At 41.7% G+C, this 140,786-nt stretch overlaps 5 protein-coding genes across 14 annotated transcripts; 2 read left to right on the forward strand and 3 right to left on the reverse strand.

The window, feature by feature from the left end:
* Nucleotides 1-1,000: 1,000 nt before the first annotated feature.
* On the reverse strand, nucleotides 1,001-45,284 carry KIF3A (kinesin family member 3A; the record flags this gene model as incomplete). Of its 5 annotated transcripts, XM_079144131.1 has the most annotated exons (19): nucleotides 1,001-4,247; nucleotides 6,161-6,285; nucleotides 6,769-6,837; nucleotides 7,182-7,235; nucleotides 8,347-8,472; nucleotides 8,813-8,923; nucleotides 9,368-9,548; nucleotides 9,924-10,080; nucleotides 13,507-13,515; nucleotides 15,610-15,681; nucleotides 17,467-17,565; nucleotides 21,652-21,826; nucleotides 22,251-22,448; nucleotides 22,836-22,975; nucleotides 25,955-26,060; nucleotides 28,830-28,914; nucleotides 29,054-29,198; nucleotides 42,048-42,321; nucleotides 45,039-45,172. In XM_079144131.1, the coding sequence occupies 19 exons, from the start codon at nucleotides 45,042-45,044 to the stop codon at nucleotides 4,199-4,201; spliced, it is 2,181 nt and encodes a 726-aa protein (XP_079000257.1). In that variant the 3' UTR covers nucleotides 1,001-4,198. The 5 variants fall into 5 exon arrangements, with proteins under 5 accessions (XP_079000257.1, XP_079000256.1, XP_079000260.1 ...); XM_079144130.1 differs by lacking the exon at nucleotides 13,507-13,515 and having other exon boundaries at nucleotides 45,039-45,284; XM_079144134.1 differs by lacking the exon at nucleotides 42,048-42,321 and having other exon boundaries at nucleotides 45,039-45,177.
* Nucleotides 45,285-51,296: 6,012 nt separating this feature from the next.
* Nucleotides 51,297-57,090, forward strand: CCNI2 (cyclin I family member 2; the record flags this gene model as incomplete). The annotated part of the gene is given in 7 exon segments (XM_079145114.1): nucleotides 51,297-52,426; nucleotides 52,748-52,876; nucleotides 53,529-53,603; nucleotides 55,046-55,186; nucleotides 56,092-56,370; nucleotides 56,975-57,035; nucleotides 57,038-57,090. Coding segments are annotated over 7 exon segments (1,248 nt in total). The 5' UTR covers nucleotides 51,297-51,916.
* A 2,915-nt stretch (nucleotides 57,091-60,005) lies between these two features.
* Nucleotides 60,006-80,040, reverse strand: SEPTIN8 (septin 8; the record flags this gene model as incomplete). Of its 5 annotated transcripts, none has more annotated exons than XM_079144226.1 (10): nucleotides 79,769-80,040; nucleotides 69,295-69,415; nucleotides 68,007-68,202; nucleotides 67,471-67,651; nucleotides 66,424-66,585; nucleotides 65,753-65,849; nucleotides 65,428-65,596; nucleotides 65,150-65,282; nucleotides 64,842-65,032; nucleotides 60,006-62,638 (listed from the first exon to the last, which is right to left on the reverse strand). In XM_079144226.1, exons 1-10 carry the CDS (start codon nucleotides 79,796-79,798, stop codon nucleotides 62,596-62,598), a joined length of 1,323 nt encoding a protein of 440 aa, XP_079000352.1. In that variant the 5' UTR covers nucleotides 79,799-80,040. The 5 variants fall into 5 exon arrangements, with proteins under 5 accessions (XP_079000352.1, XP_079000349.1, XP_079000351.1 ...); XM_079144223.1 differs by having other exon boundaries at nucleotides 67,471-67,657; nucleotides 79,769-80,038; XM_079144225.1 differs by lacking the exon at nucleotides 79,769-80,040 and having other exon boundaries at nucleotides 60,006-62,912; nucleotides 67,471-67,657.
* Nucleotides 80,041-106,160: 26,120 nt separating this feature from the next.
* On the forward strand, nucleotides 106,161-109,484 carry SOWAHA (sosondowah ankyrin repeat domain family member A). The gene has a single exon (XM_079144168.1). The coding sequence runs from the start codon at nucleotides 106,297-106,299 to the stop codon at nucleotides 108,001-108,003; it is 1,707 nt and encodes a 568-aa protein (XP_079000294.1). The 5' UTR covers nucleotides 106,161-106,296; the 3' UTR covers nucleotides 108,004-109,484.
* A 5,299-nt stretch (nucleotides 109,485-114,783) lies between these two features.
* Nucleotides 114,784-124,465, reverse strand: SHROOM1 (shroom family member 1). Of its 2 annotated transcripts, XM_079144123.1 has the most exons (8): nucleotides 123,209-124,456; nucleotides 117,728-118,686; nucleotides 117,587-117,642; nucleotides 117,164-117,433; nucleotides 116,415-116,954; nucleotides 116,187-116,313; nucleotides 115,802-116,074; nucleotides 114,784-115,681 (listed from the first exon to the last, which is right to left on the reverse strand). In XM_079144123.1, the coding sequence occupies exons 2-8, from the start codon at nucleotides 118,649-118,651 to the stop codon at nucleotides 115,349-115,351; spliced, it is 2,523 nt and encodes an 840-aa protein (XP_079000249.1). In that variant the 5' UTR covers nucleotides 118,652-118,686; nucleotides 123,209-124,456; the 3' UTR covers nucleotides 114,784-115,348. The 2 variants fall into 2 exon arrangements, with proteins under 2 accessions (XP_079000249.1, XP_079000250.1); XM_079144124.1 differs by lacking the exon at nucleotides 116,415-116,954 and having other exon boundaries at nucleotides 123,209-124,465.
* Between the last annotated feature and the right edge of the window lie 16,321 nt (nucleotides 124,466-140,786).

Consider the following 140,786-nt stretch of genomic DNA (forward strand, 5'->3'; position numbering starts at 1 on the left):
ACTGGGTATCATGGCTCTGAAGGGGAGTGGGGGAAGAGCCACAAAGTTAACCCTACTCTACCTTGCAAATGCCATGGCAGGCTTTTCATTTATTGTCATGTTCTGCATGCATATAGAAATTTTATATAAGCTGGCCATTGGTAAAAGAAAGAGAGCAATCTCTAGAAAGGCCACAGCAATCTCCTCTCCATGCCAAAAAAGCACACTTAGAAAAGTCCTTTGACAGTGGGTGCATGCGGCTCGGAAGGCTGAGGCAGGAGGATTGAGAGTTCAAAGTCAGCTTTAGGAACTTAGCGAGGCCCTAAACAACTCAGTGAGACCCTTTCTCTAAACAGAATACAAAAAAGGGCTGGGGATGCAGCTCAGTGGTTAATTAAGTACCCTTGAGTTCAATATCTGGTATCAAAAAAAAAAAAAAAAAAAAAAAAGAAAGAAAGAAAGAAAAAAACGTCCTTTGAAACTAGTCCACAAATCAAAATTTCTCAAGGCCCACTGTGAACTTCTTATAGCTGCCTGGCACAGTGCCGAGTAATTGATGTTTGTCAAAAGAATATATGATTGAATATAATCCAAGAACTGTGATTGTTTTAGAGATGCTCTAAGTTTATGAAGAGTTTTTGAATGAGACCACAGTATTGTTACCGGCAGGCAATGCTGCCCCTTACTTTCCATGGGATACATTCTACAAACACGTTTCTTTATGTTATGATCTAAGAACTGGTTTCTGTTCTCAAAAACCTAATGAAAGGAAAAATTGGTTAAAATATTTTTGGTGAAAAGTAAATTTTATCAATGAGAAAAAGTACATTTAAAAATATTTCTTCCAAATTTCTGTTTCATGATGATTTTTGTTTAAAAGAACCACAACATTAAGAATTTCTTAAATTACACAGGCCTTGTTTAACCACACAAAATTGAGATGCTAAGCACAAAGAAACTGCTCATTAATATCAGGATGGAAATAAACACAAATAGTTCAGAAAAGAAGACCATCACTATGGGCTTTATAAAGGTAAAAGATTTTTATTTCTTATCTAACCATGCTGCATGTGTACATACAATATTGATATATACAACTTGAGCAAATACAATTTATACATGAAATACCATGAAAGTGTGGCTTTTAAAATTAATGCAACAAATTTGTACAATTTGTAATTTTGGCCAGTATACAGTATTTTTAGTAATGTTATTGAAGTTATTAAGGATTTAAATTAGTCAGACTACAGTTAAGTTTAAAGGCACTAGAAAAGATCTATGTTTTCTTCTACTATTTTAAGAACAAAGAAAAATGAAAACAGAAAATAAATGCATACATTAAGAAATTGGGCAGACACTGGCATACTTAAATGTAAACTCTACCCATTCCTTAATTCACAGCCCCATAGGAAAGAGAGGGACTTTCCTTAAAAATTAAGGGGAACAAATATGCCACAAGGAAACCCATTTTTCTGTATAATTATTATGTACTAATTTTTAAAAAGGAATTAAGAGGGAAGATATTAAAAAGAGACTAAAAAAGAAACAAAAACAAAACCCCCAAACCATAATAGTTTTATAAACATGTTACAGATGATGTCATAACACTTCCTTTCCCCAAAATAACCTTGAATTTCTTGCTGAAGAAAAAATTCCTCTTTTTCCAAAAAGTACATAAAATAGCTTGTCAAATGAATTCTTGTGCAACAAATATGTGGATGCGAAACTCCCATACCCACTTAAAGAATTTTATACTTCACAAGAATCTAAACACAAATGGGGAATATCATTATATTTTAATATTACAACTATTTATATATATAAATAAAGGTTTACTGAAGATCATACTATAAACTAAACATTGTACCAAGGCTCCTTTTATAAGTAAATATTACTTTTTAAATTAAAGGGAAAAGCAAATATTATTCAATAACCTATTTATATATGTGTGCCACTCACTTTCAAGCTGCGCATTTATTTCAAATAATGAGCAAGTTTGTTCACGTATACTCTTTCAGGAAATTAACACTGAATTATAAAATATTTCATTTGTGGACAAAACACAGTAAGTGTGTAAAAACCATAGAAGTACGTGAGTAGAGCTAAGTGAATAGCCCTGAAGTCAGTGTCCATATCTTTAAGTGGATATTCAGACCTGGCTTGAATATCTCATTTTGGTATATCTGAATAATTAATGTCCATCTGGTAGAATTGGTTCTAGCATGAATTCTTTTTAAAAAGATTGCTAAAGCAGGCTGCTGGAGAATTTCTCAACATTTTGAATCTTCATAGATTTCTTTTTGTTATTGTGATGGGTGGGACAGAAAAAATATTTGACATACTGTGGCTTAAATTTCTATAATGATTTAAGCTTAATTCAAAAGCTATTCCTTTTCTATTAAATAAACTGTTGAAGGCTAGAAAAATGGACTCTTAAAAAAGAAAAAGCACTTTTTTCCTACTGGTAAAATTAAGATTTCTGTAATTACTAAAGTTAAATGTGCATCATCAAAAACATTTTACAGTTACCAAGATATTCTACTCACATAGTCTTGACAAGACATACTCACCTCAAGGCCTCACAGTACCTAAACAATGCCTCTCTAAGCAAAGTTGTAAGCTTCTAACTCTCTTACGCACTACAAAGAAAATGCTGCCAGTGAAATGCAATTCTAATTAACCAGCAAACACCACACAGGACACTCAGTACTCCACTTCCAGAAAGTACTTCAAACATGTGGACCATCTCACAAGCATTCCACCTGCACTTACCATCATTCTATACACAACTCTGTAGTTATTAAACTAATATTTAATCAAACTTATTTAAATAAGGTTAATGTAATAAATCTTTGCAACTGACATGTGTTGGGATGATTATGTAATTTTAAAACTCACAGAAAACTAAGTGATTTAAGAATAGAAAACTTGTACAAAAATTTTTTTTTGCTAAGTAGCCAACCAAAAACAAATTATCTATTACACTTTAAGTATACTATGAAACAAATACATTTTTTATTTTGAGGAGAATATAGTCCAATGGATTTATCAATAGAAGAAATTTAGAGAATATTTTATTTTATAAAATATGAAGAAAAAGAAAATTAAGTGACGTTTAGTTTTTGTTTTGCAGTACTGAGATCTAATCCAGGGGCACTCTACCACTGAGCTACCTCCCCAGCCCTTTTTATTTATTTTTTTAAATTTTGAGACACGGTCTTGCTAAGTTGCTGAGGCTAGCCTCAAACTTATGATCCTCTTGCTACAGTTTCCTGAGTGGTTGAGATTACAGGTATGCACCATAACACTTTGAAAAATAAAATGTTTCAAAGGCAAAGGATTCAAAGATATTTTTCTTGCTTAGTCGCATTTTCTGGAAAATTGAGGCCCTTTTCAATTGGGAGATATAAGTAATTTCCATCAAAATTTAAAACTCAGACAAGGGAAAGCATCCACAAATCATACCTCAAAGAGAATTTTTTAAAATAGACAATACAGGCAAAGATATTCCTTTACATTTAAGTACAATTCAACATTTCAAGAGAAGATGAAGTCAGAACAATAAAAAAAAAAGTGTATTTAATTTGAACTCAAAGTAGCAAGAAGACTCAAAGGTCAGAAGAGATAGAAATGAAATATATTTTCAATATTTGGCTTCAAAATGTAAACTTGCAAAGACTGACTACTGAATATAACATGAATAAGATCAGTCATCTCATACTTAAATGCAATGAATGTTAGTATAAGAATTAAAATATATTTGAACAGGGTTAGGGTTAGAGTAGGATGGAGTCATTTCTCAGGTGTGCAGCCCAACATTCACATACAGCAGCACAACACAGGGTAATTCAACCTGCTACTTTCTACATGCAAAACAGGACATACTTTTTTTTCTGTACTCTGAAATTGTTTATCTAAATATACAATAGTTGGGTAAATAGCTAACAGACTTACATATACATCAAACTGAAACTGTGTAGATGGAACTGCCCCTCCCCCCAACTTTCTGGCACAGTACAGTTCAAGAGTAGTGTAACAATCTCAACAATCACCATTGTACAATTTTAATGTTACATTAACTTAATATATGTTTAAAAATTATGTGAATTATTATTTCCAGTCTTATAATTTATAGTTTTCATTATTTGAAATTACACAGAAGATTTGTCCAGGCATAAGAACATCACTAATTTTTATTGTGACTTTACGCCTACAACATTTACTGAAGTAAGGAATCAATTACAGTCTCAGGCTTTGCAGAACGCTTTCTGTTTGAAGAAGAAAAAAAGAGAACATGAATGCTTTTAAAAAGACTAAAATGCAAACACTTTACAACATGTAGTAGAAAATACAGGGTGGCCAGAGAGTCCGGAAATTGGCCAATATTTGACTTCCTTGACCATGAAAAGTGATCAATGCCCACTTTTTCAGGCCAGGGGAAGTTCACCTAGAGCTGACACCACACCCCAGTATGTAGAATAGTGAGGGACTGGACAGATGATAGTGTCCAAAACTGGACTAGATAATATGGCCACATGAAGTGGGTTGCATGCTACCAGACTGGAATCTCTTGCTAATCTCTTTTGGACTATATTATTGGCACAGGTGGAATGCTTAAGAATCAGACACATTATCTGAAGCAACACCTCACAGATACATATGTAGGGACTGATAGAAATGCTACATGAGTGCACTGTTTTTGCAGTTAAGTCCAGCACTTATGAATTATGAATTTCTAATGAGGAATATCACATTAAACATATCATATAATATAATATCAATAAATCATTTATTGTGTATATTTGCCTAATTTTATGGCTATCTACAATTTTTGTAGGATTTTCACCATACAGAAGGGTATTTCTGGTATACAAAGATGCTGACTATGGCTCACATAATGTTGGCCCACACATTTTCTTTTTTAGGTTAAGCTAAAAAAAAAAAGCACACATTTAAAAATGGGCATTATGGAAGCTATATCTAAATAGCTCATCAAATTAGATGTTTTAGGTCTACACAGTAAAAAATGTAACTAAAAATTGAGGGATCTCATGTAAGTAATCTGAATTTCTGGCTTCTCCTTTGAAAAGAGAAGATCCAGAAACAATGGGCCCTCTACTCCCACAACTAACTAAGAACAGAATGGTGACTACCCACTTTAAACAGCACAGCTCTCCAGCTTGCTGCAGTCCCCTCCATTAGTTACTTTCTACTATGCCAGGGCCAACTGTTATACCATCACACCTGTAGTATCATTTTTCCAACTAACTGCAGAGTTAAGAGGAAAATATTTCTAGTAAAAGTGGAAAAGTAAAATATCTAAAAGAACTTGTGTTTCTTAGAACTGATTTGCTTCATCCCTTAATATTACACGTGTGGCTTCTGTTGGCACGTGAACGTGTTTAAACCCCTTATCTAAATGCTGAAGAATGCAAAAATCTGTACACTTTTAATGTACAACTGATTTCCCTACCACTAGTTCAAATACCCCAAGTTAAAAAGTGTTAGGTTACGTCTGAGATTATGTAACAACAACAACAAAAAAAATATTAAAAACACACAACTTCGGTCTATATTAAAAAGTACATGAATTCAAGAAAAAAAGAAGCTCATTATCTGCTACAATTTCAGGAGCTCAAAGTCTTGCAATCAGCTTACTAAACAGGCCACACAGTACTTAAATAGGAAAGACTGAGAACAAGCTCCAGTCCAGGACTGTACATGTACATTTCCATGGTCATAACCAGTGTCCAAAGGAACAGGAAAGATGATCAGAGAAGTTTCCTTTAACTTTGGATGGAGGAAATAAAAGCTCCCGGGGTTATGTTTATGACAGAAAAACTAACCAGCTGAATATAGTATTTTGGGAGTCTAACCAGGCAAACTAATGAAAAACTAGTGTAAGAATTAAGCAATTAAGCAAGATAGTGATTCATCATACATTTGGAAAGATCAAAGTAGATTAAAACTAAATTATCTTACTCAGGAAGGCTAAAGAAGTTGGAAGACCTTAATTCTTTAGTTAGATTTTACTTGATCAAATTGTAACTGCATAATAGATTTGATTTTTAAAGTATCAACCAAAATATATATCATGTTAGATAAATTTTAATTTCCTTTAAGTGTATTAATTAGAATATCTCAATGTTATCTTTTCATGGGATTCAAGGCTAGTCCTTACCTTCTCCCTGTTTTGGGCCTTGCTTTCCCCTTTGAAGTCCGTGGTCTTTCTAATTTCATCAAAGACTGACGCAGACTCTCCTCAGTATAGGCAAGATACACATGGGAAAGATCTACTTCAAAGGGCTAAGTGAAAGAAAAAATAGAAGGCATTCTTAAAGAGTTAAACCAGATTTAGGGGAAGATTTAAAATACTGAACAAATACCTAGCAAAAAAGCCGAAGAAGATAAACTAAATATCAAAAGATACCTAATTCTAATATCTAAAATGTATTCACCAATGTTGTTATTTTCCCTAAAACTGGTTTCTCTTCTTGTTGACCTAGGACTAGAACTAGCTTTGAAAAGGAAGGCAGATGCATTCGAGTCTCTCATCATAACCCCATGATCCAGAGAGATGAAAAGAAGACTCCAAAGAGTGATCTGAATCCACTCTTGTGACAGAAAATGATAAGCTAGCCATTGGGATAAGGCTGAGAGTGAACGGAACTATCCTAAAAAGGGTTCCATCCTAGAGGATTGATTAACAGATACCAGGTGATAGCATATTTTAATGACTCACATTCCTACAAAGAAACACATGTAATTAAAAAAAAAAAGTATTCTTACATCTTTCTCCTTTTTATCAGGTACTGGTGTTTGCTTCCTCATGTTATTTCCTGTATAGGCAACACATTTCTCAAAAAAGGAAAGGGTGGGGGAAGAAACGTCTTAATTAGTAATTAGTACTGTGAATTAGGCAAACTTCTGTGAGATATCCTGATGTTTCACTAGTAAAACATGGTCTGAATGTTGCTAAAGAAAGGGACCAAGAGGTCAGTCAGGTCTGCAGCTCCTGACTTAGGCCATTTCTATCATGATCTCTGTGTTACAGTTAATTAGAAAACCATTTTAAATGCCCTACTAGGTTCTCATCTGATTCATCCTCTGAACCAACTTCCCACCTCATGGCAGCCAGCCCAATTTCTAAGCCACAGGAAATACTTCACAGTATTTCATGAAAGGATGAAAATAATACTCACTAGTTGCCATTCTCCTATGTCTTCATTCCAATGGACATAGTTTTCAATCATTTCCTTTTAAAAGTCAAGGACAGTTCATTTTTAATATTTAATAGTATTTAAAATATTGAAAAACAGTCATAGTCATGTTCTCTTAGGAACATGTGTAGATACTATTAAACTATAAAAAAAAAATAGGGCTGGGGACATTATTATTCAGTAGTAGAGCACTTGCTAAGAGTGTATGAGGTCCTAGGTTCAAACCCCAGCACCACGCACACACAATGGTATACACATATACCATTGTGTGTATGTATATATACATACGTCAAAAGAATGAAAACACAGGAATTAAGATGATGGGTACATTTGATTGAAAGAAGCACAGAGAAGGGTGAGTGTGGGGAACCATTTGGTTAGAAGTAGGTTACTGTCAAGGTCCTTGCTTTTGTTCTGGGTGATAAGCTCACTACAAAATAACTAATTAAATTAAAGCAGGCCATCTAAGGACCAATAAAGAGAGTGGGCTATGAATCCAGGATTAATTCTATACACCTAAGGTTCAAAGGAAAAAAAAGTACTAAGGCTTATTTTCAGACAGATTTCTTAAGGCTGTATTGGGATTCAAAACAGATTTTTAAGAAAATCAACATGTTAACATTGATTAAAATGTATCAGAAAGAGAATTTTTTGGCTAAGAAAAAGAGGATGAGATTTTTTAATTACACTAGATAAAGAATTATCAACCATCTGGAGATGAATGGTGGTGATGGCTGCACAAAGAATATGAATATTCTCAACACTGCTGAACTGTACATCTAAGAATGGTTAAAATGGTAAAGTTCATGTTATGTTTATTTTACCACACAGACACACAAATTAGCATCCATAAACAAGGTAAAACAGTTAGCCTAGGGGTTCTATTTACTGGACCTACACCTTGATTCTGACTGCATTTACATAAACCTGAGTTCTCTGAATGGCGAAGAAATTCTTATTTAGATACTTATGTATTAAGGAATCCTTAATTAGATACTTAGACATTAAAGGAAGTTAACTGAAGTATGATGGCATTGTTCAAGAAAGTTTTGTATATAATAGCTAAATTAAACTAAATTAGAAATTTCGTTTCCTTTTTCTTTAACCCTAATAACCTAACATCTAGATCAGAGCACTTCCTGCTTACCTGATAGTCCTGAGGTATAAAGTTATCAATAATAAGCATCTGAAGTCGAAGCTCCCGGCTAAGTTGCCGAATGTTTTCTAGTAGGCCTTCAATTTCCCTCTGATGTTCTTGTTGGAGATCTGCCATCTACCAGAAAATCCATTAAAATATTATAAACAAATAAGATTTGAAACACAAAAAAGTTCCTCTGACATAGGGCACTGGCTTGTGAGAGCTTATGGAGTTCTTTTACAAAAATAATGGACAGACTGACATTATCACTGACTACTCAGGTTATTTATTGGTGAAAACAGAAAAAACAATTTGGTTTGGTAGATAAAATTAAAAACTGCACATAAAGGCAAAGTATTTTGTTTATTTCTTTAAAACTGTAAACACGTTATGACTACTTATGTGTTCTTAATCAAAGGAATTTCTTCTTTAAAAATTCAGAACTATATTAGTAGGTCATTTCTCAGAAACCAACCTCTGATTTTGCAGCCATCAGCATAGTCCAAACTTTCTTTAATTTCTTGGTCTTTCCCTGTGCTTCCTCTTGTAAACTGGTATATTTTTCTTCAATATCCAAACGTTCTTGCTATGATAAAAATTGGTAAACTTCAGAATTACTTTAAGACACAAATTTAAATTATTTAAAAAAATGTTAGTGACTATTATCTTCAAAATAATCCAGAAATCTGCTTTTAGTGCCTGTCTCCCAGTTACATAGGAGGCTGAGGCAGGAGGGTCACAAGTTCAAGGTCAGTCCTGGCAACTTAGTGAGGCCCTGTCTCAAAAAAAAAAAAAAAAAAAAAAAAGGGCTGGGAATGTAGCTCAGTGGTAGAGCACCCTAGTTTAATCCCTAGTACCTGCCCCCCAACACTCTATTTCAAAATTTTATCAAGATTATAGATATTAAAATCTAGGGCTGGGGAGATAGCTCAGTTGGTAAAGTGCCTGGGTTCGATCCCCAGCACTGCCAAAAAAAAAAAAAAAAGCTAAATAACTTAGGTAAAAATATTAAAGCAAAAAGTCACATTACCTCTTTTTCCTCAAGTTCTCTGCGAAGCTGCTCTGCTCTTTTCCTCCTTTCTTCTAACTCCATGTTAGATTCTTCAAGAAGTTTTTCTTGTTCCTCAGCTTTGGCCAACAAATCAACACCACCAACAATTACCTTCTTTTCCAGAGCAGATAATTTTTCCAGCAAAGACTGATGTTCTTGCCTATTGATTAAAATGACAAAGCTCTAAATTCACTGAACAGCTACTGTTCTAATAATGGCATTTCCCAAAATTTGTAAGACTCTAGATGTACAATTTCAAAACTAAAAATTATATAACATCTCTATGAAATAACTGTGTATTAATACATTAACCTATAATTCAAACTCACCAATATTTTTCCTCTCACAGAGATTAAACAATTGAAACAGATTTAATTTTTAGAAATACATCACATATGGCATCTTCTACCTCATAACAGCTATACTTAAAACAACAATCAAGCTTTTAGTTACTATTCAATTTTCCTGCTTATACATATTAGGAAAACTACTAGAAATTTAAATCATGAATTCATCTCAATTCAATAAAACTCACTGAGCTTTAAGAAGATCTTTTTCCCGCTTCTCTAATTCAGCTCTAGCCTTGTTTCTTTCTTCTTCTTCCATGTCAAGCTTTGTTTCAAGTGCTTTTCTCTCCTCATCAATTTTTGCTTGCATTTCAACCATCTTATCTGGAGAAACTTTCTTTTTACCTATTTGAGTCATTTAATTGCAACAATCACTAAAACAAGTCAGATATGTAAAATCTTTGATACAGAACTGTCTAGACTCCTCAATAATACAAAATAGCAACATTTTAAGAAAATCAAACGAATAGTATCACTCATTTCCATTTATGTTCTAGAAAAACTTTTTTAATTCACTGCTAAATTCAAGCTCAATTGTGCAAAGATACCTAAGAACAAAAGTAAGTGAAAGAGAGCAAAACAGATGGGCTGAAAATAGGGAAAGAAAGTGGAATAGGAAAGCCAAATAAAATAGCAAAATTTTCTGTGTCCTCCAAATAAAAAAGAAAGCAAAATGATTCTTCAGTTTCTTTCTCCTGACAAATCAATAACAAGTGGTTTCTTAAAAACCTCTCAAATCACATAAAATAAATGCATAAATCAAAGTCACATACAGATATAAAATAGATAAAAATATCAGAATTTATATCAAGTAGTTTTTATTCTTCTGAGTTTTTAAAATTTATTCTTCAGGGTTTTTCTAAAATTTTTGTTTAAATTACTAGACAGTATTTTCTACCATAGTACATTTCTAAAGAAAGAAATTCTACACTAATTATACGATAGTTAGATAGTATTAAGAGGGCATTTTATAGCTGATGAGCTGTCATGATTATCATCAGACCCTAAACGAGCAACTAAAACGCTTAATACTATGTCAAACTCAGTATCCTAAATCTCCCTCAGATTAAACAAGTATCAGATATAAGCAGAAATACTACCAAATAATAAAGCTGGAATACAGCTTCCAATTGATCATTTTGATTATAATGTCTAATAGTGTTTTATATACATATAATAGGTACTCAATGAAAGTTTACTGATGAATTTCAAAAATCATGAAATTCATATGAAAAATCAAAAAGAAAATAAAAACTAGCTTACTAAAATGGTTATGGAACTGAATCAATGACAATTCATTTCTGGCAATACTATTTCTCAGAAACTTATGTTCCTTCAGAAAACCAATCAAACTTTTCACAGAATTGGTCTGAGGCTCTCTTGAAAGCTTTGTCATTCTTAACTTCCTTCCCAAAGGACTGTAGAAGAAAAGAGTAAACCAGAAGAGTTTATAAATTGTTAATGTCTCCACCCAAAATCCAACCCCTTCTGCTATTAACAAGGAAAAAAAACTGAAAAATAACTATGATGGTGACATATATCAAAATATAGTCTTTCAGGAACCACGGGAGGAAGAATCATTCATAGCTTCATTTAACTCTTCAGGCCAAAATTATATAAAAAAACACAATTAAATAAAATACAATATCCTTCATTTCTACAGAACTGTAAGTTCAAAGCAAAACCTAAGCCACAAAACAAATTAAAATAAAAGCACTGATCCAAATTCATGCTTTGGTATGGTGTGATTCATTGCATTCCAAAAGTCAGGATGTGGACCTGAATCTGTTGGCTTGTCTGTCATAGTACCTGGGTGGAACCTTCTGGATAATATGGTTAAAAAATAACTTTTAAAAATAATTTAACTCCTTTTCTCAATGAATAAGTAGAAAGAATTTCCCATAAGTAAAACAATTTCTTAGAAATTTAAAAACCTGTAACTTCCTTTCCACCTCAGAATTACAAATATTTAAAGAAAAAATGACAAACATGTTAAAATCAAAACAACACAGGTATGAAGACATGGATGCTTAACAATATAAAGGAAATGATATGATCAATATGTGAACATAAGTATTTTTAGGTCTTTAGAGTTCTAATTGGTTTTGTTAAAAAGTTTTTATGGGGCCTGGTGGCACATGCCTGTCATCCCAGCCTACTTGGGAGGCTAAGGCAGAAGGATCACAAGTTCAAACTCGAAGTCAGCCTCAGCAACTCAGTGAGACCCTTCTTCAAAATAAAAAATAAAAAAGGCTAGGGATATAGTTTTGTGGTAAAGTACCACTGGGTTTAATCCATAGAATTGCAAAAAAACAAAAACAAAAACAGTTTCAAAATCCACAAAGTGGTAGTAAAATAAAAAGATTTAATATGCAGAAATATAAAAATACATTCCTCTTGATAAATTAATACTGTCTGAATTATATTAATAAAAACCATTCTGCTAGTTTTAGCAGCAAAAAAAAAAAACATTACTGTGCTGCTTTTGTAATGTTTTCATGAAGATGACCATGCATACATTATCCATACAGCTAGAGTCAGTTTCAAAAGTCTGATACTAAACATGTTAGTCTAGCCAGAATCACTTTGATCATTATATTTCTTCAAATAATACTTTAAGCTAAATATGAATTATTTAACCAGTCATTTTAAAGTGAGGCATCACTAACAGTCACTTTTATATGTACTTTTTAAGCTAATTATTTTTACCCTTTGCTCCTATGATACAAAAAAGGTTTAGCCTTCAGGGGGCTGACCTGTGGACTCCTGGGGAAGATGGATTCCAGGGGCAGGAGCCTGCACTACAGGAGCACCAACGTGATCGACCCTCTCACCACCTTAAGTAAGGACTTTGATCCTTCTAACTACAAATATTTTAAAGATTTTTTAAAAGGGTAGGGGAGTGAGGCTGGGAATACTGCTCCAAGTAAAGCACTTGCCTAGCATTGGTAAGGTCCTGGGTTTGATCCCTAGCAACACACACACACACACACACACACCCTTTTATCAACCAAACCACTCAATTAAAAAAAAAAAAAAAAAAAAAACCCACAATAACTTTTTTCTAATATTATGTAATAAAATTAAGCACAAAATTTCAAAATTCAGGACAAAATTTTTTTTCCCAAAGTTAATGCCATAAAGAGTATTTAATTAAGACAAACAGAACTGGTAACATTTTTCAGTTCCCCTTTGTCAGGTGTTTTAACCAAAACTGTGATGGTGAACTGGCAAAGGAAGTCTGAAGGGAGGAACTTTAAGGAAGTGTTAACTGAATTCATCTCATTTTATTACATGAGTACCCACCAGCATAGCTCACAGGCACTTGATTCTTGGCTTTAAAAAGAAAAAGTGGAAAATGTCTGTGAAATTATTTATAATTGTATTTCTAAAATTTGACTTTAAGAATTTGGGAAAAAAAGAAGTTTTATTTCGTTTTAGTACTGGGGTTTGAGAACCCATAGATGCTATACAACTAAGCTACATCCTCAGCACTTTTTATTTTTTATTTTGAGGCAGGGTTTTGCTAACTTGCTTAGGGTTTCACAAAGGTTGCTGAGGCTAGCTTTGAACCAGCTGATCTTCCTGCCTTAGCCTCCCAGGGTTTTTTTTGTTTTGTTTTTTTTAAGCTGAAGTTGAAAAAAATTTTTAAAAACAAAAATGGATACTTACCTTGCAAAAAAATTATTAAATTAAAAAATGTTATTTAATTAACAAAGTTCTTTATAAGATAAATAACTACCAAGTGGAGTGCAAATCAATCACACCAACCTGCTTGATCTTGCAATAAGAAGTGGTAAGCAAATCGTAGACAGGAAGCATACGCACAGAGATGAGGAAGAAAAAAAGGAAAACATTATTTCCTTTGTAAAACAAAGAAAAATGTTTAATAGCATTCATTTATAGTATAAGTACAGAAATAAATCAAATCATTATCAAAATGGAAATAAGAACACATGTAAAAAGAAAGCATATTGAATATGAGAGATACAATTTAAGCAAGGAGAAGATTGAGTCTAAGATTACAACTCAAAGAGCTCACACTGACTCCCAAATTCCTGCAAATGTAACAACTCAGCAGCACGTGTTTATGTTAATGGTAGACATAGAATTGGGAACCTGTTAAGACCTAGGAAATTCTAAAAGAGTAAAACAGAAAATTAAGCCAATTTTTAAAATTAATAAGTTGTAACAAAATTCACATTGTCCATTTCCAAAATTTCCCAATTCAATGTGTCTCCTAAAAATCCATTACAGGTGTGCCCCATTTTAAGAAAATCTGACTCAAAAACCCAAACCAAGAGAGAAGTTTATAATTTGCACTATTTGAGTAACCAAAAGATTTTATGAAGAATTTTTAAAGACAGCAAGTTCACAATACACTATTTTCCAACTTGATTTATAAGCAATGTTTTCAGAGAAAAAAAAATTTACTGCATAAAATGAAGTACACCTGTATAGTAATAAACTTACATTCAACCTATTAGTAGAGTGTTAAGGGTAATTACAATAATGATTATAGAAGTAAATGACAACTGATGATTCAAGCAAGGGACACCTAAAAAAAAAAAAGGCCACTCATGTTTTATAAAAGGGAGGGTACATACATTACCAAGTTACACACAGCAACCACATGCTTGGGACAACTATCTCTCCACTTTATCAACATACCCATGTTACAACAACAACATAGTATGTGCTAGATATGCAAACAGCAATGAAAACTTCTTGAATTGAACAAAGTACAACTCATTTCATATTGTAAGTTCATATAACAACTCTTTAAGAACTCTTTAAGTTTTGAAATAGAAAAAGTGCAATGTTTCCTACTGAGATATTTTCTCATATTTCAGTTTATAATACAAAATTAAACCTCTCTATGGTCTCTAAAGTAATGTCATGTATTTTTTTCAAATTATCCTCTGAAGTGAATTGTTTTGGTAAATTGCTTAAGAATTGTCAACAGACAGAGTTTTGCTATTCTTGGAATTCTTCCTCTAGGAAACTAAATGCATAAGAACAATAAGCAATCATTTTTGTTATTAGTTTTGGGAAAGGTAAGAATATAGATAATGCTTTAAAAGACAGTAAGCTGCAAGCTGGTACAAGAAGGCATCACTTCCCTTTTCTTCTGGAGTAAAATATGAATAGATAAAATTAAATAATACTTTTCAACTTAAAGTTTGAGAAAAAGCCTTTAAGTCTGAAATAAATCCAGATTGGCCCTGAATAAACTTCATGTGGTTCTCAATTCTTTAGTCACACCTTAGAAAATTTCTTAAAACCTATCAGATAATTTAGAAATGGAGATAAAGTCCATTTGAAATAAAAATACTACAAAATTTATTTTTACTTGCTTGAAACATTACATTTTTATTTGGGAGTCTTCAATCTTAAGCTACTGCTAAGAATAGGACACCAAAGTGTAAAATGTTTATAGCCATATGATATGTTATAATGGGTACTGGTGTACTGCCAAATATAACTGGTACTTTTAGAAATTCAGAATTTGTTGTTTAATGTCCCTTATACTGACCAGGATTAAACACTGATAATGAAACATAAAAAAAAAAAAAAACCATAAGAATTTTTCTTGTATACAGCTTACTAGCTCTCTTTATACATTATCTGAATTGCAAAAGCATGAATCTCTCTTCCATTGTCTCAAACATAAGCTAAAGCATATGTTTTAACAATTATGGTTAACTGGAAGCAATGAAGGGGCGGGGGAATCATCACATGCTTTGTTCTACTGAGAAGTCCAACATGTATTCTTCAAATAATGACAGGGAGCGGTGCAGCATTGCTCAAATGAAGCCCATGGGTTATGGAGAAGCCAAAGCTCTGTTAGAGAATTTAAGAGCTACCACTCACTAGTTAAGAACTTATCCAGAGGTTTCTCTATGACAGAACATGTGGAGTCTGAACTACTGCTGCTGCTACTGCCTGGAAGACAAAGAAATGAGCCCAACGCCAACCAAAGAAAGAAAAAAACAGGAATATGAACACACATATAGAGAAAAAATTCAGTTCCAGAGAAAGAATTTTAAAGGACAATCAAGTTTTGTATTAAAGAATCAAAACTTACTTTCCCTTAAAAACAGTTTTGGTAGTACTCTATGCAATGTTCTCTACTTCACGAAGCCATACAGGGGGGATTAAAAACTGTATTTAAGATTCACTGTGTGCAAATCTTACTACTCAGTTAAAACACTGTGTATTGAAATGACAAGAATAAAAAATAAGTTATGTGGTGACATTTAAGTCTATTTAAACTATTTAGGTTGTAAGTCAAAGGAAATTTTAAAACTTAAAAGTCAAATCCAATTAATGTTACAGATCTGCCATCAATTTCCTTCTCTCCCCTCAAAGCATCAAATTATCAAATATAAATATATATGTTTAAGGTTTGACAGTAAAACTGAAAAGGCTCACTGAAAATTTTTAAATTTCTAAGCCTGGTAGGCATATTATTATTAAATATTTTAACATATTAAACAGTGGCATTTTTCTACCTAAATTGTTTTTTATTCATTGTATACAAATGGGGTACAACAATCATTTCTCTGGTTGTACATGAAATAGAGTAACATCATTTGTGTAATCATACATGTACATAGGGTAATAATGTTTGTCTCATTCCATTATCTTTCCTTCCCCCAATCTTTTATTTTTTAATAAATCTATGTATGCTTTATAGCTTTCTAAAGAATAGTTTATTCTGTGAAAAACTAGATATAAATAAAAATACATTTCTCTAAGTTAGGGTTTGGCAAACATTTTCTGCAAAAGGACAGATAATAAGCATTTTGGTCTTTGTAGGCCTCATGTGAAAGCAGCCACAGACCATAAGTAAACAAATAAGCATGGTTGATTTAATAAAATTTTATTTACAAAAACCATTAGGGGCTAGACTTGGCCGGCAGGTTGTATTTTACCAACTCTTGCTCTAAATCATGCTTTTCCTGTCTTCTGAATTTATACAATCTTTATAGTTTTTAAATTTGAGACTCCTGATCAAACAGTGATGGGTTTATTTTCAGCAACATCATTTAAATAAGACAAGCAAAATATGCACCAGCTGGAAAACAATGATTCACATTAATGGAAGAGAGTTCTGAAACAAATATTTAGAATAAAAAGGCTTGAAATGCAGGCCATTATAATATGTCCATCTCTTGCATGTTATCTATATCCTTAGCATGACACAGTCTTAATTCACACATAACACATGCCCCACATGGGGTGAGAATGAGTACATATTATAAAATGGAATTAAATTAAAAATATAATCTTTATACAAATTTAATATTTAAAAATCCAATGACTTCTAAAGTCTAACCTTATTTGAGAAAAAAATTTCACATTATCCTAATTTCTTAAAATACATAGGTTCATAACAGATGAAAGTCCTCACATAAAATTAAAACCCTACCTAAAATTTCAAAATGGTGCATCCACTCTCATAGTTTTATAATTCTAAATTCTTAAAAAAAAAAAAAAAAAAGACCATATGGTATCCTGAGTAAGCTATAAACAGGTTAGTTGAGAAAAAATAAATGCAAAGTTAACCACTTATGTGGCATACATTCTCTGTTCTAATTGTTATAACTAAAAAGAGCAAAATAGAAGGCATGCACTCCACTGCCTTAGGAATGTGAAAACATCATTAGGTAATAATCCTAATTAATCTCTACCAATTTACCAATTAGAACAGTTAACAGAACTTACCCCTTCTCTTTTTCCTTTTCTCTCCATCTTCTCCAATCTCACCCTCTTCATCCTCTTCCTCCTCTGACCCACTGATATCAGAGCCTGATATTTCTTCTCCTTGGATAGTAATTTAATAGGTATTTTAGTCTATACAAGTCATTGGTTATTTCAGAAATACCTATACTGATTTTCTTCATTAAACTTTTGTTGCCACCAATACATTTTTTGTCCTTTCTGAAGTACTAGGGATTGAACTCAGACAGGGGTGCTCTACCACTGAGTGACACACCCAGCCCTTTCATTTTTTTATTTCAAGATAGGGTCTCCCTCCTGCCTCAGCCTCTTGAATGGCTGGAATTACAAGAGTGTACCACTGAACCTGGTTCCAAATACAAATTTAAATATTTCAATGCTCCTAGACAGTGTATCAGTTGTGCTAATCTCAGAAATAGCTAAGATGTATACTGAGACTTTATTTTTCTAGAGTTGCTAAAAAGAAGTTAAAATCTGACACATTTAAAACTTCAAATAATTATTTTAAGTAGAGCTCTAAACAAATACAAAAGTTTATGTGTTAGAATTATTAGTTCAGCCTTTTTAAATGTGATCTCTTTGGGGGAGCATTTTCTCCTTGTTTCCTGCTTAATATTTCAAATAATTCATTCAATCTGATTATTTTTTGAACCACAAAAGTGTCAGTTAACAAAGCAATCCTGTTTCTAGGACTATATCAGAAAAAATATTTCAAAGAGGGCTTTGTCTGTATAAAGATAGTGTTAACTACATATTGACGTAAAGACAAAAAGTGAATAAAATGGAACAATTAAATAGTAATACAGAGAAGCACCAAATTAACTTCAAATTAGTTATTTAGAAACATCACTGTCCACACATGAAATGTTTAAGAAAACAAAGGTAACTGGGAGAAAAAAGTAAAATACATACAAATTGCAACTAGATAATAATATACTTATAAATAAAGGCTGGAAAGAGAACACAGTGTCTTAGGTAAAGGAATCATTTAAAATGTTTTGTTCTTTGAGCCTAGTCACAATGATGCCTTATCAGCAATGACCACATCTAGTGTCCTGTTCTATATACCATTCTCCAATAAAAGGAACCAGGGAGAAATGTATTCTAAGGCCATGGTAGAGAAGATACAAAATGAGCCTAAAACTTCATCTTGCAGGACCATAAAAAAAAGCAGGTGCCTGATGAGAACATGCTGAAAGGATATAGGAACTACCCTGCTAGAGCTCCTAATAGCCAAAACTGTGACAATATGAGCAACATAATAAATGATAAAGTACTGGACTATAACCCACAGGCTAAATAAATATTTGAATAAATAAATGGAAAAGAGACTATTCTTCCTAGGAAAAGAATTCCAAACACTAAACAAAATGAATGATAGTAGAAAATCATCACTGAAAAATGCAACAGAATTATTGTCACAGGCATGAACCACTGATAGATGCTAAAATTAGAAGTACCACCTTTCGTCCTGTTTTCTTAGCAGGAGAAACAGGATATTTGCAGAATCTCAAAGTGTCACCCCACAAGGTACATATTAATTCCTAATGAAAAAAATAATAGATTTACAGTGGAGAAGGCTTCAGAGTAACTATGAGAGAACTGTAGATCAGACCTAATTAAAGGACAGTCTAAACATATAGGACCAGTACTCTTCAGGAAAGTCAAGATTCTTCATTTTCTACTTCTTTTTGTAGTGCCGAGGATCAAATCCAGGGCCTTGCACATGTTAGGCAAGCTCTCTACCACTGAGTCACGTCCCTAGTCCTGAAGTGTCAAGATTTCAAAAACCAAAAGGGACTAAGGAAATTGGAGGAGATTAAAAGGGGGAAAAAAAAGACTAATAAACCTATTGTGTGTGATCCTGGATTGAGTGATGGTCTTAAAAGAAAAGACAATGGAAGGATAACTGGCAAAATTTGATACAGCATATCGATTAATTGAGATGTTATTGATGTAAATTTCCTAGTTTTAATAATGGTACTGTGACAGACATTAACACTAGGTAGCCAGATGAAGTGTAATGAAGGGTATATAGAAACTCTCCGTACGATATAAATTTTCTGTAAGTCAAATAATTTTAAAATAAAGTTTATAAAATTAATGCTTTTGCCTACCTTTTATTGTTTATATGATCGACTCTATTAACTAAGTTATAAAAACAAAACTACAGAGCAAATGAAATGTGCTACAAATATAGTATTACCTATGTTCCAGTGATTCTATTTTTTTTAATTTATTTGTTATTTTTTATGTGGTGTTGAGGATCAAACCCAGTACCTCACACTTGCTAGGCAAGCACCCTACCATTGAGCTACAACTCCAGCCTCTCTACTGTTGTTTTGTATCTAAAACATTTAAAGCAAGAACTATCTGCATCGTGAACACAACAGCAAGTCACACAGGCCAAAGGTGGAAGCAACCCAAATATCCATCAATAGATAAATGGATAAACAAATTGTAGAGTGTAAAAGAGAGAGAGAGAGAGAGAAAGAGAGAGAGTGTGTGTGTACGTACACATACATAAACACACTAGCATACTATTCGGCCTTAAAAAGGAAATAAATTGTGACATGCTACAAACATGGATGAACCTTGAAGGCATTATGCTAAGTGAATAAGCCAGATCAAAGGACAAATACTGTATGATTTTATTTACACAAGGTACCTAGAATGGTCAAATGTAGAATAGTGGTTCTCAGGGACTTGGGGGAGAAAGGAATGGAGAATTAGTATTTAATGGGTACAGAATTTCTGTCTGGGATGATAAAAAAGTTCTGGAGATGAAGAGAGATAATAATTTGCACAACGATATGAATGTACTTAATGCATCTAAATTGCACACTTAAACATGGTTAAAATGGTACATTTTCTGTTAAGTATATTTTGCCACCTAAAAATGTTAAAAATAAAGACATGCAAAATAAAGATATGCACTCAACGTTAACATAACCAAGAAGTTAAAACTCTTTAAAACATAGTGGCTATAAATACCACCTAGTGGTCACATTTAAAACACCAAATTTCATTAGTTCACTCTCTGCTTTTTCTCAATTATTTTACCCTAGTCGATTGAATCAGCACTGTCTCCAAACATGTGATGGGGTTAGCATCTCTAAATTTCACCTGTGATGTAACTAGTTTCCCCAAAGGCTACAAAAGTGCAGTTTCTAAGCCCTCTATTTATGTGATACACAGAGGAGCTCTATGCCAATCAGAAAGACCTATCTGTCCCTAACATGAAGGTGCAGGGAGTGACTAGGTACTTAATGATGACTGAGAAGTTTCTTACCCTCATGAATAAGACCTTCAAACTTCCTACCCATTTTGCATTATCCATGTTAGAAAATCATTTCCAGTCAGGTGCAGTGGCACATACCTGTAACTCCAGTAACTTAGGAGGCTGAGGCAGGAAGATTATAAGTTCAAAGCTAGCCTCAGCAACTCAGTGAGACCCTAAGCAATTCAGTGAGACCCTGTCTCAAAATAAAAAATAAAAAAGGCTGCAGTTATAGCTCAGTAGTAAAGCATCCCTGGGTTCAATCCCCAGTGCTTTAAAAAAAAGAAAGAAAGAAAGAAAGAGAAAAAGAATTTCCAAAATAGACCCTCACATCCAAATTTAAGTATGAAAGTATATTTTAAGGTCATGTAATACATTTTTACTGATATCAAAAACAACTGTCTGATATCTTTCTTCACTTTAAACAAAAGTGAGTAATACTAATCACAAAGCCAGAACTTTGGTCTTTTCTATAATACATCCACAGTAGAATCTGCTTTTACACACAGATAAAAATTCATTATTTAGCAAGTGGACATAGGAAATCTACAAAAGATTATCGGAATAAAGATGACAGCTTTAATTTTAAAAAATACAAATATTATGGAATCTTAATATGAAAATGCTAGGAATCAAGTATTTTTCAGGGCTAGCTGAGGATATAGCTCAGTTGGCTAAGTGCTTGCCTAGCATGCACTAAGGCCCTGAGTTCAAATCCTCATCACTACCAAAAAAACAAAAAACAAAAAAGTTATTTTTCTGAAATATTCTTTTAAATATTAATGTTAGAGGCTCAAAAAAATTTAATAGATGATTTCTGTTAGAACACTTACCAGTTAACCAACAAACTTTTAGCCAAAATTAAAATTAATATTTTTCAAAGCAGTTACCTTCTTCCAGTTTTTTCTTCAGTTCTTCTATTTCTTTCTGAAACTGACGAAGCAGAGCATCCTTTGGATCTTCATTAATTCTAGCTTTATTTTTAATATTCTTAGCACGGTTGGCGTACCGTAATGTACTAATAGTTTCATCATAATTATAATCTGCTGGCCCAATATTTGCACACTGTTGAATTAGAAATGCAAATCATTTTACACTACCATTAATTAATAGCACCACTTCAAATAAATCAGAACAAATGTCTGAAGCACATATGCACTTTGACCTTCTTGAAAAAGAAAGTGTTGGGCTGGAGTTGTGACTCAGTGGTACAGCACTTTCCTGGCATATGTGAGACCCTGGGTTTGATACTCAGCACCACAGATAAATAAATAAAAGATTCACTGACAACTAAAAAAATATTTAAAAAGAAAAAGAAAGTGTCAATTATATGGGCTTCCAAATGATACTACTGCAGACTAATACATATGGTATACTACAGCCCCAGCCCAAATCAGTCAGTTTTTAAAATGTTATTTATACAACTTATGAACAGAAATTAAAATCTTAAATTTGCCTGATGTTAACAACACCACAAATTATGTCTTACCATCATGGTTTTTGAGTTTCCTCCTAAAGAATCCTGAAGAAGACGAGTCAATTTAGAGTTACGATAAGGCACATGAGTGCTTTTTCCATCAACCAAGGCAGAAATTACATTACCAAGGGTGGAAAGTGAAAGATTGATTTTTGTAGCCTCCTTCAGGCGCTGTCCAGTAGCTCCAGTTTTTGCTTGTCTTTCTGAGCCCTAGCAATATACAGAGACAAACCTCAAGTTAAAATTAAAATCATAATACAGAATATTCTTTTCAAGGATTTTTTAAAAATGCAATTTAACAGTAAAATACCTGATAAGTCATCTGGAATTCAAAAAATTAAGGAAGGGAAGAAGTGGGTAAGAATAGATGAAACAAGACTGGTCATGAGTTAACAACTGTTAAAGTTGGGTGATGAGAACATAAGGAATTATTATACTAGTCTACTTTCATATACATTTGAAATATTCCATAAGAAGTAGTAAGTTAAACACAAGTAACAATTTAAAAATCTCATACCTTTCCACCTTAATTCTTATTTATGAGATAAATGGATCTCATAGCAAAAGTTATTCCTTGAGCAATATCCTGTTACTTACAGCAAGATCTACAAGATGAAGCTTCCCCATCCTGACATGCATATTACCATCGACGCCTTTTTCACTACATTCTATAGTAATTGTAAAGATGGCATGGGAACGGGAACTATGTTCGTTCATATTAGTTGCACCAACAGAACCTTTAATAAAGGAAGGAAATCCTTAAAATCTGTAACAGAGAGTGCCTTCAATAATAATTAAATACCCAGACTAGTTTAAAATAGCATAGTAATATGCATAGCAATAGACTAGTTTAATAGCATCATAGTAAAAGCTGGAGAACACAGCTAAACCATAAAAGGTGTGTATTAAGCCATTATATGAAGTTTCTCTTACAATTTATGTTGATAACAAAAGAAATTTGTAATGTTTCTCATATTAAAGACAATTTTAACATGAAATACTTAAATTTCAATCTCAAATATTACTGTCTAAAAAATAAATAATTTACAAAGCCAGACATGGTGGTGTGTGCCTATATAGTCTCAGGTACTTGGGAGGCTGAGGGATGGGGATCCCTTGATCCCAGCAGTTCAAGACCAGCCTGGGCAAAATATTCAGAACCCCCTTCCTTCCTCCCACTCTTGAAAATAAAAAAAAAACAAACAAAAAAAAACCAATTACACATAAAGAAGAAACACATGTTAAATAACTGGAACAATTACTGCTGATTCAGCTCTCTCTGAAGAAAATTATGTTCTAGCAAACAGAAACACTTGCAAGTGTGCTTTAGATAATGCAGGAATATACAGTGTAGCATTGTTTGCAACAATGAAAGACCAGAAACAACAAATAGGATCATGGTTAATCAATTACAGAATAGTCATACTATGGACTACTAAGCAGTCTTAAAAAAAAAAAAAAAAAAGGTAGATCTGTATCCAATCGTGTGGAAGATGTTCATATCATTTGAATTTGGGGGTGGGAGTACCCAGGATTGAAACCAGGGACACTTAACACTGAACCACATCCCTAGCCCTTTCATTTGTTTGTTTGTTTTTAATTCTGAGACAGGGTCTCACTAAGTTGCCTAGGGCCTAGCTAAATTGCTGATGCTGACTTTAAACTTGTGATCCTCCTGCCTCAGCCTCCCAAATTGCTGGGATTACAGGTATATACCACATGCCCATCTAGCATTTGAATTTTTTAAAGTCAAGTAAGAGAGGAATATATAGTTTGATCCCTTTTCTATAAAGCAAAAACAAAAGCGTTCACTTAAAATTTACATAATATTCATGTATATGTAAATTTTACATTAATATATTGCATAAACATGCTTGGTTTTTCACAATAATAACATGCTAGTTTTTTATCTTAAATTCCAAAGTATTTTTAAAAGCATTCATTTTACCTAATGTTGAAATTATTTTCCTACTACATATTCATGTAGAACTTCTCTATGCTAACTTTGATTTTAGAAATCAGATATTAAAAGAGTATATTTGCATGTGACTATATTAGAAGTCATATAATTATAATGTAAACTGCACTGATAAAGTCCAATGAAAGAAAGTAAATAAAAAATTAGTGAAAGAACAAAGAAGTGATATATATGAGGGATAGAATTAATGAAAGAAAACACAGGGATCTGAGATTCCATACTATATTTTTCTATTTTCATTTAAATCAAATTATGAATTTTCTCCAAAAAATATAGCTATTAAATTTGATAGCCACTTTTCAAAAATCATTTGATCAGCAGTGATACACAAATATGCTTCCACAGTATGTTAGGTCTCATTTTATCTTGTTTTTCCCTCATTTATCTCCTATACACACAGAATATAGGATACATAGTATTTTTGAACCATGATTATAAAAAACTGTTTTATTGATAGTTAGATTGTTCACATCTAAAAATATTTTTCTAGACTATCAAGGGTTAGAAATACTGGATCAAAAGGAACATATTTTTTAAACGTTAATAGATACTTTTAATACTGCCCTTCAAAAATGCCATATCAATTTCCACTCCCACCCCAGTACCCATTTCTTTAAAGCATAAAACAATCTGGAGCTGGGCACAGTGGCACAGGCCTATAATCCTGGCAGCTCAGGAGGCTGAGGATGGCAAGTTTGAAGCCAGTCTCAGCAACTTAGTGAGGCCCTAAGTAACTTAGTGAGATTGTCTCAAAAAGGGTTGGGGATGTAGCTCAGTGGTTAAATGCCACTGAGTCAATCCCCTGCCTCCGACCCCGCACCAAAAAGCATATCTCTCACTGTTGTTTTAATCTGCTTTATCCTGATTACTTGTGAAGTCATTTCATATGCTTACTGCTCTGTATAATTTTTCTGTGAATAAAACACATTATCTTTTGCTTATTTTTCTGTTAAGATTTGGTCACTTTCTGTTAGTTTGTATATAAAAACAGAATATTTTAATGTTTAAATTCTTTATGTTTGCTAGATCTATAGTCAAGTCAATTTTAATTAAGTCAAACTTAATTTTTTTCATTTTCTATATTCATCATTTATCTCTAACCTCTAATTGCTATTGGTTACATCACTAGTACTAGGCCTTGGGCACGTATATTTTAAATATTGCTGAAACTTTTTCTTTAGATTAAACACATAAAACAACTACTGAAATAAATGTGACTTTGATATAATTTTGTTTTGCTTTCCCTGTCAACAAAAAGGAAGCAGTATAGTGCCTGGTTAATACTAATAGCCTATATTCAAATACTTACTTTGTCACTTAGCAACTTAAATGACAGAGAACCTTAAAAAGTTACTTAAACTAAGTCTCAACTGCTCATTCAAAAGGCAGGAATTTAATATCTCCACAGACTACAGTGAGGATTAAAAGACATCATCCTCATGAAGCACTTAGCACAAGTACTTCCCACTTACTAAGTATCAATAAATATTTAGTATAACTAGTAAGAGACAAATTATATGAGAGTTTCAAAGATTAGCACGATTAAAAAGAAAACTTTTGGTCAGCAAGGAAAACAATCTGATATCTTTATTTTCTCTACATAGTAACTAATCAAAGGGAAAGAATTTCAAGAAAGCTTAAAGTTCAATCTCTATACAGCAAAGACCACACTGGTTTTGCCTTTTGACCAGTCTATTCAACATGTATACATTCAATCGCAATTATGCACTATACTTACGATTTTTATGGCCTAGCGTCATAATTCTATCCATATCATCAGCATTATTTACCACATAAGCTGATAAATCTTTGATATAAACTCCCACATCAGGCCTTTCTTTAACCTAAAAAAAAAAAAAAAAAAAAAGTAAGACTTTACACTTATCACAGTAATTCTTCCACAATTTGTTATTTATAATTTGCCTCTCAAAAAAAAAATCTATGGTAGAGGACAACGTGTACATTTCTAATCTGGTGAACTAAAGTGTTTTAAAATACAAAAGTACTTGCATGCAATGACAATTGCAAATTGCTATGGAAGTTTTTAAGCATTTTCTTTTTTTTTTTTTTTTCTTTTTCTTTTTTTGCTATGCTGGACATTGAACCCAGGGCCCTGTGCTTGCAAGGCAAGTACTCCATCAACTGAGCTATGTCCCCAGCCCTTTAAGCATTTTCTACATTCACCTCACTACCAATTGGAAACATTCCTCAAGCTCACATCTGTGAACCACTGGTCTTCATAAACTCAAAGGTCTTTTCCTGTCATATATTAATTCAAAATTCAATTAACAACTGATTAGCTATGAAAGATGAAGAAATAAAATACAATCCTGAATTTGTTAAAGATTTAAAAATGCGCTTAACATGTACAACGCCTTGGGTTCAATTCCTAGCACCAAAACAAAGTCATAAAAAATTTAATTTCTATAACAAATACAGTTTATGACACTAAAACAATGAAGGCAGTCAAGAATGTTTTAGAAATCTGTGGGGGCATTTATGGTTCACTTGAAATACAAGTAGTATTTATAGGCAGGGAGCAAGGATACTAAACATTCTGAAAAGGGTGGGAGGGCTCACCCAAAGAACAAGTGTCCCATATAAGTTTGAATGTCCTACTAGATATTTATATGGATTGAAAAACTATTCATAATTATTTGAGACTAAGATATGAAGACAAAGGTGCTTTTCCAAAATAGTAATAATAATACAGAAATATAGAAAAACAGAATGTACTTCATTTTTCTCAGAATTCTACCAAAAGCTAATCACTGTTTTAAAAGACCATATTATTGACCATGACACCAATCAAGTGTTCAGATTACCAATACAACATACCTGTAACATTCTGCATCTGTAGCTCTTGCAGTCATGGTGATTCTCCGTGCCTCTAACTATTTCATCATGTCATCAACTGTGATCCTCCATCTAAACATTTCCATATTGAAGTACTAGTATTTTAAATTACTGTTATTCTCTTTTATATTACAGTAGGGCAGTATACTAACTTTTTTAAAATTATGTGTGTTAGTAGATTTTATCATCTGTGAATTACATTTCAGGATAGTCAATAGGGCATTACAAAATGTTATAAAAAACAAGCACTAGTTGGACGTGATGGCACATGTCTGTAATCCTAGCAGCTCAGGAGGTTGAAGCAGGAGGACCATAAGTTCAAAGTCAGCCTCAGCAAAAGAGAGATGCTAAGCAACTCAGTGAGACCCTGTCTCTAAATAAAATACAAAATAGGGCTGGGGATGTGGCTCAGTGGTCAAGTGACCCTGAGTTCAATCCCCAGAATACAAAACAAACAAACAAGCACTAGGTCTAATAAAGTTGAGAACCACTGACAAGAATGTTCCTGAGAATAAATCTGATCTACAATTAAAAATACAAAACCAGAAAGGTTCCTTCTAAATAATTTTTTTCTCTAAAAGTTTGGAAGATAAAACAATAAACTTTTTGGAGGCAAAAACAGTATATCAAAACTAAAGATGATAACTAGCAACAAAGAAATTTGTTTCTACAATTTGCCATGTACATGTTATTACAAAATATGCCTTCATTATTCAAAAAATAATTCTTTTAAAAATATTTTTAGTTGTTGATGAACACAATACCTTTATTTTATTTATTTATTTTTATGTAGTGCTGAGGATCAAACCCTGTTCCTCACACATGCTAGGCAAGCACTCTATCACTAAGCTACAACCCCAGCCCAACAAAAAATTCTTAATGCTCCAACACACTGTACCAAAACTATTTATATAGGCTTAAAACAAAAACTGTATTATTTTATCATTAAAAATATATTATTTTAGTATTATTACATTTCGTACACCGATTTAAACACTTTGTTTTAATTTGTTAATGTTGGCAACTATCTTATGAAGTAGATCCTATTATTATTTCCGTTTTCATGTGACAGAACTAAGACTCACAGAGGTTAATTTTTGATCTTTGATCAAGATCAGAGTTAGAACAAGCTAAGATAGCAGGACCCCAGAAACCATTCTCTTAATCCTAGATGAAACTGCCATTCATTTGCTACATGACCTCAAGCAATTAATGAAACCCCTGTAAATTTCATTTTCCACATCAGTAAAAATAAACTGCCAAGAATATTAAATGAAATGAAATATGGCTACTATCAACTACCATTGACTACACCAAATGCCTACACAATTGGAAAAGCTCAGTAATGCTGGCCATGGCTGTTCTGCATATATTCTACACCATCCTACAATAATGTTTACTATTATTCTACACCCATTCTACTATAATTCTACATGTTATTCTCCTCTGTTTGGCTGAAAATGCGATTTCAATAAAAAATTTAATATTAGTATTAATATTATCTATTTTAAAAGGTTAATAATTTGGCAGTAATGTCAAAGTGACATCATTTACTACTTGACTCAGAAGTCTTGCTTCAGAAAAAAAAAAAAAAAGAAGTCTTGCTTCAGTAACTCTCCCCTCCCATGTCTGTACTTGTAAGAAATAAATGTACAAGATTATTTATGATATTAAAAGTATTTTTTATACAAAAAGGTTTCTTAATTTAGTGAACATTCTACTGCTTTGGAAAGTACTCCAATTTCAGTTACCCTTACCTCTAATCTCTGTGTCTGATCCTTGCCCAAAAGGTCACGAACTTCTTCATTATATATTTCTAAATAGGACACTCGAACCAAAAATCTATAAAATATTTTAAGCACATAAAAAGCAGTGAAATAATTATGGGACCAGTCTTAAAATGTGTTTATAAAGTTTATAACTGTACAACTTTATTGTGTTTGATTTCTCATTAATAGAAAATAAAAGAATTCCCTTTTACCTCGTATCACCCTCTGCTTTTGCAATATGACCAAATATGTGAGCAAATGAATTGGGAATGATTCCTCTAAGTTCAGGAACAGCTCGAACACCTTCCATGGTAAAAGTTTTGCCTGTTCCAGTTTGTCCATATGCAAAAATAGTTCCTGAAAATGATCAAGAGAATCAGCCACTTTTTACAGCCTGATGTGACAAAACAATAGCTCTTAAAATTAATTCCTTTGACATTGTGATATAATTTCTTCCCTGGATTCAAAATTACTGTAGCACAGATTTCATCTTTATTATCAACATATACAGTATGTACTCTATGTCACAAAAGTAAAACACTGTTAAAGAACCAGTCAATGAAATATTACTAATTATTAAAAAAAAAGTATCTCAAACCCTAAAAGCAAGAATGTTATAGTTAATTACAAGAAATTTCTTTTAATATATATATTACTTATTGCAGACATTAAATTGGAGAAGATAGCAAAAGTAGAGCAGAAGAATACAGACTCTAGAGCAGAAAGCCTTCTATCTGAATCCATATCTGTCCATTTTTAGCCACTTGACCTTGGACAAGTTATCTACTCAGGGATTGCCTCCCTAATGGTAAAATAGAGCAAAGAATATTCTACACTGATAGTTAAGAATCAAATGAAACAATTTACTTCAAATAACCAACACTGTGCTTGATAGAAAGTACCAATAAATGGTGGGGTTTTTTTTTTTCCTTCTTAATCCTAAAATAAATTCATTTTTTAAAAATTGTTTTAAAATAATATCTATAAGAAATAGGGCATGTTAACTAAAAAGGTGACAATGCAATTATTACAGATAACTAGAGACACAACTTAAAACTTTCTAAGTACCCAAACTCATTCATTCCACAAATATTTACCACAAACCTGAATGTGGCATTGTGCTAGGCACCAGGACCAAAGTCACAAACAACACTAATAAAATTCTTAATTTTAAGGTGCATATAATCTTAGGGAGAAGGTACTGGCGAAACAATTTTAAACCTGATGAGAGTAGGACATAAACCAGGCAGAGGGGTATGGCTAGGGGAAGAGGTCAGGAAAGGCTTTCCAGAAAAGGAAGGGTTTAAGGTAAGATCTGAAACATACATAAGATGGGAATAGAGTGGAAGAGGCAAGAGGGAAGAAAGAGAATGGAGGTTTTGAGGCACTGAAATGAGATCAGAAAGGAAGAAACAGATGCAAAATGTAGGTAGATGCAGAGAGAGCAAGAGAAACTAAACTAGCAAAGTCCTAATCACACAGGGTCATGAAAACCATATTGAAGTTTTTAGGCCTTATCCTAAAAGCAAAGTGAACCCACAGAAAGATATTTCTATGGTTATATTGTGGACAACTAGAATAAAGCAAGGTTAGGTGTAGAGAAACCAGTCAGAGAGCTGGAGTAGTTGGTCAGGAGATGGTATGATATAAGCTAGTCTAGGATGTGACAGCATAAATGAAAAAAGTTCCTTAATTATGAATATTCTATTCAGTTAATATCAAAGGACATCATTTTCAGACATTTTTAAAAATAAATCAAGAACACCAGAAACAATTTTTACACATTGGAATATCAAGTCTCAGTTTTTTCAAACTCACTATTTCAAATTCTGCCATTAGGAATATAACTTATTACATTTTAAAGGATCTGAAAGTATTGTAACTTACAGAGATACAATGAATTACTAAATAATAAGCTCTATAATGACAATAGCTACTATTTACTGATCATTTATTAAGTACTAGGCCATGCACTTTACATTCAATTACATTTCATTTTTTACCCCAGTCCTAAGGCATAGACACTACTTGCATTCTCATAGTTATTTAGGGAAATGAAGGCTTAAATTTAGTAACTTGTTCAATGTTGTAAGTGATAGAGACAAGATGTGAACACAGTCCATCTGGCTCCAGAGCCCATATTTTTTCAACAGTATGCAATGGCCAAAAAAGGTTTTTAACTCAAAATTGGTTCCTAATTCAATTTCTGTGAATGCATTACATACTTAAAGTTAGCTAATTTAAAAAAGATATTAATCTATACTTTTTAGACCCGAGAAAGGAAGATCAGGGATTCCCTAGAATAAGAGACTAAATTTCTGGTTTTTAAATGTCAAACTTAACAACTCTAATGGCACATAGTTTCCTTCAACATGAATTTCTCTTAAACCTTTACCTGTTAAAATCTAAAACTGTGCTCAGGAGGCTGAGGTAGGAGGATCGCAAGTTCAAAGTCAGCCTGGGCAACATTAATGAGACCTCTCTCAAAGAAAAAAGAAAAGAGGAGAGGAAAAGCCACATGTGGTGGCACATGCACTTATAATTCCAGCTATTCAGAAGGCTGAAGCAGGATTGTGAGTTTAGTGTCAGCCTAGGCAACTTAGCAAAACCATGTCTCAAAATAAAAAATGAAAAGGGTTGGGATGCAGCTCATTGGTTAAACACTCCTGGTTTTACACCACAAAAACAAAACAAAACAAAAAAATTAAAACTGGACTGAGGTGTTTACCCAGTCTTCTTATTACCTAGTCATATATTAAAAATGGTAAAAGGTCCAAACAAAAACCTAAACTTGAAATGGACCCGCCTTTTGACCCAGTTATCCCACTCCTTGGTTTATACCTAAAGGACTCAAAATCAGCATACTACAGAAACACAGCCACATCAGTGTTTATAGAAGCTCAGTTCACAATAGCTAGATTGTGGAACCAACCTAGATGCCCTTCAACAGATGAATGGATAAAAAAAACTGTGGTATATATACACAATGGAATATTATTCAGCCATAAAGAATAATAATATTATGGCATTTGCAAATAAATGGATGGAACTGGAGAATATCATGATAAGTGAAACAAGCCAATCCAAAAAAACCAAAGGCTGAATGTTTTCCCTGATAAGTGGAGAATGATATATAATGAGGGTTGGGGTGTGGGGAGTGAGATAAGATGGGGTAACTTTAGATTACGTAGAAGGAAATGAGAGGGAGGGGGGTATGAAAAATGGTGGAACGTGACAGATATTACCCTAAATACACGTATGATTACATGAATAGTATGAATCTACATCATGTACAACCATAGAAACTAAATGATGTGCCCCATTTGTGTACAATGAATCAAAATGCAGTCTGTAAAAAATTTAAAAATAAATAATTTTTAAAAACCTGAACATGTTCATAGCAGCTTTATTCATAGTTGCTGAAATTGGGAAGAAACCAACATAGCCTCAGTAGGCATAAGGAAAAATAAAATGTAGTACATCCAGACAATGAACTATTATTGATCACCAAAAAATTAGCTGTTATCAAACCAAGAAAGAAATGGAATAAACTTTAAAGCATATTACTAAGTAAAAAGAAACGGTTATATACTATATGATTTCAATTTTATCTCATTTTGAAAGAGTCAGAAGTATAGAGGCAATAGAACAATTAGTGGCTGCCAAGGTTAGGAAGGAGAGTGGGATGAACAGGCAGAGAACATAGAATTTTTAGGGTGATGATATGTATGATATAATGGTAGGTAGATATCATCATACATCTACCTAAACCAAGAGTGAACACTAATATGAACTATGGAGTTTGGATGATAATGATGTTCATCAATTGAACACATATACCAACCTGGTAGGAGATAATCAATAAAGGGAGACTATGAATGTATAGGGATAAGAGTTAGATGGAAACTCTCAACTTTCTGCTGTGAATTTTGCTGTGAACCAAAAACCACTCAAAAAATAACACTTATTAATTACCTTAAATCATTTTATTACATTTATTTATTTTGGGGACAGGGTCTCACTATGTTGCCCAAGCTCATCTCAAATTCCTAGGCTCATGTCTCACCACTCCCCACTCACCCCTGCCAAGTGGCTGTGATTACAGGGGCATGCCACTGTGCCTGGCTAAAATTATTTTAAAATAATAAAAAGATTATGTACTTGCCATTGAGAATCCAAGAAGTTTTAGCTAAATCATATTTCAATAATGGAGAGTAAACTGCATTACATATTATAGCACTACCAATTTTTGTCCTTTTTCATAATGTTTTTATATTGTTACTGATGATTTTCAGTCAATAAAAGACATTGAAAAGCAGTTATAAACTCTTGATAGTTAAAATACTATTCTCTCTATATATTTATTTTTAAAAACACATAATTCTGTTAATTCAAAATTAAACTAGTGACATTTCTGTTTCCAAACAAGATGAACAAGGACTAAATTAACCTTCTTGGCTAAAACTAAAAGTATATCAAAGTACACAAAACCACGGTTTTCTTTTCTTTTCTTTTCTTTTACACAATACCTTTATTTTTATCATTATTGTTTTTTTATGTGGTGCTGAAGATCAAACCCAGTGATTCACACATGCTAGGCAAGCAATCTACTACTGAGCTACAACCCCAGCCCCCAAACCAGTTTTCAAAACGATGAACACCAGCAGTCAACAAAGGACTATGATTTACAAAAGATGAGACACAAGTGAGGTAGGTCTCTTGATTTCTCACCTTAATGCCTTCAGAGAAAATCTAAACCATGGATGAAGAGGGAGGACTCAGAGGCTAGCAGATACCCTGAGCTAAGAAGAAGGTGCCGAGAGAGCACCAAAGAGTCCAAAGTGGCAAGAGTTTGAAAGACACAGTACCAGAGAGAAGAGAGCTACACAGAGCAAGCTGTGGACATCTGCACAGGGTCCTCCTCAGGTATTCAGTGGAGTACTGACAGGCCTATGAGTATGAAACTATTTTAATAGTGGGGATGGGAGAACAGCTAGACAGATTGGAAGGAAGGGAGCTCAGCATTCACACAGGCCAGAAACAGTATCTATTTCCACAGACAGACTGGAAAAGCCCATGACAGGACATCAGGTACAAGTATGCAAAAGGGTCTTTACGTCAGTAGTGGGGAACAGGGGGAACAATTAACCTTATATTGAGCACTGCTCTGATATTTACTAACAAATCTTTTTTTTTCTTTTTTTTTTTTAATTTTAAACAAATGGGATACATGTTGTTTCTCTATTTGTACATGGAGTCAAGGCATACCATCTGTGTGATCATAAATCTACATAGGGTAATGTTTGATTACTAACAAATCTTAAAAGAGAGATCTGAAAGAATCAAACTATTTTCAAGTAACTGCAAAACTCATAAATATTTATAGGAATCAAAAAAGCTTCTTCTCAGCAAAAGAAACAATAATATGAAGAGAGAGCCTACAGATTGGGAGAAAATCTTTACCACATGCACCTTAGATAAAGCATTAATCTCTAGGATGTATAAAGAACTCAAAAAACTTAACACCAAAAAATCAAATAACCTAATCAATAAAAGGGCTAGGAACTGAGCAGACACTTCACAGAAGAAGCTATACAATTGAACAACAAATATATGAAAAAATGTTCAACGTCTCTAGCAATTAGAGAAATGCAAATCAAAACTACCCTAAGATTTCATCTCACTCCATTCAGAACATCAATTATCAAGAATATAAGCAACAATAAATGCTGGCATGGATGTGGGGGGAAAAGTACACTCATACATTGCTGGTGGGACTGCAAATTGATGCAAGTGGTATGGAGATTAGTCAGAAAACTTGGAATGCAACCATCATTTGACCCAGTTATCCTACTCCTTGGTTTACACTCAAAGGACTTTAAATCAGCATACTACAGTGACACAGCCACATCAATGTTTATAGCAGCTCAACTCACAATAGCTAAACTATGGAACCAACCTAGGTGTCCTTCAACAAACGAATGGATAAAGAAACTGTGGTATATAAACACAATGTAATATTACTCAGTCATAAAGAAGAAAAAAATTATGGCATTTGCTGATAAATGGATGAAGCTGGAAAATATCATGCTAAGTGAAATAGGTGAAGACCAAAAAACCAAAGACTGAATGTTTTCTCTGATAAGTGGATGACGATACATACCAAGGGGGGTGGCAGTGGTGGGGAGAGAAGAATGAAGGAACTTTGGATGGTATAGAGGAAAATGGGACAGGAGGGGTTGGAGGAAGGAAAGTAGAATGAGATAGACAGTATTACCCTATGTATATGCATTATTACATGAATGGTGTGAATCTACATTGTGTACAACCATAGAAATTAAATGTTGTACCCCATTTGTGTACAATGAATCAAAATGCAGTCTGTAAAAATTTAAAAATGAGAAATTACACTCCATTTATATATTATTTATCAAATGCATAAATGCATTCTACTGTCATGTATAACTAATTTAGAACAAATTTAAAAATTAAAAAACAATCCAAGACTCAAGGTAAAATTCACAATGTCTTACATCCAACCAGAAAACGCCAACTTTGCAAAAAAAGCAAAACGATGTAACCCATAATGAAGAAATCAATCAAAACAAACATATAACTAACACAGATGTGAGAATTATCAGACAAATACATTCAAACAGTCATAAAAATTGCATCCCATATGTTAAAACGCTAAGTAAAAACATGGATGGAAAACATAAAGGTCCAAATGAAATTTCTAGAGATGAAACCTACAATGTGTGAAATGAAAAATACAGTAAATAGTGTTAATAGCAGACTAGGCACTGTAGTAGAAGAGACTGGCAAACTAGAAAACATACCAACAGAAACAACCCAGAGAGAAAGCAGAAAAACAAAAACGGAAGAGAATATCAGTGAACTGTGCTATAATTTCAAACAGCCTAATTTTGAGTCTTCCTACATCTTTGGAGTTTCCCAAAAGGTTGGAGGGAGGGAGGGCAGAAAAAAAATTGAAGAAATAGTGGCTGAAATTTGTCCAAATTTGATGAAAACTAAAAACTACAAATCCAAAATTCTGTCTAACAAACCACATACATAAGAAACACAAAGAAAAATACACCAAAGCATACCATAATCAAATTGCACATAACCAACACTAAAGAAAATCTTAAAAACAACCAGAGGCCCACTATTTACATGTAACTATAATGCACTAATAAAAATGGTTTTTAAAAATAGAGAAAGACATGCTATGTACAAGAGAGTAAAAATGAGACTGAAAAGAGCTTTTTGATCAGAAACAATGCAAGTGAGAAAACAGTAGCACAATTCTTTAAAGTACTGAAAAAAGAAACCGTCAACCTAGATTGTGTACCCAGTGAAAATATTTTTATCTTTTTTTGGTACTGGGGATTTAACCCAGGGGTGCTTTACCACTGAGCTACATCTACAGTCCTTTTTATTTTTTATTTTGAGATAGGGTCTCACTAAGTTGCTGACCTCGACTCAAAGAGACTGAGGTAGGAGGATTGCAAGTTTGAGATCAGCCTGGGCAATTAGCAAGGCCCTCAGCAACTCAGTGAGACTGTGTCAAAACAAAAAGGCCTGAGAAGCAGTTCAGTGGTAGAACCCCCAATGTTCAACACCCAGTACTACACACACACACACACACATACACACACAAAGTGAAATAAATGCTTTTTATAGACTACAGAAGCTGAAAGAATTCAATAACAGTAAATCTGCACTATTAGAAATGTTAAAAGAAACTTTTAACTTAGAAAAAAAAAAGAAATGTTAAAGGAAGTTGTTCAAGCAGAAGGAAAATAATATTAGATGGAAATATGAATCTACACAAAGCATGAAGAGTACCAAAACTGATAATATACAAAAGTTTTCTTATTTAAGTACTTTTAAAAGATAACTATGGTTTAAACAAAAATAATAACAATATGGTATGGAATTTACAATATGTAAAAGTAAAATATGTGACAATAACAGCATAAAATTTGAGAGGAGAGAAATGAAGTCTACTGTTGTAATCTCAGCAGCTCAGGAGGCTGAGACAGGAGGACCATGATTTCAAAGTCAGCCTCAGCAAAAGTGAGACACTAAGCAACTCAGTGAGACCCTGTCTCTAAATAAAATACAAAATAGGGCTGGCTGGGGATATGGCTCAGTGATCAAGTGCCTCTGATCCAAAAAAAAAAAAATTAAAAAAAAAAAAAACCAAATTCTCATACATTAAATGGTATAATATCATTTGAAGGTACACCATAATATATTAAAATTTTACACCATAAATCTTAGCACAACCACTAAACTAAAATTTGTATTCCTATAAGCCAACAAAGATAAAACAAAATGAAAAGAATACTTAATAAAAAAAGAAAAAAATGAGACAAAAAGAAATAGCAAGATGGTAAATTTCAACCTAACCACATAATCCCATTACATGTAAATAGTCTTAATAACCACAATACCCCAATTAAAAAGCAAAGTTAAAACAAAACACACACACACACACAAAAGCAGAAGAAAAACCAAAAAGAAAAAAAGCAAAGATAGATCTGGGGTGCAGCTTAGTGGTAGAGCATGCATGAGGCCCTGGGTTTAATCTCCAGCACCACAAAACAAACAAACAAACAAACAAAAAAAGATAGCAAAACTGAATTTAAAAAGCAAGACTAAATATATGCTATTGTGCAGAAAAGAACTAACAAAGTCAATCTGAGACTGCTGCTAAGAGTCTGGGATGCTAGCATGGTCTAGGCTCAAGCTGGCCATGTGACCAGTCCCCAGTTAAAAAAAAACCTTGGGCACTGAGTCTCTAATAAGCTTCCTCAGACAACATTTCATATGTATTTTCAGACTCAAAGCTAAAATAATTAAGCACATTGTACATCCTGAGTGACCAATAGAAAAGGATTCTAGAGAATTTGCATCTAGTTTCCTGGAAACTTTGCTCCAAGCACCTTTTACCTTTGCTAGTCTTTTTTTTTTTTTTTTTTTCTTTTTATAAGTACAACTATATGATAGTCTCGTGAGTCTTCCGAGCAATCACTGAATCTAGAATGATCCTGAGGGTCTCCAGTGTGCTTACCTAATAGAAATGCACTTCTAACATAAAAACACACAAAGGTTAAAAGAATGGAAAAGAGTTATACATGTTAACACTCATCAAAAGAAAGCTAGAGTGTCTATATTAATGTCAGACAAAGTAGTTTCCAGAGCAAAGAATATTACTAGGGAGGAAAAGGGTAATTTCATAAGAAAGAGGTTCTTTCATCAAAACAACCTAAAAAGTCCTAAGCATTTATACAGGTACTCACAGAATTTCAAAACACATGGAGCAGAAACTGACAGAACTGAAAGGAATAGGCTCATCTGAAAATATGCTCAAAAAATTCAATACCTCTCTGTCAATAACTGACAGACCAAGTAGACTGAAGATAAATACATAGAAGATCTGAACACTATCAAACAAATTGACCAAATAGACATTTACAGAATACTCTACTGAAGAACAGCAGAATATACACCCTTTTTCAAGTATACACAAAGATTTAATAATGATAAATTACATTCCAGGACATAATATAAGTCTTGATAAATTTAAAAAAGATTCAAGTCATACAAAGTATGTTCTCTGACTAAAATAAAATTAAACTAGAATCCACAGAAAATTTTCTGGAAAATTTTGAAATAGCTAAAAACTAAAATAACATATTTATAAATAACTCAGGGATCAAAGAAGAAATCAAGAGTTGAAGTAGAAAAGTATTTTGAATAGAATAAAAATGAAAACAGTGTTATAGTTTGGATATGCTCCTGTTAATGCAGGGATATTCAGAGGTGAGATGATAGAATTGTGAACACTGTAACCTAATCTGTCCATCGTAGTTTGAATGGACTGATTGGGTAGTAACCATAGGCAGGTGGGGTATGGTTGGAGATGAGCCACTGGGGTAAGTTCTGGAAGGGTGCAAATCTTCCCTGGAGCCTCTTTCTGTTCTCTCTGTTTCCCGACCCACCATGAACTGAGCAGCTTTGCTCACTGAGCCCTTCTGCCACGGTTCAAGCCCACACAATCGAGTTTGCCATCTATGGACGGAGACCTCTGACACCACAAGCCCCAGATAAACTTTTCCTCCTCTAAGTTGTTCTTGTCAGGTGTTTTGGTCAAGTGACAGAATAGTTAACTAACACACATAGTATGTCAAAATCTGTATGATACCACTAAAAGAGAACTTGGGGGATAATTTATACCATTCAACTTCTATATTAGAAAGGAAGGAAAGTTCTCTAAACAGTAACCTCAGCTTCCACCTTAAGAAAGTAGAAAATAAAGAGCAAATTAAGCCTAAAGTAAGTGGGAGAAAAGAAACAATGAAGATCAGAGCAGAAATCAATGAAATAAAAACAAGCCAGATACCGTGGAGTACACCTGTAATCCCAGCAACTTGGGATGCTAAGGCAGAAGGATCAAAGTTCAAACACAGCCTGGCAACTTGACAAGACCTGTCTCAAATTTTTTAAAAGAGGGCTGGAGGGGCTGGGGATATGGCTCAGTTGGTAGAGACCCTGAGTTCAATCCCCAGCACTGCCAAAAAAAAAAAAAAAAAAAAGTAAAAGAGGGCTGGAGGAGACACAAGGTGGTTCAATTCCCAGTACCAGCAACCCCTCCCCCAAAGAAAGAAAGAAAACAAAACAAAAAAATAGAAAAATTAAACCAAAAGTTGGTTCTCTCAGAAGATAATAAAATTGATATAGCTCTTATCAGTGTAATCAGTTAAAAAAAAAAGACACAAATTACACATATACCAATATCAGGAATAAGAAAGGGTGTATCACTATATTTTAACATACTAAGATTGTAACATACTAAGAATAATAAAATATAAACAACTTTTTGCCAATAAATTGACTTCAATGAAATAGACAAATTCTATGAAAGACAACTACCAAAACTCTCAAGGAAAAAACACATAACCAGAAAAGTCCTATATCTATTACAGAAACTAAATCTGTGGCAAAATTTACAAACCTTCCCACAAGAAAACTCTAAGCCCAGATGGCTTCACTGATGGATTCTATCAAATATTTGAAGTAGAAATAATACTAATTCTAGACAAATTCTTCTAAAAGTTGAGAAGGGAATACTCCCCACTTCATTCTATAAAACTAGAATTATTTCTGATACTTAAGTCAGATAAAGACATCACAAGAAAACAACACTCTTATATACCTCATGAACACAGATACAAACATTTTAAACAAAAATTTGGCAAACAAAATATAACAATATTTGGAAAGGGTAACACTTCATGACTAGTAGCAAAGTTCGTTTCACAGAGAGTGGGACACAGTGGTGCACATTTGTAATCCCAGCTACTCAAGAGGCTAAGACAGGAGAATTGCTAAATTCAAGGCCAGCGGTGGCAACTTAGTAAGACCTATTTAAAAAAAAAAAAAAAAAAAAAAAAAAAAAAGGCACAGGATGAGGCTCAATGGTAAAGTGCCCCTGCATTCAATCCCTAGTATCTAAATAAATAATAAAAAATATAAAAAGGGTTGGGGTTGTAGCTCAGTGATAGAGTATCCCTGAGTTCAATTCCCAATACTGAAAAACGTTTTTTTCAAAATTGCATTTGAAAAAAATCCAATATACTTTCCTGGAAAAACAATCTCAGCAAACTAAGAATAAAGGAGAACTATCTTAATCTGATAAAAGCTATTTATAAAAAAAATCTATAGGTAATATATTAGTGAAAAATAAATGTTATATGAATTCATGACCAGTGAAACACCACATCATGTACAACCACAGAATGAAATCCTAATTAGAATTATATTCCATATATTATAATATGTCAACACTCCACTGTCATGTATATCTAAAAAGAACAAAAAAAAAAAAAAAAAGAAGAATGCAGTTTTCCTCAGATTATGAACAAAACAAAATGTCCACTCTCACAAATTCTATTTGGTGGAAGTTCCAGTTAGTGTAATCAGGCAACAAAAAGAAATTAAAGCCATAAAGATTGGAAAAAAGTAAAAAAAAAAAAAAAATCTTTATTTGCAGATGACATAATTTTACATGTAAAAAATCCTAGAGAATTAAAAAAAATAAAAAGCAGCAACAAGATATAGTGGCTAGGAATGTAGCTCACTAGCATGTGCAAGGTACTGAGTTCTATCACCAGGACTACAAAAAGAAAAAAAGCAAAACATTAAAAAAAAAAAAAAAACTAGAATTAATAAGCAAGGTTAGCAAGGTTGCAAGAAACAAAGTCAATATAAAAAAAACTATTGCAAACCAAAATGAAATACCACTTTCTTCCCTCTGGAATGGCTCTATCAGAAAGACAATTAAAATCGTTAACAAGGATGTGGAGCAATTGGAAATCTCACACTGCTAGTGGGAATATAAAATGATGCAGCCACTCTGGAAAAGTTTGACAGTTCTGCAAAATGTTAAAGAGTTGCCACATGACTCAGCAATTCCACTCCACTTCTCCATATATATTCAAGACAATTAAAACCACACATTCACACCAAAAGTTGTATAAGAATGTTCAAAGCAACATTATTCATAATAGTTAAAAAGTACAAACAATCCAAATGTTCATCAACTGATGAATGCATTAACAAAATATGTTATGTCTGCATAACATACAAGAGGATATTTGCCCATAAAAAAGAATAAAGTACTACTACATTCTGATGACATGGAAGAATTTTGAAAACATGTTCGAGAAACTTTGAAATATGTTTGTGCATAGATGTATAAATGAATGTATAGCAGCATTATTAATCATAGCCAAACATCTGGATGCATAAACAAAATTGTTAGATTTATATACTGGAATATATAACTCAATAATCAAAAGCCACAAACTACATGCAAAGATGGGTGAACTTCAAAAACATGCCAAGCGAAAGAAAACAGATTAAAAAGATGATACATCACTTATGTGAAATTTCGAGAAAAGGTAAAAATTATAGTGACAGAAGCAGATCAATGGTCATCTGGAGGTGGAACTGCAAAAGGGCATAAAGTAACTTGAGGATGATGGAAGTGCTCTAAAACTGTATTATAGTGTGGTTTCACAACTATATATTTACTATAACTCATCTAATTGTACTATTACAATAGGTGACTTTATGGGGCATTAATTATGCCTCAATAAAGTTTTTTAAAAAATAAACTATATATTCACTTACCATTGTAGCCTTCAAGAACAGAATCAATAATAGGTCTTGCAGTTAGGTTATAAACATCAAGTTGTTTACTCTCTGGTCCAAAAACAGTATCAAAAGTAAATGTCTTTGGAGGTTCATTGGAAGAATCAGTCTTATGTACAGTGATAGTTCCCCTCATCTCATCCACACTGACAGCCTGTTTGTAACACATGGATTTTTCTCTCTCATTGAGGGGACGGCACCTAACAACGACCTTCACATTATCGCAGCTTTCCGGCTTCTCTGATTTATTGATCTGGTGGAGACAATATTTACAAATAATGATAACAACATTTGCTTTTGCCATCAACCTATTAAATTAATAATTTTAAAAGGGCTAAGTTGCCATTTCAGTGCCTTGCATATGTTAGGACTTCATAAGTCTTTGTTAAATGCAATTAAAGATCTTTTATGTACACAGAAAAAGCTTATTAAAAAGATATTAAGCTAGGCCTGGTGGTGCACACCTACAATCCCAGGGGCTTGGGAGGCTGAGGCAGGAGGATTGCAAGTCCAAGGCCAAACTCTGCAACTCATGGAGGCCCTAAGCAATTAGTGAGAGTCATTTCAAAATAAAAAACAAAAAGGGTTAGGGATATAGTTCAGTGGTAAACCCTGGCTTTAATCCTCAGTACCAAAATAAATAAAGAAGAAATATATTTTCTTTGCATGCAAAAGAGGGGAGAAAAAAATCTAATTTACATCTATAGTAAATGCAGAAAATGATTTAGTATATTATAGACTGTCTTTCTGCACAAAAGTCCTCGACATCCTGAGTTTCTTGCCTGTAGGAAAACATAACTGAGCATGGTTAATAAATTTAATTCAAGAATATAGTCAGTTCCTCGTTCCCCTGACACATCTAGGGGAACAAATTTTATTTTCTGTAACAAATTAATGAAATTGTTCTTAAATACAACTCTATTCAGGGCTTATCTTCTCTACAGAAGAGAACAGGAAGTTGAGGGTAAAAAAAAAAGTACAACAGCAAACAGAAGTATGTCTTAGTATGACTTAAATTCACAAAAACTTGTATATATAAAGTTTGTTTTTGAAATTTTACATGATTAAAATACAATTCTATTACTGAAATGAAGTTTAACAGTTCCATTGGTCATATACTTATCAAATTCCTATTTCTGATACTCTTCTAAACATTAAAAAGAAACACATATAAGCCACTGACTTTGAAACTATCATTGACAAGTAACAGATAATCCCAATACAACACATTTCTCTCCAACTCTACTGTCATTATGATAGTGTAGGTCACCATCATCTGGGCCCTTTACTCCTGCATCAAATTAGATTGTCCTACAGTCTGTCCACGGGAAGTCAGTGTCAACACCAATCTAATATTGACTCCTCTACTTAAAATTCTTCAATAGTTTCTCATAGATCTTAAGATAAAAATCAAAATGTTTAAGGTGGTCTGTCACCCAAGTCTACTTCTCCAAGCTTATTTCACAAGATACTCACTTGCTTTCTCAACTACATCCACCCTGGGTTTTATGGTCTTTTGTAGTCACCATGCTTCTTCTTTACCACTGGCTTTTCCTTGTGCTGATCCTTCTGCCTAGAACATTCCTTACTCACCTCTTCATTTAGATAACATCTACTTATCTTTCAGAACTCAACTCAATAGCCACTTTATCTGGGAACGCTTCTCTAATTAGGTCAAATGCTTTTATAGGCTCTCAGAGCACCCTGCTCTCTTTTCCAAGGACAAAATTTGACTTTTATTTGATTAATGTCGTTCTCTCTGTCTACACCAGAGATGCAAATGATAGTCAAGGGATTGAATTTGGCCCAAAAATTTCTTTTGTCTCATAGTATTTTAAAATATCAGTTGCTAAAATTTCACACACAATTTCTAAAGTCTCTTAAAAACAGTTAATCTCTTATTTTAAAAATAGATGATTTTATATCAATGTAGGCTAGCATTCCTACATGCCAACACTTTCCAATCACCAGAATCAACTTCTTTCTATTGTATGCCACCCATCCATTTCATTCATTGTCTTATCTCTATATGGTTTTCACCTTTACCCAAGAGTCTCTTTTTCCCCCCAATCTTTTTGCTCAATATTGTATCTTCAGTGCTTAACATCTGGTTGTTGCCCAATTTTGACTGAATTAATAATTTGAAAGCAGTAAATCAAAACAAATATAGAGTATTGAATGCTAGATGCAAAAACTGTCCTTCATCTCCTGTGTATTATCATAGTTCACCCTGATAAAAACCCCATGAAGAAAAGTTTCATTATGTAGGAACTAGGGACCCAGACATCAAATAATTATCCGAGGTCGCATAAACAATAAATAATTCGCCAAGGCTCAAGTTTTCTCCATGACCCTTTATTGGGCTTAAAAGACCCCCTTATTAAGAGAACGGTAACTGTGAAACCCTGAAAGTAAACGTACCACCAACCACACCTGCCCATACACACACAAAGACACCTACAGGTTATATTCTGCATGGTACGCTACAGCGCCACGAGAGGAATGACAGCTCGAACCTAAGGGAGTGCGAGTCAGGGCCCTGAAACAAGAACTGGCGACCTTCTCCGGGTCACTTTCCGGGGCCTGGCTCCGCCGAACGGACCCCACCAGGTGCAGAGCATCCAAACGACCCTCTGTGTCCGCCCCCAGACGCCCTACCCAGCGGCCAGGGCTGGGAGTCAGAACGCATCCTCTGGCAAAGCGCCTTTATGTCAAACGGCGCAGGCCCCACGGGATGCAGCAGGGACAAAGGCGACAGGGCCTGCTCCCGGGTGCTGCCCTAAGTGGGCTGGACCCCTACGGAACCTGGGCCCACCTGCCAGTTCCCTTAACCGCTGAGGCCGATGGGGTCCAGCCCTGCCCCGCCTCACCCGGGGCCCCCAGCCTGCTCCGCGCTTCTATGGCAACGGCCGCGCCCCCGAGCCAGGCCGCTGGGATGAGGAACCCTAGCGGCTGAGCGACTCTCCTCACCGGCATCGTGGCCCCCTCCCGTGTCCGGGAGACGTCCCCTCCCGGGGTGTAGCCCAACGACACCGGGTTCGCTGGAGAGGTTGGCCAGAGTCTACTAAAACACCTCCTTGGCGCTCTCCAGACTGCGGCTTCTTCGCCCAAAGCGTGCAGTGCGCAGGCGCACTCCGAGTTCGCCCCGCCCAATCCCGGGTCTCGGGCTCCCTCGGCCTCTTGAACTACGCCTGCGCGGAGGCTTTTCGAGTCCATCTCCTAGGACGCCCAGACTGAGGCTGCGGCTGCGCAATGCTGCCAATCCCCTGCGCTGAAGGATTGGTTAGCCCTGAGGCGGGATACCTGGCAGTCCCCGGCTGGGAAAAGGACTCCTAGGTCCCAAGGCCTATCTATCTATTGACACCCATAATATCACGAATATTGAAAACAACAATAGCGTTTGTACATTGTCCCACCTGGAAAGCTAAAGACCTTACATATGTTACCTCACTTGATTGCTAACTTGTTTATGACCTGTTTTACCATTAGGTGAGCTTAGAAGACTCAGTATTTTCGAGTCTATCTCCAGAACCTAGAAATTGAACTTGGCACGGGGTGGGATATCAATAAATAGTTGTGAAAGAACCAATGATACATTCTCTTTCTCTTTCTAGTCTCTCCCCTTACCATCAGTTCATTTGGATGTGTAACAAACATTTGGAGTTCAGCACAATCAAAAATGCAAACCCTCATCCCCTCTAAACGTGCCTCCCCTCTACCTTAATCCTCCACCTCATCCCCTCTAAACGTGCCTCTACCTTAATCCTGCTCCCACCTCATCAAAAAAAAAAAAAAAAAAAAAAAAAAAAAAAAAAAGGCTCCTTCAACTTCATCTCAATTACTTCAACTTCATCTCAATTACTAGAAGCTGAATTCTGACAGTCAGATCAACCTGCAGTCTCTTTTCACGCCCAATAGCCAATCCTTCAACAGACTATTGAACCTATCTTCAAAGTTAAGAACCAGAATATTACCACTTACCACCACAATCTTTCAGGTGCATTACTACAACAGCTCAGAACTAATGTCCTTGAATGCATCCTTGACCTCTGTTAGTGTACAGTCAAGCCTCCATATCTGTAGATTCTGCATTCATGATTCAACTAACAGCAAATCAAAAGCATTTGGGAAAAAAATTGCATCTATACTGAAAATGCACATTTCTCTTGTCATTATTCCCTAAAAAATATAGTGTAACTATTATTTACATAGAATTTATTTTGCATTAGGTATCTAGATTATTTAAAATATAGTGTAGGTTACATGCAAATACTGTGCTATTTTATAGAAGAGACTCAATCACCCACAGATAGAGAGGGATGACTATATTTTCAACACAGGAGCCAGAGTGATGGTGTTGAAACATGAATCAGATCTTATCTTTTCTCTGCTCCAAATCCTCCATTGATTTCTCATCTCACAGAGTAAAAACCACAAACCCTCCCTCCACCTCCTACCAGCCTCTCTCTTGCTTCATCTTCACCAGCCCCATCAGGCTTCTTGAACATTCCAGGCATGCTTCTATCTTAGCATGCAAAGGTTGTGTGCTTGCAGTAAAAACTAATGAAAATAATTATAAAGCATTTTACTTAGTGCCAGTGTAATGTTCTATGTGCTTTGTTTTCTCCTTAAATCATTTAAACCACACAATGACCTTTTGAAATAGGCAGTATTTAATATCCTTATTTTACAAATAAAGAAACTGAGGCATAAGGGCATTAAATAACTTTTCCAAGATCATATTTGTGGGCCATGATGAAGTCCAGCTTCAAACTCAGGCAGCCGGGAAGCTCTTCCCCTCAACACCTGACTTGCTCCCTCATCTCCTTCAGAAAATTTCTGTTCATGAGATATCTTCTCAGTGAGCCCTAACATGACCACCCTATTTAAAATTTCAACCCTTAGCCCCAGATCTTCTTATTTCCTCTCTCAACTTTATATTTCTCCATACTACTTATCATCATTTGATATGCTGAATATACTGGATATACATGCCAACTTCTTTGTTTTCAGTGCTCCACCACTGAACCACATTCCCAACATTTGAACGTGTGCTTTCATTTTCCTTGTGTATATACACCTAGAATTTTTGCATCATTTGGTACCTTTAATGTTCAACATTTTGAAGAACTTCCAAGTTGTTTTCTACAGTATTTGCACTGTTTTAAATTCCCACCAGCAATGTATAAGGTTTACAATTCTCTACATACTCACCAACACTTTGTGTAAAATAGTATCTCATTGTGGCTTTAAATTTTTCATTTCCCTGATGACTAATGGTCTTCAGCATCTTTTCATGTATTTATTGACTATGTATAAAATTCTTTGGAAAATGTTCAAATCTTTTACCCATTTTATTTGTCTTTTCATTGAGTTCTTTATATATTCTGAGTGCAAGTCTCTTTTCAGATATATGATATGCAAATATTTCCCCCATTTTGTGGGTTGTCTTTTTAATTTTGATGTCTTTTTTTTTTTTTTTTTTTTTTTTTCTTTACTTGGGATTGAACCCGGGGCACTTAACCACTGAGCCACATCCCCAGTCCTTTTTTATGTTCTATTAGGGACAGGATCTCAATGAGTTGCTTAGGGCCTCACTGAGTTGCTGAAGCTGACTTTGAATTTTTGATCCTCCTGCCTCAGCCTCCTGAGTCACTGGGATTACAGGCTTGTGCCACCACGCCTGGCTGCTTTGTGATGACTTTTGAGGTGCAAAAGTTTTCAATTTTGGTCAAGTTCAATTTCTATATTTTTTTGTCCTTGGGCTTTTGGTACAAATTTAAGAAACCATTTCCTAACCCATTCTTATGAAGATTTTCTCTTCTATGGGTTTTCTACTTTTAGCTCTTACATTTAGGTCTATGATCTAGTTCAAGGTAACTTTTTGTTTGTTTTGGTTTGTGATGCTGGGTATCAAACCCAAACTAGCCTTTCACATGCTAGGCAGGTTCTCTACTACTGAGTTCCCAGTTCTCAAATTATTTTTATATGTGATGTTACATAAGGATCCAGCTTCATTCTTCTGCTTGGGTCTCTTCCAGCTATCCCAACACAGTTTGCTGAAAATACTATTCTTTTTTCCTACTGAATTGGCACCTGTGTTGAAAATGAATTGTTCATAAAGTTTCATTTCTAGACTCTTGAATCTAGTTCATGACCTATACATGAATCCAAATGCCAGTACCACACTGACTACTGTGATTTTATAAGTTTTAAAAATCATAATAGTGTAAGTGCCCAACTTTATTCTTCTTTTTCAAGATTGTTTTGGCCATTTGATTTAGGGATTTACCTTGCATCTCCAAAGAAATTTCAGGAACACACTTGTCAGTTTCTGCAAATAGGCAACCAAAAATTTAACAGTGATTCTGTCAAATCCACACATCAAGGAGTTTGCCACTGTAACAATTTAAGTCTTCCAATCCATGAACACAGAATGTCTTTCCCTTTACTTACAGAAAAAAATGGATAATGTTCCACTTATTTTTAGTGATGTTTTGTAGTTTTCAATGTACGGGCTTTGCACTTATATTACATTTACTTCTAAATATTTGTATGTTGTTGTAAATGGAAATTGTTTTAAATTTCTTTTTCAGATAGTTCCCTGGTAATGTAGAGAAATCAAATTGACTTTTTTTTTTTTTTTTTTTTTTTTGGTACCAAGGATTGAATGCAGGGTGCTTAACCACTGAGCCACATCCCCAACCCTTTTTATTTTTTTATTTTGAAACAGGGTCTTGCTAACTTTCTTAGGGCCTTACTAAATTGCTGAGGCCATCTTTGAACTTGTGTTCCTCCTGCTTCAACCTCCTGAGCCACTGGGATCACAGGTGTGCACCACTGCACCTGGCTCAAATTGACTTTTGAAGTATATTGATCTTGTGCTTTGCAACTTTTCTGAACCTCTTTATTCTTCTAATAGTAGTTTGTGTGTGTATTTCTTAAGATTTTCTATGTGCAAAGTCATATCATCCAAAAGTACTGTTAGTTTTACTTCTTTCTGTTCAGTCTGGATCCAAACTTTTTCTTTCTTTTCCTGGTCTAATTGCTTCCTGTACAATGTTGAACAGAAATGATGACAACAGATATCCTTGTCTTAGTTGGGAAGCATTTGGTGATTTACTGTTATGGATGATGTTAGCTGTAGGTTTTCATAGATGCTCTTTATCAAGTTGGACAAGTTACTAATTTGTGGAGTGTGTTTTTTTATGAAAGGGCACTGGATTTTGTCAAATGATTTTTCTGGATCCATTGAGATGATTGTGCAACTCAATTGTCCTTTATCAGATAGTTATGTATACATGTGTGCGCGCACACACACACACACACACATACACATTTTGGGATATTAAACCAACATTGTAGTTTTCTTTTCTGGAAGTCTTTTATTCATTCATTTATTCACTGGTTATAGCATCAGGGTGATCCTGGCCTCATAGAATAATCTGAGGGTGGGAGCAAGTTCTTTTTAGAAGGAAACCAGTCCTACCATGACAGCCCTATTGTCATGACCTCATCAAATCCTAATTACCTCTCTGAAGCCTCATGTCCATATACTCTAAAATTGGGGATTAGGGTTTAAATTTATGAATTTTAAAGGGACACAAACTTTCAGTCCATAACAATCCTAGTAGACTAATACAACTCTTTAATCCACTTACAGTTAACATTATCAATACTATTGGATTTAAGTCTTCCATTTTGCTTTTTGTTTTCTGTAATGTCTTATGTCTTTTTGCTCTACTCATCATCTTTTTCATTTAGTTAATATTTTCTAGTTTAAACTTTGAATTCTTTCGTGGTTATTTTACTGTATTTTTGAGTTATTTTCTTAGTGGTTACTCTAGAGCTTATAATAATATATATCTTCATTTATCATAACCTATTATAGATTTGTACTAATTTAACTCCAGTGATTTATCTTTTCAATCTTTGAAAGAAGTTGAGAGAAAAAAAGAGAGCTAAGTTATTAGTTTGTTTTAAAAAAAAAATTGTAGTTTGTTACCTTAACCTTCTTATTTACTATTTTTATTTCTTTTCATTTTTCTGTGAATTCAGGTGACCATCTAACATTATTAGTATTTTATAATTCTGTTTTCTCTCCTTTCTTAGCATATTAATTACATTTTTAAAAAATTGTTTAGTGGTTGCCCTAGAATTTTCAATATACATTTAAAACTAATGCATTTAAAATGAATCCACTTCTGACTAACATTTTACTGCTTTACAAATAATGCAAGTACCTTATTACAAAGTATTCTTAATCATTGCTTCCATGCCTGTATCATTGCTGCCATTCATTTTACTTACCCATAACCTATGATTATAAGGGAAATAAATTTTAATTTCAACAAATTAGATTAGTTAAGAATAACAAAAGTTTATTTTACCTTCATATATTCCTTAATGCTGTTTTTTCCTTTATGTAGATCTGAGTCTATGGTCTATGTGATTTTCCTTCTTTCTGAAAAAAATTCTTTTTACTTTTTTTTTTTTTTGCAAGACAGGTCTACTTATGACAAATTTCCTCAACTTTGTTTGCCTGAGAAAGTCTATATTGCATTTCACTTTTTAAGGCTAATTTAAATGAATACAGAACTCTAGGTTGGCGGGATTTTTCAAATCCACACTTCAAATATTCCATTTCACTATCTGGCTTGCATGTTTTCTGAAGACAGTTCTGATGTGATTCATATTCTTACTCCTCCCTAGATAAGGGTACGCCCCCCCCCCCCTGGCTTATTTCAATTTTTTTCCTTATCTTTGATTTTCTACAATTTTAATGTGAACATCCAGATTTTTGTTTGTTTGTTTGTTTTTTGGCATTTATCCAGCTTGGTGTTCTGTGAGCCTCATAGATCTGTGGTTTGGCATCTGACATTATTTGGGGGAAAATTCTCGTTCCATTACCTTAAATATTTCCTCCTCTTTTTTCTTCTTCTAGTGTTCCCACATATTTTAATACTCCCATAAATTTAATGGGATTAAATTTTAACAGAATGTAACTTGTGTAAGGAAGTGTATAAATCACAAGTGTAGTCAGGCGCAGTGGCTCTTGCCTGTAATCCCAATGGCTCAGGAGACTAAGGCAGGAGCATTGCAAGTTCAAAGCCAGGCTCAACAATTTAGTGAGGCCCCAAGCAACTCAGTGAGACTCTGTCTTTAAAATACAAAAAGGGCTGTTTTGTTTTTTTTTTTTTTTTTTTTTTTTTTTTTTTGGTCTCTCTCTCCAAACTAGAATGTAAGTTTCAGGCATATTTTATCACTGTTGGCACCTAACACATAGCAGACCTTCAATAAATAACTACTGGGAAGATAAATGCATGAATGAATGAACTACCTTTTGAGGGAGTTATCATCACTTTTCTTAGAGAAGAGGTTAAGGAGACTCTGTGAGGTCAGACACACGCTGCATGTTGGGAATTCCATTTCAAACCTGTCTGACTGAGGAGCTGAGCTCCTGATGCTCCTCCACCTGTATCCCCAAACCTGTACTGTGTGATGTGTGGTCGGTGGGGCATGCATATCCAGGGTTCGTCTGGCCACTAGCTACCCCACATGCCATAAGTGGAGAAGAGGCTCACAGAAGGTCTATGCGGAGATGGGAGGAAAGGCAGGGGAGATCTCTCACTCACCTGAGCGCACTTTGTCTAGTCTAGCTGTATCCCAGGTGTGCGCCGCCCATTCCCCCGGGCTAGTTCCAAGACCCAGCGGCTCTCTGGTAAGAGCTGAGGGTGGGGCCCGCCGAGCCCGCCCCTATCCCGGGGTTCCCAGCTGCAGGGTCCCTTGCACTGAGCTATAAAAAGCCAGATTAAGCCACGACCCAGACATAGGATCCCTCCCACGCCATGGCCTCGGACGCGGGGCTCCCACCCGAGCGGTCGACCTCCGAGGAAAGCGCCTTCCAGAGCCCCGGAGGGTTTAGCCTTGTCCCGCCTTCTCCTAGCAAAGCCTCTCCTACCGCTCCGACCTCCAATGAGTTGCAGGCGGTCTGCAAGCCCGGAGCTTCGTCCTTCTCTGCGCCGTCGGCGAGCGGACCCCTGGTGTCCCAGCACTGGGCAGCGGTAGCTCAGCCAGCCATAGAGGCGGTCCCTGCTTCCGCTCAGGCCGGGTCCCCGCCGCCCGCACAGCAGTCCTCCCAGTCCGGTCGTCTTGTGCCCTGCGACTTGAGTGACCTGCTGGACGAGCGCCGGCTGCTCGCTCACCTGCATCTGGCCCAAGATCGCGAAGAGCGCCTGTGGCGGGGCGGCAAACCCCAGGTACTGGTCCCCCGGGTGGGGCCCCTCTCACCCGCGGACCGGCTCCATCCTCAACCACGCTCAGGTGCTCAAAACTCTGGAGGCCGGGCCCTTCACCAGGTGTGTCCTCCGCTCGCGGCACTAAGAGGTATTCACTGACTTCCCCCACCGGGAGGGAATTTTGCTAGTAAGTGCCTCCTAACAGGCCCTGTTGCATTTGGGGAATTACTTAGAATGAAAAGCAGGTGCCCTTGGAGTTGGGGTACCAAAGGGTGAGACGCTGGGTCTGCGAGAGACACTTACTCCCATCCCTGGATTAAGGTGAGGGGGCTTCTCATAGACCCTCTGTTCACCTTAAGCAGGCAGCTCCTGCTACTGGTGGACCCAGGCTGTCCCTAACCCAGAAATACCTCTGCCCTCCCTGCCCACCTTTTCAGTCAGGCTGATATCTGCAACGCCTTTGAAAGAATCGTGTTGTGGCTCCTGAAACTCGAGAACATCTTTCGCTTCTCTCAGACTACTTTTAACCTGGCTCTCACCATCTTCCACCGCCTCCTGGTTTCAGTGAAGGTAGGGAGGTCATGAAACTAACCTGCTTCCTATTGCTCCCTGAGAGGTGGGCGATCCGTAAGCATGAACCAATGCATATGAACTAAGTCACATGACCCGAGTGGTAGAGCTGGGACAGGAACCTCTCCATATCCTTCCTGGGCATTTGTCTGGGTGTCCTGTGATCCTCAGGGTTGGATTTGAGAACCAGAGGACCTAGTTGGGAAAGGACTTCTTGTTGAAGTAGGAAGTGCCTGTCTGGACCTGTTCAGCTGGGCTTGAGGCCAGAACAGGACTGTATTCCCACCTCCATCCGTCCCCTAACAAAGATACTAGTCACCAGTGGTTCTGAAATCAAACATTTTCATTGGTCATATTTAAAAGTGGCACCAGCTGGGTGCCCCATGGTAGAAATCTGTGATTCTACCTATTTGGGAGGTTGAGGCAAGAGGATGACCAGTTTAAGGCCAGACTTGGCAATGTAGTAAGACCCTGTCTCAAAATAAAAAGGGTTGATGATATGGCTCAGTGGTAGAGTGCCCCTGGGTTTAATGCCCTGTACTGCAAAAGAAAGGGGTATGGATTGTTTATTTGTTTTAAAAGAAAATCCCCACAGATGCTTTGCAACTTGTTTCTGGCATTTATAGTCTTCTCAAATGTGTTCTTACTGCAGATAAAAGAGAGGTTACTCCAAATTGTCACAATTACCTCCTTGAGACTTGCTGTAAAAATGAATGAAGAGGAGGAGGTATGCATCCCTGGAAGTCTGCACTGGGCTGCATTTGAAGGATAGGGGTATGACACTGGAGCACTTGGGTTTCCTGAAAGGCTTGGAAATGGTGCCCTTGGGAATGGTGGGCATTTTGGAAAAGGCACTAACCCCTCAGGTCCTGTGCTGCCCGCTGCCCTGGCCTTTTGGCTTGCAGACCCAGCCTCCACAAACTGGGAAGTACAAACGCCTGGACTGGCCTGGCCCAGCAAAGCCCGACCTCCTGGCACATATGTCTGATATCACTGGTAGATGCCATGTGCCACCCCCACCAAACAGAGGCATTTGCTAATGACAAAAAAAGGCTTCCAGAACCCATGTGGCTTAAAGTCCACCTCCTGAAACTGTCTAAGAAAGCTGATTGAGGCTTATGGACTTGGTTATGAACTTGGTCCTTGGGGACTGTGGGACCCTTCTCAGAGGGGTAGGAAGGCTATGTGATGGAGGTAGAGGAGAAACCCCTGATGAATGCTTCAGGCTGGCTTGCTTGGCCACAGTTTCACTGTTTTTCTGTTCAGGAGGAGACTCTTCCAATACCTTCCCAGACCTCCCCCACCTTCTGACCTCTTCTACTTTGGGGATGGGGAAACAATTTCCCTTTCCACTGGGTCTCCTTTAGCTGATCTCTAAGTCTGAGAAAGCAGGAACAAAAGACTTGTTTTCAATTCCAAATCTTCAGTTAAAAATGTTTTTAACCCTTATTCTCCCCAAAAGTTGTTTTACCTAATGAAAAAAATCAAGTAAATTACCTTTAAAAGAACTAACCCTGGAAGGTTATAGCAATATTTTATATACCTCAAAAAGCAGAACTAAATTTTTAATGTATTTGGTACATCAATATTTACTCCTAGACAAGTTTTATTGTTCCTCTGGACTAAGATGTCCCTCTGGAGAAAAGTCCTGTTTTTCCCAAAATGAAATCACCTTCAACATAGGTTGAAGGGAAGGTGTGACTAGCTTTAGTGCTGTAAAAACCACAGGAGGTTTTGTCAACATGCCTGCCTGGTGTGGACCAGCAAGCTCAAAAGCACAAACTTTATAAGTAGCCATGGAAGGAATCAGGAACAAGAATGGTCCAAATCCGTGGCTCCTGAAAACCTTCAAGTGAGTGCTTGTAGCTGAACACGGAAAATGGAACAGCTCCCACCCAGTCTCCAAAGCACCTTTGGGTCTGAACTGGCATGCCATTGGGGGATCAAGACCTGTTTGCAGAGGGTGACCATGTGACATGCACTACAGTGTCACAACTTCTGGGAACTTGACAGTCAAGATCTGATTTGCTTCTTTTAGAAGCATTTTCTGTGGCATGCCACTGGAAGAGAACTCTACTCAGATCGTGGATGCCCAATCCCCACGGGTAAGAAAACAAAAGCTACTATGACATAATGCAGGGCTTTGGCCTCTTTATTTTCTTTTTACAGTTGATTCCACACATAAAAGACTTCATAAAGCACTATGGCTCTGGCTACACCCCAAATGAGCTGCTGAAGATGGAGCTGGCTATTCTGGACAGACTGCACTGGGACCTCCACATTGGGACGCCGCTGGACTTCTTGACTATAGTAAGCATGAGGAGTTTGCAGAGTCTCCCTGAGACTCATTTGTGCCTTTGGAATAGCTGTTCACAACATAGGACAGCAAAGCACAGGCGTGCACACGTCCTTGCACATGCACCACGGTGAGGTGACCCATGAGGCTCACAAACATACGGGAGTGAAAATGTATCCAACACCATTCCACCAGACTCCCATTTCTGAAGGACATTAAGTTTACTTGACAAAGGTTTTTAAACGGCACTATTCTGGTGAGTTTCTCTTAAATACACACTGCAAAAATATTTAACTTTCCATTCTATGAATAATATACATAAATATCTGTCTGCTTTTGCTACACTTTACACACATTCACTTAGCTGTCTTTATTCACCTACAACACAATCCTTATTGAGGCTTTAGACCATATTGATCTGGCACTTAAAAAAATATCATACATTAGTTTGGGTTTGTTTTAGTTAGGGGAATGATCGTCATCTTCAAGGATATGATTCTGTTAGTAAGGCAAAAATTATGCAATGTGAAAATGTCATGGGATTTTGGTCTGTTATGAAGCATGGAGATTAAATTACTAAGGGATGTTTCATTATGAAAACTGGCCACTGTTGCCAAGTTGTAGTTTCTTCTAGTATCGAGCAGATACAAGTAACTTTTCTGCTACCTTGATCTTGAATAGGATGTTTCTATTTTTCAGACTTGAAACATTGTCATCTAAGTACTTTAGGCCTGTAAAGACTGTCACAAAGCAGACTGTCTTTTTTTTCTCTCCAGGGTTGAGGCTCCGGTTGGCCACAGAATGGGCATTTAGCCTCAAGCCCCTCATGGGGCCATGGGTAGGGATGAGAAGGGTTGGGCCACATTTGATGCTCCCTGAAGGAAACGGAGATTGTTTGCACTTTTGGTCATTGATATATGAAAAGTATGGGGTTTTCTGTTCTAACATTAAAAACCATGGTCTCCAGTTCCACGCCCTGGTGGTCCTGAGCCGGCCCCATGTGGTGGAGCTGCTGCCTCAGAGGAATCCTTCCCTCCACGTCGCGTCCCTGACCAGGCAGCTGCAGCACTGTATGGCGGGCCACCAGCTGCTGCAGTTCAAGGGCTCCACACTGGCTTTGGTCATCATCACCTTAGAGTTGGAGAGGCTCATGCCCGACTGGTGGACTCCTATATCTGATCTGCTAAAGAAAGCACAGGTAGACATCAACTTTGTCCCAGGCCTAGCTCTGAGTTTTGCCCCTTTAGAAGCATACTCTGCCCCTGAAAGGGTCCTTATGGCCCTTTTTGGCCCTTATAAGCTCCAGGAGATGCTCTGGCTTTGGTGATTCTGGCAAAAGTCTGCCTAGGGGCTCGGTATTCCACAGTCGGCCACACTCTGTGGACAGCAGTATGGAACACCTGTACCTTCACTGGATCAATGCAGGTGGTCCCTGACATTGAGAAATTTTATCTCAATGGCAACCCTTATAGCCAAGATAATTGAGTGTGGGGGGAATGTCCAGCTCAGGAGGAAGCAACCTTGAGCTTAAAATTGGTAATTGTAAATTGCAAATCCTTCTCCCCCAGTCTGAATCTATGGCACCAGGCCCTGGAGGGTCAGAAGCCCTATTGACAGATAGGTCAGGATGCGGCCGTGCAGTTAGACTCATGAGTTTACTGAGGTTGGGGAGGGGGATGTTCCTGACATGGTAGGATTAATGCTGTTGGGTTGGGTGGTTGTATCCTGCTTGGATCCTCAATTGCCTAATCTTTAGAACCTAAAGATGGTTCTGCTGAAGGTTGGCCACTGTTTTAACACAGGTCAGCTGTACTGAGCAGTACAGCTGCTGCAAGGAACTTGTAGAGCAGCACCTGAGAAGTTTGTATCAGCCTCCTGCATAGGCAGCTCTGTTCCACCCGGTGCCTTCACAGCATAGTGGGAACCCTCCATGCGTGAACTCCTATAAATTCTTTGGCTTTATGAATCCTGTAACAAGACAGGAAGAAGGCCTGGAAGAGCCACTGAGAAAGTTCCTTTGGCCCTAAGAAATTAGAGGGGAGGGAGAGGGTAGGTCATGGTCAGCAGACATAAGGGTGGTCTGACAAATACTACCTTGCCTTCTCCCCCCACCCCCACCCAGAAGATAATAAATGCATGCTCAAACTGCACTTGTTTCCTTCCTTCTCCAGCAAGGGCTGATTCTGGCCCCTCAGAGTTGGACTAAGAGGCCAGAGGGTGGGCCTTGCTTAGACCTGAAGGGCTGGGGCTGGTCCTGATCCTGACCAGTTTTTACTATTCTACATGCCAGAGCCAGCCAGGTCTTTCCAAATTCATAGTCCCAATCTCAGCTGCCCTGCATCCCCTTCACTATTGGGACAGTCTCTCCAGACCCATTTACCTTGATGTGGTCTTAAATCTTCTCCACAAGGTCTTGATCTTTTGAGTAAGCTTTGTTTAGGGTGCAGTTTAAGCACTGTTTTCCCTTTGTTACTCTGAAGCATAGTAGTTTCTTAGTCTAGTTAGAGGAATTTCATGCTAATGAACAGATTCCTCGGTAACACCTGTTAGGGGAAGGCAGCAGTTCTGAGCGCTTTTGTTGGGATAAAGGAGCAGGTTGTGAGGACCAGCCTGCTCCAACCACTGTGCTGCCAGGAGGAGGTTACTTGATTGGTTAGGGGAGAAGCCAGCTGCCTCTCTGAAGCCATGATACTATGGAGCCATTCTCTAAACTGTGGAGCCCAGCTGGCCAAGAGGCCAGCTGGGGCTGTGTCAGCAATGATGGGGATTTGAATGACTGGGACACACATTTAAAAGTCTCTCCACTGTGAACGGTTGTTTTCCTGAATGTGCTAAGCCATGGCGGGTGGGGGGCGTGGTATGCTACTAGGTCAGTATGGAAAGGACCAGATACACTATAATATCTATACTAGAGTCAGTATACATCTCTACCTTTTCTTGACACAAGTTTGCCTGTTGGAGCTTCTGTAAAAATAAACTTTAATTGCTTTCAACACTGTCTTGAATCTTATTTTGCATTATGGAGTACTGTGCGTTCAGATATCATGGAGTCAAATGCATTTGAAACACTCCTGGCTCCTATCAATAACTATCCTCCAGGTAGATCCTGGGAGGACCAAAATGAGAAAATAGGAACTGGGGTTGGGGAACTGACAGGCTTAAAGAGTGGTATGCAAACATCCCCATTGAGGGTGTAGGTCAACCCTACCTCTGGGCAGCAGGATAGTAGGGAGGCCAGACACCCATCATTTTGCAGATGAAGATGCTGAGCAGCTGCATGCTCTCATGGCCACCACTGCCCTCAGCCTCCTTCCCTCCAGTGCGAGTGAGCACTGTAGTGGGTGAGTCACATCCTGAGGACCACCAGCTGGGGCTGTCGCAGGCTTTGGGGATCTGCTGGGAGGCATCTGGGCCTTGTAACTAGGTGGCTCTATGTAAATCTTAAGAGAAGGCAAACCTGTGATCTTAGTACTAGGGTGATGGGGCAGCCTTGTTGCTCTGCCTTTCTACAAATGATGCAACTCTTGGTGGGAAGCTCATGCTTGATTGCCAAAGTACCACTTGTGCATTTTTGTAAGTCTGTACTGTTCACACTTGCCTTGGGGTACCAGGTCTGTTCTACTCTTAACATTTTTTTCCTCCTGACGTTAACTCATTCCACTTTGGAGCAGACACTAGGGATCTTCTGTAGGGAGATTGATATGGACACAATCCATCTTTTGTCCCCCACCTACATACAAATGGGCAAGGGTTGGTGAAGGACTGAGGCTACAGAAAATGGAGATGAGAAAAAGCCCAGAGGAAGATGCCATAGCATCTGGGAAAGGTCAATGGGCTAAGGGAGGTGCAGGGTAGGGGAGCATCATGGATCTTTCTTAAACTTGTTCAAACAGTACTTCCCCCATGAGTGAGTCAAGTTGTATATTACTCCCTGCACCAAGGAGACCCAGCTCCCTCTGGCTTCCTGGAGAGTCTGTCCTTCAAAGTCTGGTGATGAACTACACCTTCAGCAGGGGTGTCTGCATCGCACTCTTCCTGCTGGGCTGTCAACTCCCCAACCCCAGTCCCCATTTTCTCATTTTGGTCTTTCCAGGATCTGACTAGGTTCCAGAAAGAAAGCTTCTCAACAAATGAACCAACCATGCGCTTGTCATTTTCTGCAGTCTTTTCTTCCTCAGCCATTTACCTGTCTCTGAGGGTTTCCACTCTACAAAACCTTCCCACATCCAGCAGCCCACACTGCCAAAGTATATACTCTAACAATGGTCACATTTCCAATCTTCTTACATGATGCTACTGGGATGCCAAGAGGCAGTTACAGCTTGGGAATTAAGGGTACAGACAACTAGTGTTCCAATCTCAACTCTCCCATTACTTGCTTTGTGACCTTAGGTAATTACTTCTCTGTTCCTCACCTATGAAATGCAGAGAATAATGGTATCTAATTATAGGAAACTGATGAAGATTAGAGGAGTTAATGCATGTAAGGTAGTAGAGAACACACAAATGTTAGTAGTCCCGTGTCAAGCCTCCTTGTAAACTCCTTGAGCAAGTTTCAGTCTCGTGTCCTTAACCCAGTTGCCCACTATTCGTACCATAGACTGCATTTTCTTTTGCTTGCAATTCTTTCCTCTACCCCACGCCCATACAAAAGCTCTTCAGAGATGTCAATCAATAGCAGGATTCACTAGTGTATTGTAATTCCTGCAGAAGTAGGTAACTTCCACTAAGTTCACAGAAAAGACAAGCTGTATCATAACCCAGTTGTAGCATATTAATAGGCTCAGGAAACTTGTTAAAAAAGATATTGCCCAAAAAAGACACCATAAAAACTCAAATAAATGCAAAATTTAATGGAGAAAAAAAAAGTACAAAGTGAACTAAAAGGAACAAAAACAGTCAACAAATGGAGTAAATGAATTAACAAGTGAAGCAGTTTTAGAAACGCATGTTAACATAACAGACTAGCAAGCCACACTTCCCTCAGGCCTCTTATCCAGTAAAAAACAGAACAAAACAAAAAAAACCAAAAGATAAAACAACAACAACAAAAAAACCCGCCAAACAGGGAAACCACATGTGGATAAATACAAACATAAATGCAATCAGTCTGCACAATTACAAGCCATCTAGACTTGGGTCACCCTTGATGAGGGAGACCATACATCCTGGTTTGTCTGGGATGGTTCTGGTTTATGAATGTTGATCTTATTTATTGACAGCATCCCCTTTCTCTTACAAAAGTCCTAGTTTGGACAATAAATTATATGGTGATTCTACCCCAAACCAGCATAGTTCAGGGATGACAGTAAATGCCAACATGATCCTATATGACATTCCTAGTAATGCCAACAAATGATAATAAGAAATAAAAGGAGGGTTAAATCAGACCTGCACATGGGGGCCACATCACATGAGGGTAGATTAAGTAATGGCATGCATTATGCTCACCTTGTATGCCAAGGATTCATTTGGTCACAGGTAAAGATGACAAAATTCCAAATAAATGGGGAATGGGAGAGGCACAATTAGACTTGCTAAAGCTGATGGGACTTGGGGGTGGGCAGCTCAGACCCCAGAAAATGCAAGTCTATCAGGTCTCCCCAGAGATGTCTTGGGCCTACAGGCAAGCAACTGGCCACAGGTGTGGCCATCCTGTATTCCTGGGGTACAGTCAGCTGGTGCAGTGGATGGGTGGCAGAATCTTTCCATTCCAGAGGCCTCAGGTTGGCCTCATTTCTTATGTAACCAATGAACCTGTTGGGTCACTGAACCTCATCGTCAGATATACATTAACTACAAGAAGGTATTTTAAAGGTCATTCTTTGACCCAACTGAATACACTTTCAGACATACAATTACTCTGAGGAGCCGCTCACTGTCCACATCTGCCTTAGATCTGCAGTTGACCTTTTCAGATACCCAGAATGAAGTACCACTTTTCACTCACAACCAGAGGTGGATTAACTGTGAAGCTAATGAAACTTAATCTTCAGGGTCCCTTCCAAGGACCTGTACCTAATTTTTCATTCATATTCTTTTTCTTAAAATAGTCTTCCTAAATAGTTCAAGCTTGCAGCTCAGTTAAAAAAAAAAATCAGAATCCATCCCTGGTCATGGGATGGTTCTGGGATGCACAACACTGGTCATGGCACAACACTTGGGAGGATCTTCATAACACTTAGAGCATAAGTAAAACCTGCTCTACTCCTGGCACATGGAACCCCCCCAACCCCCCATATACAGACTGCCCCTTTCTCGCTGTGTCTCAGTGGACATTCAACAGCTCCCCACCTCCACCTCACTTGGAATGGAACATCTTCTCACAAGGGCAGGAGGAATCCCCAACTTGGTCCTGGAAATCAATAAAGCAGGCCAGGCCAGGCCCAAGGGGGAAATGGTGATGGAAGATGGGGGCATGAAAAACTGCCAGCCCAGCAATAAATCAGCACAGCCTCCTAAGACGCCTGGTGAGGGGGTATGCCAGGCTGTGAGCTCCTTGGAGGAAGGATGGCCATTCCTCCAGGTGCACCAGGCTGCACAGTACTGCAGCAACCTTGAGGCTAGCCTTCTTCTTATCTGTTCATTTTTCACCTCCCAATTTACCCAGCCATGATTTTTAACCCTCACATACCCGGTGGTTTGCAAACCACCAGAAGCAAAGAAGACTCAGTGCCACCTGGACTTTATAAAATGTTTTGCTGGAGAATGCAGCTGAAGTGGGGAAAGCACCTTGACTGCTAATTTGTTCTCAAATTGTCCTAAATACATTTTGCCCTGCGACTCAGCCAGGAAAAAAGAAACAATGAGTTTGGGGCAGCAGCTCTTTCCCCACTGGAAATACACATTTGGAATATACAGGATTGGTTCGGGAGACTTATTTGGAGTTGAACACTTAACACACATACATGGAGTTGGTCCCTGGTTACAGCACCTCTGGAGCACAGAGACAATGGCTTTGGGCTGCTGTTCCATTTACATTCACAGTAAAAACGCTGGACGTGGTCTTGTTCATGTTCCACTTTCATTCCATAAAGAAATTCCAAACACTGTCATTACAGGATGTTTATTACCCGCCTCTCCCTTTATATTATAGGGGTACTTTGTACATAAGAAGGTTTAGAGATATTTTTAGTTTTAAAAAACCAGGGAGTCTGTGTTACTTATGAAAATAATGGGAGAGGATATTATTTGTCTTTACTCTGGTGCCAAAATAAAAATTTAGAAGTGTTTCAAAGTTATTATTGAAATTAAACTCTAGGTTAGAAAAATTAAAATGAAAGGGAATTGGGCAAATTTTGCAGTATGTATACCAGACCACAGGCCACACCTAGGCACCGCGTGAGCTGCCATCTTGACGCTGAACAGTTAGGCCTAGCATCGCCGGCAGGGGCCTTCACTAGAGCGGCACATAACTGCTCCATCAAGGAATAGTGACACTGTAAATGGAAGACCAGCCACTGGCTCTGAAAAAAATAAACCTCATCAGTTTTGGATTCCAGCATTCATGGCTTTTACGTAGTTGCATAGAGAAGAGCAACAGGCCAGGCCCCAGGGTGGCCAGCCTGGGGCCAGGTTGGGGTGGGGGCAAAGCAAGGCTGTAAACACTGGAGTCTGTACCGGCTCCCAGTCCGTCCTCACACCATGTTATGGGAGAAGGGTCACAAGGTGTAACTCAAGCAACTTAACACATGAAAGTCTAAAGTCCGCTCTTGACATGTAAGTCTGTGCGTGCGTTAACTGAAAAATAAAAATAAAACAAACAAAACAAAAACAGACACATTAAAAGATACACAGACCAAATCAAACAGAAGCAAAAGACAGCAAGATGGACACTGGGAAAGGGCAGTCAGTTTGGCATTTGTCACGGGAAAAGCAGAGAATTCGCTTCAGTTTGTGACGTCCCAGGTTGAGGGTCAAGATCTGATTGGGAAGTAATTTTTGCAAAAACGGATTAAAATTTGAAGAACAAGTACAACCAATCAAAGCTGTTCAACTAAATGGTCATGAAAAATACCCACCCCTAAAATGCACTCCCAACCTACCCTATCCCCTTGACCTGGGCAAGAGGAAGACATGCCCCCAGCCACCCAGCCCACCCACCCTGGCCTCCATGGGCCAACACGGGAGGAGTTCTCTCTCCCAGGGCCAAACTGACTGAAGCTTTCTGGCATATCAAGCAAACAGAAAGGGCTTGTCTTCCAGGCCTAAGCCTAGACAACAATGTACCATGGAGACTAGACACCAGGGACAAGCCCCCACTGAGAGCTGTGCTGGTCCCCTGCAGCCAGCCTGCACCCCACCCATACTGACCCTCAGGCCTGAACTGGTCCTTGTCTTCAATATGTGTGCCATCTCCACAGCATCTTTCCTAGGGGACTGTGCCTATTTTTTCTTTAACAAGATGGCCTGGGCCAAGCTGTTCGCGAGAAGGGCAAAGTAGCTTAAGTGTCACAGATTTCGCCCCTCCCCTGGCCCCAGAATGAGGTCCAAGATGGGTAAACCTGCTTATTTCCTAGGTAAGAAAATAATGGTACCAGATCCAGGTTGAGGGCAGGGAGCTATAAGGACAGATGAGAGCCCTGCAGTGTGACATGGCATGGGACTCTGAATGAAGTAGGGTAGGTGCCAGGGCATCTGGACTCCAGCTAAGGGTGTGGAAATAGGATATAAAAAATATCAAGGAGGGCTAGGGGCATAACAAAATGGTAAAGTATTTGCATAATATGTGTGAGGCTCTGGATTTGATCTCTAGCACCTCAAAAAAAAAAAAAAAAAAAAAAAAAGAAAGAAAGAAAGAAAGAAAAAAGAAAAGAAAGAGTCAAGAAGGGATTTAGAATTGTCCCAGTTGGCAATAAGTTGACAGCACTTGTGGAGGCTGAAAAAAATTTGGCATTCTTTTTTCTTTCTTCTCTACTCTATATGAACAGCTCCAACCTCTCCTGGAGGGGCAGCCCACCTCCCTGGCAAAACCAGAGTCCCGCAGGGAGCTGCTATCCTTTCTGCCCCACATGCCCTTCAAAATAGCTGAGTAGTGATCACAGTGTCCAGGTCAGTGCTAGCTGGCCTTGAGTCCTGGCTGCTCTCAGTTACCATCTGCCAGCCAATATGGGTCCCACACCCACCATCTCAGAGGCTGAGGAGGGACAACCATGGCTATCAAAGCAGAAACCACAGGAAGTTTTGGAATCTGGCTGGAAATGCTGACAGTACCAGGCCTGGTTCCTCTCCTGGCCCCAGAGACTTCCCCAAGACCCCAGGAGCTCCACCCAGGGCTGGGGATCAGACTTCCCCATGTGCAACAGAGAGGCCCCAGTTGCTGGGGTGCTGCAGGAAAAAAAATGAATGAGCAAAAGAGTGGAGGGGTGAGAAAAAGAAAGGAAGAGCCAGGACAGGAGAGGGCAAGATCACCATGCAAGAGAGCACAGGCATCAGAGAGAGAGATCCACATTACAGAGCTTCAAGAGCACTACAGCAGAAACAAGAACCATGAGCAAGGAAGAGGTGGGAGAACAAGTGAACATGAGAGAGAGCAAGACAAGAATGAACCAGAGAGAAGGCCAGATGAGCCAGAGAGGAGCAGGAACAAAGCAGAAGCAAGATTCCAAGACAAGGAGATGGTAGGGCACAGTGAAGAGAGGAGCCAGTATGGGGGAGCCCTCCACCTACTTCTTCTTGTCCTTGTCCTTCCTCAGGGGCTGCTGCGAAGTGGCATGCAAGGCCTGGGACTGCAGGGCCTCCATGGCAGCCTTTCTGCAGTTGAAGGCATTGGTCTCCTCCTCCAGTTCCCGGCGCTTTTCCTCCACCTTGCGCTTCTCCTCCTGGTGGATCCGCTTCAGGTGCTCGAACTTCTCATGGAGCTGGGACAGAAGGGGAGGTACCTTGGCATGGGTAGGGAAAGTGCTCGGCCTCCACAGCTAGGCCCGGTCAGTGGCTCTCCTTGCTTTCCTCACCACAGCCCCACACTTGGCACACACCTCCCTTTCCTTCTCCTTCAACTCCAGCTCTGTCTCCTTCACTTTGTTGACAAACATCTGCCTCATTTCTTCCTCCTTTCTCTGCAGTTCACTCAGGAACTCCTTCCTCTTGGCCTCATATGTTTCTTGTAGGCTGTGGAGACCCAGAGACTAAGGGTAGGATTATAGAGAGAAGGAGGAGGCTGGGCTTCCAATAGCCTCTGCCTGGCTCATAAGACTATGGAGGTTAGATGCCAGTGTGGCATGAGTAGCTGTGGCTATGAAGCTCAGGCTGTCACCTGAAGGGTTGGCTGTCACCATCACTGTCCTGGAAACCCATCTCCTCCAACTTGCAGCGCCGGTAGAGCTCGTAGTGCCGACTGTGGGTCTGCTCACGGAGGTCCTCCATGTTCACCCGGATCAACATCTCTCTTAGCTTCACGAAGTCACAATGATTCTCGTTCTCCACTAAAAGCAGGGGGCATATGAGGCATGTAGCAGGCACAAAGTTGGGCAGGGGAAGGACAGCATGCAGAACAGTGGTCAGGGTGCCACAGGCAGCAGGACAGGATGGGGACTAAGTTCACATTACCAGATGGAGATGTGCTCTCTCCTCACACTCACCCTGCACCACACCCCAAGGGTACTGCCGTGCTCGGACCAGCTTGTTTCCCACCTTCACCTCCTCGGTGCTGCCCACCACAGCAAAGGGCAGGTGAGCCTGGAAAGGGGCCCAAGTACATGTGAGTGCTATGCTACACAGGGGGACACACAGACTCCCCCTCACTGCCCCTGGGTCCCAGGGAGGGATTGCCAGACCTGAACAAAGGCCCTGGGCCCAGATGCTCATTTCCTGGCTCTCTTTGGAGAAATGTTCTAGACCTTCCAAACATGGTAGGGGTCTGAAGCCTCAACCCCCTCCCTGATGTTACTGACTCTCTGGGGTGTTCTTTTCAGGGCTATTAGAGCTCCATAAAAGGACCATGGACCTGGCTCCCTTCCAGGTTCACTTTGGCCTTATGTGTGTTCATTCCTATAGGCTTTCAGTCCCTACTCAAGAGTAAAAATCTTGTGGTACTCAAACCTAGGGGAGCTCCAGTGCAGGCCCAATATCCAAGTCCTCTGGTCCCCTGCCCACAGGATGTAGGACCTCTCAGTTCCAGATACCCATCAGCCTGTCCTGGAGCAGCTAACGCTGGAATCCTGGGGAACAAAGATCTCCTGGGCTGTCTGAGATTTGTGCTGGCTCCAAGCTCTCCAGCCCCGGAGCCCTGAGACCCTTGTGCAACACTTACATTCATAACTGCATTAATCTCTGCAACAGCCTCATCATCAGTGGGAAACTGGTAGATCTGGACTCCATTGCTGACCAGCTCGCCCATGATCTTGATCTTGAACTTGTGGAGCTCACTCTTGGAGATGGTATCAGCCTTGGCAATGATGGGAATTATGTTCACCTGCCAGACAACAGGGTTGTGGGGCACACAGCAAATTAGTTCGTGTTTTTTTAGCAGTGGTCACTGACTTTGGACAGTTCCAAACAGAGGAACAGAAAGCTACGAAGATTAAACTACTCCCACAGGCAGCTTTGACCCAGCATGATCTGAAAGTCTTAACTGGAATGGAATCCGCCAGAAGCACTGATGGAGGACCTAGCTCCCACTAAGCAGGTAAGATGACTTTATATCAGCAGAAGCTATGGGAAGATATCAAAATCTCGCAGGCCAAGATTATCACATTTTTCACAGTGACAGTTAATTCCTAAGAGGGGGACATAGTCACCGGAGAGCTGAGAGGTGACTGAGGTCACAGATCCTCCAGGATCTCCAACCCCTCCTTACATCCCCATGAAGATGCCCTCATATTCTCACAATACCCACTCCTTGTTCATTTCCCAATTCTGGGGCTTCACTCTCCTCCCGCTAGAGGGCTCGGGATCCATGTCATCGAAGAAAGGGGAAGTGAAAGTGGAAACTAGGAAAACAGAACTGAGAGAGAAAATAAGCAGAAAAAGACTGAAATGGGAAGGGGAAGAGGATGCTCTGGGGCAGAGCATCAGAGGGAGGTGGAAGTCATTCTACAAGGAGGAAATGAACTAGTAGGCTGATAACGAGGAATGATTCAGCTGGAAGGGGCTCAGGGCCAGAGCCGCAGAGTCCAGAGGGATGTGGACCCACTGAAGTAGTAGAGACAGTTGCAAAATATAATATAGAGAAGACCAGCTAAGGGAGTTGTGTGCAAGCCCTTGGCCAGGTCCCTGAGGACCACAGTGGATTGCCCAACTGCAGCTGCCACATCATACTTTAGTGGATAATGACAGGGAACAAGGAAGGGGCACATACCTTGCTGTCTAGTTTCTTCATGGTCACCAGATCCAAGGACTTCAGGGAGTGCCCCGTGGGTGTGATGAAGTATAAGCAAACATGAATCCTTGTGTCATGGTAGTCAAAGAGGGAGCGGCGGATCTTCAGCTCCTCTTGTAAATAGTTTTCAAACTGCGCATCGATGTAGTCGACTATAGGCCTGTAACTACAGACAGCTCCATCACCTGGGAGGCAGGTAGCTGAGCTGCTTGGAGGGCTCAGAGCCAAGTCAGGCTGTACCCTGGCCCCTCCTTTCTTCTGTGGGCATAAATGGCTCTACCCTGTCTGGTCCAGGTGGCTGACCCCTTCTTCTGACCCACTCCCAAGTGGTCAGTTAATGGCCACAATGCTTCAGAATTCCCTGAGAGGCCCTGCCCAGGCCTCCCTGAAGTGTGGAGGCTTAACTACTCAAGTAGGGGCAGTTTAAGGTGAGGTATGCCCAGGCAGTTTTAGAACTGGGGTTGACACGCGTGAGATGGACACGGCTAGGTGGGGCTGCCCTTCCCATCTCTTGCCTCTCATCTTTATTGATCTGATCCCCGAAGCCCACAGCATCCACGATGGTCAGCTTGAGCTGCACGTTGCTTTCTTGGAGGTCATAGGTCTGAGGCCGCAGGCGCACACACTCCTCATGGTGACTGGCTTCTTCAGTCTCGAAGGTTGTATTGAAAAGTGTGTTCATCAGAGTGGACTTGCCAATGCCTGTCTCCCCTGGGGAGAGGTGACAGAAGGGAGAGAAGTGGATGTAGAAGGCTGGAGCTGGGGCTGTCCCTGGCTGGTGACTAGGCCAGGGATGCAAGGGGAGGCTTTGGACATAAGACACAGCTGTGCAGAATATGCGACATTTCCTCACAGAGTGGAGAAGCAGTCAGACAGTGGTGAGGTCACCACCAAATGCTGGCTCTGGAGGGACCCAGACATCAAACACATATCCTCCTATGCATGCCATTCCCCTAGCTCCCAGATGGTCATGTGGCCAGCAGGGTCAGGATCTAAAGTCACCAATTACTTGGCCCACAAGCCCTGGGTCACTTCAATTCCATGTAGTTTTTGTTTTTGGTATTGGGGATTGAACCCAAGGGTGCTTAACCACTGAGCCACATCCCAAGTCCTTTTTTATATTTTTTATTTTGAAAACAAGATCTCACTAAGTTGCTGAAGACATTGCTAAGTTGCTGAGGCTGGCTTTGAACTTGTGATTCTCCTGCCTCAGCCTCTCAAGTTGCTAGGATTACAGGCATGTGCCACTGCACCCAGCCAGCTACAAGTAGTTTTAACTGGGGGAGGTGGAGACTCAGATAGCCTTCTTCCTGAGGGATGCTGGCAGCGGGTCTGGCAGAGCACTTTGCACCCTCCTGGGAGTCCCAGGTCTTTAGGCACATGATGCCTCCCAGAGGTCCTGTTTAGGACTGTGTTCAGATGTGTGCTGGAGATTTTATTACATGTTACTGTGATGAAGGGCAGGGTCTGGTTCACCATCGTGTCCTTGACACATAGAAGGAATGAGTGAATTTTTTTAAATGAATGAATAAATGAATCTAAATCTCTGTCGAGATACCCACAGTTTATAAAAGCATTTTCCTGTACCTAATCCTGTTTACTCTTTATGACAACTGAGTCAGCCCTTGACTCCAATCCTGTCTCCTTGACTTTGGCAGAGACACCAACCAAACCTCTTCCTCTACCTCAGAAGCCCACCCCTTCACAGTTTGACAGGTGGTCAAGGCAGCAGTGCCCCATCTCCTAGAAGGTTCTCATCCATCCTCTGTCTGAGCATGCCCCTGGTCTGGCCATGACACTCACCTACACAGAGAATGTTGAAGCTGAAGCCCTGAGTGACGGACTTGCTGACCAGCTGATCAGGGAGGCTGTCAAAGCCCACATGACCACCCAGAGAAAGGTTCCGGGGCTCTGGATCTGCATTCTGCTGAGAGAAGCAACGCAACGCAGTGAGCCCACTGGGGAAGGCAGTACGTGAGTGAACAAGCCCCGCCCCTCTTGTCCCAGTGATCAGCACACCTTGAGGGCCCCAGAGCTGCAACTCCACACCAATACTCCCACAAAGGGAGCCCAGCAACATGGGAGACCCTGAATCCACCTTGGGAAAGGCAAGGCCCTTTCCCTCTGAGACTCTGCTCCATCTAGTTGGTCAGGGACACTTGGGTCACAGGCTCCACCTCTCTTGGCACAGGTAGTCCCAGGGCCTATGGTTGATACCTCAGAGGGCTCACCTGTCTTCCTGCCTAGGAGAAGGCCCTAGATTGTACCTGGACCTAAAATAAAGATTCCAAGAGGCCAGACTGTTATGTTTGTTCCTGTGGCCAGCTGTGATGAGACCGTGGTGCTGCTGCCCACTCCCAGAACCTCCTTTTCCCAATCCCTTACACTCATGCTCCATTAGAGAGGACTCCCCCATCAGTTTGGGCTCATGTTCCTCCACGTCCACCCCCTATTCCTTGTGCACCCAAGTATGGAATGCACACATGGGTCCTGCTAAAGGGGTTAGTGATCATGAAGACAGTCCACCACTTAGGCTCAGAGAAGCCTCTTACCTCCTTCTCAGTGGTATTCTCTAGAGACCTCCAGGTACCGACTCCTGTCACCCTCCCAACCCAATCCAAGCTGTGGTTGTTTACACAGAAGATTCTGGATTAGAATGTAGGGCCTCTGGATTAGAATGCTGGGCAGAAACATGCCTCCCCTTTCCTCAGCCCCTCTGCCCTGACCACCAGCAAGAAAGAACAAGGACAGGAAAGGGCAGTGGGTTCAGAGCCTCACCTGCCCAGAGCTTCCATGGGGAGGAAGGAGGCCTGGAGGAGGTCGGCCCAAGAGCTCTTGTACAAATGTGGATACAGGCAGAGTGGGCGGAGGGACTGAGGGTTGACAGGAGGAGGCCCTGTTCCTGCTCTGTACCTAGGTGTCTGACCTCGGCAACAACAGCATTTTAGCTCCACCCAAACCCCTCTGGCCAGTCTTTCCTCACAAGCAGAGCCATCTGGCTCTCAAACCCAACCTTTCCTTCCCCATTGATGCCCACCTCCCCATGGCAGCCCTGCACCAGTGACTCCTAAGTATGTCTCTTGGCAGCCTATACCCCACATGGCCTCTTTGGGCAGGGTACTACTCCCCCCGAAATAAGTACAGGTTATACCTAAACTTGTTTTCTCCAGTGACTCTCTCTTAATGGCACCTCTTTTCTTATAGCTGACCTTTCCTCCCTACCCTATCTCCAGGGCATCATGGCCCAAGCTCCCCACTGAAGCCCAGGCACCCTTAGGGCTGTAAACACAAACTGACAAAGGAGTCCCCAGGCAGCGTCCACATCAAGAACAGCGCATGGAGCCTCAGCTGTGCCTGTCAGGCCCAAGCCCCTTGGCGTGGCATTCTAGGCCTTCCTGACAGGCTCAGCTCCGGCCTCACTGGTTACTTCTCAATTCGCTTTTCAAGCTCTGCCCCTTCCCTGGGCTCCAGAGCTCTCTAGCTTTTCCTGCTACTGCTCTCACCTGGCCTGCACTGTTACCTTTTATGCATCTTGGTTCTCCGCCTATTCCATAGCTTCTGGAAGTCAGCTGCAGGTTGGAGGAGATCAGGTTTCCCATTCTTCTCACCACTGTGCTCAATGCTGGACAACACTACCCATTTATGAGCTACTCTATGCCATCTTCAACTGCTTTTGTGCCAGGGGCATCTGCCTACCTGACAGAGGGGCTTCGTTATTTGTTCTCTTTTCCCCTTGCTCATGGCAGCTTAAGGATCAAATGGAGGACAGAACAGTCAGCCTGGAGCTTTTTTCTTTTTGGGCGAAACTGAAAATCTCCAAAATTTAAGGCGTGCTGTGCTTGCAGAGAAGCTATGTGTTTATTCATCCTCCTCTTCCAAGGGTGACACAATCAGGATGCAATCCAACATCCTGTAGTCTGCCGCCAAAACCCACCAAGTCAGCTGTGTCTGGAAACCACACACACACACACACACACACACACACACACACACACACACACACAGAGTCCAGAGCAGAACACTTGCAGAGAAACAGAGGCCATCCTGTGCCTCAGATCCCCACCCCCCACCCCACTTACAATTCCAAGTTTCAGAGGCTCAGAGCAGCACCGGGGGGCTCACATAAGCCCACCTACCCAGGCTCCTGCCTACATGTACTTCATCCATTCAGTTCAGCACTCTGTGGAAGTAAGTGGAGGATGTGGGTTGTTATGCCCCAGTTGTTGCACAGGCTGGACTCTGTCACCAAGGTCACACACCTGGGGCAATGGCTACCAGGAAACTTCAGGGACAGTGGGGGTATCACTCTATGGAGAACATGCAAAAAATGGCCCTAATAGAAACAGTCAGTGTTCTTCTGTGGTCTCAGGAGACTGATGTGACCTCTCAATTTTATCAATGGTGACACTCACTGAGGTCAGCCTCCCTGATAATAAATTTGACATCAACAACATGTGATCCAAGATGTATGGCTTGCTCCAAAGTGCTCACCCCAGGTGTCTGCTAGTTTAGCAGAGTCACAGCCTACAAGAAGCCCCCTAAGGCATGTTCTGCATGCCTCAGAAATAAAATCGAGTCTCCCACTGGCTACCAGCCCTGCCATTTGGTGGGAATCACTCAGCATGGTCCCATGATTGGTTCAGATACAGCAGGTGACCCATGTGGAACTTTTACGGCCATCTTGAGACCAGAGTCAATATCTGCCCTACCTCTGGGCTTTCCCCTTTCTCCTGGCTGTATATGCCCTTAATTGCTTAAGCCCATTGGGTGGAGTTCTCTAGAACTTACAACTGAAAGTACCTTAACTACTATTGTGAAACTCTGGATGCATAGGAATGTGGGCAGGGTGAGCAGGGAGATCCTAGGGTGGAAAGATGTGGAAGGTCAAGAGTTCATAACCACAGGAAGGAAGGGGTATCAAAGATGACACCAGCAGCACACTGAGGACCACTATGTGTGAACTTGGCCAAGTGAGTTATGCAGTTTCTCCTTAGTCTGTGTGGCAGACACCACTATAGGGGTGAGGAAACTGAGGCCCATGAAGCTATGTGGGAACTAACCAGGGCACAGCAGGGATGTGAGAGTAAACCAAGCCCTTGCCCCTGACCACACTGGTACCTCACTGTCATTCATCACACACCTAGTGGACACACCTGCTGTACCAGGTGCCAGAATGACTATCAATGAAAACAGGGCACCAGATCCTTTGCCTTCAAAAGGCTCATTCTAAATTCAAATGCTTAGAGGTCAGGCAGGTAATGTAAATGCACAAAGAGAAGCAGTACAGTAATATTGATGGCAAGAACAACAATAATAGCTAACATTCATTGAGCACTTACTATTTACAGCTCTAATTTAATATGATTTAATCCACACATCAGTCCTATAAGATTGGCTGTAACACAGTTTCCATTGAACAGATGAGTCACTGAGGCAACACTAGAATAAGTAATTTGCACACAACCATGCTGCTCAGGAGGGTGAGGCCGGGATCTCAATGGAGACAGCATGATGGAGAAACCCACTGTTGGCCACATGGCTCCACTGCCTACTGGATCAAAGACAGCTGCTGACATGGCCAGATGTGGGATCCCCCAGGAAGAGATGCAAATAGTGGGGAGCTGCAGAGCCCATGTTCACACATGGCCTGTGGTAGCCACGGTTCCATGACTCCCCAGCTGTGGGAATGCAAATCTAGTGTTGCCAAATCTGATTTCTCAAGAGAATTCAAAAATCTAAATCTTTATGTGAGAGCCTCTAAATTTTAAATGTTGGCAACAAATGCAACCTGAGAATACTGGGAGGGACCAACACGACATGTTAGGGGCCAAGTCTAGACCAAAGGCCTGACAGTCTGCAGTCTGGGTCTGGAAAGGGACTGAGCTGGAACTATCACGCCCCTGTCTCCGTTCTCAGGTGTGGAGACTGGCAGGAGACTGTTCCACAGGGAGGAGCCTGGTGAGCGGGCAACTTAACTTGGACTGTGGAGAGAGGCAGACCCTGATGCCTCTGTCCTTTCCACATGCCCAGCAACTTGGGGTGCTCACTCATGGAGCTCTTAATGTTTTCAAGGACAGTGAGAGTTGGCAGCTCTGGGTTCTACACACACACAGTGAGAAACTCCACGGGGCCATTATCCCCTCTCTAATCACTAACAAGCTTTCGGCTCCTAAGCCAAACCCCTGGCTTTGGTGTCATCATTTCTTTGGCACATCAAAGACAACAACCAAAATAATAACTACTCAGGGCCGGCTGTGTTCCTCCATGCCTGGGCATCCAGAACAAAGTAGAGGACAGCATTTTGTTATGCAGCCCAGTGGATAACTAGGACGTCCTATTCCTGATCAGGAAATGCTCTCTGAGTCCTCTGGATCGACCCTAACTTAATTGCCAGCTAAGAGGAGCTGCCCATTTTACCAAGAAGCAAAATTGGATTTAGGGAAGAAATTACAGCTATGGCTTACCAGCACACAAATATAGCTTTTTATCCAGAAAAAAAAAAAAAAAAAAACAGAAATCTGATCAATGTCCAAACCAACAAAGCCAGGAAAGCTGTGGGTAAAGACCCCCAACCAAGTCAGTTGTTAGGGTGGAAGCAGAGGGGATACACATGGGGTATGTGGTTTCTGAATCCTAAACAAAGAATTGCTCCCAACCCCACCCCAGGCCTTCCACAGAGTTCTTTATGCCTTGGGCTTGGGACACTTTTCTTCGCCTGGGTTCCTATGTCTAGCATCCACTGGCCCTTGTACCCTGCCAGGAAGCCTTCACCCCAGGAGAGCTCCAGCCCTGGGAGAGGCCCTGCTAAGTCACTGAGCATAGGAACCAGGAGTCACTGCACCACGGGGGTTTTCTCTACCAGCATTCCTGACCCAAATCATCCTACCCCAGCTCCAGCTACTCCTAGGAGCTGGGGCCTTAAATAGCCAGAGCAGAGGCCTCTGGCCAGAATGCATGGTCTGGTAATAAGCACAACTGTCCTTGAGCCCAAGAGGAATCCTAGGAATTTTCCCAGGAAAGGCTTAGGCTCTGGTCCCAGGATTCCACAACAAGCCTCTAAAACCCAGGTCAGAGGTTACGGGAAATAACCAAAAGGACTACATGTGGAAGGGCAGGCTGGGATACTGACACTCAGGGCAGAGAGGGAAGAACAGAGGCAGGACATACCTGTCCCAAATCAACAGGACACTTAGGAACCAAAGTGTCTCTCTCTTCCACAACAGAAAATCAGAGAAGGTTCAAGAAGGGATCAACCTTCCTAGCATCACAGTGGTGGCAGACAGAATAATAGGGAGATAGCAGATGGGATACCAGAACTCTATGAGCTGGTTGTTCTCCGCCTCATCCTCAGAAGACAAGGAACTCTGGGAGAAAAACTATCTGCAGGAGGCCAAGACCATCCCTCCCCTGATACTAGTACTCCATCTCTCTGCTTCCCTGTCTCTGGAAGGCACTTCCTCCCTCTTCCTGCATGCCATCAGTCAGGCTGCAGCTTATTAATCAAGAATGATTTGAGTCCCTGTCAAAATCAGGTTTCCAGGAGCCAAGAGCATACTTGCTGATTCCTGGGTCCATGCCTGTCACCTTTAGTCCCCAGGCCTAGGACACAGACATTCTTGGGCTTTGATGTGCTGCCTAAGAGGTTGGTCTATCCTACGCTCTGCAGATGGGAAAGGTGCTCTTGGTAATACAAAGTACTGAAACCCAGGTGTCCCTATTTCTTCACTTGGCTCAGGGACTCCAGAGGCAGACATCACTTACAACAGAGAAAGTCATGAGGGGTCTGACATCACTGGAAGGAGGGGGCAGTCGTTGCTCCACAGAAAATGAGACTCCAGACTTGGAAGGTGGAACGTGGGTAGCAAAGGTGCCTCTTTCTTTCCTCCCACCCCAGGACAGATGCCAGAACTGGCAAGGAACAGAGGGATTTATGAGCACAAACATGGAGAACAGAAGTGTGCGAGGCACTGCTACATGTCTCTGCTGCTTGTTCATTGACCCCAGACAGAGAGAGGGTCAGGCTGGTGGTCAGCTCCACAGCCAGGTCTGGAAAGTAGACCCAGGTCCATAAGCACTGCTCCTCCTGAACCCCAGGAACCTGGTGGCCCACACTCAGGAGGCCCCTCAAGAACAGTCAACTGCCACAATCAGAAATGGGTCCTTACTCCCTCGTCCCCTTGTTCGATCCCTATTAAGTCTCTAAGATGGGGGCTAAGAAGCACCTAGAAGCTATGTTCTGAGGAGGAGAACATCTAACTTGTCCCAAGACCTTCAGGGCAATTGCAGTCACTGTCAAGATGTCCCCTGCCCTGTCCTCCAATGCTTCTGTCCAGCCATGGTTCCCCATGAGCCAAGAGGATGCAGTCAGCTCCTAAGGAAGCCAGTAAAGAGCACCCAGCTCTACTATGAAGGAATTTTGACCTTGAGAAGCAAGGCAGGCAGATGTATCTCCCTCCTTCCTGCACAGCCCAACATCCTGCTGTCTGGCAAAGCTTGTGCCTTGGGGGCCATGCCTGGAAATCCCCAGACCCAAGGGGCAGCACAGAGGTAGGAAGCCCAAGTAGGTGATAAGGAACACATGGAGACCAGCTAGCCCTTCGGCCCTTAGCTCTGTCATCCTGCAGCTGTTTGCCTTGCCTCAGGGTAGCTGGACTGGGGTCACAGGGACATTTGTGGTAGTCACTGACCCGAATATGCACTTCCATCTGGCCAATCCTAGAACTCAAAACATAGTGGGCTGCCCTCTTGGTCATCTCAAAGGGTCCTCAGTTTCCAGCCTGGGCCTTTAGTCCTGGCCAATGACCAAAGTTGGCTTCCTCACCTGGTGGTGTAAAAAAGATGATGGACACAAAGCATCCAGTGCTGTTCCTGCCTCCAGTTTTTGACACAAGTCCAGGTCCTGGGTGCTCAGGTCCATCCATTCTCTTTGACACTGAGATCAGACTCTTCTCACCACCGCTCTGTTCCTATTCCTTCAGCCCCTTATGGAGTGCTCCCTTGAACTGTCACTGCCTCCCCACCAGCCTCACAGTCTTCACCCATTCCAATCAAGATCCCACACAGACCGTCCTAAGGCAGGCACCTTAGCGTGGCATGATGACTTGAGAGAGTAGGGCAGGGCAGACCCACTCACTGCTGGCGGAGGGGGAAGAGCTGCAGTTTTGCGCATGGTGCTCACACATGACCCCTCAAAGCCACCAGGCTCAGAGCTGCAGAGACATCTCTTACTCAGTTCTCATTTCCCCCTCAGAAAGGCTTGGCAAGGAGGTCCCTGGCCATGTTTATAGGACAGGGAGATACCACACTATGACAGAGGCCTTGAAACACCACTTGAGTGAGAGGGCTGCTTCCCACATCTCTTGCTTCAGGGCAGAATAGGCACTCTCAGATAGTCTGCTTCTTGGGGAAGTGTCAAGATTACAGGGGTGACAACGGAAGCAACAGATGGTGCTGGGGATAAAGCTGAGATGGGCGGGGGGGGGGGGTGACTGGCTGGGAAAAATGCCAAGCATGAGGCTGCCTCACGTTTCTTCCCTCCTGCCTCACATCTTACTTTCCCCAGGCCCTATAAGTTTCCTCACCGTGGAGTCTGAATCTTGCATCATGAGATTCTGATAGGAGAAACACAGGAACTGACTCTCAGGGCAGAAAGGGGTTAGCCTCAGAGTCAGGGTCCAGTAGAGAAAAGAGGCTAAGCAAGAGTGGACAGGAGTCTGACTGCACAAGGAAAAAGAGGCAACGAACTCCTGAGGGCTGTCCCCCAACATGCACATACAGCGGGCATCAACCCAACTCCAAGGTTGATCGGTTGATCTAGGGCTGAGCAGGCCCAGTCAGGGGTAAAGGCTCCTGGGCTTGTGGTACCTACAACCATGCTACAGGGGAAACAAGAATTCAGCACACCTGGACTTCAAAACACAACTCCATATCCTCTTCTAAGCTCCAGGTTAAGGCAGTGCCTGGCCCTTCAAAGCTGATCTCACCACTGTGCCAGCCAGAGGGGCAGTGTAGACCTGCCACAGCTACATCCAGACCCCAGGGCTGGTGAGACACCTGAGACATCTTCAAACACACCACAACTACAATTAACTTTCCATGAACTCTTTGAAGACTCAGTATAGTTGTGCCCAATTTGCAGCAAGATAAGGAAAAAGCAAGATAAGAGATTATTTTCCCAGGGTGACAAGATATGAGGAGAGAATGGAGTCCAGGCTCTAAAATTCAGGCCGAAATCCACCCAAGATCTCCACCCAAATTCCACCCTGTCCAAGTCCTCCCAGGTGGCTGACGACCCAAAGCACAGAGGGTGTGGTAGGTGTCCATCTCTCCATTTCAACCTGGCACGGTACTCAGGCACCACACTCTTAACTCACAGTGCCCTCTCAGTGCCTCAGTGCACCACTGGGATAATAACATCCAAACTCCTTGCAGAAATGGTCCAAGAGCAAACACAAAGGAAGGCCCTTCCAGACCACTGCTGTGCAGGCAGGCCTCTCAGTTGACCCTTTAAGAACTATCTCTGGATAGAAGGAAGCCCTTCCAGAAAGCACAACATAGGGGCAAACATGTTCTCTGCTGCTTTCTCACAGAGAATGAGTCTGTATATCCACATGAATACTAGATATCATGTGTCATTTTCTGTGTCCTTACCAGGTGCCAGACACTGCTCAAGTACCTCATTCGAATTCTCTCACCCAATCCTCACAATAACCCAATGAGAAATAATGTCTTTTTATCTTATTATACAGATAAGAACAACAAGGGGTTAAATAACTTGCTCAAGGTCAGATGGCCAACAAGTAGCATGTAAGATTCAAATCAGGTCGTCTGATTCTGGTTACCCTACATACCACTCCCACCTACAAGATCAACTGTTGGAGCAACCTCTGGCAACAGACAAGAACCAGACATAACTTTCTGGTCAGCTGGGCACAGAAAATGCACACAGACACACACACAGACGCACAAGCACACATGGTTCTCAGCCTCCAGCAGGTCTATCAGGATTCAAGAACTGCCTTCCTTCAGTATATAAATTCCAATTCACTGCACAGGGGTGAAGTGGGTCAGATTCGACCAGCCTCTGAATCATTCCTCATCCAGTTAAATTTATTTAACAGACACATGCCCCCACTTCCCCAAGAGGAATAAAACACCCCAGTCTAAAAATTATGAAACCATGAGCTCCTGCTTAGTTATGCATATTTCCAAAGTAGACCAACAAATGTATTTTCAGATTAAAGGGGAAATTTACATATATAAATTCAGATGACAGTATTTATAGCATTAATTACATAAGTCCTGGCTCCCTTATTTAGCCCCACAACCAATTCGTTATCGGTCACATAGTCAGAATTCCCCCTCCCTCCCCTCCCTCCTTCCCTCTCCTCTCCCTCCTCCCGTTCCAGCCGACCAGGGCCTCACATGCTGGCCAAGAGGACACAGCTTCCTTCACTGTCACAGCTTAGCCTCTCAGACACACCCAGATCCAGCCTTAGGAACCAGGGGACGTGCAGACACAACCCCCAAAAGGCCTCCCTTCCCCGAATGAATTATAAAAACCTTTAGGAAGTTGACTATGGCCTGGCTCAGGTCCAGAGAGACCCTTGCAGGAACCACCAGGAATGTTAGCCCAGGAGAAGGCAGACCTGGACTGAAACCCAAACACCCAATCTAGAATTGCTCCTGTTCCTGGGGAATGGCTGCCGCAGACCCGACCACTGAGGCCTGACCTGCCGGGAGTCGCCCAAGATCCCGGGGCAGGGAGGGAAGTGGAGGGGAAAGGCGGAAGAAAAGTGGGCGCAGGGTCTTCAAGATCTAAGTCGGCAACTACCCCGAGCGATCTGGGGGGACTCCCTGCATCCCTAGGGCTTCATCCCCACCGTTTGTGCCCATCCAACAGCACCTGCGCGGCTAGGAATCTCCCCCAACTGTGCAGAAAGAAAAACCCTGGGAGATGGGGGTCGAGAGTACCCCGGATCCTCTCCTCTGGCCTCCGGGATCCAGGTCTATCTTCACACCTGCCCAGAGTCAGGCGGGTCCTTGCTTCTTCCCAAGAAGGGGGTTTGCCTCGCTAACCACCGGACAAGTTGCCCCCGCCCGACTTCTCGAGACCCCGGGCTAGCGCGGCCGAGAGCCCGCTCCAGTGTCCCCGAGCCCGCTGGGCGTCGAGGCCCGGCCGCGCGGCGCTGACAGCCCGCCTTGCGCCCCCCGGCCAGCTGCAGGGCGGCCCCCTTCAGCGCCTCCCCTCGCGCGCCGCTGCCACCCGGGCCCTCACCGAGAAGCGTTCCAGGTCAGTGGCCGCCATGGTGAGCTCCGCACCGGGCGGGCGGACTGGAGCCAGCGCCGGGGCCGCGACGGGGACAAGCCGGCTGCGGGACGCGCTCCGCCCGGGCGGCTGCGGCTGAATGGATCCAATATGGCCACTTCCTGGAAACTCCCCTTGGCGGCAGCGGCGGGAGAAGCCGCGGAGCCGCCCCCGCCCCCGCGCGCGGGACCGGCCTCTCCGCCCGGCCCGGCCACGAGCGCAGCGGAGCCCCGCCGCTGGGACCTCCCGGGGGTCTCCACTGCGAGGCGGGAGGTGCCAGTTGCGGGGGCTGCTGGGACTTGTAGTCCGCGAGTTGGGGGGCTGGGACGTCTGTCTCGGGGGGCTGGGGCGGGTGCCCAGCGGCCTGCCCGCGTGTACCTAGGAGCGTGGGGCCGAGTCCGGGTGGGAAGTGTCCTAGGTCCCCGCGCTAGGAAGTGGGTTGCGTGGGGAGTAGGGAGAGGTGGTGTACGCGCCTTGGGGGCTCCCTCTCCAAGCTGCCTATGCACACTGGACTGGCAAATGTACTGGGACCAGTCGCCAAAGTGCCGACCGGCTGCAGGCGGCCGGCCGGGTCCTGGAGGGGCCGTTTCAGCCTCGTCTGCCAGCGTCTTGGGTCCCACCTGATGCTCCCGCCAGAGCTAGGGCGGGAACCCGGGCAGGACCGGCGCAGCCGGCCGGGCGGCCTTCCCGGGCAAGGGACCAATCTCTGGTTTCTTGCGCAATGTATGCGCAGGATGCGCAGTTCGGCCCGGGAATCCTGCAATAGAAAGCGAAGCTCAACAGTCAAAGCATCATGTTTCTAGTGACCATCACCTACCTGTCCCAAGAGCTTGGAACAGTATATTAATGAAAGTCTGGCTCTGTGCAGAACTCCACGACTTTCAATGCATGAACACTTTCGCTGCTAAGCTCCCCACCTAAAATGTGCACAAAACTCGGAAAACTAAGAGCTATGTCCAAGCCAGAGGCCTCAAGGGGCTCTGCGCCGTCCTTCTCACTATCTGTACTAAATACAATTCCAAATCCCCTGAAACCCTCCTTTTCTTTCCTTTCTTTCTGCATGGCTCTGCTTTTTCTTTGGTAACATGGCAAGGTTTGTTTCTTGACTCTCCCATGGCCTCATCCCAAGTGTGTCCACCCTCCAACCCCTCTCTCCATATCTTCCTAAGAAACAACCTTCCATCCCAGTCAGAAACTTGAATGGGCTGGAGGTGCCAGGAGACCGCAACTGGACTTGGCACACCCCTGTCTAAGAGGAGTGGCCTCCCTGCCCCAGACCTTTTTGCCCTGAGGTGACTTCCCCCACCTTTCTCTCCCTAGCAAACAGTAGTTTAATCACCCGGGTGAATTGACATCCCATCCTGCTGGACTTTCCTGACATGTATTCACTTGGTTCCTCTCTACCTAGCTGTGTGGCTGTTTCTTGGACATTTTTGTGTATAAGCAGTGATTAGATAAGCTGAATCTATGGCAAACGTTCCTGGTTGGAATCCTGCCTTACCCCTTGCTAGTTTTTTAACCTTACTTAGGCAATTACTTAATTGCACTTCCCTTGCCTTGCCCTAAAAGTAAATATACTATCCATAATATCTATGTCACAGAATTAAATAAGATAAAATAAGTTAAGGGCTTTAAACTGTAGTTTAAATATGGTGCTTAATAATAGCTCTCTCTTGACTATAAGGTCAGAGGGGAGAAAGAGTGAAAGAAGAGGAGGAGGAGGAGGAGGAGGAAGAAGGAGGAGGAGGAGAAGAGAGAAGAAACATGAATGAATGAATGAACAATCAATGTTGATTTGATCACCCTAGACCTTTTTTGCTGTATCCTTTTCTTAAGTGGCAAGAAGTCACTCCCAGTTGCCATTTTCTGCATCTCAATTCCTGGGATCTTCCCTAAAATATCTTTAAAATGGTCATTTATCCCTGTTTTGGCATATCTAAAAGCATCTACTCCTCAAAGTTACACCCAGTGCCTATGAAAAGGAAAAATCCAGACTTGAGCTAATTTCCTTCTCTTAGGATATGTTCACTCTACCAGGAGAATTTACCCCTATTTTCCAAACTCCATATGTCTTCTCTTTGTATGCTGCTCCTGGTCAGAACTTATGAAGGAGTGCTAATTGTCTATGGGGACTCAAAGGTGAGTATAACAATCATTTCTCACATTGCAAATTGTAATCTCTTACAATAGCATTTCCAAGTGTTCCTTGTACTCCAAGGGGAAGTTCATAGATGTAGTAACAGGAAAAGATTGGTTCCATAGTCAAATAGCCATGGGGAATACTGAGTTCCCTACAAGAATAAAGTTTCTATGGGAAACGTACACTCTCCTCTCCCCCCACCTCTATTTTTCTTTTGGTGCTAGGCAAGTGCTCTACCATCAAGCTACATTCCCAGCCCTGTCGCTCGACTTTGAATGGATTGACCAACATGGTTCGACATGGTGTTACTGTATCTGCATTCCAGGCAACAAGAGGGTATGAAAGTTACAGAGAAAAGAAGTAAACACCCTCAAATCTTTCCAGAAGCTGCCACACGGTATGTCTGCTTACATCCCATTGATCAAAACTAAGAAATAGGGTTCTTTTCTGCTCATTGTATGCACAGCCAGAACTACCTTAAATATCAGAAAAAGAAAGGAGATATTGGAAGACAGAAGCAATCTTTACCATATCTTGTTCTGGGTGGTGAGATGTCTGAAAAATTTTTTCCCAACACTTTGAAAACTTATTTTGTTTATTTGTTGGAAAATTAAAACATAAAAAATGACAAGCAACAAAATAACCAGACATCGCCATTCAGAATTAATCAGAGATAATTTCTTATTTTATCCACCCCTTTTTAATAAAAATTATATATGCACACTTTAAATAATTTAAACAGAAAAGTTTGAATTATTCCAATACCATCACAAAGAAATGCCCATCATGAACATTACATTCCAGAAGGCTAAGAATATTTATATATAGGAGGAAAGATAATAGAGATATTTTATAGAAGTGTGGATCATAATACTGATGCTATTTAAATAAAAGTATTACATTTCATTTTACTTGAAGTTGAAGTGAAACTGAAGGAGGAGTTGAACTTCAAAGAATGTTTCTTGACCACAAGAAATATTACTTCCTAAAAGATACCTCTGAGGTTAAACAAAAATTGTGAAAAACAATGAGAGGCTAGAGTCATTTTCTTAATGTTACACATTTAAAATATATGTGAGTGTGTGTGTGTGTTCATTGCTCTGGAATATTAGTTTTTGGGATTCTTCCCATCTACCCTGATCCTACATGCTGGCTTTGTTATTTGTTCTTATTACAATATCCAGGCTTACAACGATCATATTGTGCTCTGTAAACACTATTTTATAGTTACTTAGCAGACATTATAAATTTAAATTAATTTAATGCTCATTGCTGGTCTTTTAGCAATCTTTTCCAGTTGCAAGTTCTTTATTTCAATTAATCTCTTAATGGGCTGAATTTCATTGTTTAGCTGTTTTCCAAGAAGAGTTAAGTATGTTTAAGAATGTCTATCTATTGCCTCTTTGTAGGAACCATATCTTAGCTGATATAATATTCTTGAGTCACACCTCCTTTCCTATAAAAGGTGGTAGATTTTGCTCCTTTCTCGTCTGGGAAGAAATCAATCCAACCTGAACATCCCCTACACACACACACACACACACACACACACACACACACACACATTTATTTTGCCAGGTGTGGGAAGGAGGAACTCTTGTCTTCTTTTGCCCTCTGATTCCCCTTTACTTATTGTTCCCATGTGTTTGAATCCTTTTCTGGGTTTGGTGGCTCTGTCCAGATCTTTATTATACTGCTGAAATAGGGTGATGGGAGAAAAGGACTTACTGATCATCACTCCAATGATTGAGTTCAGTTCGGTTTTCCCTCAGAGCTAAGTGCAAGGCTGGGTCTGTGGACTCTACACTTTTAGGTAGTCTGAAGGGAAGGAAGGAGAAGGGAAGCGTTTGGTCAAAGCAGAGTGCAGACTTTGTTGGAATACCTGGGCATGCTCCTGTCCTGAGGTTCTGTTTAAAGTCCTGTACAAGGCTCATGCCACTGATTGGGGCTAGAGAGGAAGACACTATACTTCTCCCCAAAAAGGGGGGTAACCCAGGGAGGATAACACTGTCCCTATCTGGAGTGTTGTTCTGGAGACTATATTTCTATTAGCCAAGACAGCTGGGTGGACCAAGCTCTGTTGTCCCCAGTCTCCCCAGCACACTTCATAGAACTCGTTTCAGAATAGGAAGAATAAGGGCATGATTCATACCTGCTTCTTTTCAGGAGCAGGAGCAGTAGATAGAATGCTCAGGAGTTTGTCAATTTCTTGGCACTGAGGGTAGGGTAGGGAGCAGAGAGAGGTGTGCTAGGCCACTTTTGGCCACCCCAGAATCCTCCATATCTTTGGATGCTATTTTTGAGGCTTTACTGTATTGGTCACTAATAGTAAATCTCCCCTTTGTTTTTTTGTTTGTTTTTTTGGTACTGGGGATTGAACCCAGGGGCACTGAATCACTGAACCACACCCCCCGCCCTTTTTCTATATTTTTTTAGAGACAGGGTCTTGCTGAGTTGCTAAGTGCCTAGCTAATCTGCTGAGGCTGGCTTTGAACTTGCAATCCTCCTGCCTCAGCCTCCCAAGTTGCTGAGATTACAGGTGTGTGCCACCATGCCCAACTCCTCCTTGGCTTTATATGCTTCTCTTTCATTAGGAATTAAGAAGGAGAACTATGGGAAGCCCTAATCCACTACCTATTATGGAAATGTCCCTACACATTTTTAAAGTAACACTTGCTGTCTCTGACTTCCAGGTCTTACTTGTGTCAGCAGCGGCAGAAATAAAACAAAGCAAGGGGAGACCTGGAGAGCTTGCTAGGTCCTAGGCACTGGGTTCACAAGTCCCATGGTCTCCCAACCATTTTGCAAAATATGGTTCTTAAAACCCAGATTTAGGGATTACAGTCAAATGGCAGTACTGCCGGTTTGAGGCCTAGACCACAAGTCCTGGTCTGATGGAAAGCTGTTCAGAAGTAAGAGACCATGTTCTGATACCTTCTACCAGGAAAACTGGCCAGAGTTTGCACCAAGTCTTGGTGTGGGAGCTGCGTAGCACCAGGTTGGGGGCTGGGGAGGCAGACAGTAGAAAACAGCCCTTCCCTGGTCTCATAGCTTTCTATTTGTCCTCTGCCTCAGAATCCCAATGTGGACGCTGATGTTGCAGAGGGAGACTACATGCCTTCCTGCTTTCCACCCAAGAATTTGGCATGGATGCCCTGAAGATAGTACTAGGGATTCCTTGGAAAGCCCTGGAAATGAGAATCTCTGCTTCTTCTCATAGAAGAGGATCCCCTTGTACATGGGTCCCTGGATCCCCTGAGAGAGACCTGAGTCCATGGTTCCAGGGATGCAACCAGGTTTTGAGGAGCTTAAAGCTTATAGTTTTCCTTAAGAAAAAAAAAGTGCACAGTTATAAAAACAAAGTGGATATGGAAGTAGTTACTTATTTAGACTGAGAAAAGGAAGGGATGCCTGCAAGTGAGAGCCCTGGAAATGTAAGTTTCATGGTGTTCCTGAGGTCCAAGCCACCCTCAGTAAATAAACCACACAAACACCCACAGATTCCCTGCCCCCATGCTACAGGACTCCCTGAAGCAACTCCATGGTCCAGAGAAACCCCACTCCAAGCTTGGAGAAAAGTGTGTCAATTGTCTAGCAACCACAATTTATATAAAGGAGGACTGTATGATACTCACATTATGGAGGTGGCCAGGTGATGCACAGCTGACTGGCCTGCCCATTTCAGTGTGACCTCCATCCTGGTAGCCTTGAGTAGGTGGGATACAAGGAGGTGAGAGGAAGTCCCACACAGTGACATTGCTGGGCAGAGAAGAGAAAATTAAAACTTCTCACTTTTCTTGGGAAAATGTGACTATCAAAGAGCACGAGAGAAGTGGAGAGAGAAAGAATGTTTCAAATTGTATAAGGCACTAAAGGAAGCCATTAGGGAAGGAGTTACTTAACTAACAAGAGGCAAGACTCAAAATGTGAGGACCCTGAAGAGCAATGGTTTTCTAACTGGGCCCAGATGAGCTGTGGGAGACAGAGAGAGAGCTCTGTGGGAGGGACTCTACCCCCTCCCCAAACAGCTCCACTCCATCTGCTTTACATATTAGGGTCTCATTTCAACAAAGCATTCTTCGGCAGCTAAAAAATACGTCTGAAAACTACGTCTCTAGGGAGAATTTATTCAGACAAAACGGGTCTGGAAAAGGCTGCTGCTAGGAGGAAACGGAGAAACCACTTAGAGGGAGTTAGGAGACTGAGAGGTAGAGTTTCACCTGGCTCCAAGGGGTTGGCTGGGGTGACGGGAAGAAAATTCAAGGGAACCAGGAGAAATGATTCTAACTCGAGGTAGGAGCAGAAATAACAGCAAATAAGCAAGAAGGAGCACTCACACACAGAGATAGGCCTGGCTAACTGGGGAACAAAACTAGAGAAAGCAAAGGACCTGAAGAATGTATAGAAAGCCACATAGATAGTGAGGGGGAGGCCAAGGCCCATAACTCTCTCTTCCTTGGTTCACACTCCTGGCTTCCTAAGAGTTCCTGACCTGCTGCAGCGAGAGGCTTGTGAAGGAGGGGTAACAAGAAGCCTTTGGGAAAGTAGAGCAGGTTCCAGGGAACACTCCTTGGTGTGTAGCAGAACTGCTGCTGCAGATGGGTTATAGGCCCCCACAGGCAGGATGGTAGAATAATGGCAGCCCCCCAAATGTCCACATCCTAATCCCCAGAACTTGAGAGTATATTACTTTACATGGCAAAAGGGATTCTGCAAATGTGATTAAGTTAAGGAAATTGAGATGGGGAGATAATCCTGGATTATCTGGGTGGACACAATATCACCACAGGGGTCCATGTAGGAGGGAACCGGGAGAGTCAGAGGAGATGTGATGGTAGAAACAGAGATGAGAGGGAGACAGCCACATGTCAAGGAATTTGAGCAGCTTCCAGAACTAAAAAAGGCAAGGAAATGGGTTCTTCCCTAGGGTTCCCAGGAGCACAGCCCTGCCAGCACCTTGATTTTGGCCCAGTAAGCAGTTCGTAGTCAAATAGTCTCCAGAACTTACAGTAACAAGTTCATGTTGTCTAAAGCCACAGCCATTGTGGTAAGTTGTTACAGGAGCAAGAGGAAACTAATACAGATGGCACTGTGTGCTCTCTGAGCCCAAGCTGTTGGAATTGATTCCAGGGCCACCACTTGCCAGCAGAGTTAGAGTAAGTTACCCCACATTCTGTGCCTCTTGTACAAAGTGAGTATAATAATAATTGCCACCTTCTACGGCTATTGTAAGGATTATGTGAAGTGCTTATAACTCTTTCGGACGGAGTAGGCTTTCCAATAAATGTTAGCTGTTGTTGATATCAGCATTATTTTAAATTAGCATTGCAAACTGACTTTTACCATCCTGCTTTCATATTTAATCCTGGACTCAGAAATGAAGCTCAATCATAAAACAAAGACTGATTTCTGTGACACAGAGGTTAAGTCATTCACTCCTTCAATGACTTATTTGTTGAGTGTTGCCTTGGTCCTTTTTGTATTGCTATCACAAAATAGCTGACACTGTACGATGTATTTTAAAAAGTGGTTTATGTGCTCATGATTCTGGTGTCTTCAGGGTCCCAAAGAGTATGGCACTAGCATCTTGGCCAGGGCCCCTGATTGTATCACAACATGGTGGAGATGCAGAAAGGTACTGGTGTGTGCAGAAGGGGTCAATCCCATGGAGTGGCCTCATCTTACAACAATCTGCTTTCAAGAGAACTAATCCAGTCACAAGAGACTTGACCAACTCTTGCAAGAGAGGATTAATCCATTTGTGAGGGTGGAACCTCCATGACCTTCCAATAGGCCCCACTCTTTTTTTTTTTTTTTTTTTTTGTACCAGGAATTGAACCCAGAGGCACCTAACCTCTGAGCCACATCCTCCGTTCTTTTTATATTTTATCTAGAGACAGGGTCTCACTAAATTGCCTAGAGTCTCGCTAAATTGCTGAGGCTGGCTTTGAACTTGCAATCCTTCTGCCTCGGCCCTGCAAACCACTGGGATTACAGGCATTTGCCACAGTGCCCAGCTAGGCCCCATCTCTTAAAGATTCTACCACCTCCACTTTGCTACACTAGGGATCATGCTTCTAGCCAGCACATGAACCTTTGGGGGATAAACCACATCCAATAGCAAGTGACTATTATGTGCCAGCCACTATTTCAGATGCTGAAGATATGGGAAGAGAGAAAAGGTGTCAAAGGATTTCTTCCCTGCATTACTCTAGCCATTTGTCAAGGAAGAAAAGTTTTTCCAGAAACCTCCCTAAATGTTCCCCCTGGGGTCTCATTAACTGCACAGAAGTTTCAAGATCTCCAAAGGTATGCCTGGACTGATGCAATGTGTGTTGTCTGCATAGTGAGAATGTTTAAATCTGCTAGAAGGCAAGAAAAACAAAAAATAGTAGGTAAAATTCAGAAGAGGTGTGAAGTGTAGATATTAAGTTGGTAACTTGTGAGATATGCTAGGCACAGAATGAATGAGACATATGGGTATTAAACATAGATGAAAAGAGTAGAACTCACAAGGAATACTTATAGCTAGGGATTGAAACCCCAAGGTAAAGATCATGCTAATTTCAGATTGACAACTGTCACAATGACACTCCCCCACCACTGTGATCCCACTCTGGTCCCTCCTGTACTCTTCCCTAGCTGTGTGGCGGGTCACTGGGGTGTGTTAGCTATAGCCAGATGTATTTGTACCTGATTCTCTGAGAGAGCATGTGTTAGCTCTAGGAACCTTCTGATTATTCAGCCCCTTTGTTCAATATTGACTTTTGTTTTCAAAACCACTTTGTCAGTGGGGACAGATGATGTGAGAGAGGGACTTGGGGGGTCAGCATGTGAACATAGGATTCAGGCAGTGTGTTCCTATCACCCTGCTTATACCTTGTCCTAACTAGGTTAATCTGCCCCATCCCTGTTTCCTAGTTTCTCCCCACAAGTTTGAAATGGAATCAATAAACTGAGTGATTTAAGACTCTTAAACTGGTTCAGAGTCTTTCTATTCATGACCTCCAGACAGCTTGCAGGATGGAGAACTTGGAGGCTAAATTGTAACAAGATAATTCCACATATGACAAATGATAAAGATTTGTTCCCTGGGACTGGGCACATTGCCATCTGAACAAAACTGAGTCTTTAAGCATCAACAGGAGACAATGAAGCAGATACAGAAGCAAGCTCAACTATGCTTGAACAGGTTCTTGATTGCTGCTTCCATCATCTGAGGATATCAGACTCTCGCTTCTTCACTCTTCCAAAGAAGACTCTGCCAGTGATTCTCCAGGTAGTTCCCAGAAGCCTTGGTCTTGGACTAGGGTAGCACTGTTGATCCTTCTTGTTCTGGGGCTTGCACAGCTACTGGTTCTTCCAGCTCTCTAGCCTGCAGACAGCCATTAAGGACTATCCAGCTCTGGTCATGTAAGCCAACCTATTAAATCCCCTTTTTATAATCATACTTCCTGTTGGTTCTGTTCCTCTAGAGAACCATGATTAATACACCTCCAAAGAGCACCACAGACTGGTGACCAAGTCTTTAACACATGGGTCTTTAACACATGGGTCTTTAGGGGACATTCCAGATTCAAATTATAACATTTACTGACAAAACACTGAAGTTATTTACACTACAAAAGTAAACACTACAAAGATTTGCTGAGCACTTACTATGTGCTCTGGGCATGAAGATGGATAATGCATGTTACTACCTACCAGAGTTCAGAGTTCAACAGGAGAGCAAACATAATAATTATTAATTATAATACATACAGCTCAACTTGGACATCTCTTTAGGAGTCTGCTCTCAGCAAAGCAAAATGAGTCAGATAACAGGGTACAAACACTAGCATTATGAATCTCAAATCCCGAGGCACCCTTACACCTGCAACCTGCTCGTATCTTTAATTGCCAGGTCTTCACCTTGTTCTCCCAGTCTGCCTCAGGTGATCGGCCTCTAGAACCCCATAGGCAGCTAACACCATTGATTCTGCTTCCCTGGGCATTGCCTCCTACAGAAGGCCTGCTGAGGAAACTGATGGCTCAGCCTGGCTCTTGTTCGCCTAGTGTGGGCCCTGCTCTGGTGAATCTGCACCCCCTGCACAGGATGTCCTGATGGGACCCAGACAAGCACAAATCAGGAAGTTCGTGGGTATGGTACCCGCTGCCAGGCACCCAGAGGAGAATGAGATGAGCAATGGGGGGAGGAGAAGGCGTCCCTGGGGTTGACATTTGGACTGAGGCTTACACTCTAATTTGCTCTGGTCAGCAGCAGCTTCAGACACAAAGGAGGAGCCCACCCAAGGCATAAACACCCTCCAGGAATGAAGCCAGAGCCTTGAGGAGTTACACAAACTCTTCCAAGCCACCACTGAGAGAATGACAGCAGGTCAACTCACATTACAAAAAATCCATCTGCTTTCTCGGCATGTTCCTGAGCTGCCCAGAGTTGCATGAGGGGGAAAAGAAATGTCTCACAGCCCTGCAGCCTGACAGCACTACATCCCAACAGCGCCATGCTGGGCACAGCTCCCGGCGTTGCTTGGAAATCCTGCCTGCGTTCCTAGTCACCCCCTATTTGCTGCTCCAAATATTAATCACTCTCCCCTGTTTTGTCCCGCTCCATACTCAGCTGATATCTTGAAAATCCATCTAGTCAACAAACATTAACTAAAGGCCTACTGTGTGTGCTAGAGCCACAGGGACAAAGCAAGCCTGGTTCCTGCCTGCGCAGTACAGTGGGGGTCAGAAAAGTAAAGGTGGGCATGCTGTTCTGTCCAAAGCTGCCAGGCCCAGCCTCAAGCCTTCCTGAGTTAGCCTCCCTCCACTCACCCAGCCCAGGACTTGTGAGATAGAGCTGCCTGAACCCCAAGGAAGAAGTGGGCCAACTCTTCTGTGGGGGTAGTCCCTCTTACAGTCTCAGCTGTTCCTTCTTTTTCCCATATCTAAACTCTCCCTTTCCCTCCTTCTCCTGTCTTCTTATCAGGCCAGCACCCTCAAGTCTCCTCTACCTGTTTGACCTGTTCCCAGCAGGACGCCTCTTTATTGCTCTCTTTCTCTTTCCTGTGCAGCCTCTTGAAAGAACGATCTACTCTTCAACTCATTCATGTGACTTGTGTCTTCTGTCTCTATACCTCCCAAGAAATTATTCTTGCTGAGGCCACCGAAGTCCTCTTATTGGCCAAATCCAATGGCAGCTTCCCCTTCTCCTTGCTCTTCTTCTTCCAGTACTGGGAATTGAACCCAGGGATGTTCTACCACTGAGCTCCATCCCCAGTCCTTTTTATTTTTTATTTTGAGACAGGGTCTTGTTATGTTGCTGAGGCTGGCCTTGAACTTGCAATCCTCCTGCCTCAGTCTCCAGGGTGCCTGGGATTACAGGCGTATTCTGCTGCACCTGGCTCAGTTCTGATGCTATTTCTTCCACACTGCACTGGGCCCCTGTTTCTTTCTCTGTAACATTGTACATACTCATTGAGAGGAAAAAAGTCAAATCTATGAGTATGTACAAAGGAAAAAGCAGGAGACCTCTGCTCCTGCCCCCTACAGCACTTCCTATATTAACACATCTTTCTAGACATTTGTCCATGCATAAGAAATGTAGAATTCATACACATTTAGAGTTGGATTACTATTATTATTATCATTATTATTATTGTTGCAGTGCTAGGAATTAAATTCAGGGGCACTCTACCACTGAGCTACATCCTCATCCCTTTTTATTTTCAGACAGTTCTCCCTAAGTTGCAAAGGCAGGCCTAGAACTTGGAATTCTCCTGCGCAGACTCTCGAGTAACTGAATTTACAGGCATTCACCACCACGCCCAGTTAGTTTGGATTATTTTTAAAACATGAAAAAGTATATCTGTGGTTTTACAAGCTCTATCCCAGCACCCAACTCCTCACAGCGGGCATGACTCAAGCCCCCACTTTGTAAGAAGTGTTAGCCTAGGAAGTTCCCAAGAGCCAATGTCCTGGATAGCTCCATCACATCTGGACTCCAGACCCATCAAATCTGTGGCCTAGGTTTCTGTGTTTATAGTCTATTTCTGGTCCATGGAAATTTCTACCTAGTTAGAATATACCTCTAACTTCTGAATTTTTCTCTTTCTTTGCTTATCTATCATTACCTTGGGACAAAAAAAAAAAAAAAAAAAAATGAACTTTCAATGTCAATGCTTTAGCTCAGTAAGAGATTCGATTAAAGCATAACTCAGATCCTTTACTACTATGCTCATAAACTTGCATAGCTCCCCTGTTCCCTCGGAGTAAAAGCCTAGAACCTTACTATGGCCCGTGAAGTTGTATATGATTGGAGCCCACTCGATACTTCACTGACACCTTGCTTTCTCTGTTTCAGCTACACCGCACTCTGCTGTCCCTCGATCATTCCTAGCCCTACCTGGCTTGCTCTTACCTAGACATCAGGTGGCTCATGTCCTTACTTTTGAGTCAGCAGGGTTTCCCCCAGCCATGCTATGAATCCCAACCCTCCCTATATCTCATACCCTTCTTCACTGTTTTTTTTTTTTTTTTTTTTAATTCTCTTCTTAGCATTCACCATCTTCTAACATAGAGAATGTTTCGTTTATTTACCTTATTCATCATCTGTCTTTCTCACTGTGTCGCCAACTCCATTAAGGCAGGGATTTTATCTGTTTTGCACCCTACTGCATCCCCAGGGCCTGGAGCCATACTTGGAACTTAGTAGGTCCTTAAGAAATGCTGGTAAAGTGAATAAAGTTGATGACTTTGTTTTTCAAATATCATGTACATACTCTGCTGCTTGTCATGTTCCAAGGGGATGGCCATGCCACAATTGAGGCATTTCCCCAGGTCTTTTGTTTCTTGAAACTCTGTCCCCTGGGCATTCCTGCCTCACCTGTCTCTCTGCCCATCCCTTTCTCTTCCCCTTCATGGGTGTTCTTCCACAGCCCCTTGGGGACTGGGGGTTCCAACTGTTCCTTCCTGCTTGCTAACCTTCTCCCTAAATGGGTTCAGCATCTAGAAGGTCAGGGCGCCCATGTCCCAGCCCAGACATCTCTTCTGAGTTGTCGATCCTCATTTGCAACTCCCTCCCAGGTGACCCACAAACACCTCTTACCTTAAAACCTTTTCTGGTGCAAACTCAATTTGCACCTTGCCTTTTGTTTCCTATCTCAGCAAACAGCTACAGTTTTTCTCTTCTCACAAGATAGGGAATCATCTTTGAATGCTCATTTTCCCCTCATCTCTCTATGAAAGAGCTCCAAATTTTGACTGTAGTCAGTCTCAGATACATCTTCTAAACCAGACTCCCTTCTCTCTTTACCCCTAGTCCAAGGTTTTTTCAGCTCCTGTGGATTCTAGAGATACCTTCCTGGTCCACCTCTCTGACATGCATCTCTCAGCTCATCACCACCTAGACTCCAGGTAGCTTCCTAGAGGCTGGGATGGCCATGCACTGATTCCTGGCTAATCACATGGAACATCTTTAAAGCAGATGAGATTTTGAACAAGACAGATGAACTCTTGCCTTCAAGGGGTTCAGAGTCAGAAGGCAGGTACTGAAGAAGTAATTGCAATAGCTGGAGACATTGTTATAGAATGGTCTAGAAATGTGATGATTAAGTACAGACTGTGATGAGAGCATAAATAAGGGGACTTGATCTAGTGGAGGGTCAGAGGAGACCTTCTCAGGGAAGGAGCACAGCCTGGAAGGTGAATAGGAATTAACCAGGGTGTAGGGCAGGAGGTAGAGAAGGAGAAATATTCCCAGATGATGGAAGAGTTTGCAAACGTCTGAAAATAAGAAGCAGTGAGATTCCCCTCCAGGAAATGAGAAGAGCCAGGTCAGAGGCAAGGCAAGATGGTGAGAGACAAGGCTGGAGCTTCCCAGTCCTTGTACTTCTCCTGTCTCTCCAAGATCCCATCATAATAATTGCAAGGAAAGAATCTTCACATACACACACACACACACACACACACACACACACACACACATTTTTTTTTCTCTCCCCTTTGGTGGTGCTGGGGATCAAACCCAGGGCCTTGCAAATTCTAGACAAGCACTCCACCAACTGAGCTACTTCCCTGCCCTATTCCTTTTCTTTATAGTGCAGAAAAGAATAGGAGGAGATTATTTGCAGATAAAGGATTTCAACAACTTTTTAGATGACAGAATGTGGAAGCATGTATGTTCAGGGATGAAGCAAAGTGGGTGAAGTCCAGAACCCTCATAGATGTGGGCTGCATCCACCTGCCCAGTGGATCCTCACAGGCTCTGGACTCAGAAGCCATAGAAGCCATGGAGGGCACTGGAAGAGGGAGGAGCAAAAAGCCAGAGGCTGAGTGACCACTTGCAGATTGAATATTTTCCGCCACCCACCTTCCCCAGACAAGTGTGGATCAAGGTTAATTTTAAAAGACCCATACCTAGACATGGCATGATGAGACTACAGAACTGCAAGGATAAATATGTAAGATCGTAATGGCGCCCTTAAATTAAAAAAAAGGAGAACACATATGAGAAAAGGAACTCAGAATGGCCTTTGAGTTCTCATTAGCGACACTGGTTATTTGCAAGAAAATGGAGTGATGTCAATGAATTGAAACACATTTGATGTTTTAAAACCCTCACAGTTTGGCTTTGGAAGTTGCTATGGACTCATTATTTTTTTAAAATGTTTAAATAAAAGGAAAAAGATCAAGAATTTATCCTACCTTTTCCATAGGAATCTCAGGGTAAGTAGTAGATGAGAGGAAATTTCTCTTTATCATAGAAATCCTCCAGCTAATAAGTAAGGGTTGATAGAATTAGAATACAGTATCACCATTTTGTAATCTCTAATACAATAATAGATGTATGCAAAGATCAACAATAGCTGCTCACATCATAACAGAGAGACCAGTGGACATGTTGTACCTCTTTCTGGAACTACACAATACCACCTATGAAGGTACCTCTAAAATGATCCAACCTGAGCCAGGTTTGCTGGTGTATGCCTGAGTCCCAGGAGATTGAGGCAGGAGGCACAAGTTTGAGACCAGTCTGGGCAATTTAGTGAGACCCTGTCTATGTTAAAAAAAAAGGGTTGGGTATGTGGCTCAGTAGTAGTTTGCTTTGGCTAGCATGAATGTGGCCCTGGGTTTTGTCCCCAGTATCCAGGAAGCGGTTGGGGAGGAATCCAACCTGAATCTGATGAAGACTGCAGATCTCATGCATTGGAATTATAAAGGATAAAGGACTTTGTCAAATGTCACAATAGCTATGCACTCAGCAAAACTCAGACTCTGGAAAACATTACAAGACACTCCCTACAACATAACCACGTGTATCAACAACTGCAGTTGGATCCAATTCAAACAAGCAAACATTTATATATATCAGGAAAATCTGAACACCAATTGATGACAACAACTTATTGCTACTTTAAGGTAAATTCATGGTATAATTATCATGTATTTTTTTAAAAGCCCTTATCTTTTCCAGATACATTCTTAAATATTTTCTCATGATATGGTATCTGTATGATCTCTGGAATTTGCTTCAAAGTTACCTGGGAGTGGTAAGTCATGGCTCAGAGTGTAGGTGAAATAAGGTTGGCTAAGAGTTCACAATCTCTAGAGCTGGTTGATGGATATATGAGTATTCATTATATTATTTTATATATGTTTGAAGTTTTCAATAATATCATAGAGTTTGCCCTCTATGATATTATGATATATAACTTCTGGGTTTATTTATTTAGTTGTAAATGGACACAATACCTTTATTTATTTATTTATTTTGATGTGGTGGGGTTGGTGTGCCTAGTGTGGGAGTACTTGGTCTGTTAGTAACTGGACCATTTATATTTTATTTTGAGACGGGGTCTTGACGAGTTGCCTGAGCTGGCCTTGAACTTGTGATCCTCTTGCCTCAACCTCCCTGGGATTACCTGCATGTGCCACCACACCTTGTTGTGCTGTTTTAGTTTGCTTCACACTTGTTTACATTTTTGTTTTTCTGGGAGTGTAATTGCCTGCCTGCCTGCCTTCTCCTCCTCTTCCTCCTCTTCTTTACATTCTCCCAAGCCATTGAACCTACTATCTATTCTATTGACTACTCTGCCCTAATCTCCCACCACCCAACCTGCCACAAGAGCTCTGGGGACCATCTGGCCTGGAAGTTGTCCTAGCTTGCAGGACAGCTCTAAGCTTTCATCCTGAGCTTCCCTTTACTGCCCTCCCAGGCTGTAGGCACTGTTTCTGAATGCTGTATCTTTCCTTTTCCTTGCTAACTTTTTTTTTTTTTCTCTCCTTTTAGAATGGATATGGAAATAAGCACCAGAAATGCTAAAACCAAGAACTGGTAGAAAGAGGCTCTGTGGGGAGAAAGCATCCTGCAGCCCCAGGGAGCACTACTGCTTTCTGGTATGAGTTCCTCAGTGTACGTAGTGTTTTGATCAGAAGGCATATTGCAGAGGAACTTGTAAACAACTTAAAATAGTTTATAGTTTTACACAACCATCCTGATGATAGGATTAGTTGTGTTTTCTAAATGGAACATTGTGGCTTTAGGTAGAGGACGGAGCAGAGGTGAGTCAGACTGGAAACCAAGAGCTGGGGTGCTAGGGATGGAGGAGAGGGGGAGCATTGCAAATGTACAGGCTGGAGGTGGTGATGGCCTGGCACAGGAATAGCGGGGACAGGCAGATTCAGGAGATGCAAAGAGAGTAGGGTACATTCATGCCAGTTGCTCAGGTCTTTGCCACCTGGGTGGGTGATGGTCTCCTTTGTGAACTGGAGAGTCCAAGAAGAGGGGCAGCAGGGGTATGGAAGAAGACCATTTCCACCTTGGACATGTCCAGTTGGAGTCCCTGAAGATGTGTGAGGCCCTGGATGGTCCAGCACCCACCACCATCTACAACTTGTTTCTACACTCCCCTAACATCTTCCCCACCAGGTTCTCCATCGCCCTAAACCTCTGATTGTCTCCCAAACAGTCTTTGCTTATGGTGATGTCTCTGCTGGAATGCTCTCTTCTCCTTTCTCAGCCTGCAGAGTCCTTGGTCATTACACAGCTCCCATGTCATGTCTCCTCAGAAGGCTTTCAGACTCTCCCAAGAAGAAATTCTCCCTCTTCTGGGTACTCAGCCTGCACATAGGTCGCTGTCTAGCTCTGAGCACAGACTCCCATAGATCTGTTTATATGTCGATCTTCCCCACCGGGGAGATTGCTTTACAGAAGACAGAAATTGGCACTTACATCCTTTGTATGTTTATCTCTTAGAGTAGAGAAGTCTAAAGGCTTTTTGCCTTGTTTGTGGATGCTGTCAGCTTGCTGACAACTACCTGAAATGCTACATAAGGTTGCTTCCAGAGGGATGTAGGCAGTGCCAGGTGGTGGTGGGGTGCTTGGAAAGTGAAGGTCACAAGTAGAGAAGAGGACAGGGACCAGGAGTTCAGTGAAAAGTCTTCTCTAGGGTTGTAAGAAGTCACTGCTGGCTTACTATCTCATCACACCAACAAAAATAAAACAAAACAAACAACAACAACAATAACAACAACAAAACCCTCTTATAATGAGAATATTTTCTTGGGGTCTAGATACCTTTAGGCTGAAGGGGAATTTTTGCTCCTAAAATTCAATGTACACATCAGGACTCTTCAACATGCAACCAAAGCCATGTTTTTTCCTTGAGAGATGCTAGGGCCAGAGCTGTCATGATCTTGGGTCATCATCTGAATCCCGAGAGCCTGAGGAGTAGTACTTCTATTTCAAGATGGAATTATCCATTTCAGCAAAGTTTAAATTAACATATCATTCATATGAGTTTCCTGCAGCTGCCATAACAAATTACCACAAGCTGGGTGACTTAAAACAACAGAAATGTATTCTCCTATGGTTCTGGAGACCAGAAGTCCAGGATCAAGGTGTCAGCAAGAACTGGCTCCCTCTCAAGTCTCTAGGGGAGAATCCTTCATTGCCTCTTCCAACTTTAGTGGCTCCAGTTGTGTCTTGGAAGCATACTTCAGTCTCTACCTACATCTTCATATGGCCTCATTTGTTCTTTGCTCTTGTCTTTTAAGGATGCTTGTCATTGGATTTAGGGCCCAACTGAATAATCCAAGATGTTCACATCTTAAGATTCTTAATTTAAATACATCTGCAAAGATTCTTCTCCCAAACAAGGTCATAGTCACAGGTTCTGGGACATGTACATATCTTTTGGGGGCCACCATTCAATTTACTAAACCTTCTGAATGGCAAATGACAAGACAGGATGTGTTTTCTTTGAGACATAAGCAATTTCTCTTAAGGAAACATAAATAATATTCTCTAAAAATTTAGGTTGAATACTGTAGTGAAAAACTACCATGAAGAAGCAGCAGCAAAAAAGCCCAAATCCTAACAAACAACATTAACATGCTTGTTTTTGTCTTCATAGTCGCAGCCGCACAGAAGGCTCTGTATACACTGTGGTCTTATTGTCTCTCCCCTGGAAAGTTTCTAAGGCCCAGTATGTTGAGCTCTTAGGACACTAGAACATTGTGACATTTTGCCAAATTTTTCCAGTTAAAAAAGAAAGGATTCTTTTGCCCAGGAAATTCTATGATCATTGCTAAAGAAGAAAAAAGATTGAAAAAGGAAAAAGAGAGGAAGAAACACAATGCCATGTCCAAATAACCAAGCATAGCCTCTAGCCTCTTTCCAGTAAGACAGAAACCTGCAAGAGTGTGTGTTTCAGAGATTGAATGGGCAAGTAGAGTCTTTCCTCATGCCAAACACTCCCAACACCCTCTGAGTTGTTGTGTGTACCATTGCAGTTGTTATTCCTTGCTCTGCCTCCAGTCAATCTATGTGGAGTTGAAGCCCTGTAGGACTAGTGTGGATTTTTGTGCTGCTAACTTTTCTATGTTCACATCCATTCCCTCCATATCTGACAAGGTAACCAGAAGTTTACATTCAGAAAAGGTTCAGAAAAAGCATCCCTCTCCCACAACCCCACTCCTAGGCGCTGAAATTATGGGATGTGAACCACTTTAACATATTGTAACATATCCAAGTTGTTTACTAACCTCTGGCCAGGATGAAAGTCAGGGATACTGACAATAACCTTCCGTCCCATACCCCAACCAATGAAGACGCAGCACAGTATCTTTCTCCCGGCAGCTCGAGCCAGGTTGGGCATAGGGAATTGAAAAGAACCCTAGGTTCATCCTTATTTTCCTTTGCATGGCTAGTATGTCATGGTGGTTCATTGGATAAATAAAACAAGTGCTATTAATGACTTCATTTCCAGACCACATAGCCTCAGAGGTAGAGTTCATCTTCCTCTTTCTCTTACTCAATTGTTCAATGTCACAAATTATTACTCTGAGGACTGTTCAATATTTACTTAGCTGATGGTCTCAAAGTGGCAAGCAAGTAGATCTTCGGAGGACCTGGAACTAGACCTTTGGCTGCCTGCCCATCCCACCATCCAGCTCATGTCCTGCCCCCTATCACCACCCAGAGCTCAGCTTACCCGCAGAGCTCACCCCTCAATCAACACCTGACTTTTAGTCTCTTACTACCACTTCAAATTATTTTGAGTTCTCTGCTAATGAGCTCTTAGAATTATTGAACAGAAAGCTGGATAAACAGATAACTCTGAAATCTTTCTATCTTTAACCAAATTGCTAAATGGAAGGTAAGTTAAACATGGTATTCTAGTACAAAAGAGGTAAGGGACCAGTTGAGCTATTTCTACCTGTCCATTTTCAAAGCCAGGGCACTTTTCACCCCAAGGCTAAATGCTGTCAGTGGGTTCCACATTTCCAACCTTCAGGTGCTGTGATCTCCAAACCTATCCAAGTGGGTAGCCACAATGGGATGGAAACTGGCCCCTGAATTGCTCATTCATTCAAGCAGGGACTCCAAAATTAAGGATGTGGCTAAATGGAAATTTGTAGCCTTTCAAATTAGCCCCTTCCTAATTCAAACACTGACCCACGTGAAAGAAAAAGGAAACCCAAAAATGTCCCTCTGTGGGAGGAGAGGCAGGTAGAACCTTTTCAATCAAAGCTCACATATTAGACTAAAACAGGCCAAGAAGCGATGACTGAAGAAAGGTAGCAGAGGACAACGTATGCTCTGTTGAGATTTACCTAACCAGGACACAGCTCTGCAAGTCTCCGTGGACGGGGCCTGCGGCTCCCTACCTAGCAACCAAGCAACAGTCTGAGTAATCAGAGAAGCAGCCTGCAAAATGAATCACAGATACTCAAATGCAGTTTATAACACAGGCACTGAATCTGACATTTGTCACTCACTAAGTAAGATTTGGAAATAAAGTCCCTTTGACCTCAGAGAGGACTGAGCTTAACGAGCTGCAGGCATGAGAAAGAAGAGGCCTCTCTGGCTTCCCCTGGGCTGGTAAGCAAGAACAAAACATGATTTGTTCCGGAAGGAAATCATGACTACAAAAGCTTGCTATCTGGGCAAAGTCCCTTCGCAGCCACTGCTGGGCAGCCCATCCCCCTCAAGTCCCTGTAGATCCTGGGGCCCAGGGCCTGAGATACTCCTCTTCTCTGTGGATGAAGATGTATGGGTGCAACACAAGTGGGCAGAAGAGGCAGATATGATGGACCAAATGCAAAAGGGGCTGGTTTGCCCTGCATGACAGGGGACAAGATAGTCACAAACATAAAGCATCCACTGTGCCTCAGTGGGCCCTGAGCAAGTTCAGAGGATAGTGTGGGCTGAAATAAGTAATCTAATATTATACAATACGATTATGGACAGGTTTTTATTTTGCATTTATTTAATAATGTGGCTTTAACAATTACAAAAGGCCTTTCAACCTGACCTCCAAATATGAGATACTGAATTAAAAACAAATAGCCTTCCTGCTGCCTTCTCCATATTCAGGACACATTATGGAATTTTACCATTGCTATAAATATACATTTCGTATTTGATTTTCCTAATGTTTAAGGGCAAACTGCTGGGTCACTGGAAGAATTGATTCAGTGGCCTCACTGGCAGCAGGGCACCAAAATTAAAAAGAACAGGATGTCATTGGCATCCTTGCCCTGATGCTTGTTCAAACTAGACACTAATCACTTGAAATATTAACATCAAGTATGTTCAGATGCATAAGCAAAAAGGTTTAAGTTGGATTTTTATGAGTTTTCCATACTTTATTAAACATTCAGAACATTGAATAATTGGTGACCTAACTTTGCATGATAAATCAATGAACACAGGCAATTCTGAGCTCAGCCAATTATTAACTGTGACCTTGGGCAAGTTTCTTTGTCTAGCTCAGAGCCTGAAGCCTGTTAAGCACTGTCAATAAACTTTGCTTGTACCAGCAATTCCTGTTCAATCAGAATTTAATCCTGTCTGTTCTTGGTGATCATAGTCAAAATGAGTTCAAACCATGGAAATTAGTGACGTTCTTCAACAGGGGAGTCCTCACTCTCCTTCCCCTGGAGCTAGGGAGCAGTAACAAGGTCCAAATTGATTGAGGCTCCAGTACCCATGAGATCATGGAAAAAAAATTTCAATGGTCCCAGCAATTTGCCCTGAAAAAGCCAAATAAAATATAGAAAGTAGCTTTTGAAATGAAAATCACAACAAAGGGATTGTGACTTAAAAAAAAAAAAAAAAAAAAAAAAAAGTAAGGCAATGTAATACAAATTCTGCTTCTAAAATCTCTTTGGCACCTGTCCCACTGCCCTGGCTCCATGACCCACACCATCTCTCACAGGGGCCCTGCCATCACCTCTCCAACTTTACCTCCTCCGCTCAGTTGTCACACGGGCACTGGTCATGGCTGCCAGGGAAGAAACATGGGTCATAAAACAAGGTGTGGTGGTCCAGTTCCATCTGCATAGAATGGCATGCACATGGCTATGGAGACACTTATGGATATATTGAGAAAACACACCCTATAAACCACGAAAGATTAAGAGTGACTCTCTACCATATGATCTGCTCTTTTTATATTTTTGGACACTACTGAGAATTGGGAAATCATCATTATTAATTTTATAATCACAAAACAATTAAAGCTATTTCTTAAAGGAAGAAAGATTTCAATGGAATTCTATTGCAAACAGGATAAAAGTCCAAACTAGCATTTCAGGTCCTCCACCCATGACCCCCATTGCTTTTTCCAACATTACTTTCTTCTGTATTCCTGGCACACACTCTAAACTGCAAACACAGGAGGCACTGTGCCCTGAATTCAGCCTTCACAGTCGTACTTCCAAGCTTGGTCTCCCTTGTTCTCCCAGCAGCCTCTTGAGGACTTCTCAGGTTCCCCAAACCCGTCCCCTAGAACCAACCCTCTGGTAAGCTCCTGCAGCCTCCATTTCCCAGGACTAGGTAACATAATTAGGTGTCTGTTTTTCTCTCCTCCACTAAGTAGTAAATTCTTCAAAGGCAGGTTATGTCTTCTTCATAGAGTACCTGGCTCACAGCTTCCAGATATTCAATAGATGTTTACTGACATCAACTGTAGAAGGGCAGAGCATGATACAGCTGCAGGCTTTACAGAGGTGGGACTTGAAGTGGGTAATATTTAGAAAGTAATGCGGGCCAATCATGGTATCATTGTATGTTAAAACAGACTCCTTCCAACATCACTTCAATGTTACGATTGCTTAATACTAAGATTGCTTAATACTACAGGGTGTACTCATCCTTAAAGTTCTCTTTTAAATGAGAAAGATATCTTCTTATTTTGCATTTACATTCTTAAGTGAAAAGAAGAGCATGTTTACAATTAGAATGTAGTTTTAACCAGGTGCGTTGGCGAACACCTATAATCCCAGCAACCTGGGAGGCTGAGGCAGGATTACAAGTTCAAGTCTAGTCTGGGTAACTTAGCAAGATCTTCTCTCAAAATTAAATTTTAGAAAAGGGCTTGGGATATAGCTTAGTGGTACAGTGCTTGCCTAGCATGTACAAGCCCTGGGTTTAATCCAACACTGGGAAAAAAAAAAGTTACTTAAAAATTAAAGTGCCAAGGGTGGTGGTGCACACCTGTAATCCCAGCAACCTGGGTGGCTGAGGCAGGAGAATCACAAGTTCAAAGCCAGCCTCAGCAATTTAGCAAGACCCAAAGCAATTAGTGAGACCCTGACTCAAAATAAAAAAAAAATAAAATGAGCTGGGGATGTGGCTCAGTGGTTAAGCACTCCTAGGTTCAATTTCAAGTATGAAAGAGAAAGAAAGAAAGAAAGAAAGAAAGAAAGAAAGAAAGAAAGAAAGAAAGAAAGAAAGAAAGAGTCATTAGAAAACAAAATTGAAAGACAAATGACAAGCTGGGAAAATACCACATGGTAAAGGGTAAATAACTACATATCAACGAGAAAAAATTTAACAAATGGATAAAGGGGGAAAGGTAATTCACAAAAGAACAACAACAAATAGGCAACAAATAAGAAAGGAAATGCTTAACATCACAATAATAAAATGAATGCAAATTAGAGCAACATACAACATTTTTTATTTGTTCTTCGTTATACATGACAGTAGAATGCTCTTTGACACATCACATATAAATGGAGTATAACTCCTCATTCCTGGTTGTACGTGATGTAGAATAACACTGGTCATGTATTCATATATGCACATAGGGTAATAACACTTGGTGGGGAGAGGGGGGTTACCGTGGATTGAACTCAACCACTGAGCCACATCCCTCACCCTGGTATTACAGACAAATTAAAAGATATTACTCAATACCAAGGAGGGAAAGATAGGGAAGGGGGTAGCTTTTCTGGAAAGCAAGTTAGCAATAAGTTGAAACAATTAATTTTCTTTGACCTAGTAATTCTACTGGTAGGATTCTAGCTCAGGAGTTAATCAGAAAGGTGAACAATATTTGTATATAAGAAACCCAATTTGGGCTGGAGATATAGCTCAGTTGGCAGAGTGCTTGCCTCCTCTGCACAAGGCCCTGGGTTCTAATCCCCAACACCACACACACACACACACACACACACACACACACACAGAGGTACCTAGAAAAAAAGCACAATTCACAAGAGTTAAAAACAGAAACAATATAGACAATCGAGAATTATAATAAGTGTAATACTACACTTATTTAATGCTATCATTAAAATCCTGTTTATGGGGTCATGGTTGTGGCTCAGTGATAGAGTGTTTGCCTAGCACATGTGAAGCACTGGGTTTCATCCTCAGCCCCCCACACAAAAATAAACAAATAAAATAAGGGTATTGTGTTCATCTATAACTAAAAGTACTTTTAAAAAAATCATGTTTATGTATCTATATCTACCTAGCTATATAGATAGGTGCTGGGATTGACTCCTGGGCCTTGTTATGCCTGACTCCTCTCTACCACTAAGCTGTACTCCAGCCCCTAAAATCTCATCTATTTGAAGGATATTGTCATTGGGAGAAATGTTTAAAATATAAACTGAGAGGAAAATTTAAATTTTATGCATGTCGAAGACAAAATTGCCTTTGGGGACTGGGATTGGAGGAAGGGGGGGACTCTTCATATTTCATTGTTATCTCTTTTCAGCAAATAATAGTACTGGCTATACTACTACTAATAATTTGAGTGATTACTATGAGTCAAACATCATTCTGAGTGCTTATCTCTCACATAATCTTCACAATAATCTGAGATAAATACTATTCTCATACACCTACTCTACAAGTATGAAAACTGAGGCACAGAGAGGTCAACTGATTTACCCAAGATAGAGCTAGGATTCAAGTGTGGAATTGTGACTCTGGAGTCTTTTCCTCTTCAACTACTACAGTAGGCTACCCTTAGCTATATATTTATCAGAAATTTATTGTACTGTGCTTATGAATTAAGAAACTGATCCAACCTGCCCTGGTGGTTCCTTCCTCTGAGGGAACTCTACTCCATCTACATAACCTCCTTATCTCAAGTTCTTGCTTGTCACTTTCACAATGAGTCCTACCCTACCCACCCAAGTTCAAAATTGCCCCCCCATTTTACCTCCTTCTCTTTTTTTCCATATAATTCAGCTATCTTTCTATATAGTTTTCAGATTCAATGTATTACTTCCATTTCCTACCAATAAATGAACTCCAGTAGGCCAGGGTTTTTATCTTTCTGCTGACATTTATCACAGCCTGAAGAGGTCTTGGTACAAACTAGGTGCTCAATAAATACTGTGGAATAACTGAAATTTTTTGTTTGTTTGTTGGGGATCAATCCCAGGCCTCACATATGTAAAGCATGAACTTTCAAACTTAGCCATATCCCAGGTCTAAATGAAGTTTTCAAAACACACTACAGGACTGGGGTTGTGGCTCAGTGGAAGAGAGCTTGCCTGGCATGTGTGAGGCTCTGGGTTGGATCCTCAGCACCACATATAAATAAATAAATAAATAAAATAAAGGTCCATTTACAACTGAGAAATACACACACACACACACACACACACACACACACACACACACACACACTAAGCAGCTTGCCTAGCATGCTAAAGGCCTTGGGTTAAATACCCAACATCACAAAAATGATTTCAACTTTGTTTTATTTTAAAGTAGAAACATGTATACATATGTACATGGGGGGTGGAATTTCCAAAATGTTAATGGTGATTTCAGATGAATTTTTTCCTTCATGTTTTCCTGTAGGTTTATTCCCAAAATTCTACATGAAAAATGTATTATTTCGTCTTGAAAATACTGCTTTTTAAAGAATCTTTTCTAAACCTCAATACCTACACTGCCACGTACAGAATTGTTTCTGCTGTAAATTCCAAGAAGTCGTTTTCCTGTGTGAAATGCAATAGAAAACTGGGAAGGTGTTGATGGTCTTTCAAAAATATTATTGCTTTTCTTTTGTGGTAGTTAAATTGCTGAACGAAAATTATAGCCATGCCTCACCAATCAACCGCGGCATCCCTGGGGAATACGCCCACCTAGCAACCGGGAGCGGAGCTGAAGCGCGTGCTGTGCCTTTAATTCCGGGTTTGGGGTGGGGGGACTGTGGAGAATTTCCGCTCCCCTATTCCCTCCGCGGCACCAGTGGCAGCTGTCACCTGTAAGTCGAGCACCGCGCACGGGGAATGGAGCCCGGCGCCCATTGGACAGAATATAAAGACCGAAATCCTCCCCTGAGGCTGGGGGCCCTGCGGGGCGCTGGCGGGGGCCCCTCGCCGCGGCCCCCTTTGCCCTTTGCCCGGACACATCCTGGCTCCGCGGCGCGGGTGTGACCGAGGTCCGGCTTCGGGGACGATCTGCAGGTGAGGAAGCCGCGCGGACTTCACTCCCGGAAACCCGGATCCCGCGCGTCCCAGGGAGCGCCGCGGCGTCCACCTGCTCCAGCAGCCGGGAGCCGAGACCCGGGGGAGGCGGCTGCCGCACCTGCCTCTGCGGCGGGGCCGGACCATGGCGCTCGCTGCCGCCGCCGCCGCTGCCGCCGCCGCCGCCGGGGTGAGCCAGGCGGCCGTGCTGGGCTTCCTGCAGGAGCGCGGCGGGAAGGTGCGCAACTCGGAGCTGCTGAGCCGCTTCAAGCCGCTGCTGGATGCCGGCGACCCGCGCGGCCGCGCAGCCCGCAGGGACCGCTTCAAGCAATTCGTCAACGACGTGGCGGTGGTGAAGGAGCTGGACGGCGTCAAGTTCGTGGTGCTGAGGAAGAAGCCTCGGCCCTCGGAGGGACCAGAGTCCATGGTCCCCTGCATCCCTGGGGCACCAGCCCCGCCGTCGAAGGCCACTTCCGTCCCTCAAGGGGAAAACTCTGCCCCGGGAGCTCCGTACTCGGCCTCCGCGCAGCCGGCAGTGGATTCACTAGAGGACCCGACCCCGCCATCAGAGCCACAGGACACCCCCGGGGCTCCGGCCTCTGAACTCATCCAGGCAACTGGGGTGCCACTGTCAGTCTCGGCCCAGCATCCCGAGGGACCGGCGGACCCCCGGGCTCCAGCCTTTAGGCTGACCCTGCCCTCAGAGGGACCCTCCGCAGAGGTGGCCCCGCCCGCTAGCACGCCGTCGGAGGAAGCTTCGCCCAGCGCAGAGCCACCAGACCCGGAATCTGGACCTGGGGCTGCGCAAGGGCCGCCGATACCCACTCTGCGCGCGCCGCCGCAGAAGCCCTGCATGCTGCCGGTACGCTGCGTCCTGGGCCCCGCTGCACTCCGGGTCCGGGCAGAGGAACAAGGCCTGCGCCGGCAGATGTCAGAGGAGCCCAGCCCACGGAGCTCCCCGCTGCTCCTGAGGCGGCTCTCAGTAGAGGAGTCGGGCCTGGGCCTCAACCTGGGCCCGGGTCGTTCCCCGCACCTAAGGCGCCTGTCGCGCGCTGGCCCGCGTCTGCTGAGCCCTGACACCGAGGAGATGCCCGCCGCGCCTCCGCCGTCTGCAGTGCCTCTGGAGCCTGCTGAGCACGAGTGGCTAGTGAGGGCGGCCACTGGTCACTGGACCCACCAGCTGCACGGGCTGCTGCTGCGGGACCGCGGCCTAGCTGCCAAGCGTGACTTTATATCTGGTTTCACGGCCCTACATTGGGCCGCCAAGAGCGGCGACCGTGAGATGGCGCTGCAGCTAGTGGAGGTCGCGCGTCGTGGTGGCGCGCCGATCGACGTGAACGCGCGTTCGCATGGTGGCTACACACCACTGCACCTAGCCGCTCTGCATGGCCACGAGGACGCCGCCGTGCTGCTGGTGGTGCGTCTGGGTGCGCAAGTGCATGTCCGTGACCACAGCGGACGTCGTGCCTACCAGTATCTGCGTCCTGGCTCCTCTTATGCGCTGCGCCGCCTGCTTGGTGACCCAGGCCTGCGAGGAGCGACGGAGCCAGATGCGACCAGTGGTGGAAGTGGTAGCCTTGCGACCCGGCATCCAGTGCAAGTGGCCGCCACCATCCTCAGCTCCACCACCAGCGCGTTTCTGGGTGTCTTAGCCGACGACCTGATGCTCCAGGACCTGGCCCGTGGCTTGAGGAAGTCGAGCTCCTTCAGCAAGTTCTTGGGCGCCTCACCCATGGCTCCGCGTAAAAAGACAAAGATCCGTGGTGGCCTGCCAGCCTTCTCAGAAATCTCTCGTCGACCTGCTCCTGGGCCTTTAGCTGGTTTAGTGCCCAGTCTGCCCCCGGCAACCTGAGGGTTCTTGGGGCTATGACCTGGTTGATCTAGCTGGGTTCGCTTCACAATCTAAGTCTGCCCAAGAGTGGGGCTCAACACTGGAACCCCATCTTGTTTCCAACTTTACTGCAGCCTGTTTTATCCTGGTGGGCCTGCACCTCCAACCTCTGTCTGAAACTTGATCTGTCTCCTGCGACGTGATTGAGATCTCAGTGAGAGGCTCCTGTGAAGAAACCTGCCTTCAGTTCTGAACTCTGGAGGAGACTTGAAATTTAGGTCAAAGGGTAAGGGGCAGCAGCTGGTCTGGCCCCTGAATGCGCTAACCAGATGCCTCTGAGTCTACACACTCCCAAGTCAGAACTAGAGCAGGGGTCTCTTTAAATGTTCAAAGATGTTGGGTTATTTGTCAACTTTAAGATATGTAGTGGTTTTGTAATTAGATGCTTTTATCCTGTTTTTAAATTGAAATGAGGTAAAGCAACTTTCATAATAACGTTTTAAAACTATTTTTCCATTTTTAGGCAAAGTGCTCATTTTCAATCTTTTGCTAAATAGTTTGGAATTCTATTTTTAAAAAAATAGAATGATAAAGATCTAAAGGAAATTAGTCCCAACCAAGAAAACTCTTAAAGATTTATCTACCTCATTTTAGTCAATCAAGATTCTGGAGAGTCTTGAACACAGAATAACCATTGTGACCCACATGAATGTAACTAATTGCAATTGTACTGTGATTGCTAAGTATTAGGAAACAAATGCATCTTGGGAGTAAACATAATTAACAAATATAGAAAAGAGACATTTTGGGAAATACTTTATGATGAAATGTAAATGTATGTTTGGCACTGATGGGTGGAGATTTTGACTTGGCATGAATATTTAGTTTTCTTAAATTGTGAACACTTTGTGAATTGCACTTTAGTGCCACATTTCTGAATCTGTGATTTTTACACCTTGCTGAGCCTTTCAGTGCAATGGTGAATATTCAAAGAAAAAAGTTATAACATCACACTAGAAAAACAACTGATAATTAATAACAATTAAGGAGTAACTCTTTTACATGAAAATTCTGAATAAGCAAAAAGCATGTGGTATCCATTTTACAAAACAATTTGAAAGCAGACAATTTATTCTAAAATAACAGGTAGAATCTTTGCTCAGTGACCTGGAACTAAGTGCTTAACTTCTCTGGACCTTTGTTCCTATCTTTAAATTGAGAAGGCTTGTAGATATTGCCAAGGTTTTCCAGGTTTGGCACAGGATAATTAAAATGGTACTTTTTCTATTTCAAAGATGTGAAATCTATTTGCTCAACTTTATGTCATATCGTGATAATGGTTTGCTTTTGCAAATTATGTTTGCATGTCATTAATTATATCAAATTATTTTTGTGGCACAGAGTAGTGGGGCTTTCCCCCTTCCTCAGTATATATCAGTGAGGCCTTTGAAGTTATTTAAGGCAATCATTCATGGAATGTTTTGATTTAAAAATGAAATAAACAGACTCATTTTATTCCTGTTGGTGTGTGATGTACTTCTCTTAAACATTATTTGGCATTTGCTACTGTATTTTTATTTTTTTTTATCTACTTTTTTGTTTTCCCCCTTATTCTTTGGCTTCTTTCAAGCATCCTATTGCTGAAAGAATTTGAATTTCTTTACAAACTATGAGTCAACGACATATAGATATAATAGCCAAGAACTGTGGATAAAAATAGGCTCTGATCTGACCCTTCCTACCTTCCTTGTGTGGAACTTAGTCTGCATAAATTATCTTAAAATGCAAATTAAATATTCTGCCTCTGCAGAAAACTTGTGGGAGGCAATAATTATAGCAATTTTAGTAGCTGAAGATCTAAAGACAGACTGAAATATTAGAGATTTTCTATGATAATGAAGAGAACTGATTGAGACAGAGTAACAAAGATCACACTTGTCTTGAGAGAAAATCTAAACTAACACATACTACTAATAATAATTAATGTTTATTGCACATTTACATCAGAAAAGGGTTATTTGAATTGCAAGAGGAATCTTTGTGTTTCTAAAGGTTGTCCTCCAAACCTCCAAGCAAAATAAAACATTTGACAAGAGTGAAGAATTGGTAAACCTAAAGCTCAGATGTTGAAAAACCAGTTATTTTCTTTCAGGCCAAGATGTTCTGAAATTATAAAGTAAGTCAGTAGGACATATATATATGTATATATATATGGAAAGATTTCAAGAACCATATATTTAGTAATTTTTTTTAAAGAACCACATATTGCCCATCAATAGGCTCTCCTCTAGAATGATATTCCACAAAATTAATTGTTAAGGCTATTTAAGTGGTAAGAATTGTCATAGAGAGGAGAATGATTCCTTTTAATGAGAGAGAAGTTAATTGTTGATGATGTGCATGAGTCATATCCATAGCAAACTTTCTAGTAAAGTTTTACATTTCCTATAATGGAGATTAAGGTATTCTTGAGCAAGTCTCATTTACCTAATGGAGATCTAGTATAGGTATGATACATGTATAAGCCATGTTTATTAAGCAAGCACCAGGCACAGTTCTAAATATTTAACTAAACCTTATAAGGCATGTACTTAATACCTTGACTTTGAAATGAGGGAACTGAAACCTAGAGAAGTTTTTAGTAATTTCTTCAGGCCTCAGAGTTAGTAATGACAGAGTTGGGGTGGCATCCCTGTGCTCTTTCCCATTACCTTGTCCTGTCTGGAAACAGGGTGGTCTCATCTAAGCCCCTTACTCATTTAGTGACCTTGAGCAATCACCCAATTCTCCAAGCTCCAATCTCCTTCCTCCATGGGACTTATGGACTGTGGGGACAGGAAAACATATGGCATAAGTAGGGCTCTTCTGAATTCTGATGCCAACTGGAGATATCACCAGGGTACTGAGTTGGTTCCATAGTGTACATGCCTACATTTCAAAACCATATAGCACTGGTTTATGGATTTACTCAATATGACCACCATATCAGTATTTGCATACATAAATAATTCACTGAACTAGGAAAAATGTATTCCCACAAAAGGGAAATTATCCTGTTCTGAATGTGAAATAACTAGTTAAAATAGAAGCAACAATTGTCTTTCTTAACCCACATTGCTCGAGCATTCCTATCCAACCTGTAAGACTTAAACTGTTGCCATTCACCCAGGATGGGGGCAGGGTTGAAACCCCTGAACACAGGGTTATAAAGCTTGACCCACCCAGGATCCATATTCTCCCCATTTTTTACCTTTACCTGAAGAAATTCTGTGACTACTGGAAATGACTGTATGAATTTTGTACATAAATTCTCTATGGCTCAGAAGATAGCTTTTGCCTTCAACCCACCCGACTGGTTATAAACTGAACCACCTCTGCCCTAGACCCTAGAGAGCAGGGGTAGCCAGGGGTGAGTGTGCCTATCTGCAGAAGAGAGAAGCGGGAAAGAGAAGCAGACCTCCCCCAAGAAGGAAAAAATTCCTCCTAGTGGGAAATGCGTGTTCATGTAAATATCAAAGACAACAAATAAACACTTTTTCTGACCAGCTAAGAGGCAGCTAGGCCCTGACAGTAACTCTATGAGATCTCGAAGAGGATGTCTTTATAGCAAGTGCCCTTCTCACCTAAACACGCCCCCAAATTCCCCTTTCACCTCTTCTTTTCAAGGTCTTCAACTACATTTGACCTAAATTTTCTCTTAAGCTTCTGATTTACATCTGAATGAACAGCTCGGCAATTTGCTCCAGAGAGGATCCTTGAGGTTTACGCCAGTCGCTCAGGGAGGTACGCTGTGTGCCGAGCAGGATGTTCAAGACAGATTGCCCGCTGGTTTGGAGCACCGCGGAACACTGTTTTCCCATTCTGCTTCCAATTTACAGTCTGAAGGTAAAAAGTACACTGATTAAATCCTTATTAGGAGGAGCAGCGGGGGCGGCAGGAGGAGAGCAGGGGAGACGACGGCGGGGCTGCCGGTTGCCGGGCAACCATCCCAGCAGAAGCCGAAGCTCTTTCAAGGCCCCAGGGCCTCGTCTCAGGCAGCCAGGGGTGGGAGGCGACAAGGAGTCACGGATGCGGGCGGCTAATGGAGGGGGGCGGCAGAAACCCCAATAGCAATCGTGTAACACTCTTTTCCACCCTGGGAATCTGCCTTTTGTGATACGGATGCTCAAGATCTACACCCCCGGCTTCCCTCCCCTGTCCTTCTCATTGGCCAACCACTTCCAGCAAAGGCCTTGCGGCAAAGGAAAGCGAGCCAGCCTTTCCCTGCCTGGCTAGCCGGAATTTCCTTCTAACAGAAGCAAAAGATTTAGCTCCAGTTTTCAGGCCCAGTAGGGTCACTGCTCTGCCGGGCATGGCAAAGTCCATGTGGCTACCCAGAGTGTGCTAGCTGGAGAGGCTGTGGGTGGTAACCGTGTGGGTAGCTTTCACCTTAAAGAGAACAGTGCCCTCTGCTGGCAGTATCCTAGAGGGTCAATTCACGGGGCTTCAGGTCCCCCAAAAGTCTTAAGGTTTGTGTTGACAATACAGAACATCTTTGATGAACTCATTCTTGCTCTCTGAAGGAATAACGACATGGAAAGCAGAAAAATGGGCAGGAAGGACAAGCAAGACAGAAGGACTGGAGCAGAAAGAATGATCCTACTGTGGGGCTTCTCTTGACCTAGAAAGGTTGAGCACAGAAGTTTCATATTGCCCCATGGAAAAAGCAGCACAGAACCAAAGTTCAGTTTAATCAAAAGATGACAGACACCCCTACCTCCATACCCATGTGCTCAATGCCTAACCCAGACTGGAAGTGCTATATCTGAAACATGCAATTCCCATTGACTTAATAGACAATGGTTAAATGTGTCTCTAAGAACACCATAGTGGGAGAGCACAAGGGAGGACTATACAGGACAAAAGGAAGAAATTAGTAGCTTCCATCCATAATGCACTTCTGAGCGAACTTGCTCCTCTGAGGACCTTGGAACTGAGACCCTGCCCACAGTGTTCAAAGGAGAGAAGCAAAGCATAATGTTAGAACCCGCAATGGCCTCAGCAGGAGCCCCATATGTTTTTTATAAGGAGGCACAATGTGAGCATTGTTCTGTGCTCAATAGCACAACTGTTATAACTAATGCTTTTGGTATGAATACAACCATTTAAAATTCCCAACCAGTTGCACTTAGTGACAATACACATCAGAAAACAAGCCCAGAAGCAGAGATTTCTCACTTTAGGGTCAGTTGGCTTTAAATATACATACACATGCCTTTTAATGTGACCAACTTCCAAAAATATCCTTAACCTTTGTAGAACAATATCCTTGTCTCTGGTATTTGCAGCTACAACACTGGAACATTTTAACATGTGCAAACCTAACTGCTTCTATGTACATAGAGCTGATGCACAACTGGTGGGGCCTTTGTTCTATGTCTCATACCACCTCAGCCCACCCACAGATGAGTTTGTTTGGTGTACAACTGCAGCTGCCTCTCCAGGCCCTCTGTTCCCACATGGAGGGTCTCCAAGTCCCACTCCTCCTCCTCAGCTTCTACCCTCAACTACCCTCACTGCCCTCCTTAGGCCTGGCTGACTCAGTGGGAGTCTCTGGATAAAGAACTGGGTAAGCTCAGTTTTGTTAATTTATTGAGGTGGAGTCTCACTATGTTGTCTAAGCTGGTCTCGAATTTGTGGTCTCAAGCAAATCTTCTCATCTCAACCTCCCAAGAGCTGGTTCTGTAGATGTGGACCATGGTCCCCAGCTTTAAGTTTTGAGCTGGAAGAGGAAAGTTGTTTCAGAGTCTTGGAATGAAAATTCCTAAATATCCAAGTGTACTGGGCATTTATCAAGGTTTTTAGGCAGCAAAGATCTGTACCCATGTTCAATTTGGGGAAATTCCCTATCCCTTGAGTATTAAAGGGAGGTAGTACTCCAACTTCTATAGTGAAGTCGGGAGGGTGTGGTTAAAACCAGCTAAGGAGACCTGGACTCAGCTGATCAGACCTAGGCTTTTGTGATAGTGATGCAGTCAACAGAATAACTAGGGATTACTGTAATGGCAGTGGTATTTATTTAGAGCCCAGTGTCCACCTGGTTCCTTCTACTTTCTTTCTTTTTTTAATTTTTATAGATTGCATTGTGATTCACTGTACACAAATGGGGTACATCATTTCATTTTTATGGTTGTGCACGATATAGATTCACACCATTCGTGTAATCATACATGTACATAGGGTAATGTTGTCTGTCTCATTCCACCATTTTTCATACCCCCCTCCCTCTCATTTCCCTCTACGTAATCTAAAGGTCCTCCATTCTTCTTTCACCCCCCACTTCCCCACGCCTATTATATATCATCATCCACTTATCAGGGAAAACATTTGGCCTTTGTTTTTGGGGGGTTGGCTTATTTCACTTAGTATGATATTCTCCAGTTCCATCCATTTATCTGCAAATGCTGTATTATTCTTCTTTATGGCTGAATAATATTCCATTGTGTTTATATACCATAGTTTCTTTATCCATTATCTTTTGAAAGGCATTTAGGTTGGTTCCACAATCTAGTTACAGTGAATTGAGCTGCTATAAACATTGATGTGGCTGTGTTACTGTAGTATGCTAATTTTCAGTCCTTTGGGTATTAACCGAGGAGGACCTTCTACTTTCAATCCTGGTTCTCCAGTCTTCCTGATATTACCAGACCTGATATTCTGCCAAGTCCCTCTTCTGCTCTGGTCAGCAAAGACTGGGGCCTATAGGTATTAGGATTAAATCCAAGGCCTTGAGCATTGTAAGCAAGCACTCTACCACTGAGCTACCTCCTCAGCTTTTTAAAAATTTTTATTTTGAGACAGAAATTGCCCTGACTGACTTTTAGCTGTGATCTTCCTTCCTCATCCTCCTAAGTAGCTGGGATTACAGGGGTGGGCCAACTCTACTCTCTGTTAGATGCATTTGTAAACAAGACCCCTTCCCTTCCCTCTTTTCTCTATTTGTGTGCAGGATGGACACACACACACACACACACACACACACACACACGCACACACACTCTATTAGAAACTTTTATTGAAAAAATAAAAGGTCATTTTGTATCTTAAATTGAAGTGCTCCTCAGACTTGTCTCCTCTTTCTCCAACCAACCCTAACTGAGCCCCTTTCATTGCAAAAATGGGGAATATTGCTGTTTTTAAGATCCTTAATTGCCAAATAACCCATGAGACTTGGGTAAGGTAGCATGAGAACCCTGGGAAGGAGTAGCCTGGGAAAGCAACCAGTCTGGGTCCCCTCTGGCTTCCTCAAGGGAAAGCACCCAATAATCCAGCATGGCCCCAGCTGTGTGGGTGAGGCAGGGGCAGTGCCCCATCCTGCCACCTGTAACTAGACAGAGGGAGGAAGGAAGGATGGTTTATCCCGAGGACAGGTCCCTGGGGTCCAGGACGGCCTGGGAGAAAGGGGACGATGGCTGAAGTCACTCCCAAGGGTGTCTAGTTGGTTCTGAAGGAGCCGGACACGTTCATCCAGGTTGCGCTGCTGGGCCAGAATTGTGGCCTTGCCTGCCAGCAGCTCACTGTAAGAACGCAACTCCTCCGCAGACAGTGCCCTCGCCAGCGCCTCACGCAGGGCGCGCTCACGCCGTGCCACGTGCTCCTTCAGCTCCTTGGCATCTTCTTGCTGCCGTTGTAGAAGCCCAAGTCGCTGCAGCAGAGAGGCCTAGAGCAGCAGGGAGAGGATGCTGTGAGCGCAGGGAGGCGCCACAGCTCCTGGGATGGTTTCAGTCAGACTCAGAAACCCCTCCCCGCCCAGTTCTCTCCCAGTCTGAACCCCCTTTACCTGCTCGTCGGGGTCACCATCTGAGTCCACCCGGGCTAAGGCACAGTGCACACGGGCCAGGCGACTGCCCAGCAGCAGCAGGAGGCTAAGGACGCGCTCTAGGTCGGCCATGAACCGGCTGAACCGCTCCAGTTCCCGGGGCGCACAGACCCGGCCCACTACGGATTCCAGAGCCACCCTGCGTCTGGTCCACTCTTCGGCCGCACCTTGTAGCCTCTCCTCCTGGACGTGAAGGTCCTGCAGCATCTTTTGGAGAAGGCCAACTAGCTCCACCTACAGGGAAGACCTGGGTACTCAAGGCCAGGGCTTGGCCTCTGACTTCTCAGCTCAAACGCTGGTTTCTTGGCCCCCCTACCCCAGCGTTCACCAGCACCTCCACACTCACTTTCTTGGCCTGGATGCTGTTGTTTGATGCAGGGAGTCCCTGGGCACTAGGACGGTCAGGCACAGGATGGGAGGGAGAGTTTTCAGGTCTTATCTCTTTCTGAGAAGTTGGCAGGAGCTGGGTAAAGCTAAATTGATAGGACATGGGGACAAAGTCAGAACTCCCTGGGCTGTCCTGCCCCAGAATGTAGAGGCTTAGAATCCTGAGTCCCTGGTGCCTCTCACTCACCCTGGCTCAGAAGCACCAGCAGTCTCCTCCCCATCTTCCCCACAGGCTGGCCTCATTGTAGCCCAGACTTCTGCTAAAGGAATCAGCCCATCCAGCAGGCCCAGGGGTGGCTCTGGGCTTGGCTGGGAGGCAAGAGTGTCACTTAGAGAGGGATCTAGTCTGGCCAGCTCCTGAACCAGCTCCTCGAGACGTTGACCTGGCCATGTTGGCCTGGAACCACGCTGGCCAGTACCCCAGGCCAGGGAAGTGTGGTGAGGGGACCCTGGGTTACCATTGCCTGAAGGTCCCAGGACATCAACTGCAGGGTGGTCAACAGTAAGCAGTCCACTGGGGTCAATGATTGAGATGTCACCATTTGCAGTCCCAGGGGGGGTACAGCTTGTGGGCCTACAGATACCCACAGAACCATTCATCTCCTGCCAGCAGTCATCTGCCCCTGGAGTCCCTGGACACTTGTGCAGGGAACACTCTGGGGGGACTGAAGTCTGGCCAACCCTTTGGCCCGAGCCAGTTCCACACTGCTGGTCAGAGGCACAGACACTGGAAACATAAGAGACACTGAATCAGAAAAAGCTTTGGCCTCAGACAAATGACCTTCAAGGGCTGCCTTCCTCCATCCCCACCCCCACCCCCACCACCTGGTCTTCCAGGATCCAGGTAGGAGAGGGTTCCCTGCCCCTCTGGCATTTTCTAGAGATGTATGTGTGAGGGGAATGTCTCACTCTGCTTGGAAGCAAAAGGGCATTTACCTGGTTAGAAATCCCTGGGGGACATGGGAGTCTGGAGGTGATCTCATTCCAACATGCAGGGTTTCTTCAAGGAACACTTCATCATTAGGAAGGGAGGGAAGCCAAGCAGATGCAGACTCCATATAGATCTCTGAGACCCTCTGCTCACACTTGGCAGGGCTGCTCTGGGGGTCCTCTGCAGTATGCATCAGTGCAGCTTCCTTCTGAGTCAAGAATTGGGAGGCAGGGATCCCACACTGACCACAGTGACCAGGAAGGAAATTCTTCGTGCTGCATCAGGGAGATAATAAGGTGTGCAGTTTTCAAAAGACATAAGGCTCAAAATGATGGCTGGTTGGAGGGTCTGGCAGGCTCCCTTCCTAAGCAAGAGCTGTAAAAGCAGCCTCCCCCAAATTCATTCCCAGAGTGACCCATGTGTCTCACCTGGAAAGTTTGGTCTGAAACATCGATCTGGGATTTTCTGCTGCTTGGGAAACAGCCTGGAAATGTGAGCAGTCTACTGAAATGTGGCCGTCTCCCACATGCTACCCTCCCCCACAAGCCTGCGTCCTCTTTCCCCCATACCTGGACTGTGGCTATGGTCCCTCCCGGACTTCTCCAGGAGCCCAAGACGTCTCCGGAAGCGCTCTGACTTCGACTGGCAGACCTACAGGCATCGCCGAGCTTCATGGACCCGGAGTCCAGCTCCCCTGCGTTTGGGCGTTGGGCCTCCTGCAACCCTTTGACCCCAGCCCGCGCCCCACGCTGCAACTCCCGGGGCTCAGGACTCAAGCATTTCCCCGCCGGCCCACCACCCCGACCCACGCGATCCAACTTTCCTGGCTCTGAGAAGCACCATTTCCGCTGCTGATTGGCGAGGCGCCCCGGACCAGGGGTTCCTGGCGCGGGAGCCCGGGAGCGCGCGGACCCCACCTCCCCGCCGGGGTGGCTAAGCGAGGCGGAGCGCGGGTGCGCAGTGGGGGGCCGCGCGAGGACAGCTGGCCGCAGGCGGGTGGGCAGGCTCATGCGGAGCTCCTTGCGCTGGAAGGATGTCTCCCGGAGCACACGCCGCTGCGCGCCCTGCAATCGCTGGCGGTACGCGGCCCGGGAGGCTGGCGGGCTGGGTGGCTCGGCTGCCCGCTCCCCGGCCTCAGCCTCCGCCGCCAGCGCGTATAGCAGCGGGGTGGCCTGTCTGCTGAGTGGCCCCAAGGTTCCCTGGACCTCTGGGGGCCATGGGCCACAGCACGCAGCAACAGCTGGCCGGGGCCGCTGCGCTGTGGGAGAATCGGCGTCTGGCGGGGCGGGGGACGGGCCGCCCCAGACCACGCGCACGTATTCCCAGTCTAGGTAAGGCGTGCTAGGTGACGGTGTGCGTGCCTCAGGGCCACCCGAGGCAGCTGAGAAAGAACTATAGGCAGAGTCGGCGCGAGTGGACAGTCGCCGTAAGTCTAGGCTTCGTGTGGATGAGGCTGGGGAGGCGCGGTCGTCCCCAGAACCCAGGGCCTCCATGGCTGTGCAGAAGGAGCGAACTGGTTCCGTGAGTCCTGGAAAAACAGGTGAGGTGGTGAGTGAGGAGTGAGGAGTTTCAGGTAAGGGCTAGGACAGACTAGCTGGCCCCTTCACCAGAGAGGCTTACATGTCCCTTTCCTGGTCACACGGTTCATAGGCTGACACTATCTTGGCAGAGTAACCTTGGGGTCAGGATGGCATGGGCAGTAAGACCAGTCCCAGGGAGCAGCTCTGGAGGTTGAGGGCCTATGCTCAGGGGAAGCAATTGGCCATTAGCCCATCCCTGCTGGGACGCCTAGCGGAGGCCTCTACTCTGAAACCTCCTGCAGCGCTGAGAACATACCCATGCACCAACCCCAACCCTGTCCCACCCAGGCTGCTTCCTGGCCACTCTGTTAGCTTCTCCACATGATCTTTGCCTCATAAACAATGTCGAGAATGTTCTCAGATCACAGAGGAGCCAAGAAAAGGAGGGGGAATATAGAGGGCAGGGACAACTTCACAGCCTTTCTCCCTCCCTCTGTGCCCATTATATTCTTATAATTTATATGCTTCATATAAATGTTTATCTCGATCCTCACTACTGTCTGCATTTTATAGATGAGGACCCTGAGATTATGAGGGGGAAATTATTTGTTCAGGGGCACACAGCTGGTAAGTGGCAGAGCCCTGGCTGGAATCTGGGCATGCCTCCAAGCTCACTGCAGCCAGAATCAATTTCCTAGAGGCAAACCCTGCTGGAAACCAGTTTACCATGCCCTTTCCCCAACAAAGCTCAAACTTCATGTGGGAAATGTCGCCTCCCCACAAACTATTGGCAGATTCCAGAATATGCTCTCTATTTCTGAGATTCTGCCTTTTGTATGAGAATGACCAGCTGACTCCCACCCCTTGCCCTGATTTTCTTGCTTCCCCTAATGGACTAAGCTTAGAGGTCTCCTTGTATTTGGGGATCCCCACGTCTTGAGTGTCCTCCATCCCAGCATTCACCACCCTGCACTATAATTGTTTGCTTGCCATTCCCTCCCCCATTCCCACCACTGAGCTTCCTGAGGACAGGCCCTGCCCTTATTCACCACTCAGTGCCTGACACAGTGCTTGGCACGCAGTCAATGTTAAACAAATATTTGTCGAATGGCAGGGGAAGGAACATATTGCAGGGAGGAGATGTAGAGGTGGCATTGGTTGAGAAGGAAGAGGGCTTCTTGCTTCTGCCATGCTTCTCCCCTCCCTAGCAATCTTTTCTGAAGAAGGAACAGAATAGTTGAACCACTTGCCACCATAGACACTGGCCGACCAGGTTACTCATCTATTATTAGGAACAAGGTGGGCAGGCACAGCAGGAGTGGCTGGAAAGAAATACCTTCCCAGTGCTGGGAGAGGGAGCAAGGGGAAGAGGCAGATGTGTGTGCCTGGGTCAGGGTCACCGCAGTTTTTTGTTTGTTTATTTGTTGCTTGGTACAGGGGATTGAACTTGGGGGCACTTAACCACTGAGCCACATCCCCAGTACTTTTATTTTATATATTTTATTTTGAGACAGGGTTCCACTAAGTTACTGAGGGCCTTGCTAAGTTGCTGAGGCTGACTTTGAACTTTCGATCCTCCTGCCTCCACCTCCCCAGTTGCTGGGATAACAGGTCTGCACCCCTGCACCCAGCTGACAGCAGCTTTGAGGCTTGGGAACCTGGGTCTCCCAATAACCTAGGAGGGGAGCTTATCTTTCCCAAGCTGCTTGGTGGAGAGTGCAGAGAGATTATGGTGACCCACAGTTGGAGATCAAAAAAGTAGGCTCATATGAGTCTCCCAGACACTATTTGTAATTCAGAGTCACCTTCCACCCACCACCTTGAGACCCAGGATACTACAGATTGCTGGTGAGGCTAGGTCAGGGAGTTAGTGATGGGAGGATACAGTACTCCTAAAAGGGAGAAGCAATGCCTGCAACATTTCCAGTGAGGGCTTTCAGCAGACCTGGAGCCACAACATCTGATGTCACCCACCTGGGGGCATTACTGTGACCACTAAGCCCAACCCTGCAGATTGATCTCATACTTAGGCTAGGGGTCATGTTTTGCAAAATGTTTCTACTCCTTAAACAAGAATCTACTCTGAGTAGCAGCTCCTAAGAAAACAATCACCTCCTCTAGGAAGTCTACCCTTGCTACTCAAACAGCAGCTCTCTCTCTTCCTAATCCTTCTAAGCCCAGTTCATGGGCTGACTCATGCCACCCATTCCTGCCTATGTTGGCTGCAAACAGGCAGGGATGACCAGATACAAAGATACTTTCTCAAAAGAGGTCATGAAAATCGTTAGGTGTGGTGGTGCATATAATCTCAGCTGCTCAGGAGGCTGAGGCAAGAGGATTACAACTTAATGAGACTCAAAACAAAAAATAAAATTAAAATTTAGAAAGGGCTAGGGGTGCAACTCTGGAGGCTGAGACAAGAGTATCAAAAATTTGAGGCCAACCTCAGCAAATTAGTGAGACCCTGCCTCGAAATAAAAAATAAAAAAGAGGGACTGGGGATGTAGCTCAGTGGTAAAGTACCCCTGGGCTAAATCCCCAGTACTTACCCACCCCCCAAAAAAAGAACTGGGGGTATAGTTCAGTGATCCTGGGTTCAATCCCCAATATGGAAAAAGAGGCCATGAAAATCTATCTGTTTTGGAGTTACTGTGTTAACAAAGGATTCTGAATTTATCAGATAAAAAGAACTTGAATGGACAATAAAACATGTGTATACTTGTCTGTTTCCTTATCAACCCTAACTTGTCTTGAGGATGTTTTTACATTGATGTCCCCAGTAGGTTAAAGTCCACACAGGATGGATGGTCATATTAGGCTTTTTGCAGAACCAGCTATATCACCATGGCCCCCAGCTGCTTTGGTGCATGTTTGGGACCCTCAGTACAGGACCAGGGAGCTTTCACATTCATCTGGTTGCATACAGGGAGCCTCTTGTAGTCCAGCCAGCCCCTGTGGCTGGACAGAGAAGCCATATACTAGAGGTCCCAGCCTCAGCACTAGTGTCAGGTGAGGTGAGCAGCAGAGCCTTGTGCCTATTGATGAACTGAAACCCAGAGGCTTCATTTTACCAAGACTCACTAGAGCAAGGGGACATCATGAAATCCGTGCTAGGAAACCACCAGATAAGGGCCCTGGGAGAAGGGAAACATTCCACAAGAACATTCCATTCATCCAAATGAAGGAGCAAGAGAGGAAGAGAAGACAAATATGAGTTCAGGGTTCAGAGCTAGAGGTCTGGGGGAATGGAGGTGCCAATCTGGAAGGAGGAAGTTGGGATTGAAGACTGGACAAGGGGTCCAGTGCTCATTCATTCTGGGGCCTATCGGCCTTTCCATGTCTGTGACAAGTCTGGCAACAGTTGGAATGTGGGTCTGGAGCTCTGCAAAGAGGGTGGGCCAGAAAACCCAGGATTTTAGAGGATGTTGGAGAAATCTACGAAGACAGTTTCCTATGGATAAAATCACACCAAAGCAATGGGAGCAAATACAGGTAAAGTGACCAGAAAGGTGCAGGAGAACGAACAACCTCAAATGCAACAAATTTCAGGATTAAATCGTCCCTTTCTCAAAGGCCACATCCCATCTGATCTATCTGTGATGTGTTGTGCAAACCACCCCTCGGGTTTGGTACTCCCTGGGTACGGGAGGCTCACCATGGGGACGCTGAATGCACAGCCATCTCCCTGCCTGACTGAGTTCCTGGGTTCTGGACTGTGTCTTGAATTCCAGCATCCCAGGTTAGGTCCGACTGTCTGGGCCTTCTGGCAAGTTCCGCGGCTCTCCGAGTCCCCAGCATCCCCCTCATTCTTTCAGCCTCACCATTCAGACAGAACACCCCATGCAGTATCTGTGCTGCCGGTTTTGAGACTCATTGGTCTCTACAGCCCAATCTTAGAGTCTCCAGAAACTCTAGCTCCCCACCGTGTGCAGGAAATGCAGGATGCTGGTGGCACCTGGGGAGGGGCCGCTGCGGGCGTGGATCGACCACGTTAACTGGTGCTTCAAGGTCTGGGAGTAAAGGCCCCAGATAGGGTAGAGAGACTCAGGCTCTGGCGACCGCAGGGGGCGGCAGAGTCACGCCGAGCGGCTGGAGAGCGGATGGCCGTTGACCCGAACATTTCTTGGCCTTTCCTGTGGGGTTCACAGCCTGTGGGGCTCAGATCGCGGACAGGGGGGACCCGTTTCACCAGCTGCTCCGCGACTGAAGAGCAGTAACGGGGGTCTCGGGGTAAGACTCCACGGTGTGCTTTAGTCACACGCAGAGCCCCCAACAGCAACTCCAGCCGGGTGGGTCTGTCCCTTCCCCAGATCCCGGCAAAAGGTAAAGGCGCGCGGGGGCCTGACCACTCGCGTAACCAGACTGGACGCCGAGCGGGACCCCTTCTGACTGAACTACGCACCGGCTGCTCCCGACCCCGCAGCCACCGTCGCTGCCGGCCCCCACCCCTCTTAAACTCCGGGGCCTCCTCGTAGGAAGGAGACCCATGGACCCCGCCACCCGCCTCTATTCCCCTTCCCCGCGGCTTACCTGAAGCTCCAGCCCGAGACGCGCTCCTGGGCGCCCGCAGCCGCGCGATGACATCAGAGCCAGGTTCCAGCTCCCCGACCCCACCTCCAGACTCTAGCCGCCGCCACAGGGGAGGCGCCACCTCCGGCCAAGAGGGGCGGGAGCGGAGCCACGGCGCTGCCCCCGAGCCACCGCCCCTTCCTAGTGTCTGCTAACCCGCCTAGTCCAGGGCCGAGGGAGTGGACAATTTGTTCCCCCGCTGTGCACAGACCTCTTGCCCCAGGCCAGAGAAATGTGAGCGTAATGTGCAGGAAGACCACAGCGACTGCCACCCACTTTTAGCGCAGCTGACCGGACAAATCATCAACCCCATAGTCCCCACCTTGGGGAGGTCAAGACCCGACCAGAGGACCGCCCTCCAGCCTTTTCTCTCAAACTCGAGGAGAAAACGCGCCCAGGACTCGTGGCTCCAGCCTGTTTCTCTGAGTATGGTTTGGAAGGCAACAGTACCTTGACCAACTCTCCAGACCCGGCATTTCCAAAACCCTTCAAGCTCATTGAGGCCCACCGTGGCCTTTTGTCTACCATTCTTGTCCCTTTTGCATTTCATCCACTATCCAGAGGAGTCTAGTCCCTCCTGCCACTTGAAGGTGGTAGGAAGCCTGAAGACTGTTCACCCTAGCTTCCCTAAGTGGGTCTTTTGTGTGCATACCTTCTAAGACTCTCAAGACCTTGACCTTTGGGTGTCCTCCATTCTCCAAAGCATGTTCTGCCTTTATCTGACACTATGCTTTCCCTGCTATGACCTCTGCCTCCCCTGCCCCAGCTTGCCAAAACTGTCCTATGAATATCCACTCTGCCAAGAAATGCTCCTTTCCTGTAGAGTGCCCTTTGCTGAAACCCTTTAGCTCCCAGATCTCTCTGCTGCTCTCACTCTCCCAAAAGATGAGCATGCCTGGGGCAGGGACCGTGCCCTCCCATCATGGCAACCCTGGCAGATAAAGGTTTGTTTGTGGTGATAATTAGGACTCAGGCCAAGAGTGAAGGCTGCCATTTCCTGGGGCACTGAGATCCTGAAGAACTCTGACTTTCTGGGTCTTCAGGTGGGTGCAGGTAGCAGGCACCTGAACCTGACTTCTTAGAGTGATGGTCTACCAGCCCTGCTCCTTCAAACACCCATCTGGACTTGGGGGTCAACTTCCACTAAAGCTGGAACTTGGCTCTAAGACAGAGACTCTGAACCTTTTGATTTTGAGAACTGGCCCTTTTGAAACTCTTGCTTCTTTGGGGCTAGTTTGTTCACTTTTAAATTTGCACAGAATTCACTGCACTTTTCCAAAGATAGAACTTTACAGGAAGGCTCTGCAAGAATGAAGTGCAGGGAGAATTGAACTCACCATCTCTTTGGGGACTCTGAACAGCCAAAGCCTCTGAGTCTGGATGAGGACTGGCTGTCCTGGGGATGGAACCTTTGAGATCAACAGTTCCTGGGAAGGAATGCTGGACTGTCACATTCCTAGTGAGTACACATATATCACCTTTTCCCTACAGAGACCAGGTGAAATCCCAGCATCTGTTTGTTTTGATCCTAATAACTCAACGTTTTCCCCCATGGCTCGTTCCAGGCCTGGGACCATGTGTTAGCTTTTTGTCATACCTGACACAAACAACATAAAAGAGGAAAAGTTTATTTTGGCTCATAGTTCCACAGGTTCAGTTCGTGGTCGTTTGGTTCCATTGCTTTGGACCTAAGATGAGGCAGAACAACATGACTGAAGGCCCTGGCAATGGGAAAACATACAGGGAGGAAGGGGCTGGGAAGAAGAAGAACACTTCCAGCACACATCCCCAGTGACCTACTTCCTCCAACTCGGTCCCACCTCTGGGTAATCCATTCAGTTATCATGGATATACAGATGTGGTCAGAATCCTTATGATCCAATCATCGCCTAAAAGCCCCATTTCTGAAACTTGCTGTATTAGGGACCATGGTTTCAACATGAGACTTTGGGGGACATTCCAGATACAAACCATAACAGGCCATTCCATCCCTCCGTTCCTGATCTGTCCTCATTCAGATGTTATCCACACATCCTTGGATGAAAGAAAATTAAACAAGATGGATGGATATGGATTTCTCTCCTCTTCTGCCAACTCCAGAGGACCAAACTTTGCTATTTCCTGGGACCAAGATGAAATTGTCCCTTAGGCTTCATTTTAGTCCCAAGAGCAGAAAATGGACCCCAACAGCATGACCCAGAGAGGATAACAACCTCCTCTGGTCCATGAGTGGCCAGACTGTCCCTTTTGTGTTTATACTCTAAAAAGGGATGAGATAGTCTCCCCAAATCCCCTCTCCTAGAAGTGCTTTACTGTTTAATCCATATTTCCCAGATCTCCATTTGTTAAGGGGTCACTTGGTCAGCGTTTTAAATGAAAGAACAATCCATTTCAGAGCTCTGGGCCCAAGGCTGCACAGGGAGGCTGCACGCTGGACTTGGCACAGAATTAGGTGACAACATGCTGTGTGCATGTGGGATGAATGCTGACTCTTGGCCCTGGAGAGAGAATAATGCCCCAACATTCACCTGGAAAACTTCCTGACCTTAGCTGGTAGATCTGATCAGTTACACAGAGGAGACTTTGCTCCAAAACCTAAGTGTGGGTATATCTGGCATCCATTGTGGTTCATGCATTATATTTTGGGAACACTGCTAGGGGTGAATGTAATCTCATGCAAACGGGCAACCACGCACAAGCATGAACCAGCACACACACACAGTAGTTAGCAGCTCAAGGGAAACATCAAGAGAAGTAGAAACAAAACAATAACAAACAAGGTAGCAAGTTACTTTTGACTTTTCTGGCAGATCAACTAGCAAGACAAATGTTGCCATTAACTAGGCAACACCAAGGAATTCTGGGGCAAAGAACAATTGACAGTAGCTTTCTGGAAGTGGCAAAAATGGATTTACAGACAGGCTTATTGACCAATTTGAGGTTTTGCAATAAAACAGACAAAAAGATATCCTGCAATTTGGTGTATCCCAAGCATAGGAAAACCAGCATGGTAAGAATGTGAGTTCCAAAGTCTAGCAGACCTAAGTTTGAATGCCAGTAGCTACATAACCCTGGAAATACCCCAACAACCACTGAGTCATATCCCCAACCCTATTTTGTATTTTATTTATAGTCAGGGTCTAACTGAGTTGCTTAGTGCCTTGCCTTTGCTGAGGCTGTCTTTGAACTCTCCATCCTCCTGCCTCAGCCTCCAGAACTGTGGGGATTACAGGCATGCACCAGCGCACCCAGTAGCCACCAACCTTCTTGAAACTCCATTTTCTCATTTGTAAAACAGGGATACTACTATATACCTTCTAGGTAAAGAGCAAATGAGATTTGATCTTATATATTCAGTGCCAGGTTCATAGTAGTCTATTGGCAAGTGGTATCAGTTATCATTTATAATTCCTCAATTGTGTTTGCCCTGTGAGGAACACACTCACAACTCAATTCCAGCCCTGGTTTTGTTTCTCAGTGTTTGTTTATATACTAGGATCCCCCGTAGTTGTTGTAACTCTTCTGCTAAACTTTGCTCTCTGCTCCCCTCATAGAGCTGCAGTGGATATATGAACTCCTCCTTTTGGAGGGGGGGATCCCATGCTGTGTACATCTTGGGGAGACCGAGCCTCCTTCTCCCACTTTGAAAGCTATTCCAGCCTCAGGGCTGGTCTGAGACCTGGACTTAACCAACTGATGTTCCTGCCAGAAGCTGGGACTCATATGAGTGACATAATGACACAGGGACAGGTTAGAAACGATCAAGAGTTTGTGGTGGGGGTGGGGGTGGGGATAGCAGTGGTCATCTTAATCAGTTTCCTGCTCTTGCTGCACAGCCTTCTTTGGTTCTGTTTCATAACAGAACCTGATTCTCTAGCCAATTCTCTAGTCAATTCTATGAGCCACTGACCTTCTAAAACATTCCATCTGTGAATTGGTCAGGCAGAGGTGGTTGCTATTGCTTGAAAGTAGGAAGTTTGTAATGCAGAACCAAGATATCATGTAAGGTTGGCATGCCTGTATTAGGCAGGGGCAAAATCTAGCCAGAGTTAGGTATTTAGAGTCACTCTTTCCCTGTGAGAAGCAACTACCAGGCAAACGGGCTAGAGAGATCTCCCATAGCTGCCTTGGGTTCAGTGTCTGCCCTTGGCTGGAAACCCTCTTAAAAGTCTTAATCTCAAAACTAGCAACTCAGGAAACAGGATAAAGCAGCACAGGAGAAACACAAGGCAGGCAAGTTCAAAGTCATAAACATTTGCTATAAAAATGAAAACAAGATTTCCCTTGATAAACATGAAATCAAAGGCAAGAAAATGTGGAGATTGGTTGCTTTTTCCTATTCCTGTTCTAAGAAGGGTTGACCTAGATTCTGTTCACACCAACATGGTTCAGAACACTAAACTATTATCAGACAGGGTAGACCTGACTGGATACTCAGAAGTATCCTATAGCTGCCCCTCACAAGGGACTGGTCACCTGCTGAAGTTTCCTTTTTTCTTTTTCTCTCCTATGAGGAAATGTCCCTGTTGAGGTGCACAGCCCCGAACCAAGTCAACTCTAGCGAAAACTTCCTCAAGATTCCCAAGAAAATCTTACTGTTCTCTGCTGGGTACCTAATACCACATAGTGAACTATATGGTCATTTAGTTTTCTGTCTGCTCCATTAAATAGAGAGTGAGCACTTTAAAGGGCAGGACCTTGCCTAAGTAGTACCAGGCTCAGAAGTAACATCAGTGCTTGTTGAATGATTGCAAGTGAGATACCCAACCCCATGTGAATGACTGGGTCATTCCTCCATTCTGAGTTCACAGTCGCTTGCAACATTGCAAGGATGCCCTTGGCCTTCAAGACCTGGGGATTAGCATGTGCATATGTGTGGGTATGAGTGCGTGTGTGTGTGTGTGTGAGAGAGAGAGACATGAGGGAAAGTTCCTACAAACAGCATTTTAGGCACCAAACAGAAGTGAATGGAGTGAATAAAAGCACTTATATAATCAGCAAGTACCTTTGTGCCAAGCAACCCAAACTTAAAGTGAGAAGCAGAAGACACATATCCTAGGAGCCAGAAAGGAAATCAGAGCATCCTTCCTTCCACTGAGAGCCATTGCTGGTGACCCTCTCTACCCTGGCATCAACCACCAGCGGAAAGCTCGGTGGCTCATTCTCAGCCCTCACTGGAGGAGCAAACTTTTAAAGCAATGTTTGATCCTTCAGGACTCCATAGTTCCTGCTTCACTGTCTCCTTTTGGTGGTTTTAACGAAAAGATGTGACTTACCACACCTGAAGAGGCTGCTTTCTTTTCGGACAGATTGCTCCAGTCACTCTTTCAGGCACAGCAATGAGAAGTCTAGGGAGCCACTGCCATGAACGGAAGCAAGGATTTTTTCAAGAGAGTTAATTTGGATTTCCAAATTCTCTTCATCGTTTTTGAGATTGGATTAATAACCTTTATTCCAGATGGCAGTAGTTCCTAGCTTACAGTTATTCTGTGAACAAGGGCTCTTTTCAAAAACTTAGTAAAGTAGGGGAGAGAAAGGGGAAGTACTGGGGACTAAATTGGAGCAAATTATATTCCATGCTTACATAATTATGTCAAAATGAACCCCAATAGTATGTCTAATGATAATGTGCTAATACCAAAGTATTTTTAAAAATCCTATAGTGACAAAAGCATTTTGTTTTTAAGAAAAAATAACTCAAATTAAATACTACTCATTTCGCAACCATTTATATTCATATGTAGTTTCCCAAGCTTTGCAGATTAGATTGTGAAATTAAAAAAAAAATAGAATCTATCATTTGTTCACCATTTGAATGTGCTAAAATTTGATTGTATCAGAACTGACAGTAAATACAATATTGGGAGGATTATTAAACACTGAGAATCTGAAAACAAAATAAAGTCAAACTGCAACCCTCTGGTCTTCTAGATCAGTGAGTGCTTTATCTAAATTTGATTCACCTTAGTAGTAGAACAGTTTACAAATTCAACAATGAAAAGATGTATTATCCAATTGTTAAAGATAGGCTAAGAATTTAAATTTCTCCAAAGACAACATACAAATGGCCAAAAACACATGGAAAGATCCTGAAGGTCAAACAAAAGTCAAACCCATCATGAGTTTATACCCACTAGCACAGCTAATCAAAAGGCAAGGTAAAAATGGGGGCCCTCCTGCTCAGCTGGTGGGAATGCAAAATGGTGCCAGTGATTTGGAAGATGGATTGTTAGTTTATCAAGGGATTAAACATGGAGTTACCATCTGACTTAGCAATTCCACTTCTAGGTATTCCAAGATAACTGAAAACAGATGGTCACATAAAACTTATGCACAAATGTTTATATCAGCATTAGTAATAGCCAAAAAGTGGAAACAATCTAAATAGCCATTGACAGATAAATAAAATTTGGTATGTCATACAATGAAATATTCAGCCATAAAGAGAAGTAAGGTGCTGACACATGCTATAACATGGATGAAAGTTGAAAATTTTAAGCAATAATGGAAGAAAAACAGACAAAAGATGAAATACTATATATTATATGAAATATTCAGTATAGGTAAATCTGTAAAGACAAAAATTATTAGTTGTAAGAGGTTGGAAGGAAGACAGGATGAGGAGTGAGTGCTAACTGGGATGTGGTCTCTTTTTGAGGTAGAAATGTTTTGAAATTATAATCTTCTGAGTACACTAAAAAACTGCCTTATATACCTTAAATGGTGAATTTTGTGGTAGGTAAATCTGTGTATACATATCTACACGTATACACATATGCATACACTTAACAATTATCACTGAGCTACATCTCCAGCCCTTTTAAAAATTTTTTTGAGACAGGGTCTAACTAAGTTGCTTAGTGCCTTGCTACATTACTAAAGCTGTCCTAGAACTTGCACTCTTCTTGCCTCGGCCTCCCAAGTTGTCAGGATTATAGGCATGCACCACCACTCCCAGCTCTACTCTAATGTGTTAAGTGTCTATAAATGCAGAAAATGGCTCATTTTTTTCCTTGCATTTACCCACTAGTTCAGAGAACCATTTGCCCACAGACCTAAAGGTACCTTGGAAAGCAGGTAATTTCAGTTTTTCTGTGGGCCATAATGGGCCATATGTTCAAATATTCATGTACATGCAGATCACAAAACTTTAAAATTTACCAATAAGGGCAAAACTAAAGTCTATTAATTATTAAAAGTTCTTTTTTTTTTTTTTTTTTTTTTTTTAGTATTGGGAATTAAAACTAGGATCTCAATCATGCTAGGCAAGTGCTCTACCACTGAGCTTCACCCTTACCCCTTTAAAACATTTTAATTTTGAGACAGGCTTTTACCAAGTTTCCCAGGTTGGCCTCAAATTTGCAATCCTGCCTCAGTCACCTAAGCAGCTGGGATTGCAGTCATGCACCACTGTGGCTAGCTAACGTTCAGAGTCTTTATCAATAACAGAAGTTTGTTCAAAAGGATATAACCTAAATGCTAATTTTGATTTGATCAAATCATAATGATACCTATGTTATTCTCAGGACCTGTAAAGACAAGGCATATCCCAGTCCTGATACCACACACGTATCTACAGTCATTCTCAGAGAAGGGAAATGTACATAGAATGTATTCTTTAGGCATGTCATGAACTCTACCTTGAGCAGTATCGGTGTTTAGAGTGAAATATAAGGGACTGTTGTTCTGACCAGTAGAAATTGTTATGATTTAGATATGAAGTGTCCTCCAAAAGTTCATGTGAGAGAGTGCAAAAAATTTTGGAGGTGAAATGAGATTCTGAAAGGTGTACCTAATCAGTGGGTTAATCTGCCGATAGGTTAACTGGGTGGTAAGTGTAGGCAGGTAGGGTGTAACTGGAGGAGGTAGGTCACTGGGGGGCATGCTTTGGGGCATATATTTTGTCCCTGGTGAGCAGAAGTCTCTCTGCTTGGTGGTTGCCATGCCCTTATGTTCTGCTTCACCTTGGGCCCAGACTATGAACTGAACATTTGAAACCATGAGAAAAAAATAAACTTTTTCTTCTCTACATTTTTCTTTTCAGGTCTTTGGTCACAGTGGTGCAAAAGCTGACTAAAACAAATATAATGTGAGTCATATAGGTAACTTAAACTACATAATAGACATATTTAAAAGGTAAAGAACTGGGGGTATAGCTCAATGGTACAATGTTTGCCTAGCATGTGCAAGACCCTGGGTTCCATCCTTAGCACTGCAAAAACAAAACAAAACAAAACGAAACAAAACAACAACAACAACAAAAACCAGGTGAATTTTAATATATATTAAATAGATTGGCATATGTAATAAAATAAACCCACATATCATCACTTTGACATGAAATCAATAAATGGAGATATTTTACATTTTATTCATATTTCATAAATCCTCAAGTCTTTAGAATCTGGTGTCTTATACATATAGCTCATCCCAACTTTCACTATCTACATTTTAAATTCTCATTATCTATAAGTGACTGGTGACTACTGTTTTGAACAGCTTCAGAGCTGTTATGATAATAAAAGTTATGCTATTTATTAAATTAAGTCTTAGAATCTATTTACTAATCATCATTCATAAGCTCTTTACAGTATTAACTCATTTAATCTTCATGCAACTATATGAAATAGATATTACTATTATTTTGTAGAGGATGAAGCCAAATTCCAAAGAGGTTAAATGCATTTACCCAAAGTTACAGCCCAGATGATTCCAAAGCTCAGTCTTTCAACTATTGTAGTCTACTCCTTGGGACCTGCCTACTGTGTCTCTAATATGATTGTGATAAGTGGTAATAAAACAAGTGCTGCTCTGCTGGGAATAGTTTTACTTTGTTTGCATGTATGTTTGCTGGAAAAGGATCCGATAGGATGGAATCATGAACCCCTCAGGCCCAGGAAGTACTCCATGCGCACAACTCAGTAAGTCTCCAGGATTCCTAATCTCCCCAATCCAGCTTCAGGCCTTTACAAATATTTCACAAACTGGCAATGGTCAAGGGCACCAACACAATGAAAACTTGTGTTGCTGACCATTTTTCCAGTCACGCAACAATTTGCAACAATCTGAAAGTTTGCAGCACAAATTTTCCCGGAGAATGATGCAATGGAAACCAGGCATGCTAACCTTTTCCTTTGACTATAAACTGTTTGTCCCATTTCTGAAGGTCTGACTGAACTTGGTTTTTCTACATTTAGATAAAACTTTGGATTGTTTATTGATAAGAGGATCAGTCCTGCTAGTTGATTCTATCTAATGAAGTATTTTTTATGTTAAATATGGGAGACAGTCCAAATATTGATGTTCTGCCTCAGAAATACTGCCATTTGTACCCTCAACTGACTGGACAGGAATGAGATGGAGAAGTTTAAGGAAGCTATCAGATAAAGAATATGCAGCAAATTCTTTGCAAGTTAAAAAAAGATTATAATCTGCTATTGACTCTTCTTATCCATTTTCTCTACGCAGAGGTTTGAACAGGGACTTCACATGGTACTTTAAGTCCCTCTTTTTGGCTGAGGGTTGAGCACATGCATTTCTCTCTACTCCCTTCCACTAAAATTAGCGCAAATGTGTATCAAACACAGTCACAAAGGCAAAAGAACGGATTAGAGCACAGAAGATGTGAGTGAACCAAGGTTTAGAAGCTGAAAACAGGCAGGAAGAGTGAACAGAGTTAGGGAAACATTAAACGTATACCTGTCGGGAGTGGGGAAGGGGATGTCACTGAGAAGCTAGCTGCGTTAGGCATTAGAACCCAGGAAAGCTCAGGAAACCAAGTGCCATGTCCTGGGGAAGGTAAAGGTGCAAGCTATGACTGGTATTTTGAGTCTGGATGGAACAACTGCATCTCAGAGTACATCGCTGTCCTGAGAGGAGACTACTCCTCTCCCAACCCAGAGGAAGACTATGAGGGGCAGATTCTGCAGAAGAGTTTTGGCCATAAAGCATTCAGACAAGTGAACCCCAGGCATGGTGGAGGTTAGGTAAAGAGATATAGTATGGAGGAAGAGAGAGCAGGGGAAATGTATACTGTGAATGATGAGTTCTTAGCTCATGGCACTGCTAGACTCCCAAACCACCAGCTGCTGAGTGTATATCTTTGCCCTATCTTTCTCCTATTGCAAGACTGAATAACTCAATAAGAACCTCACACCAAACACACACCACCTTCTCATGCAGGCTTCAAACGGCTTGGTAGGGACTTGCACCTATAAATGGACCACAAAACACTGAAAAACCTCCAACATGAAGGCAAAGACCAAAAAACAAGTAAAAAAAAAAAAAAAAAAAAACAGATGAAACAAAAATTTGAAAATTTATAAGTCCCTCGTTTGGATGGGAATATAAAGGCTACGACTGGGATAAGTTTTATCCCTTCCTTCCACTATAAGGATGTTTTTCTTCCCTTACTAGAAGATTGCCACCCTTTGTCTCAGAGAGGGGGACCCAGTAACAAAGAAGTCACAAAAATAAGTTTCTTCACTTCTCTCCGTCCTCATCTCCACTGTCATAGCCCAATCACCACCCTCACTTGGACCATGATAATAGCCCACCAAAACATCTCTCTGAGTCAGACTAGTCCCTGCCAAATGATACTATAGAGGACATCTAGAATGATGTTTTTAAAAGAATCCAACCATTTCAGGCTTCTGATTATACATGCTTAATGGCTTCTCCTTGAACTTGACATAAAAATTCAACCCTGTTGTGTTGGCCAGCGAGGTCTCATATCAGGTCTGTCTGCTTCTTCAACCTCCTCCCCCACTCCCTTGCCATTCCACCATCCCTTCTCTCACTTGTCAGTCACATCCAACTCATCCTGTTCCGAGAGCACAAGTTTCTCCTCACTGTGGGACCATGCCCAGAGGTTCCTGTACATCGCTGCTCATCTTATTGTCTCTACCTTCTGTAACTTATGTTCCATGAAAGCAAAAATATGGAATACCTTATTATCACACCATCTATAAGAGTACCTGATGCATAGTATGTGCCCATTAAATTTTAACTGATACATAAAAGCAAAAATTATATTTATGTGATGTTTTCATACATATATTGCACAATGTTTAAACAGGGCTAAATTTACCTCCTCAAATATTTTGTTTTTTGACTGGGGATTGAACCCAGGTGTACTCTACCACTGAGTTGCATTCCAAGTCCTTTTTACTTTTTGAGATAGGGTCTCACTAAGTTTGAGGCTGGCCTTGAATTTGCAATCTTCCTGCCTCAGCCTCCTGAGTCACTGGGATTACTGGTATGTTCCACCATGTCCATTTCTCTATCATTTCTTTATAGTGACAAATATTTATTGAATAATGAATTTGGAACACAAAAGTTTCAAAGTTTCAAGGCAAAGTGGTATAAGAGGAAAACATTTAAATCATTAAGTAAATTCCATTGGGGAATATAAAAACTATTGATGTTAGTATCAACATTTTCCTTGGTCCAAGTAGGTTTCAATGTGGAAAATTTCATTTTACCAATGTCAGTATCCTGGCTTTCCTATTATGTTATCTATCATTGAAGGAACTAAAGGATAAAAATTTCTCTATGATTTCTTAAAATTGCATGGAAATTAATAATTATTCTCAAAAGTTTAATTTTTAAAAATTCAAATCTAAAGGTATGACAACTTGTATTCACTCAGCCTGCTCATGTAGTTCCACCCTGAAATGCATCCTCCTCTGAACGTGGTGAATGCCCACTGATGGAACTGCAAGGGTCACACAGGAAGTCTCCCTTTACGGTAGGTGATATATTTTTACTGGAGTTGAGAATGCTGGACTCTGTTCTTAACCACACATGGCACCTGGCCCATAGTCAGTGCTCAATAAATATTTATCAAATGAGCTAATTGTTTGAGAAAGTCAAAATGACATCCAGGCTGTCAGAAAGAACTCGTAGCAATGTCTGTCATGGCATTCCTACATCGAAAGACACCGGCACCTAAGACAGGTACAAATGATTGAACTGTTCATAAAGCACTTATTCCTAAACATTAAGGTATCTAAAATACACAGTTGAGCCTTATCCATGTTTGTCTAATTACCCAATTTGATACAAATTGCATCACATACTAAGGTAGAACAAAGATACTGAAATAGTCCTGGTCTTATTAATAAGTCAAGGGCCCTTTCCAAAAATTGACTGGTGTAGTAGTTCCCATTTACCTAGTTTGTAATTTCAACCAGGTTGCAAAATAAATACAAATTTCTTTTTCCTTAACAATATCAGACAGAACATCTATTCTTACTATAGATTTGAACCTCAGCCTATGATTTTTTTTTTCTTTCCTTATCAAGAATGTTCCCCTTTTCACTTAAAGAATCATTGCTCTTGTGCTTTGGGACCATTAGTAAGTAAAATTAGGGTTACTTCAAACACAGTATTATATTATATCAGTATTATATCAGTATAATACTGATAACCAAGTAGATTTTATATAACTTATTGTAGAATATTGTTAAGATTGTTCTACTTCATTATCAGTTGTTAACTTCTTACTATGCCTAAATACTCTTTCAATACTGGGGATGGTATCTAGGAACATTCTACAACTGAGCTATATCCCTATTGCCTTTTTAAAAAATATTTCCCAGCAACTCAGGAGGCTGAGGCAGGAGGATCACAAGTTCAAACCTCAACAATTAGGTTAGCCCTAAGCAACTTAGCAAGACCTTGTATCTAATAAAATAAAAAAAAAAAAAAAAAAAAAAGGGCTGGGGATGTGGTTCAGTGTTAAGCATTCCTGTGGTTAATCATTAATATAAAAAAAAAATCTTTATTTTGAGATAGGTTCTCCCTAAATTGCTCAGGCTAGCCTCGTCTTGTGAGGCTTCGCCTCCCGAGTAGGTGGGATTACAGGTGGGAGTCACTGCACTAAATTAAATTACACTTTATCATGGCTGTGTATATACATATATGAAAAAGCATAGTATATACTGGGTTCAGTATTATCTGTGGCTTCTGGTATCCAGTGGTGGGTATTGGGACATGTTCCCCGTGGATACTGGGGGCTACCTTCACTGGGTGGTTTGGGAAGAACGGCTGTATCAGGAAGTAATTAACCACATGAATAAACCCTGTTTGACTTGTCAACCCTGGTAAAGGACAAAATATCTGCATATATGTTGGCTATATTTTTTTCTTATTTAGCATAGAATTAATGAGTAAAGCAGCATATTACTCTATTGTCTCAATCCATTCAACCAATCTGAAAAAAATCTAAAAAACATTTTGGGATCAACATCCTATAAGATAATATTTAAAAATTGTTATTTCATTTATGATTTTATAAGTTACAATCCCTGTAAAGTTCAAAGTTAGAATTGACTCCTGAAATTCTTACATAAAGCAAGTTCTTTAGAGCATTTTTTCTCCTTATATAACCATAAATACTTTCTCTTTTTTCCCATGAAAGAGGAACTTTATTTTTTCCCACAGACTGTCTAAACTAAGCTCTAAACCAAATGAGTGGCTGCTGCCCTTGAAGCTGATTAGTGAAACAAAGCATTCAGCCCAACACAGGAGTTGATTTAAACCGATAAAGAGCAGGAAATTCAGAGCCCAAGGTAAAAGCAGCTCCTGACATGCCCCATTGTTCCTTGGCATACCAGGGCACCCATCACATTAGGTGACCTCATATCTCATCTGGACTAAATACCAAAGCTGAATGCATCTATTTAAGGCAGATGTCGCTTCATCCTTGAATTTCCAGATTTAAATCACTGCTGTCCTTTCCCATTCACTTTCTAAAGTGGCAGCTTTTATGAGAGTAACTGAAGTCGGTTTCAGATGGAGGTGGTAGTTGGGAGACTAGTATGCCCTCCTCCATTGTGTATAGGAGAATCTTTGAAGTTGAAATTTAGCAGATATATCAGCCCTGATAGCAACACTGTCTTATGAATGAAACAAGATTCACAAATACATTCTTAAAAAAATGTAATGATAGCTCAAGATATCATTACTCAGCTGTGTATCAAAATGCTATGCCAAAAGGCTTAATTTTAGAACTTACCTGTAGAAAAACCATTGTTTTTCTGTTCCTAAAGTTTGGCATCAATCGACTTCATGCCACATTGTATATTCAATACAGAACTAAGCCATGCAAAAAAACAAAAATTGGGGGTAGTGGTACATGCCTTTAGTTCTAGCTACTCAGAAGGTTAAGGCAGGGAATTACTTGAGCACATGAGTTCAAGAGCAGCTGAGCAGGGCTGGGGAGATAGTTCAGCTGGTAGAGTGCTTGCCTTGCAAGCACAAGGCCCTGAGTTCGATCCCCAGTACCGGTGGGGACCAGCTGAGCAACAGCAAGACTAGCTCTCAAAAACAAACAAACCACATACAAATACACAAACAGTGAAACAAAATCCCCTCTTCCCACAAAATAATCAGTTATGGTAGTTGGAATGATGAGGAATCGAGTAAATCAACATATATTCATTCCACGTGGTCCATTTGAAAGCAGCCATATTTAAGGGAGGTTACCCTCAATTAAATCCTATTGCACACTATCACCATTATCTATGCTCTTTTCTGTTCAATTTTTTTTTTTTCCTTTTGTGGTACTATGGATTGAACTCTACTACTGAGTTATATCCCCAAACTATTTTGGTACTGGACATTGAACACAGGGGCACTTAACCTACTTCTGAACCACATCCCCAGGCCGTTTTTTGTATTTTATTTAGAGATAAGGCCTCATTAAGTTGCTGAGGTTGGTTTTGAACTTGCAATCTTGCCTCAGCCTCCCAAACTGCTGGGATTACAGGTGTGCACCACTCCCAAACTTTTTATTTTATATTTATTTTGAAACAGGGTCTTGCTAAGTTGCCAGGGTTAGCCTCCAACTTGTGATGGTCCTTCCTCAGCCTCCCGAGTAGCTGGAATTACAAGCAGGCTCCAGATAATTCTTAAGTATAATAGATGACAAAATCTTTGAAACATCAATTATGCAAAAATGAAATTAAGAAAATTCCAAGGGAGGTTGAGGTGGGAGTTTGGGAGTTTGAGACCAACCTGGGCAATAAAGTAGACCTCATCTTAAAAAGGAAAATATTTCATGCACAATAGCATTATCAAAAATAAAGTACTGGGCTGGGGATATAGCTCACTTGGTAGAGTGCTTGCCTTCCATGCACTAAGGCCCTGGGTTCAAGCCCCAGCACCACAAAAAAACAAAAAATTAAAAATTTTTTAAAAATTACTTAAAGCTTGGTAAGGTGGTACATGCTTATACTCCCAGCTACTGGGGAAGTTGAGGCAGGAGGATTACTAGTTCACGGTCAGCCTCAGGAACTTAGTGAGACCCTAGCCCAAAATTTAAAAAAAAAAAAAAAGGACTGGGTAGCTCAGCATACAGCACCTGGCTTCTGTCCCTATACTACGAAATAAAAATTTTAAAACTACTTAATGGTTTAACAGGGGCTGGGGTGTAGCTCAGTGGTAGAATAAGCACATGTAAGGCACTGGGTTTGATCCTCAGCACCACATAAAAATAAAGGTGTTGTGTCCATCTACAACTAAAATTTTTTTAAAAAGAATGGTTTAACAAAATATACTCTGGAAACTAAAATTTAAGCATGCTGTAAACAAACAATTAACATTAAGATGGAAACCGGGCCAGGTGTGATGGTCCATGCCTGTAATTCCAGCAATTTGGGAGGCTGATGTAGGAGGATCACAAGTTCAAGGCCAGTCTCAGCAATTTAGTGAGAGCCTGTCTCAGAATAAAATAATAAAAAGGGCTGGGGATGTAGCTCATTGATCAAGTGCCCCTTGGTTCTGTAATCAGTAGTGGAAAAAACAAACAAACACTAAGATAGTAATCCCCAAACAGATTTTATTCAAGAGTTTTTTGGTCCCCGCCCAGTCTGAGGGTCCAAGTATTCAAACCAACGTCCTTGCGCATGCTAGGTGAGCATTCTCCAAGGGGAGCTATCTCTTCGGCTTGTAATCTGCAGATTTTAAATAACCCCTCGCAAAATCCAAGATGACTTCTTTGCGGAAATTGACAGGCAGATTTTGAAATGTATATATATAAATATATATTTCTTAAAAATAGTACTGGGACAATTAGATATCTACAGGCAAGAAAATGAAGTTGATCTTTACCTCACACCATACATAAAAATTAATCAAAATTAGAAACCAAAACAAAAGCTAAAATTGTAAAACTCAGAAGAAAACATAGGTAAAAATATCACATTGGATTTGGCAATGATTTTTTACGTATGACTCCAAAAAACACAGGCAACAAATGGAAATAGGTAAATTGAACTTGAACAAAATTGGAAACTAAAAAAAAATTTCACGTATGACTCCAAAAAACACAGGCAACAAATGGAAATAGGTAAATTGAACTTGAACAAAATTGGAAACTAAAAAAAAATTTCTGTAGTTGTAGAAAGAATGCCTTTATTTTGTTTATTTTTATGTGGTGCTGAGGATCCAACCCAGTACCTCACACATGCTATGCAAGTGCTATGCTACTGAACTACAGCCCCAGGCCCAAAATTGAAAATTTTTGTGCAGAGAACTACAGAACCCACAGAATAGGAGAAAATATGTATGTCATATATCATAAGGTATTAATCTTCAAAAAATATAAAGAATTCTTAAAACTCAAATGGATTTTAAAATGGAAAAATCTGAACAGACATTTCTCTAAGCAAAACCACAAATGGCCAGTAAGCACATGAAAAATACTCATTTGATTTGCAGGGAAACGCAAATCAAAACCCCAATGAGATACCACTTCACACCCTTTTGGGTAATTTTAAAATTCTATTTAAAAAAATAGCAAGTTCTGGCTATAAGGTGGAGTAGTTGGAGTCCTGGGGCATTGCTGATAAAGTAAAATAACAGCTGTAATATAAAGCTGCTCCCCACCCCCCTTTACACTGCAGTCATTTCCCTGCCTCCCAGCTTACAAACCTAGCTTGTCATTCTGTGAACATCCTAGTTAGCTATTGGTTCAGCTTGCAAGTATCCTTCTCCATTATTGGTCCCATTAGCCTGCAGAATTCGAGGGCTTATGGGTAGCTCCCCGGCCATTTTTCTCTCCTCCTCGCTTTCATGCTCTCTCCTCCTGGCTTTCACTCTTTTCCTCTCATTTTCTCTCTTACCCTGCAGGGAGACACTCTTCCTGTTTGCTTAATAAACTCTTACGTGAGTTCCCGCGTCTGGAGGGTTTCTGGGTTCTTAAAACAGCCACTTTAGAAAATAGTATACTGTTTTTAAAAAAATATTTTGAAAAATTAATAATCTGTCAGTTTCATTTCAAGGACTAGATCCAAAAGAACTGAAATCAGAGGGCTGGTGATGTAACTCGATGGTAAGAGTGCTTGCCTAGCACATATAAGGATCTGGGTTTGATCCCTAGCACGGCAACAAACCTGAGAGCAGACACTATAACAGATTTTTATACTAACGTTTATAGTATTATTCATAATAGCTGGAACAATCCAAGTGTCAAGGAATAATCAAAATGTGATACAAATCTATATGTATAATGTTACTTAGCCTAGCTGGGCAC

Source organism: Sciurus vulgaris (genome assembly GCF_902686455.1).
Source record: "Sciurus vulgaris genome assembly, chromosome: 6".
NCBI lineage: Eukaryota > Metazoa > Chordata > Mammalia > Rodentia > Sciuridae > Sciurus > Sciurus vulgaris.

Coding starts and splice junctions, on each gene's coding strand:
- SOWAHA (XM_079144168.1), top strand. CDS start 106,297: ATGGCGCTCGCTGCCGCCGCCGCCGCTGCCGCCGCCGCCGCCGGGGTG.
- SHROOM1 (XM_079144123.1), bottom strand. CDS start 118,651: ATGGAGGCCCTGGGTTCTGGGGACGACCGCGCCTCCCCAGCCTCATCC. Junction 117,643..117,727: donor GGACCATAGCCACAGTCCAG/GTATGGGGGAAA, acceptor TCACATTTCCAG/GCTGTTTCCCAAGCAGCAGA. Junction 117,434..117,586: donor TTTCAGACCAAACTTTCCAG/GTGAGACACATG, acceptor TCCCTGATGCAG/CACGAAGAATTTCCTTCCTG.